This window comes from Eutrigla gurnardus (assembly GCF_963514095.1).
Source record: "Eutrigla gurnardus genome assembly, chromosome: 24".
Classification (NCBI taxonomy): domain Eukaryota; kingdom Metazoa; phylum Chordata; class Actinopteri; order Perciformes; family Triglidae; genus Eutrigla; species Eutrigla gurnardus.
This window is the reverse complement of record NC_139935.1, coordinates 13,341,717-13,471,021: the sequence shown is the minus strand read 5'-3', so window position 1 is coordinate 13,471,021 and position 129,305 is coordinate 13,341,717. Positions and strand designations below refer to the sequence as shown.

Here is a 129,305-nt window from a genome sequence, read left to right as displayed (position 1 = left end):
CAGGTGATTAATTAGCAAAATGATAATAGTCCAGAGAATGTAATTAAACAGTTTTATTACAGGGTTCTGCTTGACAGGTTATAGGCCCACTGGTATCTCCTCAGTTTACATCAACAGTATCACTAGCAAGGCCAGGATTACGTTTTTCAAACCACTCTTTACACTGCAAAAGGTTTACACACTTAGTGAACTCACACTCTTAAGGTTTGCACACAACTCAATTTCACTGCAAACATTTTAACCACGTCACACCTTATGCCTGCCTTGACGGTTTAACTGAGACTACACCTGAGACTGAAAACGAGTGGGGGTTTGTCGCAGAGCACAAACAAATAAACAAACAAACAAAAAGAAAAAAAAGAAACTAGTCCACCCAAGGGCAATACCCAGCTCTTTTCACCCGTTACCGGCTCACTTGCCCGGTGGACTAGACAAAATAATAAACCCGAAATAATAAACAAAAAACGGCAAGAACAACTAATAGGCCACCGATTCTCTGCAGAGACACAAATACAAACGTTCATTACTTTATTACATCCATAAAAATGTTTAAGAGTTTACAGCCTATATCGCAACTTTAAAATACCTGGTCTGCCGAACTGTGCCCATTCATCAGCTACCAGCTACACACAAGCCCCGCAGGGCAATAAGTCTGAAAACATAAAACAAACAGTTTATATTACACAATAATGTCATGATATAAACCCTCAAAACAGGGCCTCAGCCTACCAGTTTTCTTTGTTTCCCCGCATGCCCGCACGGAGTGAGGTGTGCACCTGCCTCACTCCTCCGGCCAGAACCAACAAACTGAGTCTCGTTCCCTCTACAGGTAGGCTTATTTCTACCCGCCCCATAACTTCCTGCACCTCCCCTTCCCCACTCGGTGCCACCTGCCACATTAGTTTCACGCTTTTTATTTTTCAGAACAAATTTAACAGAATGCGTAAACATCCGAGCTGATTCCCAAATAGTGGACGACATTATTTTAACATTAGATAGTTGGATCATGTTAAGTATTCAATACATTTGCTACCTGTAAGCAAACTCTGAGGCATGGTACCGGTACCACATTCTGGAGACTGGAGGGGAATCAGCGACACAGATGGAGCTGTGGTGAACTGAAGTCAGATTGTAGGAAGTAAACGTGAGAAGAACTATTATCATTTTGATGACTCGCACACATTTAATTACACTCCATATCATACGTTAGATCCGTGTTATCATGATGAACTCCAGCAGTGTTTTTGATGCTTTTACTGAGTGATATTTTTTTCATAAACACCTTCTTTTAAAATCCAACTCGTATCTTAAATCAAAATAATTTTGAAATATTGAATCAGCGCTGTCACCGCAGGAGGAGGAGGAGGAGGAGACGGCCCGACTGCATGTAATACAGGATACAACAAATACCCTCCATTAGATCACTGCAGAACACAGCAGGAATAACTACGTGTTCTCCTTATTTATGTGCATATATCATCAACACACATACATACAGCCATTAAGCCATCGTATACTTGTTACACTTCATCCTCGTTTTTAAACCACCAGAGCGCAGAGGAAATGCGCTGTAATGAGTGCCACACTCGTCCGCGCTCAGTCGTGGAGCGTGGAGAGCACAACTTTACCGAACTTCAGGAGGCAGACTCTACCACCCGGCTAAGGTGGTACTAGAGACCCCAGCATGATGACCCCGAGCCACGGACTGCAGTCACGCCAGTCGCCGATTGAAAAAGCCCCGTCAAGCCAGCCTCCGCTTAGTATCAGTTGCGCATCTATTACTGCATTTACGGTACGGGTGCCCGACGTGGCCTAAATGGATGGGAAAGCAGTTTTTATACCCGGTGCAACGGTTAACCATGAGGATAATTATAGATTTGCTAATATTTTCAATGTATTCTTGTTGTAAATTATTCTGAATATTATTTTAGCAAATATCAAGCCATTTTACTGTATGCTTTTATCATAAATTCAATTCATAATCCCTCCCAGTATCAAAGTGCATACTGGCGAGTGGATAATTTCCTGATTTTCAAAAAGGAATTACAATTCTTCCTTAGGAGGTTTGCTAATATTTACAATGGATTCTTGTTCAGAGTGATCCTGCTATTAATATAGAAAATATCAAGACATTTTACTGTATGGTTTTATCATAAAATCAATTCATAATCCCTCCCAGTGTCAAAGTGGCGAATGGATAATTTCCTGATTTTCAGAAAAACATTACAATTATTCCTTAAGAGGTTTGCTAATATTTTCAATGGATTCTTGTTCAGAGTGACCCTGAATGTTATTATAGAAAATATCAAGACAATGTTTTTTTCCGAAACTTCATGTGAGAATAGGTTTCCCATCTCTACTAAAGTGCCAGTGAGGAACGTTACCAGGTGAGGATGTGGCTGCAGGACTCCGAGCATCCAACCCACCGACAGGGAGTTGTCCGCTGAAGAACATCTGCTGGCCTAAATAAAGTCAATAAAGTGTAAATTCACAGGCTGAGTGCAAATGATTGGACTTCCCAACACTTGCAAACAAGACATTTTACACCTATATGTATGATATATTTGGATTTGTTTCTTATAGACAAGCAAAGATTGTTTTGTATCCAGAACGGCACCTTTGTCTCCCCCTTTGGCAGTGAGAGTAATTACAATAGTATTCCATGGTATAGTTGTCACTCACCTCGTGGCCTAAAAGCAGCAGTTCAAAGAGCAGGGAGCAGGCAGCGTCCAGATACTCAGCTAGGAAGTCCTGAGGCTGACAGAGAAGGACAGCTGTGACATTTAAAACGGATTCAATACATAATGACATTAATGTGAGCAGCTCACCTCACAGTCAACCTGGGATCTTTGGTTCTGTGTTTGAAGCTCTGCAGCACATATCAAGGCAAGCAGCATTCTGGAGGCCAGGGCACCTCTGCAGGGAGGGAGGGGGGGAAGGGTGTTAATAACAGAGACAGGATTATTATTCCATAAAGGTAAAGTCAAGAGGATGGTGAGATGTTGACTTTTTGGCAGAGAGCAGGTTGATGCTGGTGCGCACGTCTGTCTTTCACTGTTTGACAAATGTTGTTACGCGTTCACACGCACGTGCGGTCGCAGATTCTGATGCTGCGCGGCCGGAAGTTGATCTGCTGTGCGCACCTACTCCGCGTAACTTGAACGCGTAATGTAGTTGGCCTGTTCATTTCAGTCAACCAGGGGAGGCAACTACATTACGCGTTCAAGTTACGCGGAGTAGGTGCGCACAGCAGATCAATTCCGGCCGCGCAGCATCAGAATCTGCGACCGCACGTGCGTGTGAACGCGTAACAACATTTGTCAAACAGTGAGAGACAGACGTGCACACGCTGCTTCATATGTACGCAGCTTCTTGTTACGCGTGACAGAGTCTGCGCACGTCGTTTCCGCGTACATGTGAGCGCCTGACAAAAAGGTTCAATTATCTTCATGCGAGCGTTAATGCGTGCGTTCGCTAAAAAACGCATGAATGTTACACGTAGTTACTCCGCGTCATGTGATCACAGGCGTGCAGCAGCCATCACGCGTGAACGTGCGCGTGAACGCGTGACCGTTATAAGTCAATGAGGAAACTACATTACACGTCAGGCGCTGTGTGCTGCACAGGCGTCAAAGCACGCGGGTGTGACGCGTTCAGTTGATAGTTGCGCAAGTAATATGAAACGATTCTGACGTCACACACACACACACACACACACACACACACACACACACGCACACACACACGCACACACACACACACACACACTCACACTCACTCACACTCACACACACTCACACACACACACACACACACACACACACACGCACACACACACACACACACACTCACACACACTCACACACACACACACACACACACACACACACACACACAACAATGAAGTCGATGTAAAGGCAGTTTACACTCAAATCAAGATGAAACCTTGTTGACTTATCTTTGAATCCACTGTATGAACACAACAAGGAATACTCTATGGAATCATTTCAATATGTGTTACTGTAAGGCTATTATTCTTAATGATAACTAGTTCTTGGTTGCTAAATCAACCCTTTATAATTGAGCAATGCACTAAAAGACTGACAGGTGTTCATAATGAATCATTGCACAGCTGCAAATGAAACAAATACAAACTTTGTTCAGAGTGTATCTGTTGAAAGGAAGAATACCTACATTTGGATTCATTTATTTTTCTTGCTTTTCCTTTTCTCCTCCAGTTGGTTTGCAAACTTCGTGACCGGCTATTTTAGGAAACTACTACTGTAAGCCTCTTTTTTTAAAATGACATGATATATTAGTGAGTTGTTTTTAAAGACTGGAGTCTACTGGGAGCTGAGAAAAAGGTTGAGAGACGGACTAATACATGGTTGGTTTTGGCCTTTTTTATGGGATGTTTGGAAATATCAATGCTTTCATGCTATGGATATTAAATGCAGAGCTACTAAGAAGACTAACACTACATTCTGTAGTAGAACAGAAAGACACACTGTGTCTCCGTCATCACTCACAATAATGAAGCTGTTCCAGGAGCTCTGCAGATGGAGGGAAAGTCTGGACATGTGTGATACGGCATAAAGATGCAGCTCAGCCGTCCTTTCCTCTCCGCGGCTCACAAAGCCTCTCCTCAGCAGGCGAGACAGACCTGCACCGATCATCCTCGGGACCTGGAGCATCACATCATCAACACACAACTGCTTTTCATCTTTCCACATTTTGTATCCCCAAATATTTCAAAGCAGGAAGCGTAACGGCGTCTGTACCTGGCCAGTGTCCGGGCCGCTCCGTCTGGGACTGGAGGGGGACAGAGGAGAGCTGGGGGAGCCGGTGGGGGAGTAGAGGGAGGGTGCTGTGGAGGGAGGGTGGGGGACCCTGAGGAGACCCAGAGTCTCCGGGTTTGGACAGGAGGCAGAACGTGTGGGTGCTAATATGGGAACCTCCTCTATCCCCCTTTCACTGGGGCTCCTGGTGGAAAGGGAGATGAACTTTTGTTACAGCAGCAAATGAGGGCTGGAACTAACCACTGTTTTCATTGGAGATTCATTTAAACTCTTGGATTATTTTCTCCATTAATTGATCAGTTGTTTGGTCAAAAACATGTAATTTCTACAGTTTCACATCAAAATAAGATGAAAACCTCAACAATCCACAGAACTACCACTCTTTCATTTAAATTCATATATATTGTACATTATTTATTATACATTATTTTTTCTTCATATTTATATTATAATGTTATTCTATATTTGTGTTTATTGATTTTTGCATTGCTTTACTTCATTTTTAATTCCATTTTCTCTTATTCTCATGTCATGCACCAAAACACCAAAGCAAATTCATTGTATGCCTCAAAAAAAACTATAATATTAATTGCAAAATTCCCTAATGCCATAAAACCATACGTTTAACTTGTTAAATGGCTGGTTTAGAATATTAAAAAACAATAATCTGCAAACAAACAATGAAAATAATCGCCGGTTGCAGCCCTACATTTATTCTGTGTTGTTCAGAGCCTTTAAGTCCATTTCTGGAGCAAATAAACAAGAAACATTTGGATCTCGGTCAGAAGGTCAATCGTGGTACCTCTTCAAATTCCCCATTGAAGAAGAATAATGAGAGCAGGTAAACTAAGCTCTCTTTCTGAAGTCATGAGCTACCTGAGACTGTGGAGAGGATCTCTACAGAGCGAGGCAGAGTGAAGGAGCTTTCACTTCATGCATTATTCACTTGTTTTCCAGACAAAACCAGCAGAGAACTTTTTGTGAACTGTTTGGCGTTTTAGTGAGAACGCTGCCTTCTAGAGATCGCCACACACACACACACACACACACACACACACACACACACACACACACACACACACACACACACACACACACACACACACACACACATACATGCAGGTATTTAGCCCCCTCAAGTTGAACCCTCCTCCTCACTTGTAGCCCTGCAGACAAACACAGCTGTAAAGGTTTTAGAGCTCAAAAGGTTTGTCTGTCTCCCTGACGCCCAGACAGAATCTATGCAGCACACTTTGCAGGGGAAAATGCAAAACTAGACACATAAAGCAACACCAAGCAGGGCAGCTCAGAGTCTGAAGTGTCAAATCATTCCTTTCGTTGCGAATGAAAATAGTGATCGATGGGGGAAAATCCATTTGTTTCAAAGTAGAATTAAATTACATTTAAGAAGCTTTTTGGACCAATTTTATAGACCGTTTGGTACTAAAAAGTATGAGCAACCAGTGTGTGTGTGTGTGTGTGTGTGTGTGTGTGTGTGTGATTCTTACCTCTGTGCAGGATATCCTGTCTGGAAAAAAAGACACAGGAGGGTTAAAGTTACATTTTAAGGTAAGAAACCAAGACATAAAATATATACACCATCTTCACTGCTGTTACAGATTTTCACCAAATACCCAGAGTAGATGAACACATATTTTAACCAAAGACTGTAGAGTAGAAGCGGGCGTAGTCATGGTGATGTCACCCATTGGTTCGTGGACTACGGTTTTAGAGTCTCGAGTTCAGCTCTTTGGCCGTCGCCAATCTTGGATTTTGGGCTTCTGTTGTGAAGCTGTTTCCAACGTTAGCTTCCATTATTGAAGGTAAACTTTACAGCTAAGTGCTAAAGTCCTCTGATTGCATTGGTAGCGTGGTTGCAACGGTGCCTTGCAGGTCCTAGTTTCATCCATCTCTCACACCACTGGTGGCAAAACAGCCATGCAAGGCGCTGGCCTGGATATCAGGAGCTATTTGGGATCTTTCTCAAGGACACGAGCTGGAAACACTAACTGGGTGATGAGTGTGAGACCTGCTCTTCCTCCTGAGTCACAGCCGCTCTTATAAACCTTGGCCTGTAACTGATCTAAGCTGCAACCTTGGCATTAATAGTCTCAATGAATTAATGAATTAGCAAATCCAACGTGCTGGTCTGCAAAGCCAAAACACCAGTTAATGTGCCACTGACCTTATTCTTAAGACTTTGTTGGACAATGACACTTGTTTGTAAAAAGTTTGTTTTTTTACCCTCTGAGGTGCGTGGTGTTGGGCAGTGGCTGGGTCTGCGAGAGAGCGGGGATGCAGGAGGAAGTCCCACCCTCCTGTCTCTCCTCATCCAATCAGGGCCCCTCACAGCAGGCTTGTGGGTGACGTAGGTGATTCGGATGTGCTGGCAGAGTCAGCTCATTATGTACAGTAAATAGCACAGTCCAAGTAAGTAAATATAAAGGAACATAATCACATAGGACTAGGGTTGGGCATCGATTCCGATCCAGATCCCGATCCTCTGTTTCGATTCCTGTTCTAAACGATTCTCGATTCTGATTCTTTGAGGTGCAGGTCAACAGGTCCAGTGTTGCCACAGTTACCTTGAAAGAGTAATCTGACTACTGACTACTCCTTTAAAAAGTAACTTAGTTAAGTTACTGACTACTTGATTTTAAAAGTAACTAAGTTCGATTACAAGTTACTTTATTAGTTACATTCAACAGCTGCATCAGACTACTGATTTTGCCAATACTCACTTTATTGACGTGCTTTTTTAACAGTAACATCAACAATGCATCCATTTTAAGTTGCACTTGAAAACTATGTCCTGATAGAAAATACATGTTTTTATATAAAACAAATAAAGACAGTCTTTCTTGACTTCACTGAAATAATTGTTTGCATATTGTAATGGCAGTAACATCATGAATGAACATTTTATGAATATTGAACCGGCATTAGAGCAGCAAGGATTGGTTTTATGAAACAAATGAGCACAGTCCTCAAGTATGAGCGGCGTGATGACGAAGGGAGGGGGCGGGGCCAGCAAGCAGCGAGACATTTCTCCACTAAACACTCAAGAGAGACTCCGCTCGCATTCCAGCACAGACTGAGTTAGCAGCAGCTCCGTGAAATCTAGAACTCGTCTTGTTTCTTCACACCTTTTCACCGTCACCGGGCGGGACCTGCTTAATGTGGTTGTGCCATGCTGTGACTCTAAAGGTTTTTTCAAGTTTGACGTTCTTGAAAGTAGACAACACTTTGTTGTTAACACAGAGTGTACAACGAACCTTTATGTTGCCATCTTTTGCTGAGATGGAGTCGAAATAATGCTTGTATTTCCAGCTGGAAAATGCGTATCTCTCCCCCTCCATTGTTTACGTTTCTGCCGGTATAGCGACTACACGCGACCGTCCGTGAAGGTGTCGGCTAACATACGTCATCCCCACGCACGAAGAAAGCAGATCTTTTTTTTTACTGACAGAAATAGTAACGCGCCGTGTATTTGGATAAGTAACTTTAATCTGACTACTGGTTTGGCAATAGTAGCGCGTTAGACTACTCGTTACTGAAAAAAGTAGTCCGACTACAGTAACGCGTTACTAAGTAGCGCGTCAGTGGCATCACTGGCGGCTACACAGAAAGATGAGCAGCTACAATGAACAAGACGGCTGATCAAAGAAGGATGGCCAGAAAGAGAGTGTAACATTCCACAGAGTGTAAAAGACTTTTATGCAATGAAAGACTCATTGTCGGTGTGTGAAGGACTTATTACACTTGGGTGTCGCATTGTTGTTCCACAGTCAATGAGAGAGGAAATACTAGATCGGCTACATGATGGACAGCCTGCCAAAGTGTAGACAACGGGCCCAGGAAGCCGTGTGGTGGCCTAGAATATCTGCAGATATTAAGAACAGAGTGGAAAAATGTCACTTTTGTCAGGTAAACAGGCGCACACAGCGTAAGGAGCCTAGATTCTACACCCCTTCCTGATAGGCCATGGCAGAAGATTGCCACAGATATTTGTGAGTATATAGCAAACATTACATCGTGATATCAGACTATTACTCACGTTACATAGAAATATTACATTTGCCGACAACAGAACAGGTTGTTAAGATGTTAAAAGCCACATTTGCCAGATTTGGCCTCCCTGAGCAGATAGTCAGCGGCCCACAGTACACAAGTGAGGCCTGGAAAGACTTTTGCAGACAGTATGACATTACACATAACACATCTAGCCCACATAATCCACAGGGCAACGGACACGCAGAGAGGGCAGTTCAAACTGCAAAACGCATTCTTAAACAGGAAGACCCTCTACTAGCATTGATGTGTTATAGAGCAACACCAACATCTGCCACTGGGATAAGCCCAGCTGAAATGCTCATGGGTAGGAAGATTAAGATCACACTTCCCTCACTTAACAGTGAGGGAAGTGTGATCCCTCAGTGTTAAGTGAGAGAAATCTGATCCCTCAGTGCCCTGATAGAGCTCTTATTAGACGGAGAGATGCAGAGGCCAAGCAACAGCAGGCATATTACTTAAACAAAAGACATGGGGTTAAAGCCTTGCCACTGTTAAATCAAGGTGATCAGGTCTTGCTGAAACTGGATGAGGACAGGACATGGAAAGGTCCAGTGTCTGTCATGCAGGAGAGTGGTACACAGCGCTTGTACCAGGTGAACTCGCCCCGGGGAGGAGTGGTGAGAAGGAACAGACGACACATTCAACTTGTACCACCTAGAGCAGCGTCACTTAGCTCAGACACTAAGAAAGTGGACTCTGAGTTGGAAGGAACTGAAACAAAACAGCAGACACTGTGCCATACACAAAGCGACTCAAAGAGAGTTACGACAAACATACCTGAGGGTCAGGTTGTGACAAGGTTTGGCAGAGTTAGTAAACCGGTCATAAGAATGGACATGTAACTGTAATGTAACATCTTGGTAAATGATTAAGATGGTAACTATCAAACTGTATTCTGGAAAGTGGAAAGAAGAATAGAGTGTTTGTTCATGTTGAAAAAAAAACAGGAAACAAGCTGTTTGAATGACTGTTAATGTAAGTTGGGAACACTGAGTATATTGTGAGTTGCACAGAAAACACTCATTCTCTATATGTTAAGGTTCTGAGCTAAAGTTAAATTGTTTGTTATAACTGTATTACTGAAAAGGTAATAAGAATTAAGGGGGAGATGTCAAGGTATTGGTTTATAGGTAACTGACATCTGATGTAACCAATCACAGAGGTCGAGGACCAGTTGTGGGTGGAGTCTCCGGGATTCAGGGGTTGTTAAAGAAGTCAGTGTTGATATATGTATCCTGTCGTGGTGACTAAATATAATTGGTGCTTTGAGCACAAATAAGTTGCGTCGGCCAGCGCTTATTTGACACCATTAAGTCCCTGAGGGTTCTGGGGCCTCATTTATAAAGCTGGCATACGCACAAAATGGGTCTGGAAACGTGCGTACGCCACTTTCCACGCAAATGTTGTGATCTATAAAAAACAAACAAACAGGAAAGTGTGCTACTCAAGGACCTAACTTGGAGTTGAACATTGGGGGGATGAGATTTCTGCCTGTGAAGCAGGTCTGAGGTCATACCCCACATATATGTATTAATTAAGCATATTCTTCTATTTTCCTCTCGCCTGGTGTAAGAATAGTGGTTAAACCTCAGCCCTGTGAGATCAAGTATTTTTCTTCCTTTTTTCAGAACAACCTGGGCTTTCAGAATATTCATATTCATGAATATTCAAGTCATATGACCTTTTGGCTCATAACGCTGGATTATGATAATGTAATATTGTACTGGTGACAACCCCCTAGCACTTTTATATTAGTTGTTTTCCCCCCCACTGAAGACAGTTCAGTAGAAAAATAATACAGTGAATGATGACTGAATTCCATTCAGCCTCTTTGATTTCAGGGTCCAAGACCTTAACTAAAATCGCCTGATGAAAGTGACTTTAGGGGGGGCCATGGGAGCCAGATTTTCAGTATAATAACATATAAATATGTAGTTTAACACTGTGGTTCCCAACCTGGGGGGGTCAGGACCCACCATGGGTTCCCAGTATAATTATGAGAGATGATTAAAGGGAAAAGAAAAGGAAAATATTTGTTTCGGTTACAAAAAAAAATGCTTATTTTTGTCTTTTTCTTTATCTTTCATTGAAATGAAATGAGAAGGAGATTTCTTTTTTCTTTCGGTTTACACTGCTTATAATTCACATCCACATTATGGCCCCAAATCTGTGGTCACAAGTCAAAACCATTGGGAACCACTTTTAGAACAGACTGGTGATGAAGGGAGCGGATGAAACCTCCATTGTTTACGGTTGTCATAACCCAGTGACTTTTTCCGTCACTCACAATTACATAAAAGCTGCAGTAGATGGCGCTGTCATACACATTTTATGTTGTTCATGAAGTCAACAGGCTGTCACAGACCCAAACATTCTAAGAATATGATCCATACCCGTGTATTATTGGTCAGGAGTTGGGTTGAGGTGAACTTGGGCAATAATAATAATAATATTAATAATAATCGTATACCGTTTTTTTCATGTCAACATGTACTTCTTCATGGCGAGCACGCTGACTGATTAATTGTAACGAGCTGTACATTTTGACTTGCTTTGCATTTGATGTGAACACATTACAACCGTTCTATCATTTACACACAAAAGTGCGCGACAAAGTTTTCAACTCTGCAGGACAAACATGGCCGGCAGCAAAGGGACTTTTTCAGATCCCTCCAGGTACGTCATCATTTCAACCAGACCAGCAGACTTAACAGCAGAATGTGAGGTTTAGAAAATCCTAAAAATCTGCCTTCGGTTCAATAACAAATAAGTCCACCTGTAGAAGGCACAACAGTCTCTTCTAGGATAAACATGGTAACACCTTGTACATAAAAGAACATATTTTGGGACTTTTCATGCATAGAAAAAGTGGGAAAGAGTTTTATCTAAGGATGTTGAAAGACTTTTGTACACTGTGAAATACAGTTTGTTTCAAATCAAATTAAAATTAAAAAATATATGTTTGTGTTCAAATGTGTTTTGGTTTGAACTTGACATTCCAAATTCCAATGAGTACAACTTGACTGGCCACGGTCACTTAGTGCGGTCACAACACTCAGAGTTCCACATCTTGAGAAGAGATTAAAGCAGACATTTGGACACAGATCAGATACCTGAACACAGATCAGATACCTGGACACAGATCAGATACCTGGACACAGCTCAGATACCTGGACACAGATCAGATACCTGGACACAGATCAGATACCTGGACACAGATCAGATACCTGGACACAGATCAGATACCTGGACACATCACATATCTGCTATTACTACGTTCAACCACTACTGTTCGAGAGTCATGACTTCTACATTGTGGAAGACAACCAGCGCTGTTCAGTGTCCGTCCTCCAGGAGACATCTGAGTGAGTAGTGTAGCTGCCATCAACGACAGTTGAATAAATAGGTTAAATAAATAAGTTAATACATATTTGAATACACATGAATAGTAAGACATAAGAACAATTTAATGTCAAACTGCCTTTATTTTGTTTTATTTGTTTTATTTGAAGTTACAAGTCTTACGGGCTTGAAGGGAGTCATGACTCACGTAGGAACCAAAGTTCTGAAGTGACAGACGGGGGCGGGTTTACTGAAGGGACTGTTGTTGTTTGGCCACGGGTGCAGTGGAATAGTCAAAAAATAAGGTCCTAACTCCTATTCCTATCTCCTATTCCTTGACCTCTGGGGAAAACGTCACGGGGTTAAGGAAAGGCGATAGGAGAACTCAAAAGGATTTAGGAAAAGTCGACCGCGGTGCTTAGAGAATCCGACCAGACTTTCACTAAGCTACGTCATTATAACGCGGCCGCTGATGATTGACAGCTGATGATCGGCACCGGCGATTGACGTGCGTCTGCAGTGGAGAAACTACAATAATGGACTACAAAAAGCGCGTCGTCCACTTCTCCACATGTTGGTTTTATAAACAGCTGGTTCACTGACCGGCTTCAGGTTCAGCAGCTCCTCCTTCCTGACCGTTTGCTTTATTTACGTTTCATTTGTGGTTTTAGTTTCGTTTTTGTCAAGTTTGTAACATGATTGAAATAAAAAAATACCATTCAATTATTATCACTGTCCACACACATTTAATATCACTATTCCAATTACTATATGTCTGCATGAAAGTCATTGTTAAATATGTAAATGTACATATCGTTTGTTTTCATGAACGGCCAAGGTGTGCGGCACTTTAAAGGGGCCCTATTACGCTATTTTTCCACAAGTTAATATAAGTTATTGATGTCTCCAAACCTGGTCTTTGAATTCCTCAACTGGAAAAAACAATGTATTTCGAACATGTATTTCGGAGTGGATCTCATTTTCAGCTTTTTTACCCCACTTTTTCAAACGGGTGAATCCGTCTGGGTGTAGCCTTATGCTAATGAGATGACCCCTGACCCTGCTCCTACTGAGGAAGTGGTTGTGTCTCTCCGCCCCTTGCTGTCCGCGTCCAGCTTGTTGCCATGGTTATGGTTCTACGCTACAAACTAACAGCGGTCCGGCCGAACTCCGACCGGACTCCGACCCAGAACCAGGACCAGCTCCTGTAGAAGTTCCGACGCCGCGGATGCAGCAGGACGAACCTGGATGGTTAGTTAACATGTCTGTGTAACGTTTTGGACGGTAACTCGATGTGTGTTAGCGTAGCTAGTGCTAAGTACAATGACGCTAATGCTGCGTTCTTCGCTCTATAAGTAACGTAGGCTATCTGTGAGCTATTTCGGCAACAATTAATATCGTTAGTGGTGCCGTGTTGTTGACAGTTCACAGTTGCATGTTTTTTCAAATGGGGACGCAACATTATATTTAAACGGATGAAAACCCGCTGAAAACAGCGTCCTGTATGCGGGCAGTTTGTTTACATCACATTAACGGGATTAAAAACTTGATCCTCTACACATAAAGATATACAAGGAACGGGATTTGGTCGGTATCATGTCGTCCTCCAGAATTATGTGCTGAACTGTGAGTTATAGGCTGTGTGCTGTGTTTTATAAACGTGATTGTGCTCCATCTCAACATTACGTGCTGAACTTACTGTTACAAAATTCAAACATGAGGTTTACACCTCAGCTGTCCGTCAGGTTACCTTATTAACAAGATTTGTTGTTGAAATGCTCAAATTCTGTACTATATTCATCTAGGTGACGAAGTGGGCCTTCAGACACCGAACATGTCTGCTGCATGGAGACACCACGGGTAATGATCAATGCGACCAAAATCAAAAGTATCATTTCACCACAAGGTGGCCGCCGAGTGCGGACCTGAACACACGTCATTGAACTTTTAACCAATGAGAACCATTCCGCTGTAGCGGAGGTGTGGACAAGCCGGTTGCAGCCACCGTTCACCGCGCTGCCAAGCGCCGCAAGAAGCGGCTCTTAAAAACTTGTTCCCGCGATGTTTTGGGTCACGTGATATGGTCGCGACCCTGTGACGTCTTTGCAGTCGGCTGCTAAGTCGGACACAATTCTAGCCATCATGCATCGCTTTCAACCCACAATACATCACGTTAGGTAGCGCGCTGCAGGCGGCTACATCAAGTCGAATTTGCCTACTGTTTACGCTACGTATGTGGTGTCGATAAGAAAGTAATTGTTTGTTTATGTATTTCTGTTTCTGTATTTCTAGTTCTCACGGCACACCTTTGCACATTCGTGTGAATAAATGCCAGTAAATATAAAGGAACGACTTGGTTTCGTGATTTCAACTTGAGGGGAGTAACAAGTAGTGAGGACAAAGTCCTGGGAAAACTGTCGTCTCTTACTTGAAAATCTCAACCTGATCTCACGGGAAGGCGTACAAATAGCTGGACATTTTAAGGACACTCATGAAAACACGTTTTAAGCTTTTAATGTGTCATTTTGCATCATGGTTGGTCTTCACTTGCAGCATGTAGACTAACTGGAAGGTGCTTCAGTCTGCAGTTTAAAAGTAACAACAATAATAATAATAGATTTTCTTTGCAGTGTACTTTTCATTCAATGAATAAAAATGAAGCATAGTACATCAGAAAGGGGGTACAATTTAGCAGTCAAAGGACTTTTTTAAAGTCCCAGTCTTAGTGTACTTTAAAAAAAAACTTTAAAAAAGTCCCGACTTTGAATGAATGAAAAGTACACTACAAAGAAATTCTATTATTATAATTGTTATTTTTTAAACTGCAGACTGAAGCACACACAGAGTCCCTCTTCCCACGGGTCGTACCACAATCACAGGGGGGAGGCGGAGGGAAGTAGCAACAATCTTCCAATTCCTCGGTTAAAAACCAAAACGAGGAGGTCCAAAACAACCAAGGAAAAGAAAACACCGGTGGAAAAGGAGGAAAAAAGAAAGATTGCCACAGTGCCCGTGATAAAACCAGTCAACATCGAAACCGCATTTCAAAGGTGGCGTGATCTAAGGGCACGGAGTCGAGGGGGAGGAGCTGGGTGGTCGTGGGGGAGGAGCCTGAGAGTTGTAAACATTCAAATCTGACAGAGGGCCCTCGTTCCGCCGGACTTGCCGACTGGGACTTTAATAAAAGACAAACTTCTGTGGTCTCTAACTTTATCTGTGATCACTCATTTCAAATGTTCATGTATTTTTAGGCTTTTAATGTGTCATTTTGCATCATGGTTGGTCTTCACTTGCAGCATGTTGACTAACTGATGCTGGTTCTTCCATTAGTCTCTCACACAGGCGATCATATAGTAGATAGTAGATAGCAAACTAAGCCGTGTGTCTGTTGTTGCAGGACGCCACACTGAGCCCATCACCAATGCAGTTAGAGAGGAGATTCTTGAAAGGGCCAGCAAGAGGAGCAGGACAAGTCCACGTCCCTCCGAGGGCTGCAGCCTCACATTTAGTGGGCCTTCATCAAGTGGCAGTTCTGGTTCATCGTACACCTGCTCATCTGACAGCTCAGGTGAGATGAGACGGATCATTCCTACCCATGAGCATTCTCAACTCAACAGTGTGAGCAGTCTGCTATTAACGGCTCAGCTCTCAATCCAGATACAAGTGAAGCTGCTTGTATTAAATGCTTGTATTATCAGGTCAACACTTGTCAACACTTGTTGACCTGATAATACAAGCATTTATAAAAATTCAGCAAAAATGTTTCATACTCTGGCATGAAACTCGCGTCATGGAAACAGCTGGGTAAACATGGAAGTGGTGTCTACGCTGCGGTAGCGTTATTTTAGCGTTAGCAGCCGAGGATAGAAGCTATCAGGCAAGTGTTCTTTTAAATAAACTCCTGGTGTAATTACAAACTTTCAAATGCCTCGTTTTGTGAGTACAGACCCTATGTGTACTACTGCAGAAGTTTGGTAACATTCCATGCATTATTAGTGGGGACATTTACGAGATATACATAATGTACCGTTCGCGCCAGCACTAAGCCATTTCGCTGATCGCCCTATCTTGACCAATGTTGACTCGTGATGATGGTCTTGGTGTTTCGGCCGTCTGCGGTCGTCTAGACGAAATCTTCACTCAGCTTGAATTTGATCTGTGGTCTTGAACGTGGTTTCGGACTTCATTGAAATGAAGCCAGCATCATCCATGCTGATCTTCAGATTGGGTTCGGCCATATTGCCCATTTGCTGGGTGGTGAAGCTCACACCGATTGCCTTCATGAAGTCATCGAAGTTCTCGCTGTCCCCATGTTGTCCCCCACTCTTTGAAACAGGAGACGTGAGACTGAGAGGTGGACAGCGTCAATGTTCATGCATGTTATTTTTATTTTATGTGGTGCTCCAAAAATAAATCATTGTATATTATAACAATACAAATCTATAATTATCTTCCTCCTGCTTCATTCCTTCATTAAAACTTGACAGTGTCAGAAGTCAGGAATTCTGACCTGAGTTTGGACTTCTGACTTTGAGGCTGAATTGCTGCATTAGTTTCTGCCATATTCTAAAGGAAAAGTCTAATTAGCATTTTGCTGAGGGTTTCTGTGTGACGCTAACTTCCGGGGTTCATCCCTGCAGCTGTTATCATGAAGCATTTGCAGCACAGCGCCATCTCCTGGAGTCTTGAGAGATGTAAATTCATGCTTTTATTGTGCTTGTATTGGTCTATAAACAGGCAATATCATCTACAGTTTACTTTTCTGAAAATTTTTTTATTTAGTTTCACGCTTTTTATTTTTCAGAACAAATTTAACAGAATGCGTAAACATCCGAGCTGATTCCAAAATAGTGGACGACATTATTTTCACATTAGATAGTTGGATCATGTTAAGTATTCAATACATTTGCTACCTGTAAGCAAACTCTGAGGCATGGTACCGGTACCACATTCTGGAGACTGGAGGGGAATCAGCGACACAGATGGAGCTGTGGTGAACTGAAGTCAGATTGTAGGAAGTAAACGTGAGAAGAACTATTATCATTTTGATGACTCGCACACGTTTAATTACACTCCATATCATACGTTAGATCCGCGTTATCATGATGATATGATATCATGTTTTTGATGCTTTGAGCACAGGAGGAGGAGGAGGAGACGGCCCGACTGCATGTAATACAGGATACAACAAATACCCTCCATTAGATCACTGCAGAACACAGCAGGAATAACTACATGTTCTCCTTATTTACTGTGCATATGTCATCAACACACATACATACAGCCATTAAGCCATCGTATACTTGTTACACTTTATCCTCGTTTTTAAACCACCAGAGCGCAGAGGAAATGTGCTGTAATGAGTGCCACGCTCGTCCGCGCTCAGTCGTGGAGCGTGGAGAGCGCAACTTTACCAAACTTCATGAGGCAGACTCTACCACCCGGCAAAGTTGGTAGAGTCCCCAGCATGATGACCCCAAGCCACGGACTGCGGTCATGCGAGCCGCCGATTGAAAAAGCCCCGTCAAGCCAGCCGCCGCGGAGTAGGCTATCAGTTGCGCATCTATTACTGCACTTACGGTACGGGTGCCCGAGGTGGCCAAAATGGATAGGAAAGCAGTTTTTATACCCATTGCAATGGTTAAATATGAGAAAAATGATAGGTTTGCTAATATTTTCAATGTATTCTAGTTGTTAATGATACTGAATATTATTTTAGCAAATATCAAGCCATTTTACTGTATGATTTTATCATAAATTTACTTACAATTCTTCCTTAAGAGGTTTGCTAATACTTACAATGGATTCTTGTTCAGAGTGATCCTGACTATCATTATAAAAAAATATCAAGACATTTTACTGCATGGTTTACTAAATTCAATTCATAATAATAATGAGAGATTTGTTTTCTCTTCTCATCATATAAAACATCGTCATGAATAAAAAGTCACGATAAACAACAACATTCCTTAAACTAAGTCAAATGAGCTCAAAACTTGTGAAAAATAGCAAAATCAAGTACAATTGTTATGAAATGAGCAAAATGATTAATACGAGTAAAATCCTGAAATACAAAATGAAATACTTGTTTATAAAGTACAACATTAAGTCAACACTTTATGTACAAAATGAAGCAGAATTCTTATGAAATATGAAAATTGGTTCATCACAAAAATAAGCTGTTCATTGTGATTCTCTTCAGCTAAATGTGTCCTGCTGCCCAAATCGACTTCACAACAACAATGAGCCATGTGAACCACAAGGGGGCACTGACGTGAAGTCATGACATGTGACTAACGGATGAAGTCGGTGTGAAAACAGTCTCTGGGTCCTCCAACAGGACTCTGCAGTCCTGGTGCTGGGAGATTTCAACCACGTCTCCATGAAGAAACCTGTTACCATAGCAACAACAAGCCTTGCTTCAACAAGGAAGTAAGGCGCCTATGCAGTGAGACAAATGCTGCATTTCAATGTGGCGACAAAGACCAATACAAACTCCTTAAATAGCAACTTCAAAAGGCAGCTCAAACAGCTGAAGCCACTTCTAGAGTCACACCTGAAAACAAGCTCCAAGTCCATGACTTTAAGGGGGTTTGGCAGGGCCGGCACACAATCACTAACTACAAGACCAAGCATCATGTGAGCCCCCCTTCCTGAGAGGCTGAAGGATTTCTAATAATAATAATAACACATTCAATTTATATCACGCTTTTCTGAACCCAAAGACGCTTCACAGACAAGAGATAAACAGATCATCAGACAAAACAATGAAAGAAAGAAGATGGGTTTGGAGGCGGGACTGGAATATGGTGAGGGACTCAGAATCACCGATGGTTTGGGGAAGGGAGTCCCAGAGCCTGGGAGCTGCCCTGGAGAAGGCTCTGGCACCGAAGCTGCGGAGGTTGGATTTGTGGATGGAGAGGAGACCGGCTGATGTGGATCTGAGGGCCCAAGAGGGTTGGTAGGGGGGGATGAGGTCAGGGAGATGAGGGGGGGCCAGATGGGGGAGTGCCTTCTAGATGGGAAGTCAGTGGAGAACACCAGACTGGATGGGCTCAAACAGGTTATTAATGTGGAGATGGGATTGTAATTGTGTCATTTCTACTGTCTGGAGTCCAGTGAAGCTCAGACCAGCTCTCTCAGTCTCCCCCACCCTAGGTTGGCTGGTCCACCCTTTTCAATCTCAGAGCATAATGTCAGAAGGCTGCTCCACCATCAAAACATCAGGAAAGCGGCACGGTGCTTACCAGGGTGAAATAGAACAGCTGGTGAGGTGGTGCCAAGACAACATCATCATCCTCAATACATCTACAAGCAAAGAGCTGATGGTTGACCTCAGAAAGAAGGCAGCCCAACACCTCCCCCTCTCCATCTATGGCCAACTTGTTGAGAGGGTCTCCTCTTTCTGCTTCTTAGGTCCCACCATACACCAGTCCCTCTCATGGGACCTGAACATCAGTGTCATTGTCAGCAAAGCCCAGCAGAGACTCCACTTCCTCCGTCAGCTGAGGACATTTGGGTTAGCAACAGAAAGAAAATAGTGCACAGAACCTCTGAGGTCATTGGCTGCAGTCTGCCTACCATCGCCTCACACTATGACACCAGAATCATCAGGAAGGCTAGAAACATCCCCACTGACCCCTCCCACCCAGCACATCACCTGTTCACTCTTTTACCATCAGGGAAGAGGTACAGAAGCATCACCAGCAGATCCTCACGCTTCAGAGATAGCACCTAGCTCCAAACCCCCCACTTCAACATGGACATCTTTTCATGTCCAGAGTAATAACAATATAGTAGAAATGTGATGAGTCATATTTCCAGAGGAACATGCGTATGAACATGAGCTGGTGTCGGTGTGTTAGAAACCCATGTGGATGTGAGAGGAGCTCCTTGGAGGTGCTACTCTGCTCCCCGAGCTCCTTCCTGTTCAGTCGGCCCTCCTTCAGCTGCACCAACGCCCAGGTTGTAGTAATCCGGCTCCACGTCCTCCCGTCTGCCCGGCTTCTGCCCCCTGCTGGCCTGGAGAGACGTGACAGCACACAGACATGTGACTTCCTGCATGGCTCCTCTCTCCAGGTCAATGAACACAGACTGAGTCAGTGCTCTCAACAACAGACATGTGTCAGTACCTTAAAGTAGAAGTAAAGGCCAACGTTCACCGACAGCAGAAGCAGCGGCACGGTGACCAATCTGATGATGACAGGTCTCAGATCTGATGATCAAACACATGGACAGTCATCACATGACTCATCATGACTCCAACAGCTGCATTCAACACAAACTAGGGACCTGGCATTCTGTCCTCCAGTCCATTGTTTGCTGTCACCATTTACAGACCTGGTTTCACTTTTTTCACTAGATCAGGGCTGGATTCCAGAAAGCAGGTTTAGTTAAACTCTGAGTTTGTTAAGCCTGAGAAGAGGGACACTCTGGGTCCTCTGTTCCACAAAGACAGTGAACCTAAACTTCCACCTAATAGATATGGAAGCACATTGATTGGAGCAGCCTGACGTCGGGACACGATGTTCAGAATCAGAATCAGAAAGGAGTTTATTGCCGAGCATGGGCAGACTGGCAATCTGGCATCAGATTTAAACTAGGGATACACGATATTGATTTTTTGAAGCCGATACCGATATCGATAACTTTCTGCTCCTCGGGACCGATACCCATACCGATAACCGATAATATTGTTATTCGTTTTTGAATGTATATTGAGATCAAATTCAGGTCAAAAACACTAATGACTAAGCTTAGGTAGATTTAGCATAGCTTTGCCTTTTACCAAACACCATACCAGATGTATCACAGTGACATGACAATTAATACTATGAACAAAAGAGGGCCAAGAACAGTTTTGACTCTTCAATAAAATGACAATATTTATATATATATATATGTGAAGAGTAGATAAACAAATATGTGTATTTCAAAGGTATATCTGCACTACTACTGTCTATACCATACACACTCTCTGTCTGTGTGTGTGTCCCTCTTTCTCTCCCTCTCTCCCTCTCTCTCTCTCTCTCTCTCGCGCTCTCTCTCTCTCTCTCTCCGAGAGAAAGAGAGCGCGCGAGAGAGAGAAAGAGAACGGAATTATCGGGATGACGTCATAATTCCTATTATCGGGCCGATAATTATCGGGCCGATAATTATCGTGCATCCCTAATTTAAACCATATGTCTTAGGCTGCCTGTTTGCACAATATTCTTCTGCTTCATTTTCAGCTGCAGCCACATTCTTTTTGTGTCTGTGGGATTAAACCTAAATCTAAAAGAATATTATTACATTTCACTTCTTCCAGTCATGCTAATCAGGAATTGAACAGTCAGCTTACCTACGACAGTGACAGAGAGCAGACGGCTCTCAGAGGAGAAGTTATGAGAAAGAACATGGACGTGATAAACACAGCTGTAGCGTCCCTGGTGGGCGGGCTCTGTAGCAGGAAACAGGAAGTGGGCAGTGTGATTGACAGCTGGCTGGGTGTAGTTGTGTGCTGAGTTGGAGGAGGTGAAGGTGAGCTGGAAGGAGCCTCCTAGGTACTGTGGCTGGACGGAGCAGAAGACGATGAAGGTGGAGCCCCTGAACGCCTGAAACCCCTGCTGCTGGGCCTCGGAGACCCCGTCCATGGAGGAGGACACGGAGATGTTTGGCTGCAGCAGCAGGTCTGTAAAGACAGAGTGATGATGAACGGTCACATGAGGCTCGTTGGAGATGAACTGCTCCTCGCCTGGAAAGTAGACGAGATCAGGCGGCAGCAGCAGGAGGCGGAGCCTAAAAGCTGCCGTCCAGTCCAACACTTTCCAGCAGCCTTCATAGACATCGCAGGAAGTCATAGAAACAGTTCCATCCTGTTAGATGCTACCTGTAGTTTGTGAACACGTTCAGATTGATATATTTTTAAAGAATTCATTTGGATTTATTCATATTTGTTCATAAATATCTGGAAATGTGTGTATGTTGCATTTTATTCTCTCCTTTCCTCTTTTGATGTCTGCCTCGTAAAGCATGATGTAACTACTCGTTTTGATAAGGGCTATAAATAACCTTTATTATTGTCGTTATAATTATGGTTATTATTATTATCAAACACAAAAGATTTGACACTTTTATTGCACAACATGAGACTTATAGCCCACGATCTAGCGTTAAATATTAGAATGAGATCAAGACACACTGTGGAAACAGGAAGTGATGTCACAGGTCTGACAGAGAGACAGACAGGTGTGTCCTGCCAGGTGAAGCTCAGCAGTCTATTGAGGGTCTGAAGTCCTGGACTTTACAGTTCTGTAAAGAGGAACAGACTGGGACAGAGGAAGGAACATACTGGGAACCTTGCTTTCATAGATGATGTCATAGATGATGTCACTGAGGGGCTTACCTGAGCAGGTGAGATTCAGGATGGAGGAAGAGGAATCTGATGTTGGACACTCCCTCAGAGTGGATCCAGAATGAACACAGTCAGACCTGATCCTCCACACAGGTCTTCTTGAGGACTCCTCTCTCCGTCCTACAGAAACAGCAGAGCCACAGTCCAGCTCTCTACAGACAACAGCTGCTTCCTTCAGGGTCCAGACATAGTAGTTCATTGGTCTCCAGTCTCCCTGTCTCACCTCCAGTGTTCCAGCACAGCGACTGGCTCCTCCCACCAACCTGACATCATCAGGCTCTGAACAGAAAGAAGAGAGTCATCAGTCAAAGAGCAAAGTGAGTTTGATGAGAACAGAAATGAACCAGATCAAAGCTGCAGCTCCTCTTCTACCTGAGCAGGTGAGTCCAACAGCTTTGCCAGGTGAGCAGGTGTTTCTATCTGAGCCTGAGCTTCTACAGTCCAGGAGAGCAGACTCATGGCCTCCACACTGGAACTCTTTGGTCCACGTTGGAGCCCCCACGTCTCCATAGAGCGCCCCCTGGAGGACTGAAGGAGCCCCACAGCCAAGCTCCCTACAGACCACCTCTGCATCCTGCTGGTCAAAGTCAGCTTCACACACTGAGGACCACCACTGGTTGGACTGGTTGGACTTCACCTCCAGTCTGCCTGAGCACAGACTAGTCCCATTCAGCAGCCTGACAGAGTCTGGAGAGATGATAGAAGATCAAATAGAGAGAGAGAAAAGACACCAGACACCAGAGAAAAAGATGTCATGAAACTATTCAGTGATTCAAACTGGACTCAAAACAATTCCACCATCAGTTCATCATGAACACCAGAACACATGGTTACAACACCACAGCCTGCAGCCATGTTCCATCACATTCCCGTGTCCTCGTGGCTTAAGGGTGAAGCTGATGTGGTCTCTGTCCCACTGTGACACCGAGGTCCACAAGCAGACAACACAACACTTCACTAACTGTGGATGCTCCACGTAATAAGGCAGGGAGACACCAACTGTGCCACGTTAACACCATATCAGCCGTGTGACAAAGAAATGTGTTGCACTCTCTTCACACAGCACTGCTGTTGCAGAATAGTGGGGACGTCCATGTTCTCCCTCATGGTCCTCATGCAGCCGCTAACCTGTGATGATCACATTAGAGCTGCACAGTTTGATGTGTGCATAAAAGCACCAGATGGTCAACGCTTCATCGGCCATCAAGCTCATTTAACACTGAATGAGTCAGGGAGGATTCAGATCCATCTGGCAGATAGAAACCGATGAAAGGGCCCGGAGAATCCCAGGATGCTGCTGCAAACATGTCTGCCACTGTCATCCCTCTGAGGAGAGCCTTGGATGAGGACATGACTCTCTTGCAGTGCACCTGAATGTCCAGCGGAGGCTCCTCTCCTGCTGCACTGGAGGCTTGTGTGATTAGGCCTGTTACGATAACAAATTTTGCTGGGCGATTAATTGTCCCCGAAATTATTGCGAAAAGCGAATATATTGCCGTTTTGAGACCATTTTCAACTGATATAATGATAATGGCATAATAATGCAAGTACACCCTTTCAAAGATCAAAACTTTTATTTCTAAAGAATATTTCACATGAGAACTGGAAAACATTTTAAATATCCAAAATAAGTATACAAAACAACCAAAAACAATAAATAAAAGGACTCTCAATCTATTTTAACAAAAAATGCACTTGAATAAAAACAAACACAACCGAAACAATATATAAATTAGATGTTAACTAACATTACCACAGTGAAGCTGGCAGCAGCCACACGTTACAGACACAGTCTGTGTAGCAGGTAAAACACCCTGCCTACGGACACTGCGCCTCCGTTCCCCATGTAGTTTAACTGTCTGAACGATACTAAAGGGCAGCATCTCTTTAGCGATGAAGCGAAGTACACACTCTGTGAGTGCGCACCGTTTTGCACTGTCCTGTTGGTACTTTGTCGACTAAACGCCAGCGTGATTGTGGACTGCCGGGAAGACGGGGATGTCCCATCTGTAGTATTTTTTTTCGCCACCTTGGAAAACTGCATCAGATGGTTATGCTTTAGGTGGAGATGCAGGTTTGTTGTATTCCCGCGTTTAGTTGCTATTCTTTCGAACAAATGCAACATACCCATGGGCGTAGGTTTAGGGGGGGACACATGGGACTTGTCCCAATCAATATGTTAAAGACCCCCTCCAGGCATGTTTTTAAGTATAAAATAATAATCTGCAATGCCTAATATTTTGTTTAACATTGTTTCCCCAAATAAAAAGTAAAAAAATACTCTGAAATTGGGCTCTAAGGACATCCACTGCTCTCTCCTCATGGAGAATTCTGAGACGCTGAATATTCATGATATGCAAATACCACGCGCCCCGACCACCACAGCTGCTTGCGCTTATGCTGGCGCTTCTATGTGACCGGTGGATGAACGACAACAAGATGGCTAGCCGTAACATCGACGAGATTCAGCCGGGGTACTATGAACCGACACGAGGATGGATGCGTCCGATCGGTAGGCCCAACTAGAAGGTGCGAAACGCCGCGGCGGGCATGCCGGCCGCACCGCATTTCACCGGGGTGCCGCCGTGTGCGCCCGCCTCGCGCCTCGGGGAACGACAGTGATTGGTTGGGTGTATTTGCGATGTACATAATCTCGCTTGCCAGGATTCGTTTGAATTTCAAATTTCACAGAGGTGCACAGAAATCTCCTCCTTCAGGAGAGGAATGTGAAAAAACCTCTCTAATGACAAAATCTGCTCAGATACAAGTCACTATAGTCAGTGTCAGACATTTTAGAGGACAGAAAAATAAGAAAAACACATTTTTGAGTGGAGGGGGACTTTAAGATGACAAAATTGTCCACACCAATATTTCAGCAAACTCATTTTTGCGTTCCAACGGCCAGCACCATGGCCAGGACGACAGTACAAGACACGCCGTCATTTGATTGGCTGAAAAACCGAAGGGGAGGGGGAAGGGTTATGTGACACGCTACCTATGCACGCTACACGCAAGGGACGCGAGAGTGAGAGAGAGTCAAATCACACAGATTAGCAGAGGCTGGCAGACAAACGAGCGGGTGTTGATGATAACGGTCAGGGCTGTCTGCCAATACATACCCCATAAAAGGCCAGAGTAAAACATTTTAACATTCCCTTTGCTCTTCAGCATGTACATGTTTGCCCCTTTTTGTACTTTGTAGATCAGCTATGCCACCCAAGAAGAAGAAGAAGAAAGGGGATCTACAAGGCTTTTTCACAAAGCAGAGTGTAAGTAGTGCTAGCCACACAAACTAGCAGTGGTAACGTTAGTGACCAGGCTTTCAAATTTAGATTGTACCGTGGAAAATAGTATTAACTGGTGATAGTATATGTTACCCAGGATATTGTTACAGCTAAACCTAGCTTCTGTAATCGTTCAACCAAGGTTAGGAACATTGATTAGGGGTGTGCAGCACGGATAGTGGCATAGAAGTTGCTGTATCATGATAGAATGCTAACGTTACGTTACCAAGTCACTGAATGTTAATTAGCCTACCTTAAGTTAGAATACAGTCACAATAAACAGTGGATCTGAGACATTTTCGTTTCTATATTCTGTAATGTATTTGTGAGTGTAGCCTATAGAATGCAGAGAAATAAAAGGGAGACCACCAAATTCACAGGTTAATGAAGAACTGTCATTGCATTGCTGGACACAAAAAACGTGTTTGGCAATGTAAATAAGTTAACACTGTTGGTTATTCAAATATAATGTGTAGCTGCCATCAAAGTCAGTTATACTATTTAAGTTCATTTAAACAATTAATAAATGATTGGTAGTTAAATATGAATAAAATGTGAATAATTTAAGTTTAAATAAGGGAATATATTTTTGTTATTTTACATGGATGTAATTGTGTAAAAGGAACTGTTTATTGTAGCGGAACCAATGTCCGCCGGTGTCAGTGCTCTCACGTCGTTTTGTGTTGACGCACTTTACCTTCACCATGCTTGAGGCTAGCAGCGGTCAATAAGTCCGGTATGAAAGAAGCAGATGAAAGAAGAAGAATAAAGTGTCCTTAACTCCGTTTAGTTAAGAAGGCCAATGAGGTATGTTTATGTATTATCATTGTTTATATTGTGCTTCGTAACTCGCTCTGTGTTACGTGAATTTAATTGTTTGTTTATGTTTATTTTATTTAGTTCTTACGACATTCGTCAACCTGTGAACTTTTCTTGACAATTCCTTGACTGAACAGAATAAATGCCTGTGAGAGGAACACCTTGTGTCATGATTGACTGAACGGGAGTTACAGTAAGAACTCAGCCTGTCCGACGTGAGGTGGAAAGACGATGTGTGCGCCCGCCGTGGACGGAGCTGCAAGAGAGTTGCAACGCACGCTAGCGCCGAGAACAGCCTGTCCGACGTGAGGTGGAAAGACGATGTGTGCGCCCGCCGTGGACGGAGCTGCAAGAGAGTTGCAACGCACGCTAGCGCCGAGAAAATAAGACTGTGCACATGCCGGTAACTCAAGCAAGCAGCAAGCAGAGTCCAAGAGCACCAAGTGATCAAGCTTACAACAAGTAATGCATTCAAAACAAGTTGGATGTTAAGAGGTAAAGCTTATCAACTGCTTATAAGGGGCTCTATAAGTGCTGAAAGGTTAAGTTTTCTGATGTTATGTACATGATAACAAGCAAGTCATTTCTGATTTCATCATATTCGTTTATTATTTAACCATTGGAAGTGTTTTGACATTTAAAGAGTCATTCTTTGCTGCTGCTAAAGTTAAAAATAAGTGATATAATTAATTGCAAGTGGAAATAAGTTCATTTGTATTGTGAAAGCGATTTTGAAACATTAAGACACTGTAAAAAAAATTGTTGGTTAAATTTAAAGGTTAAAAAGGGTTAGGTTAGTTGAAATTTGTATCTTTATTGCAATTTAACAGCTATACTAACTTGTAATCTTCAAGCTAAGCTAGTCAACGTAACTAGTTTCAGTTACATTTAAAGGGTAACTAAATCAAAAATTACAAGTAAGGTTAACTCAAACAATTCTGAACATGGCTGTGTATCATGGTAATATTGAAGCTATAGAAGTAGAACAGCAGTCTATACATCTTATTGAAGCAAATTTAAACACAATTTCATTACAAGATAGTGAGGTTGGTGTTGAGAAACAAGCTGCTGCACAAGAAGGACCAAGAAGAAGTCAGAGAAACAGAACACTGACTGAAAAGGGTCAAGAACTCCAAGACAACAAATCTAAAAGGCTTTTGAACAGTTTCACAACTACTTACAAGAAATGGAAATCTCTTGTGAGGGAGGCAAACAGAGCACATGACGGATCCCTTCCCAATGAGATACTGCAAGACCACATGACTAAAGTTGACCATGCTTCAACAGATGTAAAACAAGCCTATGAAGACTTACGTCAACACAAGGCACCTGATGGAGAGACTCGCCGTCGAGTAGACACATGTGATGCTCTCACAAAAAAGATCTTGCAATGGGATCTGAACGAAGAGACAGATAAAGGACAAGACTCTAAAGGTGATCAAGCATACTGGGTTGAGACTGGCTCAGTGTTTTTATCTGCAGCATCCCAGAGATCTAATGTGGACTCTCAAGGAGTTAAGTCTACAAAGAGTTCAAGCTTAAGTTCAAAACGTTCAAGTCTGTCCTCTGCAAAGGTAAAAGAAGCTGCAGCGGAGTTAGCTGCAACTCAAGCCACTTTGGAAGTTTTACAAGAAATGGAACGTGAGAAACAAGAGCTTGAAACACTTGAAAATGAGAACAGACAGAGACTTGCATTACAGGAAGCTGAAAATGCTGCAAGGCAAAATGCTTTAGAAGAGAAGCGCATGCAGATAGAGCGCTTAAGGACAGTCAAGAAGTTGAATGCTGCAAAGGCAAGACTGCAAGTCTATCAACAAGAAGTAGACTCAGATCAAGAGATATCAGATTTTCTCCACGACTGCAAGCCCAAGCAAGAGAAACCTGTATCTAAACCAAGAAGTCACCCAGTGCATCATATAACACAAACTGGTGCACATGTACAACCTGCTGTGTTAACACAAACTGCCACAAGGGAGCAGCCTGCTATTAACGCCCATCAAGAGCATAGCACTACATCACTTGCCAGTGCAATAGCAGAGTCAATCAATGCAAGCCGTCTGCCTGTACCAGAGCCTTCTGTCTTCAGTGGAGACCCGCTAAGGTATAAGGACTGGAAGATGTCTTTTCAAACTCTGATAGGAAGGAAACACATTCCAGTGAATGAGAAGGTCTACTACCTCCGTAAGTATGTCGGCGGACCTGCAAAGAAAGCCATTGAGAGTTATTTTCTGATAGGCACGGATGCAGCTTACCATTCAGCGTGGAACGTCCTGGAAGAAAGATACGGAAGCTCATTCATGATCGCTAAAGCTTTCAGAGATAAGCTCACCTCATGGCCAAAGATAGGACCCAAGGATAGTGTTGAACTCAGAGAGTTCTCAGACTTTCTTCGAGGCTGTGAAACAGCAATGTCTGAGATTAAAGGTCTCCAAGTCCTAAATGACTGTGGTGAAAACCAAAGGATACTTACCAAACTTCCTGATTGGTTGATAGCCAGATGGAACAGAAAGGTAATTGAGATTGAAGAAGAAGCCAAGACATTCCCCAGCTTCAGTCAGTTTGTTAGGTTTGTCGCAAAGGAAGCTAAGATAGCCTGTAGCCCTGTGACCTCTCTTCATGCTCTGAAGTCTAATGATGTTGAAAAGATGAAGACACCAAAGACACGAAGCGTCTGAAGAAAACTCAGATGTTAAAGGTTGTGTATTTTGTGAGAAGGCAAACCATAACATTCATACATGTCGAAGGTTCATGGACAAGTCAATTACAGAAAGAGTCAAATTTGTGCAAACAAATAAAATGTGTTTTGGATGTTTGAAAACAGGACACCTTTCAAAGAACTGTGAAAGGAGGAGTGTCTGCGACACATGCAAAAGGAAGCATCCAACATGCTAACACGAAGATCGAGCTAAGGAGGACAGAAAGAAATATCGGGACGACGAAAGAAAGGACAGTGTGAAACACTCAAAAGAGAAAGAAAGGTCAAAAGAAAGAACAGAGTCTAAACCAACTGATGCATCATTGAGGGAGGCAACTTCTCACCGAGTCGTACAAGATATGAAGAGCACCCATACCTCCTCGGTTATGCCAGTATGGTTATCCACAACAAGTAACCCAGACAGTGAAGTTCTCTTATATGCACTTTTGGACAATCAAAGTGATACCACCTTTGTTTTGCAAGAAAAGGCTGACATTCTGGATGTTCCAAGGGAGCCTGTGCAATTGAAACTGTCAACGCTTGCATCCAGAAGTACAGTCATTCCAAGTCAGAAGCTAACTGGTTTGCAAGTTAGAGGCTTTTATTCATCAAAGAAAATCCCTCTCCCAGTAACTTACACAAGAGAGTTTATTCCTGTCAATTTAAGTCATATTCCTACACCTAAGACAGCAAGAGCATGGCCTCACCTAGAGCACCTTGCTGAAGAGATTGCTCCTTTAATTGAATGTGATGTTGGCCTGCTTATAGGTTACAATTGTTCTCAAGCCCTGCTACCAAGAGAGGTTGTGGCTGGCAAAGACAATGAGCCATTTGCCCAAAGAACGGACCTTGGCTGGAGTATCGTCGGCGGTGTGAATCCCTGTGTCGACTACGGTGATGCGTTCGGAAGCAGCCACACAGTTGTTGTGAGACAAGTGACACCTTATCAGCAGTCGCCTGCTAATCTGACAAGTGAAGTCCGGTACATATGCCGAACACAAGTAAAAGAAGTCATCACTCCACCAGATGTGATAAAAGCACTTGAGTCTGACTTCAACGAAAGAGGTGTAGAAGATGCTCACATCTCTCAAGAGGATCTCCGCTTCCTATCAATAATGGAGGAAGGAATCAGGATCAAAGCAGACGGTCACTGTGAAATGCCCTTGCCATTTAAAGAAGGCAGGCCGAATCTTCCAGACAATAGGAAATGTGCAGAGCATCGTCTGAAATGTTTGAGAAGAAGATTTGAAAGGGACAAACAATACCATAAGGACTACGTAGCCTTCATGAGTGAAACAATATCTCGCGGAGACGCTGAGAAGGTTTCAATGGAAGATGTGAATAATAGCCCTGCTTGGTACATCCCGCACCATGGGGTGTACCACCCACAGAAACCAGGGAAGATAAGAGTCGTGTTTGACTGTTCAGCGAAGTTTGAAGGCGTATCATTGAACGACCATCTGCTTACTGGGCCAGAACTGACGAATAATTTGGTTGGTGTCCTCTGCCGGTTTCGCAAGGGTCCTGTAGCAGTGATGTGCGATATTGAACGTATGTTCCATCAGTTTCATGTCAGAACAGAAGACCAGGACTATTTGAGATTCCTATGGTGGGAAGATGGAAACTTTCAAGCCCAACCATCAGTCTATCGTATGCGAGTGCACCTGTTTGGGGCCGCCTCATCGCCAGGCTGTGCAAACTACGGCCTCAAGCACATTGCAGCTCAAGGACAGGGTCGTTACAGTGAAGCAAGCATCCGCTTTGTAGAAAGGAACTTTTATGTGGATGACGGTCTGACGAGTGTGTCATCAGATAACGAAGCGATACAGCTGATTAGAGAGGCCAGGCAGCTCTGCAGCGCTGGCAAGCTACGCATCCACAAGTTCGTTTCCAATCGTCAGGAGGTACTTGCATCACTTCCCAGAGAAGAGTGTGCAGAAAAGGCACGACATCAAGACTTAGCCTTGAGTGAGCCACAGATTGAGAGAGCCCTAGGTGTTAAGTGGTGCATCTCTTCAGATCAGTTCCTCTTCAGAGTAGTGGTGAGTGAACGCCCGCTTTCTAGAAGAGGCGTCTTGTCAACGGTAGCATCTGTTTACGACCCACTCGGCTTCGTAGCGCCTTTCATTCTTGTCGGGAAGCAAATACTCCAGCAGATGTGCCGAGAGAAAACCGGATGGGATGAACCACTATCTGACGATCTTCGGTCACAGTGGGAATCTTGGTTGTTGGACCTACAGAATCTAGCTGATGTTAAGACTCAAAGATGTTATCTCCCAGCAAGCTTCGGTGAAGTCCAAAGACACGAACTCCATCATTTCTCGGACGCGAGTGTCACAGGATATGGAGAATGCACTTACCTGAGAGCAGTTAGTGCAACAGGACAAATCCACTGTTCGCTGGTCATGGGTAAGGCCAGAGTGGCCCCCACGAAGGTCACTACAATACCAAGACTCAAGCTTTCAGCAGCTGTTGTTGCTGTTCGCACCAGTGACTTGCTCAGAAAAGAGTTGGAGCTCGAAGGAGCCCAGGAAATCTTCTGGACGGACTCAAGAGTCGTACTTGGATATGTCAACAACGAGGCCAGAAGATTCCACGTATTTGTGGCAAATCGCATTCAGCGAATAAAGGAAAGTACCGATCCAAGTCAATGGAGATATGTGGCCTCTGAAGAAAATCCCGCAGACCACGCATCTCGGGGTCTTAAGTCAAAGGAGCTCATTGCTTCCAACTGGTTCACGGGTCCAAGCTTTCTCTGGTGTGACGAGCTTCCCAGTGGAGATACTAAGGTGGGAGAAATTGCAGTTGAAGACCCAGAAGTGCGTAAAGCTTTTGTGTACAAGACCTTAACAACAGAAGATTCACTGCTCGATCGCTTCCTTAAGTTCTCCAGCTGGACAAGGTTAGTCCAAGCCATCGCCAGGCTTGTGCGGTGGATCAAAGAGCTTAAAGGGTTGGTATCCAGAACCAATGAAGCCACAAGTCTCGAAGAGAGAAAAGAGGCAGAACTTACCATCATTGGTATTGTCCAACAGTCAACCTTCTCAGAGGAAATCCAAAATCTTCAATCTAAGAAGGAGATCACAGCTATAAGACCAGCAAGCTGCACCAATTGAATCCTTTCTTGGATGAACGGGGCATCCTCAGAGTGGGAGGTCGACTTGAACATGCAGCTTTACATCCTCACATCAAGCATCCAGCAGTCGTGCCGAAGTCTAGCCACATATCGACCTTACTGATCAAGCATTATCATCAGCAAGTGCACCACCAAGGGCGTGGCATAACAATGAATGCACTACGGTCAAACGGCATCTGGATAATTGGATGTAATCATGCTGTGTCGTCCTACATTTACAAATGTGTGAACTGTAGAAAATTCAGACGTTCTACAGAAGAACAGAAAATGTCAGATTTACCTCGTGAACGCATGGAAACAACTCCACCCTTTACTTATTGTGGGATGGACTGTTTTGGTCCATTCTATGTCAAGGAGGGTCGGAGAGAGCTGAAGCGCTACGGTTTGCTGTTCACTTGTATGTGTTCTCGTGCTGTGCACATTGAACTACTTGATGACATGACAACAGACGCCTTTATTAATGCACTTCGGACCTTCATCGCTGTACGTGGAAATGTGCGACAACTTCGATCCGACCAAGGAACCAATTTTATTGGTGCGAAACGTGAGTTCCTGGAAGCTGTGAAGGAGATGAAGCAAGAGTGCTTCAAGCAACTGGGCTGCGAGTTTGTCATGAATCCTCCATCCGCCAGCCATATGGGGGGAGCCTGGGAAAGGCAAATCAGGACAATACGAAGTGTGTTGACATCCATTTTGGATCAGTCCTCCCAAAGACTTGACAGTTCGTCTTTGAGAACTTATCTATATGAAGTCATGGCGATTATAAATAGCCGACCTTTAACAGCACATTTACTCAATGATCCAACTGGGCCGCAGCCTCTCACGCCCAATCACATCCTGACGATGAAGTCTTCCATAATCCTGCCACCACCTGGAGAGTTTGTGAAAGAAGACCTTTATCTTCGCAAAAGATGGCGGAGAGTGCAACATTTGGCCAATGAGTTCTGGTCGAGATGGAAAAAAGAGTACCTGTTAAACCTGCAACAGAGACAAAAATGGAACAAGACACGTCGGAATGCAAGAGTCAACGATGTAGTGATAATACAAGATGACCTTGCACCACGAAATGAGTGGAAACTGGCCAAGGTCACTGAAGTGTACCCTGGTGAAGATGGATGTGTGAGGAAGCTGCAGTTGCTTATCAGTGACTCAACTTTGGATGACCAAGGAAAGCGACTCAACAAGCCAGTTTACCTCGTTAGACCAATCCACAAGACAGTCACCCTGCTGGAAGCTGAGTAATGCAGCCTTATTGTCTCACTGCCTTTCCTCACACCAAATATCATAAACATTATCTGAATTATTATTTGAATCTTTATCTTAAGTTCATTAGAGAAATCACCAGTGATTTGGTGGGAGTGTAGCTGCCATCAAAGTCAGTTATACTATTTAAGTTCATTTAAACAATTAATAAATGATTGGTAGTTAAATATGAATAAAATGTGAATAATTTAAGTTTAAATAAGGGAACATATTTTTGTTATTTTACATGGATGTAATTGTGTAAAAGGAACTGTTTATTGTAGCGGAACCAATGTCCGCCGGTGTCAGTGCTCTCACGTCGTTTTGTGTTGACGCACTTTACCTTCACCATGCTTGAGGCTAGCAGCGGTCAATAAGTCCGGTATGAAAGAAGCAGATGAAAGAAGAAGAATAAAGTGTCCTTAACTCCGTTTAGTTAAGAAGGCCAATGAGGTATGTTTATGTATTATCATTGTTTATATTGTGCTTCGTAACTCGCTCTGTGTTACGTGAATTTAATTGTTTGTTTATGTTTATTTTATTTAGTTCTTACGACATTCGTCGACCTGTGAACTTTTCTTGACAATTCCTCGACTGAAGAGAATAAATGCCTGTGAGAGGAACACCTTGTGTCATGATTGACTGAACGGGAGTTACATAATGAATCATTTTTTGATTAATAATATCCAAATAACTATTGTGTACAATATGGTAGGAGGGTTAAACTTTCTAGCCATAGGACAGGCTACAAAATGAATGAACCATTTTGTATGCAGGAAACACAGCATCAAACCACTACCGATATATAGAGCAGGCTGAGGAAACACCATCAGGGCTTCAGGTGAGGTTATAATTAGGCTATGTCAAATTGTCAATTCATTTGGAGTCATCAGCATTGCTCTTTTGTTGTAGGATGCTCAACCGATCATCATATTTATTCCAGCATGGGTTATTTTATTTATAGGAAACTCAGAGACCCAGTACAGATGCTTTAGGGCAGGTTGAGGGAGACGCAGCTGGACCTTCAGGGCTTCACAGCCAGAGAGACAAATGCTGTTTTGACAGAGCCACGCCTTGTGAGTGACCTCTGTAACGAGCAAACAGCTGCTGTCTCCTTCTGTTCAACATGCCAAGCAAAATAAACTTCATGTATGTGGAACATTTCCTTCGTGGTGGAAGCACAATGAGCAACACGATGCATTAGCAACCATGGAAGTCACAGCCACAAACACAGCGGATAAAACCTTTGACATCAGTAATTACAAATTAAAACAGACACATAAATGATGCATGTGAATCAAATCCTTTATAAAGTAGGAATAAAATAAATAAAAAGAAGCAACCAACTAGTTAGAATCTATAAGACAAGTCAATAAAAAGCTAAAGGATAAATAAAGAATAGTAAAAGCAACAGGTGACAAGTAGTTAAAAACCAATAAAAAGAAAGAACACAATAAAAGTAAGTCCAGACCTTCAATCAGACTCCTGGACGGTGCCGCTAGAAAGGAATGTTTCCAGTTTAGTTTTAAAGGACAACAGCATCGGGGCTCACCCACCATGATGAAAAGCTAAAGGCACTTTCACCAGTTTTCCTGGAGAGCCGGGGAATAACCAGACGGTCTGTTCTAGACCACCAGAGAGGTCTGGCTGCTTGGTACCTCACAAGCCTGTCAGAGAGATATTGGGGTCCCACACCATGTAGGGTCTTAAAAACACCATTAACATGAACAAATCAATTCTAAAATGGACTGGAAGCCAGTGAAATGACCTGAGCACAGCTGTTATATGGTCCTACTTCCTGTTTGTAGTTCTCTACTGAAAGGAGTTTGGTAAGACTTTAGATGGAGAGGAGGGACGAGAGATGAAAGGTCACATTTACCCTCCGTTCAACAAGATGGACCCTCAAAACAGGAAGTGATGTCACAGGTCTGACAGACAGACAGACAGACAGACAGACAGACAGACAGACAGACAGACAGACAGACAGACAGACAGACAGGTGTGTCCTGCCAGGTGAAGCTCAGCAGTCTATGGAGGGTCTGAAGCTTCCAGAAACCAGCCCACTTCTCTACATTCTAGGACGTCATTGTCCTGGAGAACTTTACAGTTCAGTCCAGTGGAAACCACTGACTGTCACTGGGACAGAGGAAGGAACATACTGGGAACACTGCTGTCATAGATGATGTCATAGATGATGTCACTGAGGGGCTTACCTGAGCAGGTGAGATTCAGGATGGAGGAAGAGGAGACTGATCCTGCACACTCCCTCAGAGTGGATCCAGAATGAACACAGTCAGACCTGATCCACCACACAGGTCTGACTGAGGACTCTCTCCGTCCTACAGGAACAGCAGAGCCACAGTCCAGCTCTCTACAGACAACAGCTGCTTCCTTCAGGGTCCAGCCATAGTCAAACACTGGTCTCCAGTCTCCCTGTCTCACCTCCAGTGTTCCAGCACAGCGACTGGCTCCTCCCACCAACCTGACATCATCAGGCTCTGAACAGAAAGAAGAGAGTCGTCAGTCAAAGAGCAAAGTGAGTTTGATGAGAACAGAAATGAACCAGATCAAAGCTGCAGCTCCTCTTCTACCTGAGCAGGTGAGTCCAACAGCTTTGCCAGGTGAGCAGGTGTTTCTATCTGAGCCTGAGCTTCTACAGTCCAGGAGAGCAGACTCATGGCCTCCACACTGGAACTCTTTGGTCCACGTTGGAGCCCCCACGTCTCCATAGAACGCCCCCTGGAGGACTGAAGGAGCCCCACAGCCAAGCTCCCTACAGACCACCTCTGCATCCTGCTGGTCAAAGTCAGCTTCACACACTGAGGACCACCACTGGTTGGACTGGTTGGACTTCACCTCCAGTCTGCCTGAGCACAGACTAGTCCCATTCAGCAGCCTGACAGAGTCTGGAGAGATGATAGAAGATCAAATAGAGAGAGAGAAAAGACACCAGACACCAGAGAAAAAGATGTCATGAAACTATTCAGTGATTCAAACTGGACTCAAAACAATTCCACCATCAGTTCATCATGAACACCAGAACACATGGTTACAACACCACAGCCTGCAGCCATGTTCCATCACATTCCCGTGTACTCGTGGCTTAAGGGTGAAGCTGATGTGGTCTCTGTCCCACTGTGACACCGAGGTCCACAAGCAGACAACACAACACTTCACTAACTGTGGATGCTCCACGTAATAAGGCAGGGAGACACCAACTGTGCCACGTTAACACCATATCAGCCGTGTGACAAAGAAATGTGTTGCACTCTCTTCACACAGCACTGCTGTTGCAGAATAGTGGGGACGTCCATGTTCTCCCTCATGGTCCTCATGCAGCCGCTAACCTGTGATGATCACATTAGAGCTGCACAGTTTGATGTGTGCATAAAAGCACCAGATGGTCAACGCTTCATCTGCCATCGAGCTCATTTAACACCAGGGTTTCCTGCAGCGCTTTCCTGTTAAGGCGGCAACAATGGGCTGCCGCCGAAACTAATGTCTTAAAAAAAGAAAAGAAAAAAAAAAGTATATACTAGCAATATTCGCCGTGTAACTCTGTCATGTTTTCTTCCTTTCATTCCAAACCGTGTCCAACACTAGTCTCCCTTCTCTGCAGAACGTATTAAAATAATAATAATACAAATAAAATAAAGTGGTTAACCCTCTGAAACCCATTGTAGCGTATACGCTACAAAAGATCATGTTGTCTTTAGAGTAAATTCATAAAATCCGTTAAATCCGTAATGGTTTGCACTAGAAACATGCTTTTTTTCCTCTTAAACTAGAGAAACGGGGCTAAACAACGGTATCCTGCTTGTCCATGTGAGCGATTTATTTCCGACAACAAAACAAATGCGTAAAGTAGTAAAATATGTGACTAGATTTCTCCTCGTCTCCGTGGCGCATTTCCCCGTTTTTATTTATGTATATCGATCAACTTCTCGGCCGCCATCTTGCTAGTGACGTATAGAGTTACGTTTATGCATCGGACACTCGTATTGGCTCCCGTAGCGGCTTTTACAGCCAATCGGAATGCCTGATTTACGCTTGGCCGTGAGTTGTTGTGTTTGCCCAAACGGGAGACACGGAGGAGTTCACAGCAGAGCAAATGACCGTCAAAGAGTTATTGTAGTGAAAGAGAAAGTTAAAAACATAAATGGCACAGAAGAAATACACAATATAGACACATATTTAGGGCAGGGAGAGGAAAGGACCATTCCTGGTCAAAAAAAATAATGCCCATAGACACTACCCAAAAGAATGTCCATATTTCATAGACAAAAGCAGCTAGAAGCTTCAAATAACTTCTAGCATAATCCAAACAATTGTGTGCAACTTTCTAACGTGTAAAAATTCAAGGTAAGTTTTTTTTTAGCTATTTTTAATTTATGGGCTAAAATCCCCTATTATAGTGTGTGTATATATATATATAAAACATATATTGTTATTTGGTTATTTTTTAATTAATATGTGTTCAATGTAGTAATCAGAGTCTGTAGTTTATTGCCCCCCCAGGCTGTGGTAGCAGCGATGAGGCGGGGACGCCCCCTCCCCCTGGACAGACACCACCTTTACTAACAAATTTTCTGGGGGAAACACTGAATGAGTCAGGGAGGATTCAGATCCAACTGGCAGATAGAAACAGATGAAAGGGCACGGAGAATCCCAGGATGCTGCTGCAAACATGTCTGCCACTGTCATCCCTCTGAGGAGAGCCTTGGATGAGGACATGACATGAAAAACCCCCATTAACATGAACAAATCAATTCTAAAATGGACTGGAAGCCAGTGAAATGACCTGAGCACAGCTGTTATATGGTCCTACTTCCTGTTTGTAGTTCTCTACTGAAAGGAGTTTGGTAAGACTTTAGATGGAAATGAAGGACGAGAGATGAAAGGTCACATTTACCCTCCGTTCAACAAGATGGACCCTCAAAACAGGAAGTGATGTCACAGGTCTGACAGACAGACAGACAGACAGACAGACAGGTGTGTCCTGCCAGGTGAAGCTCAGCAGTCTATGGAGGGTCTGAAGCTTCCAGAAACCAGCCCACTTCTCTACATTCTAGGACGTCATTGTCCTGGAGAACTTTACAGTTCAGTCCAGTGGAAACCACTGACTGTCACTGGGACAGAGGAAGGAACATACTGGGAACACTGCTGTCATAGATGATGTCATAGATGATGTCACTGAGGGGCTTACCTGAGCAGGTGAGATCCAGGATGGAGGAAGAGGAGAATGATGTTGTACACTCCCTCAGAGTGGATCCAGAATGAACACAGTCAGACCTGATCCACCACACAGGTCTGTCTGAGGACTCCTCTCTCCGTCCTACAGAAACAGCAGAGCCACAGTCCAGCTCTCTACAGGCAACAGCTGCTTCCTTCAGGGTCCAGTCATACCAATAGCCATCCACTGGTCTCCAGTCTCCCTGATGTCTCACCTCCAGTGTTCCAGCACAGCGACTGGCTCCTCCCACCAACCTGACATCATCAGGCTCTGAACAGAAAGAAGAGAGTCGTCAGTGAAAGAAGTGAAGATTCTGCTTTCTTTCTCTCTTGTTCATTTCTCTATTTACCTGTTGAGTTGTGATTTCCTTCAACCTGGAGTCCTGGAGAAACACAAACATATATATTGTTTTCATTCAATGAAATAAAATCAACAAACATGTTTTTATGGAGCTAGAACAGTCTCATAATTCACAAATGCACACAGAAATTCACAAATGCACAAAAAAGATTTACAAATGTATTTGGGGATTTGTATATACATGTGACTCAAAACACAAATACATTTTCAATGCACACACAAATATGTTTCATTTCATATGTAAGTAAAAAATATTCACATATAAAAAACAAGATTCATAAACATATTTCCAATGCACACACAAATCTAAAAAAAAAATCACAAATACATGAATGTTAAAGTATTTGCAATCTTCATCAAATACGCATTTGGGGCTTGTTACATTCATATATGAACTGTTGGACCTGTATTTACAAAGTGCTTTTAATTTGTAAACCTCCCTGCATTTGTGTGTGAAACTTTTGCGACTCCCCTGACGTGACTCTGATCCACAAATGCGTTTTTCTAAGAGGAGGTTGTCTGTAGCCAATCAGATGTCTCCCTCCTTTACAGCCAATCACGTGAGTGTCTCCCCCAAAAGTCTAAAACACAACTCCGCCCGCACCGGTTCATCTTCCCCAGAATGAGGGAATAAATTACTTCCATAAAATGCTTCTTTATAAAAGAAAAATAGATATTTATATAACTGTACATACAGCATATACAGCATAAAGACAGGGAGCACAGGAAGAAGGGAAATTATCTCCAGAAATAAGGTCGATTCTGGCTCTAGCACCCATATCCCTCCAACGCAACGCACTCACGTGATTGGCTGTAAAGGAGGGAGACATCTGATTGGCTACAGACAACCTCCTCTTAGAAAAAACGCATTTGTGGATCAGAGTCACGTCAGGGGAGTCTCAAAAGTTTCACACACAAATGCAGGGAGGTTTACAAATTAAAAGCACTTTGTAAATACAGGTCCAACAGTTCATATATGAATGTAACAAGCCCCAAATGCGTATTTGATGAAGATTGCAAATACTTTAACATTCATGTATTTGTGATTTTTTTTTAGATTTGTGTGTGCATTGGAAATGTGTTTATGAATCTTGTTTTTTATATGTGAATATTTTTTACTTACATATGAAATGAAACATATTTGTGTGTGCATTGAAAATGTATTTGTGTTTTGAGTCACATGTATCCCCAAATACATTTGTAAATCTTTTTTGTGCATTTGTGAATTTCTGTGTGCATTTGTGAATTTCTGTGTGCATTTGTGAATTATGAGACTGTTCTAGCTCCATATGTTTTCAAATGATGTTGAAGAGAGCGAATATCTGGTCGATGTGACCACTGCTCTTTGAAAATCCTGAAGCCACTATCAATTACAAATGGACCTCTGTGAACTAACTCTGTTCATACCTTGGGATGGATTAATTAGACAAATAAATGCCTACATTTATGGGAAGTTAGCTAGTGGTTGTTTGTTATAAATAATAAAGTAATAAAGTAAGATATCTGCAACTTTTTTCCCGGAATATTGCCCCCCTCTCTCGGCTCGTTTTTTTTTCTTCCATACAGTGGCCCTGATATGCCGTCGTACAGACGAGCAGAATATCTGCTACGAGCACGTAGGCCACCGTTGTTGTTGTTGTTGTTGTTACGAGAAAAAGAAAAGAAGAGGAGGAGAAACGAGAAAAAGACAGAGGTAACGTTTCTCTGTTACAGATAGTAACCTGGCACAACCCAGCAGTGATGCAGCAGCATCAAGCGGTCCTCCTGCTGCACCAATAGACCCTGCTGACTGGCCTTCTGCTTTAACTGAAAAGGTACGAACAGAGTTAGTTCACAGAGGTCCATTTGTAATTGATAGTGGCTTCACATTCCCGAAACAGAAAGATGGACTAAGGTGTCAGCATGATTATTTTAACAGACTCTTAATCAATGGGGAAAAGGTGAGAAGAACCTGACTTATGTACTCGAAAAGAGGATAGCTTGCACTGCTTCTGCTGCAAAATGTTTTCCAAGAGAGATTACAAACTGATTAGGGAAGGTCTGAAGGACTGGACAAATGCAGGCCACTTGCTCAAGGTCCATGAGGATAGCCAGGAGCATAATGCTCACATGGCAACATGGAAGGACTTGGAGGCCCGTTTTGCGAAAGGACTCACAATAGATAAACAAGAGATGGCACTTGCTGAGGCTGAGAGAAAAAGGTGGCGTGAAGTTCTACATCGTTTGGTTGCAATAATTCAGTCCTTAGCTGAAAGAAACATGGCTTTCAGGGGGTCCACAGACACATTAAATAAACCAGACAATGGAAATGTTCTTAAAGAGGTGGAGCTTATGGCCAAATTTGATCCAGTGATGAAGCAGCATGTCAGTAGAATAGAAAGAGCTGGCAGTCACGTACATTATCTGGGAAAAACAATCCAAAATGAACTGATTGACTCCATCAGTCCAAGAATAATAAAACACATTGTGGAAGAGATCAAAACATCAAAGTATTTCTCCATCATTTTAGATTGCACAGCTGATCTGAGTCATAAGGAACAGCTCTCTGTCATAGTCAGTATAGTGTCACAAGAAGACATACCACAAGGTAAAGAGCCTTTCCTGGGCTTTCTTGTTGCAGAGGAATCAACAGGAGATCATTTGTCAACTCTCATCCTCAACGGTTAGAGGAGCATTCATTCATTCGACAAAATAACAAGATGGCGCCTGTGACTGGCAGTGCCACGGCTCGTCTCCTGCTGTATAGCTTTTTAATGGTCATCTGTACAACATATGTGATCATATCAGCCCGTATTTCAAATGGATGTGTCTCAGCTTTACGGATCTATGATCGGGACTCTCTGGTTCGTATCAAAGAGTCGATGGAGGGCCTGTTTGGTACACGGGGCAGGTACAAACAAGCGTTCCCTCCTCCTTTCATCATCGACCCCGACTCACCTGAGTACCTGCTGCTTTGTCGGGCGCCGGGCAAAGTCCACAGGAAATCGAGGAAAAGAGGCTCGCGTTCCGGAGTCCAGGTCAAGCGAAGACACGCTGCAGCACGCCTGGGCTCTGCCATCTTCGGCCACGGAGAACGCGCAAGGTGTCTGTGCCGGATCCCTCTCCTCAATGTGTGTGACAGCACATCCACGCTGCCATCTGCTTGGACCACTATGACAGTCTTGGAGCCTACACAGCGCTGGGGTAGTGGTCAGCGGCTTTCATGGCCTCCACGCTCTTTCGTATTTACACCGGTTCCGGCACGGTCCAGCTGGAGCCCACGTGACCGATGCCTGCGACCAATCCCGCTGCGCTCCGCGGACACTGCCTCCGTGACGTCATCAACGTTGCATATCGGCCTGTTAAATGCCTGGTCTATTGCAAATAAATCCTTCTCTCTGAACGATCTTTTCACAAGAGAAAAGCTGGATTTAATGTGTCTTTCGGAGACATGGCAGAGAGAGGAAGAGTTTATTCATCTAAATGAACTCTGTCCAGCTGGTTGCTCTGCCGTCGGGAAGCCCCGCCCCTGTCGTCGTGGGGGGGGTCTGGCTGTTATATACAAGGACAGTTGCAAATGCAAAGTGACTCAGACCCAAGAATTCACTTCATTTGAGTCTCAGATGGTCAGGGTGGGTTCTTCAAATCCATTCTGTGTGTCAATCTACCGTCCTCCTGGTCCTGCTGCTGTGTTCTTGAAGGATTTTAGTGACTTTTTATCCTCCATAATAAAGTTGGAATCTGTTCTAATCCTTGGAGACTTTAACCTTCATGTTGATGACAGCTCATCTTGCTCCGCAAAGGAACTCTTAACATTGACTGAAGCTTTTAATTTTGAGCAACATGTTTCTGAGCCTACACACCAGAAAGGCCACATTTTAGATTTAATAATAATAATAATAAACTTTATTTGTATAGCACCTTTCAAAACACAGTTACAAAGTGCTTTACAGATCAAGTAAAAATAACATCGTCATCACCAACAATTTAAAAAAAAAAGCATAAAACCACAAAAACCTGATCTGCTTTGCAGAGTGAGATAAAACAGTCAAGTTAAAGGCATAAAACAACAATCATACTGACAATAGAGCAAATACAATAGATGGTGTAAAACATAAAAAATAAAACAATTAAAACAATAAGGGGGCAAACACCAGAGCTACTCTAAAAAAGCCTTCCTGTAAAAGTAGGTTTTAAGACCTGACTTAAAAGAGGGCAGTGAATTTGCTGACCTTAGCTCCTCAGGCAGGGAGTTCCACAGCTGTGTGGTTTTTACTCTTGGCCTGGACATTTCAAATGTGTCTGTACAGGACGTCCATCTGAGTGATCATTGTTTTGTTTTGTTTGATCTGCACTTCAGCCCTGAGCCTAAGCCCTTAGAAGTTAGGTCTCAGAGGCGTGTTATCTCTGCTTATACTGCAGACAGTTTTTCTGCTATGTTTGACCCTCTTTTATTCATGGATTGCCTCGATGTGGACAATTTTATGCACTGTTTTACCAAGCAGTGTGTTAAAATTCTGGACCAGGTGGCACCTGTTAAATCAAACTTGTCAATACAGAAAAAAGTGTGCCCTTGGACAAATGAAGATACCTTGAGTCTAAAGAGACTATGTCGAAAGACTGAGCGTCTGTGGAAAGCCACTAACCTTGAGGTGCACAGACTTTATCTCAGGGATCTTGTGTCCTCATACAATGAGATGGTGGAAAATGCCAGATCGGACTACATTCGCCAACTGGTAACAGTAAATAAGAAAAACCCCAAAGTGTTATTTGACACTATCAATTCTCTTGTATGTCCTGCTGCACCAGTTACCCCTGTTTTTTGTGAAGCTGACAGCAATGCATTGTTGAGATTTTTCACTGACAAAATTAAGATGATCAAGGAGAAAATCCCTCCCCTTTTGTGTGGAACCCCTGCTGTCATTGAGCCTGTCTCCAGCTTGTGGTCTTCATTTAAGTCTGTGACTCTTGCTGATATCTCTGCACTGGTGACCAAGATGAAACCCTCCTCTTGCTCATCTGACGTCCTTCCATGTAGGCTCTTTGTGAAAGTGTTTGATGTAATTGGCCCCTGGGTCACCAAAATGGTAAACCTCTCTCTGACTACAGGTGTGTTTCCCAGTACATTTAAGCATGCCATAGTGGAGCCTTTACTTAAAAAAACAGGCTTAGACCCGACTGTCCTCAGTAACTTCAGGCCTATTTCAAAGCTGCCACTCTTGTCCAAGATCCTAGAGAAGGTGGTCTCTGAACAGCTGTCATTATTCCTGGATCAGGGTAACATCCATGAGACCTTTCAGTCTGGTTTCCGCAAACATCACTCTACGGAGACGGCCTTACTGAAAGTGTCCAGTGACATTATGATGTCTGCTGATTCGGGAAAGTGCACTGTTCTAGTTCTCTTAGATCTGTCCTCAGCCTTTGACACAGTTGACCACCAGATCCTGCTGAGAAGACTGAGGGATAAAGTAGGACTGTCAGGGTCAGTTTTACACTGGTTCTCGTCATACCTCTCTGGGCGTAGCTTTAGTGTCACTGTTAACCAAATAAGGTCTGAGTCAGCAGATCTGTTGTGTGGAGTCCCCCAAGGCTCCGTTTTGGGTCCTGTATTATTTTTGCTGTATTTGATCCCCTTGGGAAAAATCATCCAGGGATTTCCTGATGTTTCTTACCACATGTTTGCTGATGATATCCAGCTTTACAGTTCCTTCAAGCCAACTGAGCTCCAGAGGCTAAGTTCCTTAGTTCAGTGCTTGGTGGAGATAAAACATTGGCTGAGTGATAACACCCTGCAGCTTAATGTGGACAAAACAGAAACACTGGTTATTGCCCCTGATGATTCCATTCCAGGGATTAACCAGTACCTGGGTGACTTGGGCCAGTCTGTCAAACCGAGCCTAAGAAACCTGGGTGTTGTGTTTGACAAAGACATGTCATTAGTGCAGCACTGTAAACAGCTGACCAAAAATTGCTTTTTTCAACTGAGGAAAATTTCGAAACTCAGGAAAATGGTGTCACAAAATGACTTGGAGCTGATCACTCATGCATTTGTGTCTTCGCGTTTAGACTATTGTAATAGTTTGTTTTCTTGCCTAGACAAAAAGGAGTTGTCTCGCCTGCAGTTAGTGCAAAACTCTGCAGCGAGAGTTCTGACTCGCACCAATAGGAGGACTCATATAACCCCTATTCTTAAAGCTCTTCATTGGCTGCCAGTTTCGTCCAGGATCAATTTTAAAATTTTGGTTTTAACGTTCAGAGCTTTGCATGGCCAGGCTCCGCCTTACATCAGTGATCTGATCCAGCCTTACACCCCAACTCGGGCTCTGAGGTCTGTGGATCAGAATCTGCTGATGTTGCCACGCACTCGTTTCCGGACCAGAGGAGACAGATCCTTCCAGGCTGTTGCTCCCAGGCTCTGGAACGATCTTCCGCTCTCTCTGCGTTCAATGGAGTCTGTTGACTCCTTCAAAAAGCAACTAAAGACCTATTTGTTTGCTCATGCTTTTGCTTAGCTGTCTTGGGGCTGCTATGATTGTCTTGGGGCTGCTATGATTGTCACCTAGTTGTCTTGGCCTTTTAAACTTAAATTTGTATGTACTTCTTAACTGTGTATTGTTATTGTTTTTGTTTTAACTGTGAAGTGCTTTGTGACCCTGGTCTGTGAAAGGCGCTGTACAAATAAAGCTTACTTACTTACTTACTTAACATTCCTTTTGAAGACTGCAGAGGACAGTCCTATGACAATGGGGCCAACATGAAGGGAAAAAATAAAGGTGTTCAGGCAAGGTTGCTTCAGCTAAACTCAAGAGCTTTTTTTGTCCCATGTGGTGCCCACACTTTAAATCTGGTAGTAGCTGATGCTGCAAAAAGCTCACCAGATGCCCTTGGCTACTTTGGGCATTTAACAAAGTTATTCAAGCTCTTCTCAGCCTCCACCCATAGGTGGGGTGTCCTCCTGAAACATGTTAAAACCACTTTGAAATCATGGGTTGAGACCAGATGGGAAAGCAGGATAAAAAGCATTGAGGCAGTCATATATCAGGCTGGGCAAGTCAGAGAGGCTCTTCTGGAGGTGAGGGAAACAACTACAGACCCTGTGGTGAGAGTTGAAGCCCAGTATTTGGCTGAGGAGATTGGATCCTATTGTTTTTGCATTTGTACAGCCATCTGGTATGACATTCTCAGCAAGATCCAGTATGCGAGTAAACTCATGCAGTTGCCCTCCATGCAGCTAGATGTGGCTGTCGACTTGCTGAAGAAAACCAAAGATTCCCTCACCAGCTACAGAAACACTTGATTTTCTGATGCACAGACAACGGCAAGGAGATGTGTGAAGAAATAAATGTGGAGGCTGAACTCAAACAAAAGCAATTGAGAACCACCAAAAGGCACTTTGGTTATGAGTCTCCAGATGAGCCCATACAAGATGCACTTAAAAACATGGAAACCACATTTTATAATGTGGTAGTGGATACAGCCATCTCTTCACTTGATGAGAGATTTCAGAACCTTGGAGAGGTGAATGACAAGTTTGGAGTACTCCTCAATTTCCACAACTTACAAAAAAGAAAAGAGCTGCTACAGCAGTGCCAAACCCTGAGTACTACTCTGACCCATGACAGCCAGCCGGACATTAATGGCACAGAACTTGCAATGGAAATGCAGAATTTCTCACCACTGCTATCAAAGAACAGGACAAACATGGAACGCTGGACCCTCCTGCATGAGAAGAAGCTGGCAGAAATTTACCCCAACATGTGGGTTGCCCTGAGAATCTCTGCCACTCTTCCTGTTACAGTGGCTGCTGCTGAAAGAAGCTTCTCTAAGCTCAAACTCATTAAAACCTACCTGAGATCTACTATGATGCAAGAATGTCTCAGTGGACTTTCCATCATAAGCATACATCATGTGGTCTCAAATCAGTTGTCATATGATGATGTTGTAGATGACTTTGCTGCAAGAAAGACTAGGAGAGTAAGGCTGTAGCAGGTGATGTGAGGTTGATGAGGGCGTGGTGTACAGTAATTTGTAAGTCATTCTAGTTAATGCAGTATTAAAAAGCACAACTAGAGAACTCTGTAGGACCCCCTTTTTTGTAATATAGTTGTTAAAATCATACTGGTTCCTTTAATATCTTGTTTTGTGCAGTGCCTGATTTATATTGTATTTTTAATTTATTTTATGCAACTTGTTGACACGTTTTATTTTGTGTTTAGTTAGATCTTATACTTAAGGCTATTTATGAAAGTATGTAAAAATGATTGTATTTCATATATTCATTTTTTATTTTTTGTATTCATTTATTTATTCATAATTTTTTATCTTGTTAACTATTCTGATTGTGAATTTGCTTTCTTTAAGTAAAAAAAAAGGTCAAAGACAAAGCTATTCGGTTTCTTGTGAGTATATACACTACACTGCCAATGCAAGGGGGGGCGCCACCTAAAATCTTGCCTAGGGCGCCAGATTGGTTAGGCTGCAATGCCTAATATTTTGTTTAACATTGTTTCCCCAAATAAAAAGTAAAAAAAAAAACCTCTGAAATTGGGCTCTAAAGATATCCACTGCTCTCTCCTCATGGAGGAATTCTGAGACACTGAATATTCATGTTATGCAAATACCACGCGCCCCGACCACCACAGCTGCGGTGGACGAACGACAACAAGATGGCTAGCGGAAACATTGACGAGATTCAGCTGGGGTACTATGAACCGACATGAGGATGGATGTGTCCGATCGGTAGGCCCGCCTAGGGGTACGACAGTGATTGGTTGGGTGTATTTGCGATGTACATAATCTCGCTTGCCAGGATTCGTTTGAATTTCAAATTTCACAGAGGTGCACAGAAATCTCCTCCCTCAGGAGAGGAATGTGAAAAAACCTCTCTAATGACAAAATCTGCTCAGATACAAGTCAGTGTCAGACATTTTAGAGGACAGAAAAATAAGAAAAACACATTTTTGAGTGGAGGGGGACTTTAATGTTAGCTTAACCCATTTAATCCCAAATTTTTCCCAGACATGGAAATATCCAAATCATATGTCATTACTAACCCTTTTCAATAATCAATCATTACTTTTGAAAATCTTCATGGAAAATTAGGTGAAAAGTGTGTTTTATGGTCACAAAGGTGACCGGTGGGATAATGTCTATGTTAGCATAATTCTCCTTCACAGTCTTATAAAATACTTCTAAAATGTAAAACTCTGTTTCTGGCAGCATCTCCATCATCGCCACTAAAATACTTCATCATTTGCTAGTGTGACTATTTTACATATCAAAAGTCCTCATACATCACCGATATGAATACAGAAAGCAAACTCAAAACATCTCCTTTATTGTAACATTGTGACTTTTGGAAAATGTATTGAAACCTTCATGTTCTAACTTTGTTCTAACATTTTATCTTGTACTTTAGTTCAATATTACTTTAGTGCATTCATTGTAACTTTGCAATATTTAATCTGTAGACCAGTCACATGATTCATTTACAATATAGGGGTTATTCAGGATAGAGGTATTCTGCATTCAAGAAGAGGAAAGCATCATACTAAACTTTGACATATACATGTATATATTTATGTGTGTGTGTGTGTGTGTGTGTGTGTGTGTGTGTGTGTGTGTGTGTGTGTGTGTGTCTCCCCCTCATAGTCCATATCTGACCCATCACTATCACCATCACTGAGGACAGCATCTTTCTCATGTTGAGGGCTAGCTGTAATATTGCATGCCTTGTGTGGGCGGGCCCCTCGGTCCAACATATGCAGCATGTTAGTGTGTGTAAGTTCAACTAGAAGATAGAAGAGAAAGTTAGGTAGAACAACAACTCTGTAACCCTGTCTTCTCATGATAGGATGACTTGTTCATGTCCTTAACACAATCATGTCTGATCACTAATGTCACTTATTAATCATCTAGTTTCTTTGATCGTCTGTTATACTTCTCTATGAGTCGTATCTTCCCATCTTTTTTTTTCTTATTTAATTAATGACATGTTTCTGTTTGTGTCCGTGTGTTTCTGTTCAATGTTTTGTCTAAATTGTGTTTTCATTGTATTCATGTTGTTCGGGACCCCCTGGAAAACGAGATGGTACATCCCAAGGGCTTATTCCTAATAAAGAACTCCAAACAAGTACATGTACATCTAGATACTGTACATTGTGTTATCCCACTGGTCACAACATGTTTCTTCATTCTGTGACTTCAGTGAACAGAGTTGAGTGATTGTAAATACACATATCAATACTAAACATCTTAAAGATTATGTGAACCAGAAATATTAGTCTTATCTTCATATTAACATACTTTACTAAGCTTTTTTTGTCGGAGCTTTCATGCAGCCATCCTCCTCTACAGGTGCAACCAGGAAGTAATCAGCTCTGGTCATGTGACATTTACACTAAACATGCAACACTGCACATATGTCATTGAGAGGTTTTATTACTTCAATACTTTCTGTAAATGGATCGATACAATATTCAGTAATGTTTTTAGGACCTGTTAACTGAAAATGTTTTCATGGTCACTATAGTGACCGATGGGATTAAATTTAAAGTGCACAGCTTAACCAATGTTAATGTTATTTAATTTACCTGACAATGTTCCTCTCTCAGCCTGAACCATCATAATATCAAATAAAAAGGATACAAATTATGATCTCTGGCTCCACTTTAATCAGATAAGTTAGTTACGTCTTCTTTGTGCTTTAGGGTCAACAGCAGCTGGTTGCTAAGCAACGGGAGTGGCAAAGTGTGAGGGCGGGAACAGCTGGTGACTCAAACAGGAAGTCCTCTGTATATCAGACCATCTCGGCCTTCACGTTCTACGTCAGCTGTGTTCTCTGAAGGATGAGGCGCTGAATTTAGACACAACTATTGTGTTTCCTGTGACCCCTCCACAATAAAAGTTTATGTAGTTGAGGTGTTTTAATGTGAAGCAGCAGCATTTAAATGCAGCTCTGACACAGAGTGAACAGGAAACAGTGAGGATGATCAATCAGATGGACTAACACACAGTAACACTGATCACATGCTGCATCGTTTGTCACAAGTCTGAATATATGGCGGACTAACAACACCAACCGCTGCACAGAGAGATGCTTACTGAATATACATACAGTGATTGTAGAAATAATACATGTAACCACTTCAAAACATTCATTTCACAAATACTTATTTACAACAATGATAACTGCAGCTTAGAAAAACATAAGTAGACACTGGCTGCAGCCCAACCCTCCCACAGTAGAAGAATGGACAGATATGATTAATGATAGATACTGAATGGGAAGAAAATCACCTTTTCACTTCATATACAAATGGATAAATTCACAAAAATATGGTCAAAATGGGTTTCCTTCATGAAAAGACACAGACGGATCTAAGGGAAGTAACGGATTAAATATGAAAGTGTTCTCAGCTAATTGAACGGTAATTTTAAAAGCTGATAGACAATCTCCCTACAAAGGTGTTTTCTCTTTTCATGTATTATTTTCCCACACACCCCTGCTCTATTTCACTTGTTCTAATGTTGGGAAAAACCTGATTCTTATCCCCTCCTCTCCAATGTTTTATTTTTATAGTTATATATAATTATCCATGTACATGTGTAAACAATCTGTGTCCATTTATAAAAATGAATATATTATTGGTTTCACAGTCGTTGGAAAATAGCATGTCATTTGAACCTCAGCTGTAATTCAGTCTGTCAGCCGCTAGAGGGAGCTAGATGGCCATCAATCCGACCGTCCGAATACACGGAAGTACATCTCTCATGTGAAGAGATGCACAAAGATGCTCCTGAAGTACAAAGCTGAAATCTAAAAACTGCAGTTTAAGAGCAGCAGAGAACTTTACAGAGGATAACATGTTTGAGAAATATAATTTAAAAATGTTCTGGAATGTAAGGGCAGAGAAGAAAATACAAAGAGATATGTTTGCACTGAAATAATATATGACTAAGTAATGTTTGTTTCTGTGTGAAGTTCACAACATTTTTCTGATGAAAATAGAAAAGTAGTTGTTGAAATATGGATTTTTCTGAAAAATAGATATGTAAATGGTAAAATGTAACAAACAAGAAATAATAAATGACTGAAATAGAATGAAAACCTCTGATTGGATGAAAATCCCGTGGAGTGGAGCCTGGCGGTGTTGATGTATGTGAGCAGTTTACTTCCCTGTAGGGCTGTCAAAATTACTCTAAAATGACGTTCAAATATTCCCTTTAAAAAAACACATATATTCAAACATATTCATATTTCTGGTTGTGCATTAGGCACGTCAATAACAGGACAAATTAATACAACGAGACATAACTACTTGTATTGGTAATTTATTTAAGTTTAAACATATTCAACAACATATAACCTACAAAAATAAGGAAATAAACTGATGGACAAGCAGCCCTCTCTCTCTCTCTCTCACATTCTCTTCCTCTCTCTCTCTCCCTCCCTCCCTCCCTCCCTCACTCTCTCACCCCCTCCCTCTCTCTCCCTCTCACGCTCTCTCTCTCTCTCTTCCTCTCTCTCTCACGTTCTCTTTCTCTCTCTTCCTCTCTCTCTCTCTCTCTCCCTCCCTCCCTCACTCTCACACCCTCCCTCTCTCCCTCTCACGCTCTCTCTCTCTCTCCCCCTCCCTCCCTCCACATATCGGTTTAAATGAACGACAACAAGAAACAAATGCTAATCAAGAGTTTAGAGCAATTTAAGGTTGTGATTCTTGTCCTAAATATGTCAGGCTTCATTCAGTGGCTGAAACAAATATTATTAACACTAATTGAAGTTGCCACTGTTTTTTTTTTTTTTTTTAACGTATGATTCAAAATAATTTTCACATTCGAAATTCTGTTTTTAACAACTATTCGAATACATATTGGAATTTAGAATATTTGTCGACAGCCCTACTTCCCTGTGATCAAAAGCAAGGAAAACATGATTGATGTATGTAATACATACTAAACAAGAAATAATAAATGACTGAAATGGAATGAAAACCTCTGATTGGATGAAAACCCCGTGGAGTGGAGCCTGGCGGTGTTGATGTATGTGAGCAGTTTGTTCTCATTTAAAGATCCAACACAAATAATATCACATCATCTTTAAAGCAGAGTCCTACCTGAGATCCACAGGAACAGAACCAGCACCAACAGGGGGTCCATGATGTGCAGGTAGACCGTCTGTCTGCCCGCCTGTCTGTCTCTGCTCTGATAAAGACCTGTGCTGTCCTCAATGTAGATCTGTGTACAGGAAGAGGTGGAGCTTTACTCTTTACTTAGAAACATTTCTCAGAACTGCATTTCTGGGAAACTAAAAAACTTTTAATCGGACAAGAATCTGCCTACTGAGGACATATTATATGACTGTTACTATGACAACCAGGAAACCAGGAGATGTTCCTATGAGATTAATGCTGTCAGTGTCGTCTTATCACTTTGATCAATGTTTCAACATCAAGTCTTTCAGAGGAGACTGGATTACAGCTTATATTAACTGTTGATGGATCTATTGAATGTTTTAGTAATCAATCATTGAGTCTATAAAACACCAGTAAACGGTATAAAATGTGCAGCCCAGTCTGTCAGAATCCGAGGTGAAGTCTTTAAATGTCTTGTTTTGTCCGACCAACAGTCCAAAAGCCAAAGAGATTCAGTGGATGTGGATCTCTGCGGGAAGCTCCGAGCTGTCCATTCCTGTTGGATTCCTTCTAACTTCTGAATTCAAACATCGTCCCTCAAACTCGTAGCAGGAAAATGATGATGAGAAACGGTGCAGGATGATATTTGAGTGTTTCAGTGTGTCGTCTCCTTGTTGACTGCAGTCTGTGTGTAACTGCTGCTGTAACTGACTGTGTCTCAGTCAGTTCACTGACATCATGTTTCAGTCTGACTTTGACTTTCATTCGTCCTTCATAAAGCAGCAGGATGTTTTCAGCTCTGCTGCTTTCTTTATTCAGAACACCTCATATTTTATTGCTCTGGAGGCTCATTTTATTCTGAACCTGTAAATCTGTTTGTGTTGTTTTAGCTGCATTCGGCCCCCAGAGGGGTTCCACCTTTGTCACCGCCTCCTGCACCGCTTTAATCTGGCGCTCAAATACTCTAGAAAACAACTTTGACAGGTACGGTGGCTGAGGAGGAACATACAGGGTGAACTTTACAATAGTGATCCAGCGCTTTATCAATACATTACAACCAGAATCAAAGAGAGGGAGTGAGGGGGGCTCACAGTCAGGTTATGTGACCAGCTGGTCATAAACTGATGCACGGTGAACCTTTGCTGAACAACATGAACAGCTTCATGAACACAATTCAATAACATTCATGAATATAGGCCAGAGATCTTCAACATGGGGTCCTGGACCCATAGGGGGTCCACGGATTTCCAGCAGGGGGTCCCCAACATTATTTGATCCCAAACCTTTTTTTCTTACAAAATTAAAAATATGTTCAAAAATACACATTAACATTAATACAACATCTAATAAGCAAATATAAATGTTAATTGTTGTGTAAATGTGAAATTGTGATGTAGAAATGCCAATATAGATTTACAATATGTTCTGTAAATATATATTTCTGTTAACAATTATTATTTTAATGGCTAAGCATTGCATACATACATCATTACAAAGTACCTGTATACATGGCACTATAGGCTGCACTACACATTATTATTGGCCCGGCTTAATAAGGAACATGATTAATATGATATGTAATAGGGGGCCCTCCACCGTGTCACTATCAGCCAAGGGGCCCTTGGCCTGGAAACCATTTAAGACCTCCGATATGAATGAATGTAAAAATATGGTTACACTGTTTAAATAATGACAGTAGGCTACTTCACAGGATGGAAACTTGGAATGAGATCTGCAAAGAATCTGGTCTGAGATTACGATATGAAATAAAGAAATGGAAGGCCGGAGAATATTGTTCAGATGTGTGATGGATGGTGAGGTAAAACTGAAGAGTTCTACTAAGTAATCAACATCCTCTCCAGACGCGAGGCTGCTAGAATCACTTGTGCTTCCATATCGATGGTTGACGAGGAAAGGACTCTGCAAGTTTCCGCAGCTGGTTCAGGATCAGCAAAATGGAGGAGACAGATTGGGAGAAACTCAGTCTGTTGAAGAAAACCTGCCAGCGAGCAGGTTAGCTTCACAGAGTCAGTTACCATGGTAACAGTTTACTGATAAGGAAACGTCAGCCTGTTAAAGCCTGAACGTATTAAGTGTATGTTGCAATAACAGCTGAGTGGAAGGAGAGGCGGTTTGAGGGGGAAGGGGGTGGAGCTGCTGATACAGCTGATAACGACACACACGTGCACGCGCTAGTGCTCGAGACGGCAGAGTGTGTGCAATCAGGAAGTAAGCATCGACACACAGGCACGCCGTCCAAGTTTACCTCCGGCCTGACTTTTATGATTGATGGGGTTTTTAACCTTTAACGACAACTTTAATCTGCAGAATCAAGATCACTTTAGGTATTTACAAATCAGGGACTTTGTCTGCAAAATATTTAAAAAATGATACTACAATGGGAGAGGAGATCCTAGACATTTTTCAAAAAGCCTGTAAAAGAAGCTACTTACCAAAACCAGATTATCTAAATGATATTGAAAAGAGACCATTCTCTGAATATTAAAGCAAGATGGAAAGCAGAGTTTCACAAGCTCTCCCTCCTGGAGAGAACGGGACTCCATTATTCTGAACTCAGCACAAAATACTCACTTCTCTAATCACTCTGCTTGCTGGAGGTCCTGTTGAAGCATCTTCACATTTCCTGGAATCGCCCTTCTGTGGCTCCATTTTGGTGTCCATGGTGTCCTGGAAGCAGTTTTTAAGATGAAAATCTATTTTAGTGTTTAAATCTTGTACCTGGGGGATCTAGAAGGGCTTCACTGTGCAAAGTGTGATACATATTAGTTGAGGTTGTTATTAATGGCATGTAAAAAGACTTTGACCTCACTGTCAGACATTTCAAGCTGGCAATTTGCAATTTAAGTTTATTTTTAAACAATTTAGGTGATTTTGATGTCTTTGTTTGCGTTGAGATTTAAATAAAGAAAAAACATTCATCTTTAGCTTTTTTCTCTCCTTTTTTCTTATCTTTATTGCTTTTTATAGTCATGTATGTGTATATGGGAGCTGTATACAATGTTAATTTTTATCCGATTACTTGATAAACCGATGGAATAATCGGTAGATTACTCGATTACAAAAAGATCTGATAGCTGCAGCCCTACTTTTAACCACTAGTTATTACAACTTCATACTATCAGTTAAAACAAATAATTGTTTTACATTATAAATGCCAGAAAACTTCCCTTACCGAGTCACACAAACACACGTCTGCATTATTGTAACTCACCATCTCAAGTTAAAACAACTTGAATATGTTTATATGACTTCCCATTTCAAGTTAAGATTTATATTCCAAATTACTTTCGACTAACATGTAGAAGTTAACTTGACTGACAATTATTTCAGTGTATCTGTATCAGATTGGGTTGTAAAGCGGCAGAACATTTCCAGTACATTTTCTGAAGACTTTCCATGGGAAGTTACGCTGGGGAATTTTGGAAATATTAATATATTATATTTACACTTTACAATATGCAGCTGCAGTTTTGTGGCATTCTTCACGTATGTCTTTTCACAATATTTGCACACAAAGACATTTTGTGGTAGAATAAGATACCAGCATTGATACTCTCAAGTGTATTTGCATGAAATCTGGTTGTTTCAGTCAAAATTATGCTTAAGTACATTTTCCACAACTATATTAAAAATCCCTGTTCAGGACCAACCTTCAATTTTGTAAATTGCAGGTTTATTCCCATGAATTCCTGATAATTCCCATGGAAAGTTTCCAACTGAAACTTGCATTAAGCAGCCCTGTGACGTCACTGCTCCTCTCCTGTCAGCCTCTCTGCTGCTGTGAAGACACACAGCGGTGGTAGGGAGGACGGGCTGGTTGTCTCAACCTCAGAGTAACAACAAGTTCACCTGTTTCCAGACGCTTGACGTTAAGTTATGACTCAACTGTTTTACCTTCAAACTGACACGAAAAACCAATTCTAACGTTCGGTTTAAATTAATCATTTCACTGTACGACTCCAGTAAACCTGAACCCAAAGTCCGTCTCATTCTCTCCGTGGTCTCTCCGCTTCGCTGTCCGCTCTTCCAGCGCGTCATCCAGCCCGCTGTTCCCCCACAAACACACAGCAGAGACGGCAGAGACCAACGGAGCAGTGAGGGGGGGCGACGCGGCCAAATGTCCGTTCAGAACAGAGTTTTGAGTTCATAGTCTGCAGCATGCTCCACGTTATCACAAGTAATTAGTGGCATTATATTCATTACCAAAGCATTGGCTCATTAATTATCAAACTTCCTGGACAATAGAATGATTAAGAGAGCGAAGCTGGGAAGTGACCATGGCGGTGACTCAGCCGTGAAACCCGCAGCCACAGTAACATATTAGTGGAGGCTAGCTAGCTAATGCTAACTAGCTACGATAGTGTCGGTCCACCGAGCTTTACGTTGCTACACCTAATATTAATGGAAAACATAATTTATGACATCATTAAACTCACCTCTTACCGCTGTACTTAGCTGAGCGGGAAAAAGTCCTCTCTTTGAAGAACCGCGTCACGCGCCACGGCCGTTGTCGGGTAAATAGGCTCCCTCCGCCGGTGGCAGTAGTCCTTTCTTCTTTAGTGTATTTCACTTTTCAAAGTGTTTATATTTTGTTTGGAATTGGAATATAAGACGTATATATAGTTTGTCATAGTAGGAAATGCCCATACTACAACCTTGCCATGGTTTAGAGAAGACCATTGATGCTCATTGCCATTTAGTCCCTGAGGGTTCAGGTCTGTGCCACGGTCAAGTCCTGAAGTGCGCGAGGGCTCGCTCGCGGACATTTTGAGCCCACTTTTGATGCTGACTTTACCTGAAGGAAATTACCCACAGACAAAGTGCATGTGTGGAATATTACATTTACACAGATATATTAACATTAAAGATTTAAGGAGCATAAAACACTTGAAATAATAGGAATGTAGTAAATCAATGATTTGACAATGACGTCTGGTCTGGGATGATAAGATCCTGGAAGACGTTCAGATCAGGCTGTAAAATATGTGAAATAAAAACCAACACTTTCAGATCATCAAAATAAAGCGACATGCGGAGTGATGTCCTTATTTGTATTTCTACCATTTCAAGCCCTCACAGCCTCTCACACTCACCATATTTGACAGTATGTGACGACGGACTGCCGTTACGTCGGTCATAAATCAGATGGGTGTGTAGAGGTGGATACACAGGTGGAATGAGACGCACACATATTTGTTTCTTTATTGTATGTTTAGGGGTGAAGGAAAGGTAATGGTACATGCCAATTAGGGAAAGGAGGTGCTGGGGGGATTTAAGCGGGTCATTTGGGGGAAGATGGTGTTGAGTGAGGATGTGTGGGAAACCTGTTGTGTTGAAGGTAGTGATGGTGAGATGAAGCCTCATGAAACATCAAAGCCTCTCAGCCAGATGAACCACCCAAAGCTTCAAATAAGTACGCTAGGGACCCCTAGTGGTGAATGAAATAATGAAGAAAGTCAAAGAGTTTCCAGTCAACCTAACATGAGATGTTTGCTTCATGTGCCGATCCAACATCAAATCATTTGAGAATTAAAGTCATCTTGGTGATACATGTGTGTGAGTGTGCCTTTCATAAATAGTGCTGAACTCAAGGTAAAAAATAAGTCATTCGGTAAAATTCAAACCTGGATGTGAACCAACAACACTTTGATAATGTGTCTTATTCCTTACCCACTACACCACCATTGTCTATTTGTAACATGAGATAGTAGTAATACTTATAATAATGATGTATAATAATCTCTCGGTGGTCTCCCACTGCTCTTCCTTCTCCTGGAGAGTCTGCTTGAAGCTCTCCGTGGCCTTTGATCCAACCTGTTCCATGTGACATAGCGTATTCTATTGTTGCTATTGGATACCGGTTTGAATTGTTTAACCGGTTCAAACAATATTTAAAAAAAATATACAAGTACACTTTAAAAACGGATAAAATAAAGCAATAAAATATACAATTGTAAAATTTGGAAATTAATCAACATGACAAATGCAAGGACAAGGCATTCATCAACATTTAACATTTACATACTCGTTACACTGCCACCTATAGGTTCAGCATGGTTATGACGGCACTAAAGGCGATGCGTTCAAAGTCAAAGTCTCTGGTTTTCCCAAATAACCTACTCAGCCTTTAAGTACCAAGTATTTTAATTCTACATATAGTGTTAATATAATACATTGCTAATGCTAATCGCTAACATTATGTCACTATTAGAGAACTTAACCGTAATGGTAACAATAGCCGACATGCTAGCAGTTAGCTCACTAGCTAGCTACCTTAAATGGGTAAAACTGAGCTTAATGCTTCATTTAAGCTACAGATTTCACGATGTTCCCAGAATTAGCATGTTGTGCGACATCATGCGACAGAGTAAATCCAGCAGACCAGATGGAAGATTCCGGGCTCCGTGGACTCAAATCAGGATCACGAGTCGATACGAGTTGGAAAAAGCTGTCATCTTTATTTCGCAGGTTTTCACAACACTGAATACGTGTAGACCTTCATCAGTTTCAATCTTTCAGAATGCAACCGCCGGGAGTTGAACCCATGGATGAAAACGCCTTTCCTTGCCAGGATGGGGTTGACCTTTTGACCTTCCCTAGAGCTCTGTCACATGTCCAAGTGAGCAGCATGTTCGGCATTACAAAACGGAGGTACAGAGTCATGTTAAAAGAGACCCGGGCTCACTAACGGCTGAAAGTAATCCTCCAGCATCACTTTGCCCAGGTCCGTCTGTAACCATGACGACGGGAAAATGAAGAGCAACGGAACAGAAAGAACGGCTCAGGTTTGTGGCGCGCCGTCGGGACCCCGTTGTGGTCTTAGCGAAAAACAAAACCACATAGTTAGGTTGAGACAACAAAGCCACAGATATGTTTAGATAACTAAACTACATTGGTAAGTTTAGATAACTTAAACTTTAACTACTGTTGGGTAGTTCTTTAATAAGGTGATCACATTCATAGATCATTTCATAGATCATATACTTATATATCCTGAATTTTGTACAGCAATACAACAGATACATGTCTTTATTCCTATTTTGCTTTTTACATCAATTATAATTTTTAACGTGGCTGAAAAAAAATCATCTATTAAACCAAAAATGAGAATGTGACATATAAGTAATGAATCAGTTTGTGGTTATTGTGCTTGGTTGAAGAAAAAAACAGAATCTCGACGGCGTGTGTCGTGTGTGTAGCCCACAGAAATCGTTTATTGCTGGTATAATTATTTTCTATACAAAAAGCACATCTCGTTTCTTAATGTAACACATGAAGGCATTATAAAAATGTGATTTACAAAACGTTACACAAACTACATTAGGCATCTCATCTGGTGTGGGTGTGGGTTGGATTTTCAGTGAATATACAGGGGTTGAAATGGTCTAAGGCAAGTAAAGGATTTGCACAAGGCATAAGGTGAGTCAGGAATATCTCATTTCTCGTATTTATAAAATGCTCTTTTATGCCCAGATGTCCCTTTGTTTCATATTGCTCTCTCTCTGTATCACAGCTTCCATATAAGAAGAGTAGGATGGACTGGAGGTGTCTGAAGAGTGGAGGTCTTTGTGTCTGTGCTTGACGTAGAGCTGCATCACCTGTACTCAGCTGTAGTGTTTATTGTATTTACTGCTAATGTCCTCAGAGTCGCTGAAGTCGCTGAGGGAGCACAGGCTGCTCTTCAGGGTGCTTCCTGTTCCGGCTTCGGTCAGACCTGCCGGGCACAACACAGCAGGGTTACAGCACCAAGTGTTGCCGCGGTAACCGGCATCCCTGTCAGTACCCAAATGCGCCATGTTTTTGTTTCAATATACAGCCCATGAAATAAAGAAGACAAGCCTGACATAATTCATCGACATGAATTATTAAGAGTTAGACAAAGTGCTGGTACTTGTATTTCAGTACTTGCTGATACAGAGTACCGATAGGAGGATTTAATACTACCATTACAGTAACAAAAAAAAAACTAGATAATTAAGTTATGACTGGGGCTGACCTGATTTGGCTCCCTTTCCTGTGGAGGTTCCCCAGACACTGGTGCTGGGGGAGTCCAGGCTCTTCCTCATTGGTCCAGAGCCCGGGGCTGGTTTGGACACTTCCTGTCTGTCCTCTAAGGAGGACACCATCCACTCACTGCTCTCCTCTAGATCTGTGCACTGTCACCACAGAAACGTCATTCATACACGGCCGACACGGCTTTTCCACCACATCACAATGACACCACTTGTGAATCTCACCGTGAGTTCCTGGACCTCGTCCTGCCTCTCTGGAAACACGCTGATGCCCCCTGCTGGTTTCTTTATTGCTCTCTCTGCAAACTGCTTCTCCATTTTTCGAGCCAGGTCACTGATTTTGTTCTCTAAAAGAATTCATAAAATACATTCTCATTAATGCAAGTTGACATTTCTAAATACTATCCTTGATTTCTCAGGTTTTCAGAGTTTTGTTTACCATGAATGAAAAACTAAACTAAAAAACCTGGACTCAGAACAGAACACTTGCCTTTGCCAGAGTTCCTCTTATCCACGTTGCCGTTCTGGTCTTTGTAACTCTGGAGACGTTTCGGGTCAATCTCCTGAAGCTCACTGAGCTCCGACCACTCGTCCTCCTCGTCGCTGCCCATCTTCGTCACCGCGGTCTTGGTCCCACCACCGAGCGACCCCCTAGCCAGCTGGGGGCTGGAGGAGTGTCTGGCTGGAGCCGGCCTGGCTTTGCTTGGTCTGATTTGGACCTGGTTTAGTCTCGACTGTGGCGATTTACCCCTCTGGTGTTTTGGGGGTTTTTCCTCCTCAATATCCGTGTCCTCTTCTTCCGATTCCTCATCTGAACTGAAAGGAGGGGTCCTCGAGAATCACAGAAACCGTTTTTAACCCATCGTTCAACTTCAACCTACAGAAAGCATGTTATTTTATCCAGTTTCTCTTTACTTGGATGTGAAGGTCCTCAGAGCGGACTTGACGTTGGGCGTAGAGGTCTTGGGTTGGACGGCGGTCCTGATCCTGGGTGCCGGCTGGGGCGTCTTGGCCTGTTTGACTGCAGGTCCAGACATCACCTGGGTGGCTCTGGACGGCAGGCTGCTGGATCGAGGGCGGATCTGCAACACTGCACGCAGACAAAAACACTATTAGAGGATCAGACACAGACTGTGTGTCAGAGCTTATGTTAGTTTATGTGGCAGCAAACGAGCTTTCCCAGATTAGACCGATAGTGATGTGTGCACACAGTCAAAACCAATTACAAGCCGCTAATGCATGGATGACAAGCTAGTCGTACAAAGTAGTACAGTGTGGTTCCTAGAACTTAGGGGAGATGATCTCACGTGCTAGTGAATGGTTGTTTGTCTCTACATGTTGGCCCTGCGATAGACTGGCGGCCTGTCCAGGGTGTACCCTGCCTTCGCCCAGTGACAGCTGGGATTGGCTCCAGCCCCCCCCGCGACCCTAAATACAGGATAAGCGGTAGAAAATGGATGGATGGATGGATGGATCTCACGTGCTAAGAGGCTTTTTGATGACTCGCCTTGAACCGATTGCCTGGATCTGGACTGAGACTCGGGAGCAGGGTCGCTGCCTCTCCTCTCGCCGCCCAGCTTCTGCTCCACAGTGCTGGCTATCTCCTCCCGATGGCGCCAGTATTCAGGCATCGCCTTGGCGACGCTCTCCCGCTTTGAATGCACCTTGGCCAGGATGGAAGTGAGCGCTCTGTCCTTCAGACCGCTCTGATCCTGAGAGGAGGGTCGAGGGAAGTTCTGATTATGATGGGCATTCTTCATCTGAACAAGTTCAACGGAGGCAACAAACGGCTGCAGGTACTTACAGGTTTGACTCCCAGGCTCTCCAGCTTCTCCATAACAGCCTGCTCCAGATCCGGCCGCATCTCTTTCTTGATGTTGGGGTTCCTTTTCAGAGCACTGCTGGTCAGCCTCGGCTTCTTCTCTGGCACGGGCTCGGCCTTCTTCTCCGCTGGCCGCCTCTCAGAGAAGCTGCTCGAGTCTACAAAAGAGGTCTCCTTTAATTTGGACCATCAGGCTACGGTTACAGGCGGCAAATAGGGGGAAACGATACGCATGCATTTGTCAACTTTCACAGCAAGCTCGATCCAAAGGCAAGGTCGGGTTAATGGATGTGTCTGCAGCGGGGCAGGCAGAAGAGGAGAACGTCTACAAGTTGATTTGCAGCAAACAAGGCAACCAGATGACGGATGGATGGAATGATCGGCAACGTCGACGAATGTCAGACAAGGAGCTCCCTTTCTGAAAAGTGGATCGTTTGGATTGTTTGTAGTGGGGATGTATGAGGGTCCACTGTAGCAGAGGGAGTACCTTATACATCCCAGCACAACAAAACACAACCCGTCCCTTTAAGGAAAAAGGCTGCCCCACAACAGACTGATGCATCCATGCAGACATCATGCAGTCGGTCGGCTCCGGTGGTTTCGTTGCCTGTTTTACCTTTCTCCTCTTCTGACAGCTCCTGTATAGGATCCAGCTTAGGAGCACAGACTGGCTCCTCTAATTGGACAGCACATGAGGTCAAAGGGCGTTGATAAAAGTCAGGTCAAATGTTTTTTTTAAAGGGGGGCTGTCTCTGTAAATCCTTCATGCATGGAAGTGCATGCTCAGCCTCTCTGGGAGTGACAGTTTCTTATTTCCTGATAAGACGACAGCCACTCACTTACCGAGCACAACTCTCTTTGGTTTAGGCTCCGGAGCTGGTGGACTGACGATGACTGGAAGACAGAGAAGACATGCATGCGTTGAGATCGTACATGACGTTTCCTTCAATAAAACAAAAAGGAACTGAAATGGTCTCCAAACCTGGTAATTCCACTAGTTTGGTGGGTGGATTTGAGGAAATATTCCGCATCTGGAAGTTGGGAAAAGGAGCATTTATGATTGGTGGTTTTGTCAGTGCCATCTGCTTTAATGACTAGTAATAATTGTAATCAAAAGTAATAATAAGTAATAATCAACTTTTTTATTAAAACAATGCAAGTTTGTGAACTCTGGCTGCTCAGCTGTTAGCGAGTAATGGGAAACTGTGGTGCCATTCCAGGAAAAGTATCCGTTTCCTGTGCACTATGGTTCCTGTCAAATATACAGTATCATCATGTCTCAATACAACATAATCTGAGGCCAAATACAGGATATCCTGAACAAGGGCTGACCCCCCGCCTCACTTCCTGGCTGTGCGAGTGTAAGTGTTATAACCTGCTCTCTCTGGGCCTTGATGGTGCGCTCCTTCTCCTGCAGCCTCCTGCCCATCTCCTGCTGCAGCCGCCGGCCGCTCTCCTGCTGCTCCGCCAGCGACGTCTGCATCCTGCTCAGCTCGTTCAGCAACTGGGAGGCGACGTTTCACGGCTTCAAATTACACGTAAACGACATAATAATGATGAGGTTTGATAAGAACACATACCTGGTTCTTTTCAGATTCGTGTTGGCCCTTTATTTCCTGCAGCCTGGATTCCCACTTTTGATCCTAGAGGAGAATATTTGTGTCCTCAAAAGGATTTCATTCACTTGTAATTATGGAAAGAACATCTGGCCTCGACACGGACCTGTTTCTTCAGTTGGTGTTCCAGCTTCTGCATGGCTTGGATCTGCATCTCTTTGTAGTTGTCCAGATCCCTCTCTGGCTGCGAGTGAACAGGGACGGACGATTTCTCAAGCTTGGCGGTCTGATTCTGATTTGCTTCCTATGAATAAAAATAGTTAAAAAAAAGGTATGAATAAAATATATGCTGGAGAACCAAAATGGATCATCCAAGTATTCTTTTCGTACATTGAGAGCCTGAATGTTCCGGGTGTAAAGATACTCCATCTCTCTACGCATGCCGTCCCTGCTGTCTTCTATCTTTCTGTCCATGCGCGCCATCTCCTCCGCCTTAAAGCGGTCCAACTCTCTCAGCAGGTCTTTTTGCAGGGACTGCTGCTCTTTTTCCTGGAATCACGACGGAAATCAAACAAGCAGGAACCAGAAGTTTGCCATTTTTGCTTTAAAAGGTGTCGTTTTTCCTACCTGAGCTGTTTTGGCTTGCAGGTCCTGTTGCTGCTGAACAATCTGCTCCTTCAGAACGCTGATCTCCAATTTGAGGCTGTCGATCTGAGATTTCTTCTCACTGTCTGACCGGAACTCTGGAAGGACGTAGAAGAACAAAGAAAACAAGATGTTTGTGTCACGACACAATGTGAGGAAGCGTATCATATTTCAGCTGCAAATACATCTTCACAGGACATCCTTAAATGATTGAATGTGCGACGTACCGGTCTCGTACTCATCAGGGTGCCGCCGCTGGATGTGATTCTGGAGGAACGAGGAATTGAGGAAGGACTTTCCACAATGTGGACACTAAAAGAAAGAAACATAAAATACAGGTATCAATATATCACCTTGTGAGTTTTCTTATACAAAGAAAGCAAAGCTCAAGCCATATTTTTGGATATTCAATTCAAATCAAGGTTGTGCAGGGCTCCAGACTAACTTTATGCATTGGTTGCACTGGTGCACCTAACTTTTTTTTTTAGGTGCACCCACATTTTTCATCGCGTCGCCTTTAACACCAAAAGGTCACCTTTTCATCGCTCTCCTTTTACATAATGACGCCCCCTTATGGCCTAGGTTAACTGCAGCACCATCAGCACCCAGAGCACCCGTTTTCTCCAGCCAATCTGCACACTGATGCCCAAACGCAGCAAATGCTTGCTTTGTGGCAGCATAAATTCCTCAAGAATAAAAAGATCATACAGGTCACTAGCCTATAGATTGCAAATGGAAAACTGTTTATGTGATCTTAGCCTAGCCTACTGATATTTTTACTTAGGCTATTCATTTTTAATAATATTAGGAATAGGCTACTATACAATTTCCTATTCATGATGTCTCATGCTGTAATGTGGGCCTTCAAACACTGTGCGTGTCCATGCTCCACCCGACATGTCCAATTAACATGTTGACCGGCCTCCCTTTATGCAAAATGCAGCAGTAGTGTCAATCATGAATGACGTGTACGTGGCGTTTCCAACCTCCGCAGCTGTCTTGTTCTTCAGTGTGTCGGCATCTTTTTCATCAGAATAATTTCGGACTTAGATTTAGTGAACGACAACTCCTCCTTTGCAATATTGTATGTGACGTTGAATTTTATAATCATTTCAGATTCCTCAGCGGACGTGATCGATACAGCCTGACGCTGAAATGCAGCTGGGAGAGCTTTATTAACACCCTTATCACGGCATGTATGCTTTTTGGACATGGAATGTTGTTGACTCTTCCACAAACGCACTATTACCGGCCATATTCTGACGGCACTCCCGACAATAAATGCAGTGCATTGAGTCCCTTTCTTCATCGTACATCAGCCAGGGAAATTGCTTCAACCAGTCCTGTCTGAAGGCATATTTTTGGGCTTTTTAATTAATTAATTAATTGTCTTGGGGCCAGGCTTTCTGCCTCTCTTCATTTTCAAAGAAAAGTACCTGCTCAGCTCGCTCACATTTTTCAAACTGACAAAATTTACAGCAGTGAAAAGGACCACAGCCAATCAGAGGCAAGGACCCGCCCGAGCTCTGTCTCTTATTGGTTTAGACCACGATACCATCAGGAGAACACAACGAGATGCTGTGCTTACAATTTCATAAAAATCACTCATAAAAATTTTGGTCGCATTTGCAACCAAAGTGGTCGCACTCTGGAGCCCTGTATTGTATCTGAGATATCAGCCTGTCCAATTAGGAAGCAGCACTGATTGGGAATCAATTTCACCTGCTGTTGTGTAAATGGAACAGCCCACAGGTGGAAACGAGTGGTAATTAGCAAGACATCCCTATAAAGGAATGGTTCTGCAGGTGGTGACCGCAGACCATTTCTCTGTTCTCGGCCTTTCTGGCAGATTTTTTTCTTTTTTGAATTTTGCCAGTGTTTGCACCACTAGAGGTAGCATGAGGCAACCCACAGAAGTTGCCCAGTTAGTGCAACTCATCCATGATGGCACATCAATGCACACTGTGGCAAAAAGGTTTGCTGTGTCCCCCAGCATAGTGTCAAGAGCATGGAGGAGATTCCAGGAGACAGGCCAGTACACCAGGAGACGTGGAGGGGCCGAAGAAGGACAACAACCCAACAGCAGGACCGATATCTGCTCCTTTGTGCATGGAGGAACAGGAGGAGCACTGCCAGAGCCCTACAAAATGACCTCCAGCAGGTTACTGATGTTCAAGTTTCAACTCAAACGGTCCCAAATCGACTCCATGAGGGTGGTTTGAGGGCCCGACGTCCACAAATAGGGCCTGTGCTTAAAAGCCAATACCGTGCAATGCCATTGGCATTTGCTAGAGATCACAGAGATTGGCAGATTCGCCATTGGCGCCCTGTGCTCTTCATGGATGAGAGCAGGTCCACCCCGAGCACATGTGACTGACATGACAGGGTCTGGCGACGCCGCGGAGAACGTTCTGCTGCTGTAACATCCTCCAGCATGACCGGTTTCATGGTGGCCTAGTGATGGTCTGGGGAGGCATTTCTTTGGGAGGTCACACAAACCTCCATGTGCTTGCTAGAGGTACCCTGACTGCCATTAGGTACCGGGATGAGATCCTCAGACCCATTGTGAGACCATATGCTGGTGCAGTGGGCCCTAGGTTCCTTCTAATGCATGACAATGCTAGGCCTCATGTGGCTGGAGTGTGTCAGCAGTTCCTGCATGATGAAGGCATTGATGTTATGGACTGGCCTGCCTGTTCCCCAGACCTGAATCCTATTGAGCACATCTGGGACATCATGTCTCATTCCAGACCTGTGCTGTCCTCAGATCTGCGTACAGGAAGAGGTGGAGCTTTACTCTTTACTTAGAAACATTTCTCAGAACTGCATTTCTGGGAAACCAAAAAACTTTTAATCAGACAAGAATCTACCTACTGATGACATTTACATGACTGTTACTATGACAACCAGGAAACCACTTAGATGTTCAAATCAGATTAATGCTGTCAGTGTGGTCTTATTATTTCTGCAGACAAACATGGCCGGCAGCAAAGGGACTTTTTCAGATCCCTCCAGGTACGTCATCATTTCAACCAGACCAGCAGACTTAACAGCAGAATGTGAGGTTTAGAAAATCCTAAAAATCTGCCTTCGGTTCAATAACAAATAAGTCCACCTGTAGAAGGAACAGCAGTCTCTTCTAGGATAAACATGGTAACACCTTGTACATAAAAGAACATATTCTGGGACTTTTCATGCACAGAAAAAGTGGGAAAGAGTTTTATTTTTAGGATGTTGAAAGACTTTTGTACACTGTGAAATACAGTTTGTTTCAAATCAAATTAAAATTAAAAAATATATTTTTGTGTTCAAATGTGTTTTGGTTTGAACTTGACATTCCGAATTCCAATGAGTACAACTTGACTGGCCACAGTCACTTAGTGAGGTCACAACACTCAGAGTTCCACATCTTGAGAAGAGATTAAAGCAGACATTTGGACACAGATCAGATACCTGGACACAGATCAGATACCTGGACACAGACCAGATACCTGGACACAGATCAGATACCTGGACACAGACCAGATACCTGGACACAGATCAGATACCTGGACACATCACATATCTGCTATTACTACGTTCAACCACTACTGTTCGAGAGTCATGACTTCTATATTGTGGAAGACAACCAGCGCTGTTCAGTGTCCGTCCTCCAGGAGACAACTGAGTGAGTAGTGTAGCTGCCATCAACGACAGTTGAATAAATAGGTTAAATAAATAAGTTAATACATATTTGAATACACATGAATAGTAAGACATAAGAACAATTTAATGTCAAACTGCCTTTATTTTGTTTTATTTGTTTTCTTTGAAGTTACAAGTCTTACGGGCTTGATGAGAGTCATAACTCACGTAGGAACCAAAGTTCTGAAGTGACAGACGGGGGCGGGTTTACTGAAGGGACTGTTGTTGTTTGGACCACGTTCGCGGTACGGAGATACCTCAGTATTCCGCAAGTATATTTTGTGCAGTACATTGAAGCGAGGATTTATGTTTTTATGAAGAACTGAAGACCTGTTTTTTATTTCTCTCAAGTAAAGCGGCCAATGAGGTACCGTTGCTATCTTGCTACTAAATGTTGATAGACGTTAAAGCTAACGTGACGTCATGTAGCCTTAAGGATACTGTTGTTGCTACGTATATGGTCTTGATAAGAAAGTAATTGTTTCTGTATTTCTGTTTCTGTATGTCTAGTTCTCTAAGCACACCTTTGCACATTCGTGTGAATAAATGCCAGTAAATATAAAGGAACGACTTGGTTTCGTGATTTCAACTTGAGGGGAGTAACAAGTAGTGAGGACAAAGTCCTGGGAAAACTGCAGTCTCTTACTTGAAAATCTCAACCTTATTTCACGGGAAGGCGTACAAATAGCTGGACATTTTAAAGACACTCATGAAAACACATTTTAAGCTTTTAATGAGTCATTTTGCATCATGGTTGGTCTTCACTTGCAGCATGTAGACTAACTGGAAGGTGCTTCAGTCTGCAGTTAATAACAACACAATAATAGCAAAATAACAATAATAATAATAATAGATTTTCTTTGTAGTGTACTTTTCATTCAATGAATAAAAATGAAGCATAGTACATCAGAAAGAAGGTGCAATTTAGCAGTCAAAGGACTTTTTTAAAGTCCCAGTCATAGTGTACTTTAAAAAAAACTTTAAAAAAGTCTTGACTTTGAATGAATGAAAAGTACACTACAAATTAATTCTATTATTATAATTGTTATTTTTTAAACTGCAGACTGAAGCACACACAGAGTCCCTCTTCCCACGGGTCATACCACTATCACAGGGGGGAGGCGGAGGGAAGTAGCAACAATCTTCCAAATCCTCGATTAAAAACCGAAACGAGGAGGTCCAAAACAACCAAGGAAAAGAAAACACCGGTGGAAAAGGAGGAAAAAAGAAAGATTGTGACGGTGCCCGTGATAAAACCAGAGTCAACATCGGACCCGCGTTTCAACGGTGGCGTGATCTAAGGGATTTCAAAAAGCACTGAGTCGAAGGGGAGGAGCTCAGTGGTCGTGGGGGAGGAGCCTGAGAGTTGTAAACATTCAAAATTGGCGCATTTCGGATCGCATGCATTTGCGCCGATGCATGAACGAGACTTGAGAGTTTCCGCCGGAACTCGTCATAAACACGTCAAGTTCCCACCACGTCCAAGTCGGACACAGGTGCACTTCACGGACCGTTTTTTATTTTTTTTTAATTTAAACTTTATTAATAATTGTATACATAACAAAAACTATCGTGCCAGGGGAAACTTCACGGACTTTGCACAAAGAATATGGTCTGCTCAGTGACGCTGGCTTTCTCCGTCGCTGACAAACTCGAGCCGACGCATTTGAAGTCCCGTTGTTGACGGAGGCTGAGGAATTTTCTCACGTGGGAAATACCACGTGATAATTCTAACCAACTAAGGCAACGTTGAGGGGAGTGTCTTATGTCCGCACTTATTTCAGACCATCTGCAGAGAAAAGCATGCGGAGGGAGGTACCCTGGAGATACCGCAAGTTTTTAAAGTCATGTGACATGTCGCAAAGGGAAGTTATCACCAGCATTTGTGATGTTTTTTTCCCAGAATGCCTGGTTTTGCGAGGCAAATGCATGCGCATGCTTGATTCGAAACAAGCCTAATAAAAGACAAACTTCTGTGGTCTCTAACTTTATCTGTGATCACTCATTTCAAATGTTCATGTATTTTTAGGCTTTTAATGTGTCATTTTGCATCATGGTTGGTCTTCACTTGCAGCATGTTGACTAACTGATGCTGGTTCTTCCATTAGTCTCTCACACTGACGATCATATAGTACATAGTAGATAGCAAACTAAGCCATGTGTCTGTTGTTGCAGGACGCCACACTGAGCCCATCACCAATGCAGTTAGAGAGGAGATTCTTAAAAGGGCCAGCAAGAGGAGCAGGACAAGTCCACGTCCCTCCGAGGGCTGCAGCCTCACATTTAGTGGGTCTTCATCAAGTGGCAGTTCTGGTTCATCGTACACCTGCTCATCTGACAGCTCAGGTGAGATGAGACGGATCATTCCTACCCATGAGCATTCTCAACTCAACAGTGTGAGCAGTCTGCTATTAACGGCTCAGCTCTCAATCCAGATAAAAGTGAAGCTGCTTGTATTAAATGCTTGTATTATCAGGTCAACACTTGTTGACCTGATAATACAAGCATTTATAAAAATTCAGCAAAAATGTTTCATACTCTGGCATGAAACTCGCGTCATGGAAACAGCTTGGTAAACACGGAAGTGGTGTCTACGCTGCGGTAGCGTTAGTTTAGCGTTAGCAGCCGAGGATAGAAGCTATCAGGCAAGTGTTCTTTTAAATAAACTCCTGGTGTAATTACAAACTTTCAAATGCCTCGTTTTGTGAGTACAGACCCTATGTGTACTACTGCAGAAGTTTGGTAACATTCCATGCATTATTAGTGGGGACATTTACGAGATATACATAATGTACCGTTCGCGCCAGCACTAAGCCATTCGGCTGATAGCCCTATCTTGACCAATGTTGACTCGTGATGATGGTCTTGGTGTTTCGGCCGTCTGCGGTCGTCTAGACGAAATCTTCACTCAGCTTGAATTTGATCTCCGTGGTCTTGAACGTGGTTTCGGACTTCATTGAAATTAAGCCAGCATCATCCATGCTGATCTTCAGATTGGGTTCGACCATATTGCCCATTTGCCGGGTGGCGAAGCTCACACCGATTGCCTTCATGTAGTCATCGAAGTTCTCGCTGTCCCCATGTTGTCCCCCACTCTTTGAAACAGGAGACGTGAGACTGAGAGGTGGACAGCGTCAATGTTCATGCATGTTATTTTTATTTTATGTGGTGCTCCAAAAACAAATCATTGTATATTATAACAATACAAATCTATAATTATCTTCCTCCTGCTTCATTCCATCATTAAAACTTGACAGTGTCAGAAGTCAGGAATTCTGACCTGAGTTTGGACTTCTGACTCTGCAGCTGAATTGCTGCATTAGTTTCTGCCATATTCTAAAGGAAAAGTCTAATTAGCATTTTGCTGAGGGGTTCTGTGTGACGCTAACTTCTGGGGTTCATCCCTGCAGCTGTTATCATGAAGCATTTGCAGCACAGTGCCATCTCCTGGAGTCTTGAGAGATGTAAATTCATGCTCATTTTTATTGTGCTTGTATTGGTCTATAAACAGGCAATATCATCTACAGTTTACTTTTCTTAAAAAATATCATTTTTATTTAGTTTCAGGCTTTTTATTTTTCAGAATGCGTAAACATCCGAGCTGATTCCCAAATAGTGGATGACATTACATTATTTTAACATTAGATAGTTGGATCATGTTAAGTATTCAATACATTTGCTACCTGTAAGCAAACTCTGAGGCATGGTACCGGTACCACATTCTGGAGACTGGAGGGGAATCAGCGACACAGATGGAGCTGTGGTGAACTGAAGTCAGATTGTAGGAAGTAAACGTGAGAAAAACTATTATCATTTTGATGACTCGCACACATTTAATTACACTCCATATCATACGTTAGATCCACGTTATCATGATGAACTCCAGCAGTGTTTTTGATGCTTTTACTGAGTGATATTTTTTGCATAAACACCTTCTTTTAAAATCCAACTTGTATCTTGAATCAAAATAATTTGAAATATTGAATCAGCGCTGTCACCGCAGGAGGAGGAGGAGGAGGAGACGGCCCTCCTGCATGTAATACAGGATACAACAAATACCCTCCATTAGATCCCTGCAGAACACAGCAGGAATAACTACATGTTCTCCTTATTTACTGTGCATATGTCATCAACACACATACATACAGCCATTAAGCCATCGTATACTTGTTACACTGTATCTTCCTTTTTAAACCACCAGAGCGCAGAGGAAATGTGCTGTAATGAGTGCCACGCTCGTGCGCGCTCAGTCATGGAGCGTGGAGAGCGCAACTTTACCAAACTTCATGAGGCAGACTCTACCACCCGGCAAAGGTGGTAGAGTCCCCAGCATGATGACCCCGAGCCACGGACTGCGGTCACGCCAGCCGCCGATTGAAAAAGCCCCGTCAAGCCAGCCGCCGCTGAGTAGGCTATCAGTTGCGCATCTATTACTGCACTTACGGTACGGGTGTCCGAGGTAGCCAAAATGGATAGGAAAGCAGTTTTTATACCCGTTGCAATGGTTAAACATGAGAAAAATGATAGGTTTGCTAATATTTTCAATGTATTCTAGTTGTTAATGATACTGAAAATTATTTTAGCAAATATCAAGCCATTTTACTGTATGTTTTTATCATAAATTGATTTTCAAATATTACTTACAATTCTTCCTTAAGAGGTTTGCTAATATTTACAATGGATTCTTGTTCAGAGTGATCCTGACTATCATATGAAATATCAAAACATTTTACTGTATGGTTTTATCATAAATTCAACCCATAATCCCTCCCATTATCAAAGTGGCGAATGGATAATTTCCTGATTTTCAAAAAAACATTAAAATTATTCGTTAAGAAGTTTGCTAATATTTACAATGGATTCTGGTTCAGAGTCATCCTGACTATCATTATAAAAAATATCAAGACATCTTACTGCATGGTTTTATACTAAATTCAATTCATAATAATCCCAGTATCAAAGTGCATCATGGCGAATGGATCATTTCCTGATTTTCAGAAATTAATTAAATGTAATTATTTTTTATTTAAGATACGAGTTGGATTTTATTCCTTAATATTTTTGTATTATTCTAAATACAGACTTTTATTTTGAAATTTGCTTTGATTTACTGATCATCCCATGGCCTCATATTTGTTAGTTTTTGGTATTTTTGTTTCATTTTGCTTTTTGCTTTCTCTTCTCATCATATAAAACATCGTCATGAATAAAAAGTCACAATAAACAACAACATTCCTTAAACTAAGTCAAATGAGCTCAAAATTTATGAAAAACAGCAAAATCATGTACAATTGTTATGAAATGAGCAAAATGATTAATAAGAGTAAAACCCTGAAATACAAAATCAAATACTTGTTTATAAAGTACAACATTAAGTCAACACTTTATGTACAAAATGAAGCAGAATTCTTATGAAATATGAAAATTGGTTCATCACAAAAATAAGCTGTTCATTGGGATTCTCTTCAGCTAAATGTGTCCTGCTGCCCAAATTGACTTCACAACAACAATGAGCCATGTGAACCACAAGGGGGCGCTGACGTGAAGTCATGACATGTGACTAACAGATGAAGTCGGTGTGAAAACAGTCTCTGGGACCTCCAACAGGACTCTGCAGTCCTGGTGCTGGGAGATTTCAACCACGTCTCCATGTAGAAGAAACCTGTTACCATAGCAACAACAAGCCTCGCTTTAACAAGGAAGTAAGGCGCCTATGCAGTGAGACAAATGCTGCATTTCAATGTGGCGACAAAGACCAATACAAACTCCTTAAATAGCAACTTCAAAAGGCAGCTCAAACAGCTGAAGCCACTTCTAGAGTCACACCTGAAAACAAGCTCCAAGTCCATGACTTTAAGGGGGTTTGGCAGGGCCGGCACACAATCACTAACTACAAGACCAAGCATCATGTGAGCCCCCCTTCCTGAGAGGCTGAAGGATTTCTAATAATAATAATAATAATAACACATTCAATTTATATCACGCTTTTCTGAACCCAAAGACGCTTTACAGACAAGAGATAAACAGACCATCAGACAAAACAATGAAAGAAAGAAGATGGGTTTGGAGGCGGGACTGGAATATGGTGAGGGACTCAGAATCACCGATGGTTTGGGGAAGGGAGTCCCAGAGCCTGGGAGCTGCCCTGGAGAAGGCTCTGGCCCCGAAGCTGCGGAAGTTGGATTTGTGGATGGAGAGGAGACCGGCTGATGTGGATCTGAGGGCCCACGAGGGTTGGTAGGGGGGGATGAGGTCAGGGAGATGAGGGGGGGTCAGATGGTGGAGTGCCTTCTAGATGTGAAGCCAGTGGAGAACACCAGACTGGAGGGGCTCAAACAGGTTATTAATGTGGAGATGGGATTGTAATTGTGTCATTTCTACTGTAGATTGGAGTCCAGTGAAGCTCAGACCAGCTCTCTCAGTCTCCCCCACCCTAGGTTGGCTGGTCCCCCCTTTTCAATCTCAGAGCATGACTTCAGAAGGCTGCTCCACCATCAAAACACCAGGAAAGCGGCAGGGAGCTTACCAGGGTGAAGGAGAACAGCTGGTTAGGTGGTGCCAAGACAACAACATCATCCTCAATACATCTACAAGCAAAGAGCTGATGGTTGACCTCAGAAAGAAGGCAGCCCAACACCTCCCCCTCTCCATCTATGGCCAGCTTGTTGAGAGGGTCTCCTCCTTCTGCTTCTTAGGTCCCACCATACACCAGCCCCTCTCATGGGACCTGTACATCAGTGTCATTGTCAGCAAAGTCCAGCAGAGACTCCACTTCCTCCGTCAGCTGAGGACATTTGGGTTAGCAACAGAGAGAAAGTAGTGCACAGAGCCTCCAAGGTCATTGGCTGCAGTCTGCCTACCATCGCCTCACACTATGACACCAGAATCATCAGGAAGGCTAGAAACATCCCCACTGACCCCTCCCACCCAGCACATCACCTGTTCACTCTTTTACCCTCAGGGAAGAGGTACAGAAGCATCACCAGCAGATCCTCACGCTTCAGAGATAGCACCTAGCTCCAAACCCTTCACTTCAACATGGACATCTTTTCATGTCAGAGTAATAACAATATAGTAGAAATGTGATGAGTCATATTTCCAGAGGAACATGCGTATGAACATGAGCTGGTGTCGGTGTGTTAGAAACCCATGTGGATGTGAGAGGAGCTCCTTGGAGGTGCTACTCTGCTCCCCGAGCTCCTTCCTGTTCAGTCGGCCCTCCTTCAGCTGCACCAACGCCCAGGTTGTAATAATCCGGCTCCACGTCCTCCCGTCTGCCCGGCTTCTGCCCCCTGCTGGCCTGGAGAGACGTGACAGCACACAGACATGTGACTTCCTGCATGGCTCCTCTCTCCAGGTCAATGAACACAGACTGAGTCAGTGCTCTCAACAACAGACATGTGTCAGTACCTTACAGTAGAAGTAAAGGCCGACCTGCGCCGACAGCAGAATCAGCGGCACGGTGACCAATCTGATGATGACAGGTCTCAGATCTGATGATCAAACACATGGACAGTCATCACATGACTCATCATGACTCCAACAGCTGCCATTCAACACAAACTAGGGACCTGGCATTCTGTCCTCCAGTCCATTGTTTGCTGTCATTTACAGACCTGGTTTCACTTTGTTCACTAGATCAGGGCTGGATTCCAGAAAGCAGGTTTAGTTCAAACTCTGAGTTTGTTAAGCCTGAGAAGAGGGACACTCTGGGTCCTCTGTTCCACAAAGACAGTGAACCTAAACTTCCACCTAATAGATATGGAAGCACATTGATTGGAGCAGCCTGACGTCGGGACACGATGTTCAGAATCAGAATCAGAAAGGAGTTTATTGCCGAGCATGGGCAGACTGGCAATCTGGCATCAGATTAAAACCATATGTCTTAGGCTGCCTGTTTGCACAATATTCTTCTGCTTCATTTTCAGCTGCAGCCACATTCTTTTTGTGTCTGTGGGATTAAACCTAAATCTAAAAGAATATTACATTTCACTTCTTCCAGTCATGCTAATCAGGAATTGAACAGTCAGCTTACCTACGACAGTGACAGAGAGCAGACGGCTCTCATAGGAGAGGTTATGAGAAAGAACATGGACGTGATAAACACAGCTGTAGCGTCCCTGGTGGGCGGGCTCTGCTGCAGGAAACAGGAAGTGGGCAGTGTGATTGACAGCTGGCTGGGTGTAGTTGTGTGCTGAGTTGGAGGAGGTGAAGGTGAGCTGGAAGGAGCCTCCTGGGTAGTGTGGCTGGACGGAGCAGAAGACGATGAAGGTGGAGCCCCTGAACGCCTGAAACCCCTGCTGCTGGGCCTCGGAGACCCCATCCATGGAGGAGGACACGGAGATGTTTGGCTGCAGCAGCAGGTCTGTAAAGACAGAGAGATGATGAACGGTCACATGAGGCTCGTTGGAGATGAACTGCTCCTCGCCTGGAAAGTAGAGGAGATCAGGCGGCAGCAGCAGGAGGCGGAGCCTAAAAGCTGCCGTCCAGTCCAACACTTTCCAGCAGCCTTCATAGACGTCACAGGAAGTCATAGAAACAGTTACATCCTGTTAGATGCTACCTGTAGTTTGTGAACACGTTCAGATTGATATATTTTTAAAGAATTCATTTGGATTTATTAATATTTGTTCATAAATATCTGGAAATGTGTGTATGTTGCATTTTATTCTCTCCTTTCCTCTTTTGATGTCTGCCTCATAAAGCATGATGTAACTACTTGTTTTGATAAGGGCTATAAATAACCTTTATTATTGTTGTTATAATTATGGTTATTATGATTATCAAACACAAAAGATATGTTGGACACTTTTATTGCACAACATGAGACTTATAGCCCACGATCTAGCGTTAAATATTAGAATGAGATCAAGACACACTGTGGAAACAGGAAGTGATGTCACAGGTCTGCCAGGTGAAGCTCAGCAGTCTATGGAGGGTCTGAAGCTTCCAGAAACCAGCCCACTTCAGTGGAAACCACTGACTGTCACTGGGACAGAGGAAGGAACATACAGGGAACACAGCTGTCATAGATGATGTCATAGATGATGTCATAGATGATGTCACTGCGGGGCTTACCTGAGCAGGTGAGATTCAGGATGGAGGAAGAGGAGAATGATCTTGCACACTCCCTCAGAGTGGATCCAGAATTAACACAGTCAGACCTGATCCACCACACAAGTCTTCTTGAGGACTCCTCTCTCCGTCCTACAGAAACAGCAGAGCCACAGTCCAGCTCTCTACAGACAACAGCTGCTTCCTTCAGGGTCCAGTCATAGTCATCCACTGGTCTCCAGTTTCGCCGTCTCACCTCCAGTGTTCCAGCACAGCGACTGGCTCCTCCCACCAACCTGACATCATCAGGCTCTGAACAGAAAGATGAGAGTCGTCAGTCAAAGAGCAAAGTGAGTTTGATGAGAACAGAAATGAACCAGATCAAAGCTGCAGCTCCTCTTCTACCTGAGCAGGTGAGTCCAACAGCTTTGCCAGGTGAGCAGGTGTTTCTATCTGAGCCTGAGCTTCTACAGTCCAGGAGAGCAGACTCATGGCCTCCACACTGGAACTCTTTGGTCCACGTTGGAGCCCCCACGTCTCCATAGAGCGCCCCCTGGAGGACTGAAGGAGCCCCACAGCCAAGCTCCCTACAGACCACCTCTGCATCCTGCTGGTCAAAGTCAGCTTCACACACTGAGGACCACCACTGGTTGGACTGGTTGGACTTCACCTCCAGTCTGCCTGAGCACAGACTAGTCCCATTCAGCAGCCTGACAGAGTCTGGAGAGATGATAGAAGATCAAATAGAGAGAGAGAAAAGACACCAGACACCAGAGAAAAAGATGTCATGAAACTATTCAGTGATTCAAACTGGACTCAAAACAATTCCACCATCAGTTCATCATGAACACCAGAACACATGGTTACAACACCACAGCCTGCAGCCATGTTCCATCACATTCCCGTGTCCTCGTGGCTTAAGGGTGAAGCTGATGTGGTCTCTGTCCCACTGTGACACCGAGGTCCACAAGCAGACAACACAACACTTCACTAACTGTGGATGCTCCACGTAATAAGGCAGGGAGACACCAACTGTGCCACGTTAACACCATATCAGCCGTGTGACAAAGAAATGTGTTGCACTCTCTTCACACAGCACTGCTGTTGCAGAATAGTGGGGACGTCCATGTTCTCCCTCATGGTCCTCATGCAGCCGCTAACCTGTGATGATCACATTAGAGCTGCACAGTTTGATGTGTGCACGAGGGCGGAAGTTTGCATCGGGACGATAAGGACAAGTCACAACCAACGTTTGGGAAAGACAGACTTGTTCCAACCAATATTTTGATATATTTTAATATAACAGAATGTTCTTTTACATAATGCATTGAATAGAATGTTTTTCACCGTTTTCAGTCCAATTATGTCATTCACGTGAATCGTGTAGATCCAAGGGGGGGGCGTTGGCATAATTTCACATAGACTGGAGTGAGACTATTGGCGTTTCAGAGTGTGATCTCCTTCACAATAAAATATCTTTGGTGGAACGTCAAGATAACGGCATCATCGTCTTCTTCACTTTTCAATGATACTCGCTTTGAGGTAAGTCTCGTTATCTGCCAACGATATAATACGCTGTTTAATGTTAAATGAACTTTAAGTGTGTCGTGATTCCTTTTTCCTAACGTTACCTTTTCCAACAAGTTTATAATGAAAGCTGGTCAGCTAGTTAGCACGTCAGCTAACGTGACTGAATTGTGTATTAACGTTAGCCTACAATCAACGTCAGTTCAGAGGTCATTATGAAGAAGGAGCGCTGACTCAGCAGATAATATCTGGACACTTCTTTTCCAGAATGAGAGCTCAAAGAGGAAGACGCTATCTATGTAGCACAGCTAGCGTCAGGGCTGAGGTGCAGATGGAGCTGGGCCTGGCTAAAGGTTGAGACAAGAAATTAATTAGAGCCATCCCATGTCTCATAATTACTGAGGATACTTTATTTGAGCACAGGGTGTCTGTAGGTCCTGAGATATGTCCTACGTGCTTTTAGAACTTGGTATGCATATGTATGAGTACTTTAAGTATAATTAGATTGATGAATGATTGCTTCAGAGCCTCTGCTGGGTTTGTATGATTACATGTACTGTCGTAAGTGTTTGTGTGCTTATTGTTGTTGATCTGTTACTACATTTGTTTGTTTTTTTACCTGAAGAAAATCTTGTCTTTTCCCTTATTTTCTTCTCAGAGTTCACCAGAATGCTTCATTTATGTGATAAAACCACAGAGAAATCTTCTAGGGGGGAGATGCCCCCAAACCCCCCTACTCAGGTTTATTAAGCAAATCTGTCACCTTTTTCAGCCCCTCTGAGTTTGCAGGTCTGGACAAAGAAAAGAGACATCCGAAGCTATTTCCCCACCCAGAGAGTAAGTAGTAGCGTAGCTGCTAGACAGTGGGGTTGCTGGGCAGTGTCCCGACCAAAGCTGAGACCCAACTTCAGCCCTTGTGTGCATAAAAGCACCAGATGTGATCAATGATGCATGTGAATCAAAACCTTTAAAAAGTAGAGTAAAAATACATAAAAAGAAGCAACCAATTAGTTAGAATCTATCAGACAAGTCAATAAAAAGCTAAAGGATAAATAAAGAATAGTAAAAGCAACAGGTGACATGTAGGTTAAAACCAATAAAAAGAAAGAACACGACTTCCGGGTGAAGCGATTGAGTAGACAGACGCGTAGACTCGCAGCTCCACCAGACCTGTTAATAATTAGCTGAGAAAGCAAAGAAAAACGATAAATGAGTACCAGACTGCAGGAAAAGGCCTCTAAAGCAGAGCGGTGGTGTCACCGTTTTCACAAGGGAGGTCCACATTGATAGAGTTTGGGAACCCATGCTCTAAAGGAATGAGTTCCAGTCAGTATTGTGCAACATGATTAAGGAAATGGGGCTGGTAGATATATGGCGTCAAAAACACCCCAAAGAGCGTGATTACACTTTTTTTCCCCAAAGGTCCACAGAGGCTACTCCAGAATAGATTTTTTTTGTGTGATAAAAAGAGATGCCTATGAAGTTATAGACTGCTACATTGAACGTATAACAATATCAGACCATGGTCCAGTGGTTATGTCAATAAATTTAGTGAACCAAAAACAACCTAAACAGTGGAGAATGAATATTTCGCTTCTGAATCACCCAGAGATAGTTCAAAGAAAAAAGATTGGAACGAATATATGGAACATAATGATAATGGGGAAGTTTCATTATCAACCTTATGGGAAGCGGGAAAAGTTGTGCTGAGGGGGAAGTTAATTTCTCTGTCATCCAAAATTAAAAAAGATCGTGATGAAGAACAGGGAGAATTAAAAAAAACCCATACAGGTGTTAGAAAAGGAGCATAAAAAGATTTGAAAATGATTTTAAAAAAATGTGACCAGCAATGGCTTGTTTTAAGATTCACTAGGATTTAACTTAAGTTTAAAGCTGTAGTCTACGATATGAAAAGTTTGAAAAAAGCCCCCCCCCCCCCCCCCCACACACACACACACCCCTCCCCTCTGTGCTCCTCTGAGCTCGTATCGTTCTCCCCTCGCAGCCTCCCACCTCCCTCTTATTTTACAAAAATAGTTCACCGAAACGTGTTTATAATAAATAAATAAGCTATGCAGTTGCTGAATCTGTCTTTATTTTAGATCGACAACGCTCAGTTTAAAAGATTATCGAGAGCTTGCGGGCGGCAGTGCCATCTCTCGAAACTCGGCGCTCCGCGATGACATTGCATGGCTTCTTACATAGACAATGAATGGGAACATCTCCCGCCGGGTACTCAGACAGGACGCCGTTTAGTTTCCCGGTGTGTCCGGGACTTCCACAACATGTACAAAGCAGTAATAGTGTTTATTACGGCCACGAATGATGAAACATCGGTGTAAATGCAGCAGGTGCCGGTCGGATTTCTCTCTCACCCCGACTGCAGTACGTACCCGATCCCAAACTGCTCGATGATCGCTCGCCACAATCCCCCCCCCCTCCACGCTGACGCCGCAGCCTCAGCCAAAATCTCACTGTGAACTCAGTTAAACACTTGAGAGCCCTGCTCCATACCTGAACTGCTCAGGGCAACAAGCGTCTTGTCCGCTTGTAGTTTCAAACGCGGAAGTGAGTCGGGACGAGACGTGAGCAGGAGCAGGAGAGTGAGCGAGGATTGGATGGGAACATTTAGCCAATAGTAGCCATGCGACCGCATGGCACGCCCCAGTTTGAAAATCTCAGTCATAGATGATGTCATAGATGATGTCATAGATGATGTCACTGAGGGGCTTACCTGAGCAGGTGAGATTCAGGATGGAGGAAGAGGAGAATGATGTTGCACACTCCCTCAGAGTGGATCCAGAATGAACACAGTCAGACCAGATCCACCACACAGGTCTTCTTGAGGACTCCTCTCTCCATCCTACAGAAACAGCAGAGCCACAGTCCAGCTCTCTACAGGCAACAGCTGCTTCCTTCAGGGTCCAGACATCGCCAACCACTGGTCTCCAGTCTCCCTGATGTCTCACCTCCAGTGTTCCAGCACAGCGACTGGCTCCTCCCACCAACCTGACAGGCTCTGAACAGAAAGAAGAGAGTCGTCAGTCAAAGAGCAAAGTGAGTTTGATGAGAACAGAAATGAACCAGATCAAAGCTGCAGCTCCTCTTCTACCTGAGCAGGTGAGTCCAACAGCTTTGCCAGGTGAGCAGGTGTTTCTATCTGAGCCTGAGCTTCTACAGTCCAGGAGAGCAGACTCATGGCCTCCACACTGGAACTCTTTGGTCCACGTTGGAGCCCCCACGTCTCCATAGAGCGCCCCCTGGAGGACTGAAGGAGCCCCACAGCCAAGCTCCCTACAGACCACCTCTGCATCCTGCTGGTCAAAGTCAGCTTCACACACTGAGGACCACCACTGGTTGGACTGGTTGGACTTCACCTCCAGTCTGCCTGAGCACAGACTAGTCCCATTCAGCAGCCTGACAGAGTCTGGAGAGATGATAGAAGATCAAATAGAGAGAGAGAAAAGACACCAGACACCAGAGAAAAAGATGTCATGAAACTATTCAGTGATTCAAACTGGACTCAAAACAATTCCACCATCAGTTCATCATTTACAGTTTTTCTCAATTGCTTTGCCACAATTCTCAAAAGATAATGAATATTTTCTAAACAACATGTGTAAACCTCCAAACCACTGGCCACTGCTTCACAACAGATTATCATTTCTCATTCTTTTAGAGGAATTGCAAATATTTTAGCACATATATGCAAATGAGTACAATTATCTACAATTAATGACTGAACATATCTTGCTGATCAAAACTGATTATGTTGCTTCTCAGTTGAATAGTTGTTCTCTTCAAAACATGTATGAATTCTTTCATGGTGTGAGTCATCACATGTACAATAGTCCATTCAACTGTCTAAATGTGTCAGCATATATACCATGAATATCATTATGTACTATGGAGTATTTTCTAACGTCCACTAAACTGGTAAATTGTCTGTCAGGAGAAACTTGAACTTCACTAACCAATGAGGAGTTTGTCCCATCTTACATCAACCAATCACACGTCATCTCCAGTCAGCTGACAGGTGCTATTCATGAGTACGGCTGTTACCAAACATATTTATAGAGCTGGACTACAACAGAATAACCACAATGTCTGAACATGGAGGAACCTGCTCAGGTACATCATGAACAGGGCAACTGTAACCGTTTCCATGGAAACGTGAGTGCAGTGTGTAATACTGTAAAAGAAACTTGTACTGATGAAATCAGCATGTGGATAGTATTCAGTTTAGTGTTCAGTTCACTGGACAAACAGAACATTCTAGTAGAGGAAACATTCAGGGTCAACTAAAGAAATAGGACAAACCTGAAATGTGGATATAAGGAACATTTCCAGGCTCCACTGCCGTCCTGAAAAACATCTAAACATTCTGACCACCATTGTTTCCATGAGGTCAAAGGAACTTTTCATTTGGAGGGCAGAGACTTTTTATATGAGACACTAACTTTGTTTTGAAGCACGACTTCAATGTTTTGAGTGAGTTCTGACCTTTTGCAGGTGAGTTATGGTGTTGTGTTGGAACATGGAAGCTATTTAGACAAATCAGGTTCTGAGAATATTAACAAAGTTTCAAGAGATGAGCCAAAGAAATTGAAATAAACTGTAACACCAGAACATGTTTAGAACACCACAGCCTGCAGCCGTGACACACAGCAACATTACTGATGATGTCATAGATGATGTCACTGAGGGGCTTACCTGAGCAGGTGAGATTCAGGATGGAGGAAGAGTAGTCTGATCTTGCACACTCCCTCAGAGTGGATCCAGAATGAACACAGTCAGACCAGATCCTCCACACAGGTCTTCTTGAGGACTCCTTTCTCCGTCCTAAAGAAACAGCAGAGCCACAGTCCAGCTCTCTACAGGCAACAGCTGCTTCCTTCAGGGTCCAGTCATAGCCATCCACTGGTCTCCAGTCTCCCTGTCTCACCTCCAGTGTTCCAGCACAGCGACTGGCTCCTCCCACCAACCTGACATCATCAGGCTCTGAACAGAAAGAAGAGAGTCGTCAGTGAAAGAAGTGAAGATTCTGCTTTCTTTCTCTCTTGTTAATTTCTCTATTTACCTGTTGAGTTGTGATTTCCTTCAACCTGGAGTCCTGGAGAAACACAAACATATATATTGTTTTCATTCAATGAAATAAAATCAACAAACATGTTTTCAAATGATGTTGAAGAGAGCGAATATCTGGTCGATGTGACCACTGCGACCAGATGATGGAGGGAGACCAGAGAGAGACAGACAGCAGATGATGGAGGGAGACAGGAGAGACAGACAGCAGATGATGGAGGGAGACAGGAGAGAGACAGACAGCAGATGATGGAGGGAGACAAGAGAGACAGACAGCAGATGATGGAGGGAGACAAGAGAGAGACAGACAGCAGATGATGGAGGGAGACAGGAGAGAGACAGACAGCAGATGATGGAGGGAGACAAGAGAGAGAGAGATAGCAGATGATGGAGGGAGACAGGAGAGAGACAGACAGCAGATGATGGAGGGAGACAGGAGAGAGACAGACAGCAGATGATGGAGGGAGACAGGAGAGAGACAGACAGCAGATGATGGAGGGAGACAGGAGAGAGACAGACAGCAGATGATGGAGAGAGACAGGAGAGAGACAGACAGCAGGTGATGGAGGGAGACAGGAGAGAGACAGACAGCAGGTGATGGAGGGAGACAGGAGAGAGACAGACAGCAGGTGATGGAGGGAGACAGGAGAGAGACAGACAGCAGGTGATGGAGGGAGACAGGAGAGAGACAGACAGCAGATGATGGAGGGAGACAGGAGAGAGACAGACAGCTTAGCTTCTTTTTAAGTTGTGATTTAGAGAAAATGGGCCTGCAGCCATATAAACTACATTAATTAGTTAAAGTTAACATTAATGTTAGCTTAACCCATTTAATCCCACATTTTTCCCAGACATGGAAATATCCAAATCATATGTCATTACTAACCCTTTTCAATAATCAATCATTACTTTTGAAAATCTTCATGGAAAATTAGGTGAAAAGTGTGTTTTATGGTCACAAAGGTGACCGGTGGGATAATGTCTATGTTAGCATATTTCTCCTTCACAGTCTTATAAAATACTTCTAAAATGTAAAACTCTGTTTCTGGCAGCATCTCCATCATCGCCACTAAAATACTTCATCACATGCTAGTGTGACTATTTTACATATCAAAAGTCCTCATACATCACCGATATGAATACAGAAAGCAAACTCAAAACATCTCCTTTATTGTAACATTGTGACTTTTGTAAAATGTATTGAAACCTTCATGTTCTAACTTTGTTCTAACATTTTATCTTGTACTTTAGTTCAATATTACTTTAGTGCATTCATTGTAACATTGTAATATTTAATCTGTAGGCCAGTCACATGATTCATTTACAATATAGGGGTTATTCAGGATAGAGGTATTCTGCATTCAAGAAGAGGAAAGCATCAAACTAAACTTTGATATATACATGTATATATTTATGTGTGTGTGTGTGTGTGTGTGTGTGTGTGTGTGTGTGTGTGTGTGTGTGTGTGTGTGTGTGTGTGTGTGTGTGTGTCTCCCCCTCATAGTCCATATCTGACCCATCACTATCACCATCACTGAGGACAGCATCTTTCTCATGTTGAGGGCTAGCTGTAATATTGCATGCCTTGTGTGGGCGGGCCCCTCGGTCCAACATATGCAGCATGTTAGTGTGTGTAAGTTCAACTAGAAGACAGAAGAGAAAGTTAGGTAGAACAACAACTCTGTATGTGTACAAGTTGAAGAATGCCCTGTCTTCTCATGATAGGATTACTTGTTCATGTCCTTAACACAATCATGTCTGATCACTAATGTCACTTATTAATCATCTATTTTCTTTGATCGTCTGTTATACTTCTCTATGAGTCGTATCTTCCCATCTTTTTTTTCTTATTTAATTAATGACATGTTTCTGTTTGTGTCCGTGTGTTTCTGTTCAATGTTTTGTCTAAATTGTGTTTTCATTGTATTCATGTTGTTCGGGACCCCCTGGAAAACGAGATGGTATATCCCAAGGGCTTATTCCTAATAAAGAACTCCAAACAAGTACATGTACATCTAGATACTGTACATTGTGTTATCCCACTGGTCACAACATGTTTCTTCATTCTGTGACTTCAGTGAACAGAGTTGAGTGATTGTAAATACATATATCAATACTAAACATCTTAAAGATGATGTGAACCAGAAATATTAGTCTTATCTTCATATTAACATACTTTACTAAGCTTGTTTTGTCGGAGCTTTCATGCAGCCATCCTCCTCTACAGGTGCAACCAGGAAGTAATCAGCTCTGGTCATGTGACATTTACACTAAACATGCAACACTGCACATATGTCATTGAGAGGTTTTATTACTTCAATACTTTCTGGAAATGGATCGATACAATATTCAGTAATGTTTTTAGGACCTGTTAACTGAAAATGTTTTCATGGTCACTATAGTGACCGATGGGATTAAATTTAAAGTGCACAGCTTAACCAATGTTAATGTTATTTAATTTACCTGACAATGTTCCTCTCTCAGCCTGAACCATCATAATATCAAATAAAAAGGATACAAATTATGATCTCTGGCTCCATTTTAATCAGATCAGTTAGTTACGTCTTCTTTGTGCTTTAGGGTCAACAGCAGCTGGTTGCTAAGCAACGGGAGTGGCAAAGTGTGAGGGCGGGAACAGCTGGTGACTCAAACAGGAAGTCCTCTGTAGATCAGACCGTCTCGGCCTTCACGTTCTACGTCAGCTGTGCTCTCTGAAGGATGCAGCCGCTGAATTTAGACACAACTATTGTGTTTCCTGTGACCCCTCCACAATAAAAGTTTATGTAGTTGAGGTGTTTTAATGTGAAGCAGCAGCATTTAAATGCAGCTCTGACACAGAGTGAACAGGAAACAGTGAGGATGATCAATCAGATGGACTTACACACAGTAACACTGATCACATGCTGCATCGTTTGTCACAAGTCTGAATATATGGCGGACTAACAACACCAACCGCTGCACAGAGAGATGCTTACTGAATATACATACAGTGATTGTAGAAATAATACATGTAACCACTTCAAAACATTCATTTCACAAATACTTATTTACAACAATGATAACTGCAGCTTAGAAAAACATAAGTAGACACTGGCTGCAGCCCAACCCTCCCACAGTAGAAGAATGGACAGATATGATTAATGATAGATACTGAATGGGAAGAAAATCACCTTTAACTTCATATACAAATGGATAAATTCACAAAAAATATGGTCAAAATGGGTTTCCTTCATTAAAAGACACAGACGGATCTAAGGGAAGTAACGGATTAAATATGAAAGTGTCCTCAGCTAATTGAACGGTCATTTTAAAAGCTGATAGACAATCTCCCTACAAAGGTGTTTTCTCTTTTCATGTATTATTTTCCCACACACCCCTGCTCTATTTCACTTGTTCTAATGTTGGGAAAAACCTGATTCTTATCCCCTCCTCTCCAATGTTTTATTTTTATAGTTATATATAATTATCCATGTACATGTGTACACAATCTGTGTCCATTTATAAAAATGAATATATTATTGGTTTCACAGTCGTTGGTAAAAAGCATGTCATTTGAACTCCAGCTGTAATTCAGTCTGTCAGCCGCTAGAGGGAGCTATAGGGCCATAAATCCAACCGTCCGAATACAGGGAAGTAGTTGTGAAGAGAGGCACAAAGATGCTCCTGAAGTACAAAGCTGAAATCTAAAAACTGCAGTTTAAGAGCAGCAGAGAACTTTACAGAGGATAACATGTTTGAGAAATATAATTTAAAAATGTTATGGAATGTAAGGGCAGAGAAGAAAATACAAAGAGATATGTTTGCACTGAAATAATATATGACTCAGTAATGTTTGTTTCTGTGTGAAGTTCACAACATTTTTCTTATGAAAATATTAATGTTAAAAATGTTGGCCCACTAGGGAGCCTTGTCTGGGTCATGTGTTCTTGAGAGCCAAATCATCTGTATTTTTTTAAAATTGGTATAATAAACTTTGATTGCTAGTATATATGTTGTTGTATTTATTAAATGAGTGAGCTATAGTAGGCCAATGAAGTGACAAGGTTATAATGGTGGAAGTGTATAGTGATATATCTGGTCCTCTGGTCGTGAGGTGAACATTTGTGTGTCCCTCCCTTTCATCAAAGCTGCCCTCCCTGTTCTGGATGAACTGCTTTTTACTTCCCTGTGATCAAAAGCAAGGAAAACATGATTGATGTATGAAATACTCTGAAAAAACAAACAAACAAGAAATAATAAATGACTGGAATAGAATGAAAACCTCTCATTTGGATGAAAACCCCGTGGAGTGGAGCCTGGCGGTGTTGATGTATGTGAGCAGTTTACTTCCCCGTAGGGCTGTCAAAATTACTCTAAAATGACGTTCAAATATTCCCTTTAAAAAAACACATATATTCAAACATATTCATATTTCTGGTTGTGCATTAGGCACGTCAATAACAGGACAAATTAATACAACGAGACATAACTACTTGTATTGGTAATTTATTTAAGTTTAAACATATTTAACAACATATTACCTCCAAAAATAAGGAAATGAACTGATGGACAAGCAGACCTCTCTCTCTCTCTCTCGCACTCTCTCTCACCCCTTCCCTCCATCACGCTCTCTCTCTCTCCCTCCCTCACTCTCTCTCTGCCCCTCCCTCCATCACGCTCTCTCTCTCTCCCTCCCTCACTCTCTCTCACCCCTTCCCTCCATCACGCTCTCTCTCTCCCTCCCTCACTCTCTCTCTGCCCCTCCCTCCATCACGCTCTCTCTCTCTCCCTCCCTCACTCTCTCTCTGCCCCTCCCTCCCTCCCTCCCTCTCTCTCTCTCTCTCTCCCCCTCCCTCCCTCCCTCCCTCCCTCTCTCTCTCTCCCCCCCTCCCTCCCTCCCTCCCTCCCTCTCTCTCTCTCTCTCTCTCTCCCCCTCCCTCCCTCCCTCCCTCGCTCTCTCTCCCTCCCCCTCCCTCCCTCCACATATCGGTTTAAATGAACGACAACAATAAACAAATGCTGATCAAGAGTTTAGAGCAATTTAAGGTTGTGATTCTTGTCCTAAATATGTCAGGATTCATCAGTGGTTGAAACTAATATTATTAACATTAATTGAAGTTTTACAGTAAAGAACAGACATTCCCTGACCTCAGGCGCACGCCCACTCGCAAAGCAGACAGTTGCACCGCCGTTGTTGTTTTTTTACATATGATTTGAATATTAATTTTCACATTCGAAATTCTGTTTTTAACAACTATTCAAATACATATTCGAATTTAGAATATTTGTCGACAGCCCTACTTCCCTGTGATCAAAAGCAAGGAAAACATGATTGATGTATGTAATACATACTAAAAAAGAAATAATAAATGACTGAAATGGAATGAAAACCTCTGATTGGATGAAAACCCCGTGGAGTGGAGCCTGGCGGTGTTGATGTATGTGAGCAGTTTGTTCTCATTTAGAGATCCAACACAAATAATATCACATCATCTTTAAAGCAGAGTCCTACCTGAGATCCACAGCAACAGCACCAGCACCAACAGGGGGTCCATGATGTGCAGGTAGACCGTCTGTCTGCCCGCCTGTCTGTCTCTGCTCTGATAAAGACCTGTGCTGTCCTCAATGTAGATCTGTGTACATGAAGAGGTGGAGCTTTACTCTTTACTTAAAAACATTTCTCAGAACTGCATTTCTGGGAAACTAAAAAACTTTTAATCGGACAAGAATCTGCCTACTGAGGACATATTATATGACTGTTACTATGACAACCAGGAAACCAGGAGATGTTCCTATGAGATTAATGCTGTCAGTGTCGTCTTATCACTTTGATCAATGTTTCAACATCAAGTCTTTCAGAGGAGACTGGATTACAGCTTATATTAACTGTTGATGGATCTATTGAATGTTTTAGTAATCAATCATTGAGTCTATAAAACACCAGTAAACGGTATAAAATGTGCAGCCCAGTCTGTCAGAATCCGAGGTGAAGTCTTTAAATGTCTTGTTTTGTCCGACCAACAGTCCAAAAGCCAAAGAGATTCAGTGGATGTGGATCTCTGCAGGAAGCTCCGAGCTGTCCATTCCTGTTGGATTCCTTCTAACTTCTGAATTCAAACATCGTCCCTCAAACTCGTAGCAGGAAAATGATGATGAGAAACTGTTTGTGTTATTTTAGCTGCATTCGGCCTCCAGAGGGGTTCCACCTTTGTCACGGCCTCCTGCACCGCTTTAATCTGGCGCTCAAATACTCTAGAAAACAACTTTGACAGGTACGGTGGCTGAGGAGGGACATACAGGGTGAACTTTACAATAGTGATCCAGCGCTTTATCAATACATTACAACCAGAATCAAAGAGAGGGAGTGAGGGGGGCTCACAGTCTGGTTATGGGACCAGCCGGTCATAAACTGATGCACGGTGAACCTTTGCTGAACAACATGAACAGCTTCATGAACACAATTCAATAACATTCATGAATATAGGCCAGAGATCTTCAACATGGGGTCCTGGACCCATAGGGGGTCCACGGATTTCCAGCAGGGGGTCCCCAACATTATTTGATCCCAAACCTTTTTTTCTTACAAAATTTAAAATATGTTCAAAAATACACATGAACATTAATACAACATCTAATAAGCAAATAAAAATGTTAATTGTTGTGTAAATGTGAAATTGTGATGTAGAAATGCCAATATAGATTTACAATATGTTCTGTAAATATATATTTCTGTCAACAATTATTATTTTAATGGCTAAGCATTGCATACATACATCATTACAAAGTACCAGTATACATGGCACTATAGGCTGCACTACACATTATTATTGGCCCGGCTTAATAAGGAACATGATTAATATGATATGTAATAGGGGGCCCTCCACCGTGTCACTATCAGCCAAGGGGCCCTTGGCCTGGAAACCGTTGAAGACCTCTGATATGAATGAATGTAAAAAATATGGTTACACTGTTTAAATAATGACAGTAGGCTACTTCACTGGATGGAAACTTGGAATGAGATCTGCAAAGAATCTGGTCTGAGATTACGATATGAAATAAAGAAATGGAAGGCCGGAGAATATTGTTCAGATGTGTGATGGATGGTGAGGTAAAACTGAAGAGTTCTACTAAGTAATCAACATCCTCTCCAGACGCGAGGCTGCTAGAATCACTTGTGCTTCCATATCGATGGTTGACGAGGAAAGGACTCTGCAAGTTTCCACAGCTGGTTCAGGATCAGCAAAATGGAGGAGACAGATTGGGAGAAACTCAATTTGTTGAAGAAAACCTGCCAGCGAGCAGGTTAGCTTCACAGAGTCAGTTACCATGGTAACAGTTTACTGATAAGGAAACGTCAGCCTGTTAAAGCCTGAACGTATTAAGTGTATGTTGCAATAACAGCTGAGTGGAAGGAGAGGCGGTTTGAGGGGGAAGGGGGTGGAGCTGCTGATACAGCTGATAACGACACACACGTGCACGCGCTAGTGCTCGAGACGGCAGAGTGTGTGCAATCAGGAAGTAAGCATCGACATACAGGCACGCCGTCCAAGTTTACCTCCGGCCCGACTTTTTGATTGACGGGGTTTTTAACCTTTAACAACAACTTTAATCTGCAGAATCAAGATCACTTTAGTTATTTACAAATCAGGGACTTTGTCTGCAAAATATTTTAAAAAAAATTATGCTACAATGGGAGAGGAGATCCTAGACATTTTTCAAAAAGCCTGTAAAAGAAGCTACTTACCAAAACCAGATTATCTAAATGATATTGAAAAGAGACCATTCTCTGAATATTAAAGCAAGATGGAAAGCCGAGCTTCACAAGCTCTCCCTCCTGGAGAGAACGGGACTCCATTATTCTGAACTCAGCACAAAATACTCACTTCTCTAATCACTCTGCTTGCTGGAGGTCCTGTTGAAGCATCTTCACATTTCCTGGAATCGCCCTTCTGTGGCTCCATTTTGGTGTCCATGGTGTCCTGGAAGCAGTTTTTAAGATGATAATCTATTTTAGTGTTTAAATCTTGTACCTGGGTGATCTAGAAGGGCTTCACTGTGCAAAGTGTGATACATATTAGTTGAGGGTGTTATTAATGGCATGTAAAAAGACTTTGACCTCACTGTCAGACATTTCAAGCTGGCAATTTGCAATTTAAGTTCATTTTTAAACAGTTTAGGTGATTTTGATGTCTTTGTTTGCGTTGAGATTTAAATAAACAAAAAACATTCATCTTTAGCTTTTTTCTCTCCTTTTTTTCTTATCTTTATTGCTTTTTATAGTCATATATGTGTATATGGGAGCTGTATACAATGTTAATTTTTATCCGATTACTCGATAAACCGATGGAATAATCGGTAGATTACTCGATTACAAAAAGATCTGATAGCTGCAGCCCTACTTTTAACCACTAGTTATTACAACTTCATACTATCAGTTAAAACAAATAACTGTTTTACATTATAAATGCCAGAAAACTTCCCTTACCGAGTCACACAAACACACGTCTGCATTATTGTAACTCACCATCTCAAGTTAAAACAACTTGAATATGTTTATATGACTTCCCATTTCAAGTTAAGATTTATATTCCAAATGACTTTCGACTAACATGTAGAAGTTAACTTGACTGACAATTATTGCAGTGTATCTGTTCAAAGATTGGGTTGCAAAGCGGCAGAACATTTCCAGTACATTTTCTGAAGACTTTCCATGGGAAGTTACGCTGGGGAATTTTAGAAATATTCATATATTATATTTGCACTTTACAATATGCAGCTGCAGTTTTGTGGCATTCTTCACGTATGTCTTTTCACAATATTTACACACAAAGACTTTCCTTGAACATTAGCTTGTGTGAAATCGGATGGTGCACGTGGCATTTCTCGGTAGAATAAGATAACAGTATTCATACTCTCAAGTGTACTTGCATGAAATCTGTCCGTTTTAGTCAAAATTATGCTTAAGTATATTTTCCCCAACTATATTAAAAATCCCTGTTCAGGACCAACCTTCAGTTTTGTAAATTCCAGGTTTATTCCCATGAACTCCTGATAATTCCCATGGAAAGTTTCCAACTGAAACTTGCATTAAGCAGCCCTGTGACGTCACTGCTCCTCTCCTGTCAGCCTCTCTGCTGCTGTGAAGACACACAGCGGTGGTAGGGAGGACGGGCTGGTTGTCTCAACCTCAGAGTAACAACAAGTTCACCTGTTTCCAGACGCTTGACGTGAAATTATGACTCAACTGTTTTACCTTCAAACTGACGTTCGTGTTGTTTAATCCGACGTTCCGTTTGTCGTGTAAAACATAACGGAGGACACGCAAAACCCATTCTAACGTTCGTTTTAATGCAGGGGTGTCCAAAGTTTTTTTAGTGAGGGCCAAATACAGAAAAATAAACAAAGGGCCGGGCCACACACTAGAGGTGACATATTTACACATGAATACTGTGTGTATTTCTAACTCACCTATAATGTGAAGAACATTGCACTCAGTGGGAGCAGTGATGCTGTCCTTTGGATTGAAGGATGGCTGACATGTCAGGAGAAAGTTTGGTGGTTGAGACACGAAGGACTTCACAGAGATGGCTATCAGTCATTCTGGTTCTCAGTCTGCTTTTGTTCTGATTTAACAGAGAAAATGTTTGTTCACATATGTATGTTGAGCCGAACAGGCTCATCATTCTTTTTGCGTGGCGTCTCATCAGAGGAAACTTGGCATTATCCAAACTCTGATAGAAGTCAGGGAGGGAGAGAAGCTGATGTTGACTCTTCAGAGAATCATCACATTGCATTTCAATCAGTTCTAACTGCAGACTCTCTTCCACTTCTTCTGCATCCACCAGGAAGGGGGTCGAGAACAGCTTGATTTGTTTTTCAATGACAGAAAAATCTTGGAAACGCTGGTTGAATTCTGTCACGAGAGATGCAATCACAGACACATATTTCTCCTTTTTAGCAGAAAGGTCGGCCTTTGGAAAAGCAGACTTGATTTCAGACAGCGCAGGGAAGTGTGCAGCATTAAAGCTTCGTAGTTGTGTCTCAAACAGGCGGAGCTTTACACAGAAGGCTTTCATGTGCGCATACAGGTGTGGCACCAGCTGTTCTTTGCCTTGTAGGTTCTTGTTCAGTGTATTCAGATGATGAGTAAGATCAACTAAAAATGCCAGGTCTGCCAGCCACAGAGGGTCACTCAGTTCATGAAGAGGTCGGCCCTTGTCTTTCAAAAACTGGTCGATTTCTGATCTCAGCGAATAAAACCGCTGCAGCACAGAGCCGCGGCTGAGCCAGCGCACATCAGAGTGGTAGAGCACATCCCCGTATTCAGCATCCACATCAGATAGGAAAGCTTGAAATTCTCTGTGGTACAGTCCTCTAGCTCGAATTATGTTGACAGTTTTTACAACAGTGTTCATCACATCGCCCAGCTGGACAGTCTTGGCACACAGTGCTTCTTGGTGGATTATACAGTGCATCCTAACAGCCTCACCTCCGCTCTCTTTTACCTTTGCGCACACCATCGATGCCATTCCTTTGCGCTCGCCCGTCATGGCCGGAGCTCCATCCGTTGTTACTCCACAGAGCTTGTCCCATTGAAGTCCCATCTTTTCAACTGCCTCTGACACAGCTTCAAAAATATCTCTACCCGTCGTTGTGCCTTTTAGGCTCATCATATCAAGCAGCAAAAATTATCATCTACTCCCCGCAAAAAAATTAACAGCTGCGCGGTGTCTGTGGCATCTGTGCTCTCATCGCATGCTATTGAGTAGAAATCAAAAGCACAAGCTTTGTCTCTCAGCTGAAGTTTCAAGTTAGCTGACAAGTCCTCGATTCTCCGCACCACTGTATTTCTGGATAAGCTCACGTTGTTGAAATCCTGCACTTTTTCCGGGCACATTATTTCTGTGACTTTGATGAGGCACTGCTTTATGAAATCACCGTCTGAGAACGGTTTGCCGTGCTGGGCAATAAGTTTAGCGACTTCATAGCTTGCTGTTGTGGCGTTTTCCTGTATTTTGTTAGCACGAAAAAAAAACTGTTGTTGAGCTTGCAGGCTAGCTGCCATTTGCTTGACTTTCTGTGTTCGTTCGGCACCGGTGTACGATGTGTAGCTCTGATGCTTGGTCTCATAGTGCCGACGGACATTATACTCTTTCATCACAGAAATATCTTCATTGCAAATCAAACAGACACACTTTCCGTTGATTTCTTTGAAGAAATATTCATTTTCCCACCGTGTTTGAAATCTTCTACACTCACTTGCTATTTTGCGTTTCTTCGGTGCTGCCATTTCTGGTGACTCGCGGTAAAAGTTTTTCTTTGCTTAATTTTGCTTAGTGGAGAAGCACCGTTTCCGTGGCTGGCTCCATCTAGTGTTGAAACTGAGAAGTGCAACAGAGTTGAGCTCAAGCTTCTTGTGCGGGCCATATTCAATTATATTTTCAGAATTTGCTGCGGGCCAATAAAAACTGGACCGCGGGCCGCAGTTGGCCCGCGGGCCGTAGTTTGGACACCCCTGTTTTAATGAATCATTTCACTGTACGACTCCAGTAAACTTGGACCCAAAGTCCGTCTCATTCTCTCCGTGGTCTCTCCGCTTCGCTGTCCGCTCTTCCAGCGCGTCATCCAGCCCGCTGTTCCCCCACAAACACGCAGCAGAGACGGCAGAGACACACGGAGCAGTGAGGGGGGGCACAAGTATCACAAGTAATTAGTGGAATTATATTCATTACCAAAGCATTGGCTCATTAATTATCAAACTTCCTGGACAATAGAATGATTAAGAGAGCGAAGCTGGGAAGTGACCATGGCGGTGACTCAGCCGTGAAACCCGCAGCCACAGTAACATATTAGTGGAGGCTAGCTAGCTAATGCTAACTAGCTACGATAGTGTCGGTCCACCGAGCGACAAAACAATTAGTAAACACGAATATTACGTCCCCAAAAATAAACCGAAGGATTTTACTTTACGTTGCTACACCTAATATTAATGGAAAACATAATTTATTATATTTAAACTCACCTCCTGCTGCTGTAGTTAGCTGAGCGGGAAAAAGTCCTCTCTTTGAAGAACCGCGTTACGTTGAGTCGCTCCGCCTCGGCCGTTGTCGGGTAAATAGGCTCCCTCCGCCGGTGGCAGTAGTCCTTTCTTCTTTAGTGTATTTCACTTTTCAAAGTGTTTATATTTTGTTTGGAATTGGAATATAAGACGTATATATAGTTTGTCATAGTAGGAAATGCCCATACTACAACCTTGCCATGGTTTAGAGAAGACCATTGATGCTCGTTGCCATTTAGTCCCTGAGGGTTCAGGTCTATGCCACGGTCAAGTCCTGAAGTGCGCGAGGGCTCGCTCGCGGACATTTTGAGCCCACTTTTGATGCTGACTTTACCTGAAGGAAATTACCCACAGACAAAGTGCATGTGTGGAATATTACATTTACACAGATATATTAACATTAAAGATTTAAGGAGCATAAAACACTTGAAATCATAGGAATGTCATCATAAAGTAAAACTAGTAAATCAATGATTTGACAATGACGTCTGGTCTGGGATGATAAGATCCTGGAAGACGTTCAGATCAGGCTGTAAAATATGTGAAATAAAAACCAACACTTTTAGATCATCAAAATAAAGCGACATGTGGAGTGATGTCCTTATTTGTATTTCTACCATTTCAAGCCCTCACAGCCTCTCACACTCACCATATTTGACAGTATGTGACGACGGACTGCCGTTACGTCGGTCATAAATCAGACGGGTGTGTAGAGGTGGATACACAGGTTGTCATGATCTGTGTTTTTGGCATGTTCTGTTTCCTTGGTTTTGATTTCCTGTTTTATTTTGTCCTCAGTGTCATTTCCTGTCTCGTACTTCCTGGTCCTTGTTGTTTCCGCTGTCTTGACTCCCCCACCCTCTCGTGTTGATTACCATGCCTGCCCTGATGTGTTTCACCTGTTCCTCGTCAGCTCCCTGCCTCCCTGTGTATATAGTCTGTGTTTCCCCTGTCTCATTGTTGGTTCATTGTTGCTGTCGATGTCGCTTTCGTCATTGTCTTCCCCTGCATGCTGCACCACGTCTTGTCACTGGATATTTTTGTACCTCGTCCTGCCTCCCGTATCCCTTCGTGTTTTGGTTCCTTTTTGTAAGTGTTTCTTTAATGGTCGTTTTTGCCTTTGTGGTTTCTTTGTTTGATACTTTGTTTTAGTCTTAGTTTTGGTTCTCGTTTATTATTTAAATAAATCTTCATTTTTTTAACTGCATTTGGGTCCTCGCCTCCCCTCTTTTTCAAGTCCACGTTTTGCCCTGAACCTGACAGAATGAACCAACCCAAAGAGGACCCAGCAGTTAATGGGCTTAGAGTCATACAGTGGTATGTGGACTTCATTACCAATCCTGCTAGCAGGACACGCCAAATTGCTGCTAGCGAACTGTTTTTTCAAGCCGCAGCTAAGCCACCAGCCCCTGTCACAGCCATGCTAACCGCTCATGCCGCAGTCTCAGCCATGCCACCAGACCATGTCTCAGCCACCGCACAGCTTCCCAGCTCCTGCCCGAACCCGTTTAGGGGTACTCATCTGGCCCTGGGAGGGCCAAGGAGCATCCAGCTGGCTAACCGGCAGTTGGCTCGTCGGTTGACGGTTGACGGCCTCGAGGAGGAGGTGCGGCATGAGGAAGCGAGCCGCCCCGATGCTGCTCACATCGGTTCTAACGGGGGGTCCGTCCGTCACCAGTTCCAGCGGAGGCCCGCCCGTCCAAGCTACCAGCCCATGCCACAGTTCCAGCCATGCTACCAGCCCATGCCACAGTTCCAGCCATGCTACCAGCCCAGGCCTCAGCTCCAGCCATGCTACCAGCCCAGGCCTCAGCTCCAGCCATGCTACCAGCCCAGGCCTCAGCTCCAGCCAAGCATCCAGCCCAGGCCACAGCCAAGCATCCAAGCATCCAGCCCACGCTACGGCCACAGCCAAGCAACCAGCCCACGCCACGGTCACAGCCAAGCAACCAGCCCACGCCTCGGTCACAGCCAAGCAACCAGCCCACGCCTTGGCCAGTGGCCTTCAGTCGGCGGCCCGGTCGACACCTGCCATTGGCCTTCAGTCGGCGGCCCGGTCGACACCTGCCATTGGCCTTCAGTCGGCGGCCCGGTCGACACCTGCCATTGGCCTTCAGTCGGCGGCCCGATCGACACTCTCCAGTGGTCTTCAGTCGGCGGCCCGTCCGTCACCAGTCCCGGCGGAGGATCGTCCGGCGCCAGCCCAGACAGGGGACCGTCCCACACCTGCTCCTCGCAGCCTATTGGGGGTTTGCCTGTCACCCTTTCCTGTTCCGACGGGGGTCCATCCGACGCCTGCTCCCCGCAGCCTATTGGGGGTTTGCCTGTCACCCTTTCCTGTTCCGACGGGGGTCCGTCCGACGCCTGCTCCCCGAAGTCGTCCGGGAGCCCGCTCTTCGCCCGTTCCTGTTCCGACGGGGGGCCGTCCTGCGCCTGCTCCACGCAGCCTTCGGGAGGTCCGCTCGTCACCCGTTCCTGTTCCGACGGGGGGCCGCCCTACGCCTGCTCCACGCAGCTTTCTGGAGGTCCGCTCGTCACCCGTTCCTGTTCCGACGGGGGGCCGTCCCTAGCCTGCTCCACGCAGCCTTCGGGAGGTCCGCTCGTCACCCGTACCTGTTCCGACGGGGGGCCGTCCTACGCCTGCTCCACGTCGCCTTCCTGAGTGGTTAGGGTTTGGGTGGATTTGAGGACATATTCCGCATCTGGAAGTTGGGAAAAGGAGCATTTATGATTGGTTGTTTTGTCAGTGCCATCTGCTTTAATGACAGGATGGAAAAAGGATGGAATAATTAAATAATTATTTATAATTATAACAATGCAAGTTTGTGAACTCTGGCTGCTCAGCTGTAGCGAGTAATGGGAAACTGTGGTGCTATTCCAGGAAAAGTATCCGTTTCCTGTGCACTATGGTTCCTGTCAAATATACAGTATCATCATGTCTCAATACAACACAATCTGAGGCCAAATACAGGATATCCTGAACAAGTGCTGACCCCCCCGCCTCACTTCCTGGCTGTGCAAGTGTAAGTGTTATAACCTGCTCTCTCTGGGCCTTGATGGTGCGCTCCTTCTCCTGCAGCCTCCTGCCCATCTCCTGCTGCAGCCGCCGGCCGCTCTCCTGCTGCTCCGCCATGGACGACTGCATCCTGCTCAGCTCGTTCAGCAACTGGGAGGCGACGTTTCACGGCTTCAAATTACACGTAAACGACATAATAATGATGAGGTTTGATAAGAACACATACCTGGTTCTTTTCAGACTCGTGTTGGCCCTTTATTTCCTGCAGCCTGGATTCCCACTTTTGATCCTAGAGGAGAATATTTGTGTCCTCAAAAGGATTTCATTCACTTGTAATTATGGAAAGAACATCTGGCCTCGACACTGACCTGTTTCTTCAGTTGGTGTTCCAGCTTCTGCATGGCTTGGATCTGCATCTCTTTGTAGTTGTCCAGATCTCTCTCTGGCTGCGAGTGAACAGGGACGGACGATTTCTCAAGCTTGGCGGTCTGATTCTGATTTGCTTCCTATGAATAAAAATAGTAAAAAAAAAAGGTATGAATAAAATATATGCTGGAGAACCAAAATGGATTATCCAAGTATTCTTTTTGTACATTGAGAGCCTGAATGTTCCGGGTGTAAAGATACTCCATCTCTCTACGCATGCCGTCCCTGCTGTCTTCTATCTTTCTGTCCATGCGCGCCATCTCCTCCGCCTTAAAGTGGTCCAATTCTCTCAGCAGGTCTTTTTGCAGGGACTGCTGCTCTTTTTCCTGGAATCACAACGGAAATCAAACGAGCAGGAACCAGAAGTTTGGCATTTTTGCTTTAAAAGGTGTCGTTTTTCCTACCTGAGCTGTTTTGGCTTGCAGGTCCTGTTGCTGCTGAACAATCTGCTCCTTCAGACCGCTGATCTCCGATTTGAGGCTGTCGATCTGAGATTTCTTCTCACTGTCTGACCGGAACTCTGGAAGGACGTAGAAGAACAAAGAAAACAAGATATTTGTGTCACGACACAATGTGAGGAAGCGTATCATATTTCAGCTGCAAATACATCTTCACAGGACATCCTTAAATGATTTAATGTGCGACGTACCGGTCTCGTACTCATCAGGGTGCCGCCGCTGGATGTGATTCTGGAGGAACGAGGAATTGAGGAAGGACTTTCCACAATGTGGACACTAAAAGAAAGAAACACAAAATACAGGTATCAATATATCACCTTGTGAGTTTTCTTTTACAAAGAAAGCAAAGCTCAAGCCATATTTTTGGATATTCAATTCAAATCAAGGTTGTGCAGGGCTCCAGACTAACTTTATGCATTGGTTGCACTGGTGCACCTAACTTTTTTTTTTAGGTGCACCAGCACAAAATTCATGATCACCCACATTTTTCATCGCGTCACCTTTAACACCAAAAGGTCACCTTTTCATCGCTCTCCATTTACATAATGACGCCCCCTTATGGCCTAGGTTAACTGCAGCACCATCAGCACCCAGAGCACCCGTTTTCTCCAGCCAATCTGCACACTGATGCCCAAACGCAGCAAATGCTTGCTTTGTGGCAGCATAAATTCCTCAAGAATAAAAAGATCATACAGGTCACTTGCCTATAGATTGCAAATGGAAAACTGTTTATGTGATCTTAGCCTAGCCTACTTATGTTTTTACTTAGGCTATTCATTTTTAATAATATTAGGAATAGGCTACTATACAATGTCCTATTCATGATGTCTCATGCTGTAATTTGGGCCTTCAAACACTGTGCGTGTCCATGCTCCACCAGACATGTCCAATTAACATGTTGACCGGCCTCCCTTTCCGCAAAATGCGGCAGTAGACAATAACGCACTCCTTCGTAGAGACGTCTGTGTCGCCGTCAATCATGAATGACGTGTACGCGGCGTTTCCAACCTCCGCAGCTGTCTTGTTCTTTAGTGTGTCGGCATCTTTTTCAGCAGAATAATTTCGAACTTAGATTTAGTGAACGGCAACTCCTCCTTTGCAATATTGTATGCGACGTTGACTTACGTTAATCATTTCAGATGCCTCAGCGGACCTGATTGATACAGCCTGACGCTGAAATGCAGCTGGGAGAGCTTTATTAACACACTTATCACGGCATGTAGTATGCTTTTTGGACATATTGCGCTTTTTCAACGTCTCGATGCGAAATGTTGTTGACTCTTCCACAAACGCACTATTACCGGCCATATTCTGACCACACTCCCGACAATAAATGCAGTGCATTGAGTCCCTTTCTTTATCGTACATCAGCCAGGGAAATTGCTTCAACCAGTCCTGTCTGAAGGCATATTTTTGGGCTTTTTAATTAATTAATTATTTGTCTCGGGGCCAGGCTTTCTGCCTCTCTTCATTTTTGGAGAAAATGGAAGCGCTCAGGAATACCTGCTCAGCTCGCTCACATTTTTCGAACTGACACAATTTACAGCAGTGAAAAGGACCACAGCCAATCAGAGGCAAGGACCCACCCGAGCTCTGTCTCTTATTGGTTTAGACCACGATACCATCAGGAGAACACAACGAGATGCTGCGCTTACGATTTCATAAAAATCACTCATAAAAATTTTGGTCGCATTTTCAACCAAAATGGTCGCACTCTGGAGCCCTGTATTGTATCTGAGATATCAGCCTGTCCAATTAGGAAGCAGCACTGATTGGGAATCAATTTCACCTGCTGTTGTGTAAATGGAACAGTCCACAGGTGGAAACGAGTGGCAATTAGCAAGACATCCCTATAAAGGAATGGTTCTGCAGGTGTTGACCGCAGACCATTTCTCTGTTCTCGGCCTTTCTGGCAGATTTTTTTCTTTTTTGAATTTTGCCAGTGTTTGCACCACTATGGGGAGCATGAGGCGGTTTCTCCAACCCACAGAAGTTGCCCAGTTAGTGCAACTCATCCATGATGGCACATCAATGCACACTGTGGCAAGAAGGTTTGCTGTGCCCCCCAGCACAGTGTCAAGAGCATGGAGGAGATTCCAGGAGACAGGCCAGTACACCAGGAGACGTGGAGGGGGCCGAAGAATGTCAACAACCCAACAGCAGGACCGATATCTGCTCCTTTGTGCACGGAGGAACAGGAGGAGCACTGCCAGAGCCCTACAAAATGACCTCAGCAGGCCACTGATGTTCAAGTTTCAACTCAAACGGTCCCAAATCGACTCCATGAGGGTGGTTTGAGGGCCCGACGTCCACAAATAGGGCCTGTGCTTAAAACCCAACACCGTGCAATGCCATTGGCATTTGCTAGAGATCACAGAGATTGGCAGATTCGCCATTGGCGCCCTGTGCTCTTCATGGATGAGAGCAGGTTCACCTTGAGCACATGTGACCGACATGACAGGGTCTGGCGACGCCGCGGAGAACGTTCTGCTGCTGCAACATCCTCCAGCATGACCGGTTTCGCGGTGGCCTAGTGATGGTCTGGGGAGGTATTTCTTTGGAAGGTCACACAGCCCTCCATGTGCTTGCTGGAGGTACCCTGACTGCCATTAGGTACCGGGATGAGATCCTCAGACCCATTGTGAGACCATATGCTGGTGCAGTGGGCCCTAGGTTCCTTCTAATGCATGACAATGCTAGGCCTCATGTGGCTGGAGTGTGTCAGCAGTTCCTGCATGATGAAGGCATTGATGTTATGGACTGGCCTGCCTGTTCCCCAGACCTGAATCCTATTGAGCACATCTGGGACATCATGTCTCATTCCAGACCTGTGCTGTCCTCAGATCTGCGTACAGGAAGAGGTGGAGCTTTACTCTTTACTTAGAAACATTTCTCAGAACTGCATTTCTGGGAAACCAAAAAACTTTTAATCATACAAGAATCTACCTACTGATGACATTTACATGACTGTTACTATGACAACCAGGAAACCACTTAGATGTTCCTGTGAGATTAATGCTGTCAGTGTGGTCTTATTATTTCCGCAGACAAACATGGCCGGCAGCAAAGGGACTTTTTCAGATCCCTCCAGGTACGTCATCATTTCAACCACACCAGCAGACTTAACAGCAGAATCTGAGGTTTAGAAAGTCCTAAAAATCTGCCTTCGGTTCAATAACAAATAAGTCCACCTGTAGAAGGCACAACAGTCTCTTCTAGGATAAACATGGTAACACCTTGTACATAAAAGAACATATTTTGGGACTTTTCATGCATAGAAAAAGTGGGAAATAGTTTTATGTAAGGATGTTGAAAGACTTTTGTACACTGTGAAATACAGTTAGTTTCAAATCACATTAAAATTAAAAATATATTTTTGTGTTCAAATTTGTTTTGGTTTGAACTTGACATTCCGAATTCCAATGAGTACAACTTGACTGGCCACAGTCACTTAGTGAGGTCACAACACTCAGAGTTCCACATCTTGAGAAGAGATTAAAGCAGACGTTTGGACACAGATCAGATACCTGGACACAGATCAGATACCTGGACACATCACATATCTGCTATTACTACGTTCAACCACTACTGTTCGAGAGTCATGACTTCTACATTGTGGAAGACAACCAGCGCTGTTCAGTGTCCGTCCTCCAGGAGACAACTGAGTGAGTAGTGTAGCTGCCATCAACGACAGTTGAATAAATAGGTTAAATAAATAAGTTAATACATATTTGAATCAATCAATAAATACACAAGTTAATACACATACATAGTAATACATACACAAGTTAATACACATGAATAGTAAGACATAAGAACAATTTAATGTCAAACTGCCTTTATTTTGTTTTATTTGTTTTCTTTGAAGTTTTGAAGTGACAGACGGGGGCGGGTTTACTGAAGGGACTGTTGTTGTTTGGACCACGTTCGCGGTACGGAGATACCTCAGTGCGCAGAGAGCGCTATTGCAAGAAGATTGTATTCCTCAAGTGTATTTTGTGAAGTACATTGAAGCGAGGACTTATGTTTAAGGAAGAACTGAAGACCTGTTTTTTATTTCTCTCAAGTAAAGCGGCCAATGAGGTACAGTTGCTACTAAATGTTGATAGACGTTAAAGCTAATGTGACGTCATGTAGCCTGAAGGATACTGTTTACGCTACGTATGTGGTCTCGATAAGAAAGTAATTGTTTGTTTATGTATTTCTGTTTCTGTATGTCTAGTTCTCACGGCACACCTTTGCACATTCGTGTGAATAAATGCCAGTAAATATAAAGGAACGACTTGGTTTCGTGATTTCAACTTGAGGGGAGTAACAAGTAGTGAGGACAAAGTCCTGGGAAAACTGCAGTCTCTTACTTGAAAATCTCAACCTTATTTCAGGGGAAGGCGTACAAATAGCTGGACATTTTAAAGACACTCATGAAAACACATTTTAAGCTTTTAATGTGTCATTTTGCATCATGGTTGGTCTTCACTTGCAGCATGTAGACTAACTGGAAGGTGCTTCAGTCTGCAGTTTAAAAAATAACAACAATAATAATAATAGATTTTCTTTGTAGTGTACTTTTCATTCAATGAATAAAAATGAAGCATAGTACATCAGAAAGAGGGTGCAATTTAGCAGTCAAAGGCCTTTTTTAAAGTCCCAGTCGTAGTGTACTTTAAAAAAAACTTTAAAAAAGTCCCGACTTTGAATGAATGAAAAGTACACTACAAAGAAATTCTATTATTATAATTGTTATTTTTTAAACTGCAGACTGAAGCACACAGAGAGCCCCTCTTCCCTCGGGTCGTACCACTATCACAGGGGGGAGGCGGAGGGAAGTTGCAACAATCTTCCAATTCCTCGGTTAAAAAACGAAACGAGGAGGTCCAAAACAACCAAGGAAAAGAAAACAGGGGTGGATAAACAGCTGGGTAAACACGGAAGTGGCGTCGATGCTGCGGTAGCGTTAGTTTAGCGTAAGCAGCCGAGGATAGAAGCTATCAGGCAAGTGTTCTTTTAAATAAACTCCTGGTGTACTTTCAAATGCCTCGTTTTGTGAGTACAGACCCTATTTGTACTACTGCAGAAGTTTGGTAACATTCCATGCATTATTAGTGGGGTAATTTACGAGATATACTCTATGTACCGTTCGCGCCAGCACTAAGCCATTCGGCTGATAGCCCTATCTTGACCAATGTTGACTCAAACGTGATGATGGTCTTGGTGTTTCGGCCGTCTGCGGTCGTCTCGTTTAATTCTTCGCTCAGCTTGAATTGAATCTGCGGTCTTGAATGTGGTTTCGGACTTCATTGAAATGAAGCCAGCATCGTCCATGCTGATCTTCAGATTGGGTTCGGCCATATTGCCCATTTGCCGGGTGGCGAAGCTCACACTGATTGCCTTCATGTAGTCATCGAAGTTCTCGCTGTCCCCATGTTGTCCCCCACTCTTTGAAACAGTAGACGTGAGACTGAGAGGTGGACAGCGTCAATGTTCATGCATGTTATTTTTATTTTATGTGGTGCTCCAAAAATAAATCATTGTATATTATAACAATACAAATCTATAATTATCTTCCTCCTGCTTCATTCCTTCATTAAAACTTGACAGTGTCAGAAGTCAGGAATTCTGACCTGAGTTTGGACTTCTGACTCTGCAGAAGTCCAAACAGCTGAATTGCTGCATTAGTTTCTGCCATATTCTAAAGGAAAAGTCTAATTAGCATTTTGCTGAGGGGTTCTGTGTGACGCTAACTTCTGGGGTTCATCCCTGCAGCTGTATCATGAAGCATTTGCAGCACAGCGCCATCTCCTGGAGTCTTGAGAGATGTAAATTCATGCTCATTTTTATTGTGCTTGTATTGGTCTATAAACAGGCAATATCATCTACAGTTTACTTTTCTTAAAAAATATCATTTTTATTTAGTGTTACTCCCAATGCAGGTGATTAATTAGCAAAATGATAATAGTCCAGAGAATGTAATTAAACAGTTTTATTACAGGGTTCTGCTTGACAGGTTATAGGCCCACTGGTATCTCCTCAGTTTACATCAACAGTATCACTAGCAAGGCCAGGATTACGTTTTTCAAACCACTCTTTACACTGCAAAAGGTTTACACACTTAGTGAACTCACACTCTTAAGGTTTGCACACAACTCAATTTCACTGCAAACATTTTAACCACGTCACACCTTATGCCTGCCTTGACGGTTTAACTGAGACTACACCTGAGACTGAAAACGAGTGGGGGTTTGTCGCAGAGCACAAACAAACAAATAAACAAACAAACAAAAAGAAAAAAAAGAAACTAGTCCACCCAAGGGCAATACCCAGCTCTTTTCACCCGTTACCGGCTCACTTGCCCGGTGGACTAGACAAAATAATAAACCCGAAATAATAAACAAAAAACGGCAAGAACAACTAACAGGCCACCGATTCTCTGCAGAGACACAAATACAAACGTTCATTACTTTATTACATCCATAAAAATGTTTAAGAGTTTACAGCCTATATCGCAACTTTAAAATACCTGGTCTGCCGAACTGTGCCCATTCATCAGCTACCAGCTACACACAAGCCCCGCAGGGCAATAAGTCTGAAAACATAAAACAAACAGTTTATATTACACAATAATGTCATGATATAAACCCTCAAAACAGGGCCTCAGCCTACCAGTTTTCTTTGTTTCCCCGCATGCCCGCACGGAGTGAGGTGTGCACCTGCCTCACTCCTCCGGCCAGAACCAACAAACTGAGTCTCGTTCCCTCTACAGGTAGGCTTATTTCTACCCGCCCCATAACTTCCTGCACCTCCCCTTCCCCACTCGGTGCCACCTGCCACATTAGTTTCACGCTTTTTATTTTTCAGAACAAATTTAACAGAATGCGTAAACATCCGAGCTGATTCCCAAATAGTGGACGACATTATTTTAACATTAGATAGTTGGATCATGTTAAGTATTCAATACATTTGCTACCTGTAAGCAAACTCTGAGGCATGGTACCGGTACCACATTCTGAGAAGGGGTTGTAGCCGATTCCGTGGTCTGTCCAGGGACCATGGTCTCTGGCACGGACCAGAGGTCACAACCACTAGGGGCGCTAAAGACACTGGTCCCGACCAGCTCCTCAGTGGTCGCGACCAGTAGCTCTGTGGCACGGACCAGCTGGTCTCTGGCACGGCCAGTGGTCACAACCACTAGGGGCGCTAAAGATACTGGTCCCGACCAGCTCCTCAGTGATCTGCCCTGTGGTCCCTGTGGTCTGTGAAGCAGCTTTACTATTTTCTCCCCTTTACACTCGTTTTGGCAGCACTGTTAGCTGGATAAATGGCAGAGATCATAATCTTTTGTCTATAAAATACACTTTATCAGAATTATTATGATTAATATTGTTATTATTATTGATTATGAAGATCCGTGTGGTCGGGACCAGCTGGTCTCTGGCACGGCCGGTGGTCACAACCACTAGGGGCGCTAAAGACACTGGTCCCGACCAGCTCCTCAGTGGTCGCGACCAGTAGCTCTGTGGCACGGACCAGCTGGTCTCTGGCACGGCCAGTGGTCACAACCACTAGGGGCGCTAAAGATACTGGTCCCGACCAGCTCCTCAGGGATCTGCCCTGTGGTCCCTGTGGTCTGTGAAGCAGCTTTACTATTTTCTCCCCTTTACACTCGTTTTGGCAGCACTGTTAGCTGGATAAATGGCAGAGATCATAATCTTTTGTCTATAAAATACACTTTATCAGAATTATTATGATTAATATTGTTATTATTATTGATTATGAAGATCCGTGTGGTCGGGACCAGCTGGTCTCTGGCACGGCCAGTGGTCACAACCACTAGGGGCGCTAAAGACACTGGTCCTGACCAGCTCCTCAGTGGTCGTGACCAGCTGCTCTGTGATCTGTTCTGTTGTTTGGACCAGCTGAGTGATGTGTGAAGTGTTTGTTTGTATTTATTTTTAATACAACTTTTCCCTTTTCTCACTGTGTTAGCAGAATAGCCTAAATGTGAGAAGCCACAATCGTTTGTCTATCCAATGTTATTGATCACTTTTATTAATAGAAATCATAATAACAATGATTAAATTATTATTATTAGTCGTAGTTGTATGAGTAGTACTTTCAATTATGCAGGTCCGTGTCAATCGATCAGGACCACTTAGCCTAACTCCTTATTGGAGAGAACTGAAGATTAATTTTCAGTTGGCTTTTCGATCATGCCATGGCTGCATGATCACTGCCTCTAAACCAATGACATGAAGGAAACGGTTGGTGATTAAGTTCCTGGCCAATCAGGAGCAATTTCCAATTTTGATGCCAGATGTGATCATATTGATCATATTCCATATGCTTCTAAATCCGCGAAGAGCAAAGTCTTGGATCTATTCACTTGGATTCCCAGGCCCATTCCAACGATCTGTGTAAGTAATCTTTGACTTTTATTATGTTTTCATTGTTATTCTTCGAGAGGGCTGCACGGTGGGTAGCACTGTCGCCTCACAGCGAGAGGGTCGTGGGTTCGATTCCCGGGTCGGCCCCGGGTTCCTTCTGTGTGGAGTTTGCATGTTCTCCCTGCGTGGGTTCTCTCCGGGTTCTCCGGCAGGATGGGGAACTATGGGGATAGGTTGATTGATGACTCTAAATTGCCCGTAGGTGTGAATGTGAGTGTGAATGGTTGTTTGTCTCTACATGTCTCCCTGTGATAGACTGGCGTCCTGTCCAGGTGTACCCTGCCTTCGCCCAATGACAGCTGGGATCGGCTCGAGCCCCCCCCGCGACCCTGAATACAGGATAAGCGGTAGACGATGGATGGATGGATGTTATTCGTTGAGATATGCTTATGTGATTAGACTCTTTTTAGATTTAAGCCAGTCTTTGACTATAGCCTAACTGAAATGTCATTAAATATAAGTCCCAAATGTATAATAATAATAATAATAATAATAATAATAATAAGAAGAAGAAGAAGAAGAAGAAGAAGAAGAAGAAATAAACATAGTAGTAATAGTAATGAATAGCTTATAAAGCCACAGAGGACCTATTAGCCAATCAGAAAATAGCATTTCTTTATATAGTCATGTATATATATTAGTGCTGGGCCATTAACGGCGTTAACGTGCTGCGTTAAAAATGCGCTAAAATCTAGATTGTAATATGCGCAGTGCTTAATTTGTCCACGAGGAGGTCCTGTTCTGGCCAGGTCTGAGTCTATAGGGCCGGGGTCAGGATCGAGCGCAGGGCGTGGGGCATCAACGCCTATGTGCTATAGCTGTCTGTCTTATGTGAATGACACTATATAGAAATAATTATATATTTTTTTGCCCTGTAGTTGACATGCTACTTGACAAATATGGCTGCAGGTAAACTATTTGATTTCATGTGATATATATTTAATTTAGTTTGAGCTATTCATCATATTTTTGAAGTCAATATCAGTATACCAGTAATACCAATTTGTACTTTTATTTAGTGCTCAATACAGCCTTCACAACAGCAGAGGACTTTTACCATAATGAGGACAAGAATTGCCCGTACTGCAATGTTGCCACAGTGGCAACCAGAGACCATCTAAATAAGGTCCATTTAAAATATGCAGTGTGCTTCAGAGACAATGCAGTTGGTAAGCATAATAATTCTACCATGGCTGTTCAATTTTGTCAAATATTTTTACCAATTTCCAGTGTCATATCAATCTGTGTTCTTGGCCTAATGTGTTCATTTTCACATTTGTCTTCTCATCTTCCCACAGACACTTTCAGTATACCATGTCACTGTGAGGTGAAGCTGGCACAAAGGAGCCATTGGCACTGTCCCAAGTGCCAATCCGTCATACAAAGAAAACATTCTTTTGAAAGTCATCTGAAAACACATGGTAAGATCACTCAAAAACACTGAAAAAACAGATATTGTACTCTACATCATGTACATCAGCAATTTCCATGAACACCGTTATTTACACAGACTGGTGTATGTAAAAGTAATTCATCACATCTATTGGCCATACATTTTTGTGTTCCAGTAATTTAAAGCTGGCCTTGAATAAGTGTACCTTGGCATGATGAAGCAATGTTATTTAGTCTAATAGTGATGGCTGACTCACCGAAAACGTCTCAAGTTTTTATATCTATCCCAACATATGGTTAGGAACCTCAAGTTATACTAATAATAATAATAATATCAAATAACTGTTACACAAGTTAAAGAAATGTGTTTTTTCCCTCAATGGACAGGGTTGATCCTTCAGAGTAAGACACTCCTCCCAGGTATGTATTAACATAAGAAATAACCTATGTTTATATTGATACAGTTGCCTCAAAGGCCCAGCGACTTTGTTTTGTGTAAGTCTTAGAGAACACTGCCCACTGAAGCTTATTTTATGGTAATCAATGCTATAATGACAAAAATGCAGTAGATATGAATTTTTTAATGTTTCCAGTCATATCATAGCACCTAACCAAGTATTACAAGCAAGTGTCTGCACAGTGGATTTTATTTATATTGTTTTACTGTGCGTATGCCATGACATAACATGCTTAGTCTTTGAGAAAAAATAATGCCAGCCTGTATTATGTTTCTCCTCCTTTTCTCCAGATTTGTTATCTGTGAAAAAGGAGCCAGCGGAATCTGACAAACAGTGATGCAAATCCTTTCAGTGTCCTGCATGTGATGCATGTTTTTCTAGTGCACCTACATTAAGAAGACACGAGTTGGACAAACACAACAAAGAAACGGAACCCATCTTCCTTGTGGATGAAGAGAGAGGGATTTTTGTTACAGCACAGGACAAGTCTGGACCACGGACCATAATTCATGTGTCCAAGTCCTTTACTAGGCAGGTCATTGACTGTGAAGGGCCAAGCTGTAGGGAGTTTATGGCCATGGCCATGGGCAGAGAGTGCATACATTTGGACAGAGTAAAGCATTTCAAGTACCACCAGCCACCTCCTCTGCTGCAGACTACTGTAATTGAGGAGATGTTCGAAAAGGGACTGATTTCCAGCACTACTAAACAGGAATGCACAAACTTAAATGAGAGAGCCACACAGGATGGGACTCCGTGTGTATATCCTGTTTTTTTTGATGAACACGGATATTCAGGCAGTAAAGTAAACTTTTCTGTGTACACATCAAAAGTTGACAGTTGGTGTCGTTTTGGCAGAACAAGAGTGACACTGGACACTGGAAGTAGAAAGTGGACATGTCGCTGCAAAGGCACAAAGAGAAGAATGTGTGTCCACATTTATGTCTCGATGTGTTGGACCTTCCAGGAAAGACGACACCTCCTACGTGACACTGACAAGGACAGGGACGTGGACTTCAGTAGTGACACTGACAACGATCTCTACAGTGAAGATATGGAGCCAGGCCAATTTGAAAGTGAAAATCAAATTAGTTCAGAACAGATTAAAAGAATGGTAGAATACTTGTGTAACTGCAAAAGTATGCCTCCCAAACTACCAGGGGAGTTGCAAAATAACACAGCAAACATCCCACAGAAGTTCTCACCTGAGGAAACCAAGTGCCCGTACTGTCCAGGTCCTACACCACCAGACTTGTCCGAGGAGAAATGTGTCACCAAAAACGCAACAGTTTATGGCATTCTTACTGTTCAAAAAGGTTTGTCTACTGAAATTACTGTTTTTATATTTTTTTGAACTGACTAATAGCATACCTTTGGTCTCTGCAGGCACCGCAGTTGATAGAAGTAGGGTTCATATATACAAACAAATCCACTATATCCTGTAACAATTTATGTTTCCCTTTTAGGTGTCCATGTCTACATCAAAACGTGCCCTGTCTGCAGAACACCTGTCAGGTTTCAGAATTACTTGACAGGCTTCCACAACTACAATAACAAAGTGTTTCTGACCCTTCAGTTATGTTCTTTCTTGACAAATTTACTGAGGGTAATATAGTCATTTTTCATTCAATAAGAAACATAAAATAGCACTAATTTGTAGAGTAAGTATAGAAGAACTAATTGCTTGATCTTTTAACAGACCCACACAGCTGTTGGAAGATTCATCAGTGCTATGGAGCATCAACTGAATATGACAATCCACCACAACACCATCCGGAGGGCATTTTTTCACTACTCTGCACTTACTGCTTATAAGTATGATTTCTTTTGCTACAAATGTGGCCACCATCCCCCAATGGTAATAGCAGATGCCAACTGGAAGCTGTCTTTTGATGTGCCAGGTATGTGAGTACTTAGTAATACACACAGACGGCTAAAAAAAAAACACAATTTATGTAAGATTTTTTGAGGCTTGTAGAAATGTATTTTCTACTCATAGCTGTTACTATGGAACTCAGAGAGAATGACAGTATCAATCTGTTTTATACTCTAAATACCAACAGTTGTTTCTATACATCTGTATTGTTGGGTGAAGGGTTAAACACTATAATGACCTCTTTCTTTAAAAGTAATTCGGCTAAAAATCAGTTTAGACAATTCAGCTCATTTCAAAAGTATTCCTGGAAAATTGTATGACCTGACTTTTACATTTATTTTTAACTACTACTCTTCTTCTATAACTAGTGAGCAAACTGAAGAGGCCAGCTACCAAAGATGTTAAGGATGAAGATCTTTCAGTCAACATCACCTCAAAGTAGGGCCAACTGGAAAAAGAAATTATAGCCAGTGGCATCTGCGAAGGTTTGTTATTGTACGACATTTCAAATGGCGACCTAGCAATAAAGAACAAGGAATGTGACATTGAAAAAATTGGAAGTAATGACATTATTCAATTATGAAACATATCTTTCCATCTGTTTAAGAGTTGAAAACCGACAACCCGTATTCAGCGGAATTGACACACTCCTCTTTTGTGCCGTGGATGGGACCAGCTACTAGAGTTGGGGATGTGCTACCTAAGACTGAGATCCTGAAAGGTTTTAGAAAGCCAACAACCGACCCCAAAACGCAGAAAGATCGACACATCAATGAGGATGAGCTTCTTCGGTTGATGGAATCAAAGAAGGTGATTTATATTTTTAAATCAGTGGTAATTTATTCTGCTTATTTTCTCTGTTACACATTGCTTTGTGCTGCTGCAGGTAGCATTCACATTCAACTCTTAAATTCTATTGTGCTTCTCTTTCTGTATTATGCCACCTACAGGCAAGCAAGAGTGAGCTAATTAAAGCTTGCTCTGATCTGGGTGTTCCCACTGAGGGATCTGAGACTGATCTGATCAACCTACTTGAGGAAATGCTCCTCTACAAGGATATTTATCCAAAAATGTTTGCTAAGCTGCAGAAAACAGGGGGTAAGGACATACATATATACTCATTTTTTACATCCACCAGTGTTACTTTATTTAATGGAAATGTGGTTATCACTATAACAGATTTTGATAGATATGCATCTTTATGTACTGTCTTTTGTGCTTTTCCTTTGACTTCACCTACAAGTATACAACTGAATATGACTATGATAATGTTTTGCAAATTCAAATACTTGTTCTTCTATTGGTAACATCAGTTGTCATCATTTGTGTCCATCTAGGTGGTGTCCTGCACATGGGCTGCTCTCACTCAGTTGTTTATTACTGCTCCCCACTTCTGTGGCAGGAAAGTGCGAGGGACCACTCAGACGGTCTGTTAAGCTTTGCAAAGCCACCAACCATTTACATTTCTGACATTGCTGGTCGTGTTGCAAGACACACCAACAACAGGACAAAGCAGAGTTTTTTTAATCCAAATGATGGAAGACTTTGCTCGCCTACAAGAGAAAACATACAGGCAGCACAAGATAAAAGTCTAAAAGTAAATCTTCCTTGGATGAAAAATCTTCTGTACAGGAGGAATAACACCAACCCCCAAAATGATGCAAATCCTGAACATTTGCAAAGGCCACATCCCATCACAGGCTCTGCTGAGCGGTACTCTTTGTATGACCGCTTCCATCAAAAAAATCAAACCCGGCCGGAGGAACTACTCCGCAGCCTCAACCTTGTCCCTGATTTGTGCAGTTTTGTCAATTCCTCAGAGGCAGAACAAAAAAACAGAGAGCTGTCCTTTGACCGATACTTCCTCTGTCAAATGAAGGAGACACATTTCTTGTTTTGTACAAGGTTGGTCTTCCATTTGCACAACGACAACGTAAATCAGAAATTCATCAAAAAAATGGAGACACAAACCAAGGAAAATCTTCAAATTGGGCCAGATGGACGGTTGAGGCTTTCAAGTACAGGTAATTGTGTGACAAATTGTCATAAAGCACATACGTGTCATGGTGTGCGTCTCTTGTATCATTTATTTCCTCTTTTATTTTGTTGTCCTTGCCTTTCCCCTGTCTTCCTGTCAAGTTCCCCCCCCCCCCCCCCCCCCATTTGTGTCCAGACCTCTCCACATTGTGACAATATGAATGTTCATACTAAATTGTGGTAATGTTGTTGTTTTTTATGTCTTCAGAGGTGTCTGCCCCAGGAGGAAATGTGGATGTGGAAATGACAGTACAACACAATGAGCAAAGTGTGGCCAAAAAGGGCTTCTCAATAGGGCAGTTCCCAATCCAGGAAGAGCAGAAGGTAATTAAAAAATTGTGTTCAAAATTTTTATTTTTGTTTGTATGTTAAATTTTCAAATCATATCTTACAAGTGTGGACTGCTTGGCATATAGTCCAATCCATTTTTGTTGCTGAGCATTTGCCTGTAATTGGCCTGTGACAAATGCAAACCTACAAATAAAAAAATGTCAATAAACCCATAAATTCATTCCTTACAATGAAAATAAATTATTATTATCTTGTAGAACAAGATAATTTATGCCAATCGCGGTCTTTTTTCTCAGACTTTAAATATGGCTGGCTGGGTAACTTTATTTAATATTGTAGAGGTTATTCCTGCTAGGATGGGATGTTAACCCTCAACAACCTGATGCTAATGGCACAGGCCTTGTTACTTAGGATTTATACATCAAATGTAATGCATTTGTAATCTTAACAGTGATTTCTGTTTTAATCTTTGCACCCCTCCCTCAAAAAAGGCAAAACTGCTTGAGCTGTACAAGGCACCAGCAACGGACTATGCCATTGTTCAGGTGGACCGGGCATTAGTTTATCTGGCTGACCTTTTAAGTATTTGCCCACAACCTCTCCTAGAAGATGACCTCCACACCTCATATCCATGGCTTACAGATGATGTAAGTAGACATGAAAGAATGTGATGTATCATTACACCAAAGTTTTACATAGCGACTATCATGGTTCTGTGTCTGTTTGTTTCTGTTTCCTGTTTTACTTTGTAGTTTTACCCTTGTGTGACTCTTCTTGCTTTTCAGTTCCACCTGTGTTTTCCCTCCCAGTACGTTACCACTCGTTTCCTCACCTGTTCCTCTTCCCTCCTCACTCCACCTGTTCCTGATCCCCACGTTGGTGTCTGTGTATATAGTCTTTGTTCTCCTTCATGTGTTTGTCAGTTCGTTCAGTCATCCTTCAGCCTCTGTCTGTGATGTCCCCTGTTTCTCCGTCAGTCTGTCTGTTCCTGGTGTATCCCATTTTTGGTTTCTTACTTCTCGTTTTGATTTGAACTTTGCTTTTTCTTTGTACTTTGCCTTTTGAGCTATTTAGTTGCTACTTGCATTTTGTCTTGTTTGCTTGTGGGTCTAGGATCCCTTGATTTTTGTATTTAGTCAGCTTTTGTTAATAAAGCTTGCTTTTTGTTTCCCCATTCCCTGCCTCCTTGTGTGTCTGCGCTTGGGTCCTCCATTTTGTTTTACCTTTAGTCCTGACAGTGACAGCTTTACTTGTTTCTTTACAGGCAGTGAATGCGAGAGTTCTCCAGCTGGCAAGACCTCTGGAGAATGTAAGTTTTATTGTAATTTGTCTTTGTTATGGATAGGACATACAGAAACGGTGTGCAGCTACCCAAAAGCCATTGCTCTCTTTACAGGTGTGTACTTTGCAAACATTTCATTTCACGGCTTGGTGGAGGAACTGGATCAATGGGGAATCAATCAGCTCCCGCCATTTGGATTGCATCCAGGTATGCATGCGTTTTATTTGCATATTCTTTTGCTTAATCTTAGAGAAATAAAATATTGTCACAACTACTAATAACTTTAATTTTGACAGAGTAACAGAAGAAAACATCAACATTCCTCAGTGTTGCAGCTGTAATTTGGTATTAAATAATTTTTGTTCAAGGGCTTAAAGCAAGACTCGAAGGTCCTGTTTCCACGGGTTGTTGGCCATCAAACTCCAGAGACTGGTAATCATTTCATTCTGTGGGTAAGTACTGCTGTGAAATTGAGAGGGTTTTTTCTCAAGACTTTTCGGGGACAGGATAGAAGGTGGGAATGTCCAGATTAAAACATGACATCACAATTATGCTATGCGCGTAGCCCACTGAGCCACCATGGATAACCATAAAAAGGCTTTAGTAATTTTTATTTGCATGTAGTGGACTGCAAGATACTTATACTGGCCATTGTGTTGACAGGTATTTGATGGCTCAAAAACAGAAATCAGAGTCTACGATTCCCTTGAAAAGTACACCTTGATTTCTCCAGCTGATATGGACATTCTAAGGTATGTAAACACTTATTCTAATAAACTGTGACATTATATGAAAAACATAACACAGAATGATGCATCTGTTTTTAGCCTTGCATTTCAAAACACATGGAGGCTGAAGGAATGGTCCATTTCATATCCAGACCAGTGGAGACAGAAAGATGGCGTCAACTGTGGTGTCTTCGTCTGCACGGTAAATATTGTTTTGTAAAAGGGGGGAAAAAATTATTTGGCCTACCCCTTCTTGGTATTGTCAAATTATATTTAGGAATTGCTATTGTTTAAAAAGATGGTAAGGTTATTACATAGATTAACTTCATATTGTACAAACATTGGTTGTTTATGTCGGTCACTTCAGGCAGCTGAGCTTGATATCAAAGGGACAGACATGACGAATGAACCCTTGAACCAAGTACAGTTGGGGCATCTCAGGATGTATCACGCAGCCTGCTTGATTGCCGATTCTGTTCCTAAGGTGATGTAAAAATCACAAGACACTAGGCGACTGATAATATAGGCAGGCTATGAAATAAGTTGCATGTAAATCTTGAACAGTACAAATATTATTTTTTTTGTAGGGGAAGAAAGTGTGCGAGTCTTGCATGGCAGAGGCAATTCATGCCTGCAATTACTACGACAGCACTGGAAAGGGGCAGTCAAGGTACAGTAGTATTAGAGTTGTTAAAACCAACAAACACCAAGTACCAGATTCACAGCTTGGAGCTGACCTTGTGCACCTGCACATAGTTTATTGGCTATATTGCATCAGGAAGAGAAATATCTTAAAATCTTAAGCTTTGTACAGTTCAACAAAATGTTGGTAGTGTAGGATCAATGTAGCATCTGGATCTCAACTGTCGTGTCTTTTGAAATTGTAGGCCATTGTATCCACATGTGCAGAAGGAGGACTGGGTGAAATGTGAGACATGCAATGGCTGGCTGCACAAAGACTGTGCCTGTTATGAGCCCAGTCAGTCAGGCATTTTCACATGTGGGTGTGACCTACCTGAGCCATACGCCTTCACCAGGTTTGACCAATCTTCACCCTTCTCCTACTAATTTAATCAAACACCTGAATATGCATGGCAAACTGCTGTGGGAATTTAGCTGCAGCTTGTATAAAAACTGAAGCAGGGCATCATGGGATCTTGTTTGTTTTTTATACTGTCAAATGGCAGTACATAAACATTCTATTCATCTTCTATCACTTGTGGTCTAAAAGTGCAACATCAAACAACATGAAATCATGTCAATTAACCTAACATTGCTTTTAACGGCATTTTTTTTAACCATCTGAACCATTCAGCCATCATGAAATGTAACTTATTAATTAATAATAATGAACAAGGAATACAACAACCATTCTTTGACAAATGTGATATTGTACTGTGCTGTATTGCTGCTGGTTTTTATGTACTTTGCAGTACTTTGACCTGCCTAGAGAACAAAGGGGTAGAAGGCCTCATTTCCAAGGAAAGAATAAAGGTGTGTATTGTTTATTCTAGTTATTTATAAACGGTAAATGCCAAACCAGTGTTCTTAACAGATGTCATTCTTAAAGGAACTGAAAGAAATGCTGGACAGTGGGGAGAGGAAATCAAACCGGATGTTCCTTTGGCAAAACCCTGGGGGACACCGTGCCCTGAAAACGATCCTTAACGGAAAGCCCACATGTTTCAATGAGAAACACGTAAGTAATATTTTCTTAAAGTAATTTCTTGAAAGTGGTAATTTTGTCAGTGTATGAATAAATGTTTATTTACCCTTACTATGTCCAACAGATGAATGATCTCATTGATGCGATAAAGCCAACATTGTCGTTGGATTACAGCCTCCTCCATAACATCAACTTCATCATTGATGTCATGGTGCCAGAGGTATGTTCCAATTTTAGTTGAACAAAGACATAAAGGTATCCATAAATGTCACCATTCTAACGGAATGTAGCTTACTGTTACTTGATCACCAATACATATAATTACATCTGTTAATTTAACATTAATGAAGCTGGTAATGTGTCCTCTTGTTTGTTTGTTTTTTCCTATGTTGTCCTGAACTAAAATGTTTTCTTTTATGCAGACCACAATTGACATCCTGGTGAGATTGGAGGGGTTTTCCAGATATCATGCTGAAAAAATACTTGGAACATTCATTGAGTAATCAGGTGCTGGAACGATCAAGACAATTCAACTTACTCTTTTGTTACTGTACTGTTGGCTACTTAAGTTGTATTTAATTAAACTTTTACATTTTTGTATTTCCATTTGCTGTTGCTTTGTCACTCAACTCTACATTTTTTTTCCTCCACTACATTTAATTGAGATTAGTTTCTAGATCAAGATTTGATACAAAGGGTAATGTGACAAGCTAAAATGCAACACATTGGTTAAGTTTAAACCAGTCAGGAAGACACGAACCTGCATAATCGATAGTAGTAGTAATAATTTAATCATTGTTACTCTGCAATCCGGAAGAAGACTGTGAAGAAGTGTGCCAGACTGAAGTTATCATTTTTCCTGACTTCAACCAAGCTGTTGAACAACTAAACTGTTAAAATGTATTGTGTTCCATATTTTGAGATGTTTTTATAATTGTTTTTTGTGTCGTTTCTGTGAAGCAACAAATTATAGCACTGTGCCCAAGGCAAATTTCCCCTCGGGGACAAAGTTATTTCTATTCCGTTATGATTTCTATTGATAGTAAAAATATTTGTCAGACAAAAGAATTATTTTTACATTTATTCAGCACAGTGTTGCCAACACAATGAGAAAAGGGAGAAGGTGTATTAAATGTACAACTACTCCAAAGACCACTCGGTAAGACAACAGGCAGATGACAAGGACCACAAGACAGACCAGTGTCTTTAGCGCCCCTAGTGGTTGTGACCACTGGCTGTGCCAGAGACCAGCTGGTCCCGACCACACGGATCTTCATAATCAATAATAATAACAATATTAATCATAATAATTCTGATAAAGTGTATTTTATAGACAAAAGATTATGATCTCTGCCATTTACCCAGCTAACAGTGCTGCCAAAACGAGTGTAAAGGGGAGAAAATAGTAAAGCTGCTTCACAGACCACAGGGACCACAGGGCAGATCCCTGAGGAGCTGGTCGGGACCAGTATCTTTAGCGCCCCTAGTGGTTGTGACCACTGGCCGTGCCAGAGACCAGCTGGTCCGTGCCACAGAGCTACTGGTCGCGACCACTGAGGAGCTGGTCGGGACCAGTATCTTTAGCGCCCCTAGTGGTTGTGACCACCGGCCGTGCCAGAGACCAGCTGGTCCCGACCACACGGATCTTCATAATCAATAATAATAACAATATTAATCATAATAATTCTGATAAAGTGTATTTTATAGACAAAAGATTATGATCTCTGCCATTTATCCAGCTAACAGTGCTGCCAAAACGAGTGTAAAGGGGAGAAAATAGTAAAGCTGCTTCACAGACCACAGGGACCACAGGGCAGATCACTGAGGAGCTGGTCGGGACCAGTATCTTTAGCGCCCCTAGTGGTTGTGACCACTGGTCGTGCCAGAGACCAGCTGGTCCGTGCCACAGAGCTACTGGTCGCGACCACTGAGGAGCTGGTCGGGACCAGTGTCTTTAGCGCCCCTAGTGGTTGTGACCACTGGTCCGTGCCAGCGACCATAGTCCCTGGACAGACCACGGAATCGGCTACAACCCCCCTGCACATTCTGGAGACTGGAGGGGAATCAGCGACACAGATGGAGCTGTGGTGAACTGAAGTCAGATTGTAGGAAGTAAACTTGAGAAGAACTATTATCATTTTGATGACTCTCACACATTTAATTACACTCCATATCATACGTTAGATCCACGTTATCATGATGAACTCCAGCAGTGTTTTTGATGCTTTTACTGAGTGATATTTTTTTCATAAACACCTTCTTTTAAAATCCAACTCGTATCTTAAATCAAAATAATTTTGAAATATTGAATCAGCGCTGTCACCGCAGGAGGAGGAGGAGGAAACGGCCGACTGCATGTAATACAGGATACAACAAATACCCTCCATTAGATCACTGCAGAACACAGCGGGAATAACTACGTGTTCTCCTTATTTACTGTGCATATGTCATCAACACACATACATACAGCCATTAAGCCATCGTATACTTGTTACACTTCATCCTCGTTTTTAAACCACCAGAGCGCAGAGGAAATGCGCTGAATGAGTGTCACGCTCGTGCGCGCTCAGTCGTGGAGCGTGGAGAGCGCAACTTTACCGAACTTCAGGAGGCAGACTCTACCACCCGGCTAAGGTGGTACTAGAGACCCCAGCATGATGACCCCGAGCCACGGACTGCAGTCACGCCAGTCGCCGATTGAAAAAGCCCCGTCAAGCCAGCCTCCGCTTAGTATCAGTTGCGCATCTATTACTGCATTTACGGTACGGGTGCCCGACGTGGCCTAAATGGATGGGAAAGCAGTTTTTATACCCGGTGCAACGGTTAACCATGAGGATAATTATAGATTTGCTAATATTTTCAATGTATTCTTGTTGTAAATTATTCTGAATATTATTTTAGCAAATATCAAGCCATTTTACTGTATGCTTTTATCATAAATTCAATTCATAATCCCTCCCAGTATCAAAGTGCATACTGGCGAGTGGATAATTTCCTGATTTTCAAAAAGGAATTACAATTCTTCCTTAGGAGGTTTGCTAATATTTACAATGGATTCTTGTTCAGAGTGATCCTGCTATTAATATAGAAAATATCAAGACATTTTACTGTATGGTTTTATCATAAAATCAATTCATAATCCCTCCCAGTGTCAAAGTGGCGAATGGATAATTTCCTGATTTTCAGAAAAACATTACAATTATTCCTTAAGAGGTTTGCTAATATTTTCAATGGATTCTTGTTCAGAGTGACCCTGAATGTTATTATAGAAAATATCAAGACAATGTTTTTTCCGAAACTTCATGTGAGAATAGGTTTCCCATCTCTACTAAAGTGCCAGTGAGGAACGTTACCAGGTGAGGATGTGGCTGCAGGACTCCGAGCATCCAACCCACAGACAGGGAGTTGTCCGCTGAAGAACATCTGCTGGCCTAAATAAAGTCAATAAAGTGTAAATTCACAGGCTGAGTGCAAATGATTGGACTTCCCCACACTTGCAAACAAGACATTTTACACCTATATGTATGATATATTTGGATTTGTTTCTTATAGACAAGCAAAGATTGTTTTGTATCCAGAACGGCACCTTTGTCTCCCCCTTTGGCAGTGAGAGTAATTACAATAGTATTCCATGGTATAGTTGTCACTCACCTCGTGGCCTAAAAGCAGCAGTTCAAAGAGCAGGGAGCAGGCAGCGTCCAGATACTCAGCTAGGAAGTCCTGAGGCTGACAGAGAAGGACAGCTGTGACATTTAAAACGGATTCAATACATAATGACATTAATGTGAGCAGCTCACCTCACAGTCAACCTGGGATCTTTGGTTCTGTGTTTGAAGCTCTGCAGCACATATCAAGGCAAGCAGCATTCTGGAGGCCAGGGCACCTCTGCAGGGAGGGAGGGGGGGAAGGGTGTTAATAACAGAGACAGGATTATTATTCCATAAAGGTAAAGTCAAGAGGATGGTGAGATGTTGACTTTTTGGCAGAGAGCAGGTTGATGCTGGTGCGCACGTCTGTCTCTCACTGTTTGACAAATGTTGTTACGCGTTCACACGCACGTGCGGTCGCAGATTCTGATGCTGCGCGGCCGGAAGTTGATCTGCTGTGCGCACCTACTCCGCGTAACTTGAACGCGTAATGTAGTTGGCCTGTTCATTTCAGTCAACCAGGGGAGGCAACTACATTACGCGTTCAAGTTACGCGGAGTAGGTGCGCACAGCAGATCAATTCTGGCCGCGCAGCATCAGAATCTGCGACCGCACGTGCGTGTGAACGCGTAACAACATTTGTCAAACAGTGAGAGACAGACGTGCACACGCTGCTTCATATGTACGCAGCTTCTTGTTACGCGTGACAGAGTCTGCGCACGTCGTTTCCGCGTACATGTGAGCGCCTGACAAAAAGGTTCAATTATCTTCATGCGAGCGTTAATGCGTGCGTTCGCTAAAAAACGCATGAATGTTACACGTAGTTACTCCGCGTAATGTGATCACAGGCGTGCAGCAGCCATCACGCGTGAACGTGCGCGTGAACGCGTGACCGTTATAAGTCAATGAGGAAACTACATTACACGTCAGGCGCTGTCTGCTGCACAGGCGTCAAAGCACGCGGGTGTGACGCGTTCAGTTGATAGTTGCGCAAGTAATATGAAACGATTCTGACGTCACACACACACACACACACACACACACACACACACACACACACACACACACACACACGCACACACACACACACACTCACACTCACTCACACTCACACACACTCACACACACTCACACACACACACACACACACACACACAACAATGAAGTCGATGTAAAGGCAGTTTACACTCAAATCAAGATGAAACCTTGTTGACTTATCTTTGAATCCACTGTATGAACACAACAAGGAATACTCTATGGAATCATTTCACTATGTGTTACTGTAAGGCTATTATTCTTAATGATAACTAGTTCTTGGTTGCTAAATCAACCCTTTATAATTGAGCAATGCACTAAAAGACTGACAGGTGTTCATAATGAATCATTGCACAGCTGCAAATGAAACAAATACAAACTTTGTTCAGAGTGTATCTGTTGAAAGGAAGAATACCTACATTTGGATTCATTTATTTTTCTTGCTTTTCCTTTTCTCCTCCAGTTGGTTTGCAAACTTCGTGACCGGCTATTTTAGGAAACTACTACTGTAAGCCTCTTTTTTTAAAATGACATGATATATTAGTGAGCTGTTTTTAAAGACTGGAGTCTACTGGGAGCTGAGAAAACGGTTGAGAGACGGACGAATACATGGTTGGTTTTGGCCTTTTTTATGGGATGTTTGGAAATATCAATGCTTTCATGCTATGGATATTAAATGCAGAGCTACTAAGAAGACTAACACTACATTCTGTAGTAGAACAGAAACACACACTGTGTCTCCGTCATCACTCACAATAATGAAGCTGTTCCAGGAGCTCTGCAGATGGAGGGAAAGTCTGGACATGTGTGATACGGCATAAAGATGCAGCTCAGCCGTCCTCTCCTCTCCGCTGCTCACAAAGCCTCTCCTCAGCAGGCGAGACAGACCTGCACCGATCATCCTCGGGACCTGGAGCATCACATCATCAACACACAACCGCTTTTCATCTTTCCACATTTTGTATCCCCAAATATTTCAAACCAGGAAGCGTAACGGCGTCTGTACCTGGCCAGTGTCCGGGCCGCTCCGTCTGGGACTGGAGGGTGACAGAGGAGAGGTGGGGGAGCCGGTGGGGGAGTAGAGGGAGGGTGCTGTGGAGGGAGGGTGGGGGACCCTGAGGAGACCCAGAGTCTCCGGGTTTGGACAGGAGGCAGAACGTGTGGGTGCTAATATGGGAACCTCCTCTATCCCCCTTTCACTGGGGCTCCTGGTGAAAAGGGAGATGAACTTTTGTTACAGCAGCAAATGAGGGCTGTAACTAACCACTGTTTTCATTGGAGATTCATTTAAATTCCTGGATTATTTTCTCCATTATTGATCAGTTGTTTGGTCAAAAACATGGAAATGGTGAAGAATGTTGATCATTGTTTCCCAGAAGATGATGTCGTTGAAATATCTTGTTTTGGCCACAACTCAGGGATATTCAGTTTACTTTATCCAGAGGATATTCATATACTATATGTTATATGAGAAGAGAGGGAGATTACACCAAGCGACCCTGAACCCTGAGGTTAAAAGTCTGATGAAGGTCAATTTCTACAGTTTCACATCAAAATAAGATGAAAACCTCAACAATCCACAGAACTACCACTCTTTCATTTAAATTCATATATATTGTACATTATTTATTATACATTATTTTTTGTTAATATTTATATTATAATTGTATTCTATATTTGTGTTTATTGATTTTTGCATTGTTTTACTTCATTTTTAATTCCATTTTCTCTTATTCTCACGTCATGCACCAAAACACCAAAGCAAATTCATTGTCTGCCTCAAAAAAACCTACAATATTAATTGCAAAATTCCCTAATGCCATAAAACCATACGTTTAACTTGTTAAATGGCTGGTTTAGAATATTAAAAAACAATAATCTGCAAACAAACAATGAAAATAATCGCCGGTTGCAGCCCTACATTTATTCTGTGTTGTTCAGAGCCTTTAAGTCCATTTCTGGAGCAAATAAACAATAAACATTTGGATCTCGGTCAGAAGGTCAATCGTGGTACCTCTTCAAATTCCCCATTGAAGAAGAATAATGAGAGCAGGTAAACTAAGCTCTCTCTTTCTGAAGTCATGAGCTACCTGAGACTGTGGAGAGGATCTCTACAGAGCGAGGCAGAGTGAAGGAGCTTTCACTTCATGCATTATTCACTTGGTTTCCAAACAAAACCAGCAGAGAACTTTTTGTGAACTGTTTGGTGTTTTAGTGAGAACGCTGCCTTCTAGAGATCGCCACACATACCATGTACACAAACACACACACACACACACACACACACACACACACACACACACATACATGCAGGTATTTAGCCCCCTCAAGTTGAACCCTCCTCCTCACTTGTAGCCCTGCAGACAAACACAGCTGTAAAGGTTTTAGAGCTCAAAAGGTTTGTCTGTCTCCCTGACGCCCAGACAGAATCTATGCAGCACACTTTGCAGGGGAAAATGCAAAACTAGACACATAAAGCAACACCAAGCAGGGCAGCTCAGAGTCTGAAGTGTCAAATCATTCCTTTAGTTGTGAATAAAAATAGTGATCGATGGGGGGAAATCCATTTGTTTCAAAGTAGAATTAAATTACATTTAAGAAGCTTTTTGGACCAATTTTATAGACCGTTTGGTACTAAAAAGTAAGAGCAACCAGTGTGTGTGTGTGTGTGTGTGTGTGTGTGTGTGTGTGTGATTCTTACCTCTGTGCAGGATATCCTGTCAGGGAAAAAAGACCCAGGAGGGTTAAAGTTGCATTTTAAGGGAAAGAAACCAAGACATAAAATATATACACCATCTTCACTGCTGTTACAGATTTTCACCAAATACCCAGAGTAGATGAACACATATTTTAACCAAAGACTGTAGAGTAGAAGCGGGCGTAGTCATGGTGATGTCACCCATTGGTTCGTGGACTACGGTTTTAGAGTCTCGAGTTCAGTTCTTTGGCCGTCGCCAATCTTGGATTTTGGGCTTCTGTTGTGAAGCTGTTTACAACGTTAGCTTCCATTATTGAAGGTAAACTTTACAGTTAAGTGCTAAAGTCATCTGATTGCATTGGTAGCGTGGCTGCAACGGTGCCTTGCAGGTCCTAGTTTCATCCATCTCTCACACCACTGGTGGCAAAAACAGCCATGCAAGGCGCTGGCCTGGATATCAGGAGCTATTTGGGATCTTTCTCAAGGACACGAGCTGGAAACACTAACTGGGTGATGAGTGTGAGACCTGCTCTTCCTCCTGAGTCACAGCCGCTCTTATAAACCTTGGCCTGTAACTGATCTAAGCTGCAACCTTGGCATTAATAGTCTCAATTAATTAATGAATTAGCAAATCCAACGTGCTGGATCCAGTAACAGTAACATCAACAATGTATCCACTGACATTTTAAGTTGCACTTGAAAACTATGTCCTGATAGAAAATACATGTTTTTATATAAAACAAATAAAGACAGTCTTTCTTGACTTCACTTAACTTAAATAATTGTTTGCATATTGTAATGGCAGTAACATCATGAACGAACATTTTATGAATATTGAACCGGCATTAGAGCAGCAAGGATTGGTTTTATGAAACAAATGAGCACAGTCCTCAAGTATGAGCGGCGTGATGATGAAGGGAGGGGGCGGGGCCAGCAAGCAGCGAGACATTTCTCCACTAAACACTCTCAAGAGAGACTCCGCTCGCATTTCAGCACAGACTGAGTTAGCAGGAGCTCCGTGAAATCGAGAACTCGTCTTGTTTATTCACACGCTGCGCCTTTTCACCGTCACCGGGCGGGACCTGCTTAATGTGGTTGTGCCATGCTGTGACTCTAAAGGTTTTTTCAAGTTTGACGTTGTATTCTTGAAAGTAGACAACACTTTGTTGTTAACACAGAGTGTACAACGAACCTTTATGTTTCCATCTTTTGCTGAGATGAAGTCGAAATAATGCTTGTATTTCCAGCTGGAAAATGCGTATCTCTCCCCCTCCATTGTTTACGTTTCTGCCGGTATAGCGACTACACGCGACCGTCCGTGAAGGTGTCGGCTAACCTACGTCACCCCCCTGAGACGCACGAAGAAAGCAGATCTTTTTTTTTACTGACGAAAATAGTAACGCGCCGTGTATTTGGATAAGTAACTTTAATCTGACTACTGGTTTGGCAATAGTAGTGCGTTAGACTACTCGTTACTGAAAAAAGTAGTCCGACTTCAGTAACGCGTTACTAAGTAGCGCGTAGTTTTCCACATATGTTGCACTGTGCCAGGCCCGGACTGGCCATCGGGAGAACCGGGAGGTTTCCCGAAGCGCCGGCCTATGATTGGCCTGCTGGCCTGCGTCTCTCTCTCTCTTTTTTTTTTTTCTTTTTTTTAAGTCTGCCGGTCAGCCGGCGCCGCGGCTATCTGACTTTTTTTTTCTAAGTCAGAGATGCAGGCCTGGCCAATCAGAGGCCACTCAGGACAGTAGCATGTGAGGAGGACAAGGCGATTGGTTTGTTTTGATTAACACCCGCCCCAACAGTCCGTATCAACCACACAGACAGCGTACGGAGGAAGGGGTGTGTGTGACACTGAAGGCTGAGTTAAGGCTGAGTTATGCTTCCGCGTCGACACAACGCAAGGGGGCTTGCGGACCCCTTACGTCCTTGCGGACCCCCCTTACGTCCAACGCAAGGGCCTGACGTGTACCTCCCAAAAATCCTAGACGCGCGTCGAGGCGACGCAACGCCAACGCAGCGGCATTGGCTGTGATTGGTCTGCTAACTACATCCGCTGGAGACCGCTTTTCCGGTTTCCACTCATAAACACCGCCATTTAAACTTTTAAAAGGCTACTTTTATTGTTTTCACCTCGTTTTATTGTTTGCACCTTGTCGCTTTTGCACAAAGAAATAAAACAACAAGTTCTGAAAAATTGTGGACGTTTAAAGCCGGAAAGTAAACAAATACGCTATAACGAGGCTAACGACGATATACGCCAAGAATCTCGGTCGGTCGGTCAGTCTTTACAAAAAACATAGCGCCCTTTACCGGTGTGGCATTGAATTGCATTCCGACACGTAAACCCAACGCAGAACCATCACGGTCTCCAAGCAACTGCGTGGCCGTTGCGTTGCCGTTGCGTTATCACTACGCGGAAGCATAATCAGGGCTTTATGCTTCCGCATCGACACAACGCAAGGGGGCTTGCGGACCCCTTACGTCCTTGCGGACCCCCCTTGCGTCCTACGCAAGGGCCTGACGTGTACCTCCCAAAAATCCTTGACGCGCGTCGAGGCGACGCAACGCCAACGCAACGCCAACGCAGCGGTTTTGGCTGTGATTGGTCCGCTAACTACATCCGCTGGAGACCGCTATCCGGTTTCCACTCATAAACACCGCCATTTAAACTTTTAAAAGGCTACTTTTATTGTTTTCACCTTGTTTTATTGTTTGCACCTTCTCGCTTTTGCACAAAGAAATAAACCACCAAGTTCTTAAAAAATGTGGACGTTTAAAGGGACTTAGGGCAGGATTTGTGAAAAAATAAACATTCACTTTAAGTCTTTTAATGCTAATGGATGATGAAGCGTTCAAAACCAAAAAGAATGAGACCACAAACATATCTCCCCATTGCCCTGAACAGGCTGTGTGCTGCATGATGTACTGCAATTCGTGGTCCGAATTTCCCGCGCAGTCCGGCGGACGTGACGTCAAATGACGCTGAATGCGTCATTTGACGTCACGCTGAACGCGTACTCGACCGCTTGGAGACCAGAAGAAGACAAGCGCGGTGGACTCAAGTACTGTATGTGTAGTAATGGACTCTGCTTCGGCCGGAAAACGACCCACCACCACACAAAGTCCACTAAAAAGTAATACCAAGAAGAAAACGAAGGTTTTATCAGCGGCAATTCGTCATCCTAAAGTTACACTAAAATAAACACTTGTTTACTTACTTCGTCGCTTGACATGATGCTGTTCGCAGATGTATGCTACCAACGTAGTTCCGCGGAGGCATGTGCGGAGGTCTTGTAGTAAACAGTCACGTGAACAGCGAGTAAATAAATAACCGTGTCACAGCATCAGCTGCACTGAAGAGTTTGTGCGCGCTACCGCGCCGGCTTGGCAGATGGCTGCAGTTACCCTAACGGCCGTCGTGTCACTGTTGAGTCTTATTTCTTGATCCTGCCCTAAGTCCCTTTAAAGCCGGAAAGTAAACAAATAGGCTATAACGAGGCTAACGACGATATACGTCAAGAGTCTCGGTCGGTCGGTCATTCTTTACAAAAAACATAGCGCCCTTTACCGGTGTGGCATTGAATTGCATTTCGACACGTAAACCCAACGCAGAACCATCACGGTCTCCCAGCAACTGCGTGGCCATTGCGTTGCCGTTGCGTGATCACTACGCGACCCCAACCCCCCGGGTAAAAGAAAAAGAAAAGGCGGTGCCGAGAGGGAGAGAGAAAAAAAGATGCCGTAAACTGACAAATTTATTCAGTGTGTGCATGTTCTGTGAACATGTATTCAAAGGCTGTCCCCTCATAGCTGATTAATTGTTTGATTTGGATTTTGTTGTCTTTGTTTATTAGGTTATATTGTAGGCTACACATAAAAATTATGCCAAAGAGGCAGTTGACATTCCACATGATATGAT

The 129,305-nt window shown here is 43.0% G+C and overlaps 5 protein-coding genes and 2 long non-coding RNA genes across 8 annotated transcripts; all 7 read right to left on the bottom strand.

Moving 5' to 3' along the window:
• Positions 1-2,427: 2,427 nt before the first annotated feature.
• On the bottom strand, positions 2,428-7,131 carry LOC311010079 (uncharacterized protein; the record flags this gene model as incomplete). Its single annotated transcript, XM_084004560.1, has 7 exons — positions 2,428-2,462; positions 2,683-2,757; positions 2,829-2,916; positions 4,530-4,685; positions 4,782-4,983; positions 6,308-6,323; positions 7,044-7,131. The coding sequence occupies 5 exons, from the start codon at positions 7,129-7,131 to the stop codon at positions 2,836-2,838; spliced, it is 543 nt and encodes a 180-aa protein (XP_083860686.1). The 3' UTR covers positions 2,428-2,462; positions 2,683-2,757; positions 2,829-2,835.
• Positions 7,132-33,372: 26,241 nt separating this feature from the next.
• LOC311010078 (CD5 antigen-like) lies at positions 33,373-55,171 on the bottom strand (the record flags this gene model as incomplete). Its single annotated transcript, XM_084004559.1, has 8 exons — positions 33,373-33,413; positions 33,512-33,520; positions 35,998-36,282; positions 36,376-36,690; positions 38,991-39,287; positions 39,367-39,399; positions 52,472-52,592; positions 55,082-55,171. The coding sequence occupies 8 exons, from the start codon at positions 55,169-55,171 to the stop codon at positions 33,373-33,375; spliced, it is 1,191 nt and encodes a 396-aa protein (XP_083860685.1).
• Positions 55,172-59,697: 4,526 nt separating this feature from the next.
• Positions 59,698-70,594, bottom strand: LOC311010077 (cilium assembly protein DZIP1-like; the record flags this gene model as incomplete). The annotated part of the gene is made up of 17 exons (XM_084004558.1): positions 59,698-60,224; positions 60,507-60,666; positions 60,748-60,869; positions 61,013-61,353; positions 61,438-61,612; positions 62,030-62,234; positions 62,327-62,502; positions 62,961-63,020; positions 63,188-63,238; positions 63,327-63,375; positions 63,720-63,848; positions 63,925-63,987; positions 64,067-64,204; positions 64,291-64,449; positions 64,528-64,643; positions 64,773-64,857; positions 70,511-70,594. 17 exons carry the CDS (start codon positions 70,592-70,594, stop codon positions 60,115-60,117), a joined length of 2,223 nt encoding a protein of 740 aa, XP_083860684.1. The 3' UTR covers positions 59,698-60,114.
• Positions 70,595-74,947: 4,353 nt separating this feature from the next.
• On the bottom strand, positions 74,948-94,424 carry LOC311010076 (uncharacterized protein; the record flags this gene model as incomplete). The annotated part of the gene is made up of 10 exons (XM_084004557.1): positions 74,948-75,013; positions 75,640-75,700; positions 76,378-76,594; positions 81,545-81,829; positions 81,923-82,237; positions 83,524-83,811; positions 83,891-83,923; positions 89,387-89,507; positions 91,430-91,484; positions 93,685-94,424. The coding sequence occupies 10 exons, from the start codon at positions 94,422-94,424 to the stop codon at positions 74,948-74,950; spliced, it is 2,181 nt and encodes a 726-aa protein (XP_083860683.1).
• Positions 77,491-77,943, bottom strand: LOC311009680. The gene is made up of 2 exons (XR_014596675.1): positions 77,689-77,943; positions 77,491-77,595 (listed from the first exon to the last, which is right to left on the bottom strand). It is a non-coding gene; the product is annotated as an uncharacterized lncRNA (long non-coding RNA).
• Positions 94,425-98,804: 4,380 nt separating the features above from the next.
• Positions 98,805-105,518, bottom strand: LOC311010075 (cilium assembly protein DZIP1-like; the record flags this gene model as incomplete). The annotated part of the gene is made up of 9 exons (XM_084004556.1): positions 98,805-98,845; positions 99,044-99,098; positions 99,175-99,237; positions 99,317-99,454; positions 99,542-99,700; positions 99,779-99,894; positions 100,024-100,108; positions 105,029-105,290; positions 105,454-105,518. 9 exons carry the CDS (start codon positions 105,516-105,518, stop codon positions 98,805-98,807), a joined length of 984 nt encoding a protein of 327 aa, XP_083860682.1.
• A 15,838-nt stretch (positions 105,519-121,356) lies between these two features.
• On the bottom strand, positions 121,357-126,925 carry LOC311009742. 2 transcript variants are annotated; one of them, XR_014596687.1, is made up of 7 exons: positions 126,576-126,925; positions 125,387-125,402; positions 123,692-123,893; positions 123,440-123,595; positions 121,801-121,888; positions 121,655-121,729; positions 121,357-121,434 (listed from the first exon to the last, which is right to left on the bottom strand). It is a non-coding gene; the product is annotated as an uncharacterized lncRNA (long non-coding RNA). The 2 variants fall into 2 exon arrangements; XR_014596688.1 differs by lacking the exons at positions 123,440-123,595; positions 123,692-123,893; positions 125,387-125,402; positions 126,576-126,925 and adding an exon at positions 121,980-121,998.
• Positions 126,926-129,305: the final 2,380 nt, after the last annotated feature.